Source organism: Phalacrocorax aristotelis, chromosome 1 (assembly GCF_949628215.1).
Source record: "Phalacrocorax aristotelis chromosome 1, bGulAri2.1, whole genome shotgun sequence".
NCBI classification, from domain to species: Eukaryota; Metazoa; Chordata; class Aves; order Suliformes; family Phalacrocoracidae; genus Phalacrocorax; species Phalacrocorax aristotelis.
This window is the reverse complement of record NC_134276.1, coordinates 160,999,877-161,139,124: the sequence shown is the minus strand read 5'-3', so window position 1 is coordinate 161,139,124 and position 139,248 is coordinate 160,999,877. Positions and strand designations below refer to the sequence as shown.

General features: G+C 48.7%; 7 protein-coding genes across 24 annotated transcripts; 5 read left to right on the top strand and 2 right to left on the bottom strand.

Moving 5' to 3' along the window:
* Positions 1-16,092: 16,092 nt before the first annotated feature.
* On the bottom strand, positions 16,093-34,381 carry CYTH4 (cytohesin 4). Its single transcript, XM_075076629.1, has 13 exons — positions 34,281-34,381; positions 28,329-28,411; positions 25,898-25,998; positions 25,578-25,644; positions 23,153-23,271; positions 22,701-22,781; positions 21,925-22,037; positions 21,214-21,362; positions 19,427-19,538; positions 18,903-18,979; positions 18,492-18,563; positions 17,490-17,644; positions 16,093-17,174 (listed from the first exon to the last, which is right to left on the bottom strand). Exons 1-13 carry the CDS (start codon positions 34,297-34,299, stop codon positions 17,102-17,104), a joined length of 1,221 nt encoding a protein of 406 aa, XP_074932730.1. The 5' UTR covers positions 34,300-34,381; the 3' UTR covers positions 16,093-17,101.
* A 9,804-nt stretch (positions 34,382-44,185) lies between these two features.
* RAC2 (Rac family small GTPase 2) lies at positions 44,186-54,172 on the top strand. 2 transcript variants are annotated; one of them, XM_075076574.1, is made up of 7 exons: positions 44,186-44,408; positions 47,421-47,492; positions 49,214-49,331; positions 50,798-50,860; positions 51,568-51,727; positions 53,006-53,136; positions 53,910-54,172. In XM_075076574.1, the coding sequence occupies exons 1-6, from the start codon at positions 44,374-44,376 to the stop codon at positions 53,134-53,136; spliced, it is 579 nt and encodes a 192-aa protein (XP_074932675.1). In that variant the 5' UTR covers positions 44,186-44,373; the 3' UTR covers positions 53,910-54,172. The 2 variants fall into 2 exon arrangements, with proteins under 2 accessions (XP_074932675.1, XP_074932676.1); XM_075076575.1 differs by lacking the exon at positions 53,910-54,172 and having other exon boundaries at positions 51,568-51,731; positions 53,006-53,131.
* Positions 54,173-60,422: 6,250 nt separating this feature from the next.
* Positions 60,423-62,296, top strand: SSTR3 (somatostatin receptor 3). The gene has a single exon (XM_075076572.1). The coding sequence runs from the start codon at positions 60,423-60,425 to the stop codon at positions 61,626-61,628; it is 1,206 nt and encodes a 401-aa protein (XP_074932673.1). The 3' UTR covers positions 61,629-62,296.
* A 7,080-nt stretch (positions 62,297-69,376) lies between these two features.
* Positions 69,377-78,374, top strand: C1QTNF6 (C1q and TNF related 6). Of its 5 annotated transcripts, none has more exons than XM_075076593.1 (3): positions 69,377-69,560; positions 73,456-73,693; positions 75,299-78,374. In XM_075076593.1, the coding sequence occupies exons 2-3, from the start codon at positions 73,462-73,464 to the stop codon at positions 75,844-75,846; spliced, it is 780 nt and encodes a 259-aa protein (XP_074932694.1). In that variant the 5' UTR covers positions 69,377-69,560; positions 73,456-73,461; the 3' UTR covers positions 75,847-78,374. The 5 variants fall into 5 exon arrangements, with proteins under 5 accessions (XP_074932694.1, XP_074932686.1, XP_074932717.1 ...); XM_075076585.1 differs by lacking the exon at positions 69,377-69,560 and adding an exon at positions 71,811-71,846; XM_075076616.1 differs by lacking the exon at positions 69,377-69,560 and adding an exon at positions 72,461-72,586.
* Positions 78,375-82,558: 4,184 nt separating this feature from the next.
* On the top strand, positions 82,559-105,186 carry IL2RB (interleukin 2 receptor subunit beta). 5 transcript variants are annotated; one of them, XM_075076532.1, is made up of 11 exons: positions 82,821-82,892; positions 89,918-90,552; positions 91,817-91,914; positions 92,246-92,372; positions 93,850-93,955; positions 95,315-95,423; positions 96,391-96,539; positions 96,963-97,134; positions 98,873-98,969; positions 100,797-100,881; positions 102,252-105,186. In XM_075076532.1, exons 3-11 carry the CDS (start codon positions 91,833-91,835, stop codon positions 103,056-103,058), a joined length of 1,734 nt encoding a protein of 577 aa, XP_074932633.1. In that variant the 5' UTR covers positions 82,821-82,892; positions 89,918-90,552; positions 91,817-91,832; the 3' UTR covers positions 103,059-105,186. The 5 variants fall into 5 exon arrangements, with proteins under 5 accessions (XP_074932649.1, XP_074932633.1, XP_074932641.1 ...); XM_075076540.1 differs by lacking the exon at positions 82,821-82,892 and adding an exon at positions 82,906-83,103 and having other exon boundaries at positions 90,231-90,552; XM_075076548.1 differs by lacking the exon at positions 89,918-90,552 and having other exon boundaries at positions 82,559-82,892.
* Positions 105,187-106,753: 1,567 nt separating this feature from the next.
* TMPRSS6 (transmembrane serine protease 6) lies at positions 106,754-128,584 on the top strand. 3 transcript variants are annotated; one of them, XM_075076428.1, is made up of 18 exons: positions 106,754-107,487; positions 109,137-109,293; positions 109,469-109,611; positions 109,806-109,873; positions 111,097-111,281; positions 113,992-114,033; positions 114,989-115,193; positions 115,550-115,686; positions 116,234-116,346; positions 116,827-116,936; positions 118,429-118,574; positions 119,536-119,634; positions 121,784-121,897; positions 122,183-122,299; positions 123,073-123,241; positions 125,136-125,407; positions 126,643-126,779; positions 127,473-128,584. In XM_075076428.1, the coding sequence occupies exons 2-18, from the start codon at positions 109,146-109,148 to the stop codon at positions 127,629-127,631; spliced, it is 2,364 nt and encodes a 787-aa protein (XP_074932529.1). In that variant the 5' UTR covers positions 106,754-107,487; positions 109,137-109,145; the 3' UTR covers positions 127,632-128,584. The 3 variants fall into 3 exon arrangements, with proteins under 3 accessions (XP_074932529.1, XP_074932536.1, XP_074932545.1); XM_075076435.1 differs by lacking the exon at positions 106,754-107,487 and adding an exon at positions 107,494-107,587; XM_075076444.1 differs by lacking the exons at positions 106,754-107,487; positions 109,137-109,293; positions 109,806-109,873 and having other exon boundaries at positions 109,533-109,611.
* A 394-nt stretch (positions 128,585-128,978) lies between these two features.
* KCTD17 (potassium channel tetramerization domain containing 17) lies at positions 128,979-136,877 on the bottom strand. Of its 7 annotated transcripts, none has more exons than XM_075076477.1 (7): positions 136,085-136,877; positions 135,360-135,468; positions 133,492-133,583; positions 132,447-132,542; positions 131,949-132,074; positions 131,095-131,227; positions 128,979-129,147 (listed from the first exon to the last, which is right to left on the bottom strand). In XM_075076477.1, exons 1-6 carry the CDS (start codon positions 136,289-136,291, stop codon positions 131,144-131,146), a joined length of 714 nt encoding a protein of 237 aa, XP_074932578.1. In that variant the 5' UTR covers positions 136,292-136,877; the 3' UTR covers positions 128,979-129,147; positions 131,095-131,143. The 7 variants fall into 7 exon arrangements, with proteins under 7 accessions (XP_074932578.1, XP_074932569.1, XP_074932559.1 ...); XM_075076468.1 differs by having other exon boundaries at positions 128,979-129,730; positions 136,085-136,876; XM_075076487.1 differs by lacking the exon at positions 128,979-129,147 and adding an exon at positions 129,558-129,640.
* Between the last annotated feature and the right edge of the window lie 2,371 nt (positions 136,878-139,248).

Here is a 139,248-nt window from a genome sequence, read left to right as displayed (position 1 = left end):
GTTAATCTGGCCTTCACAAACAACAGTGATGGAATGACTCTAGTATTTACAATTGCAGTCCCTTCCAATCAATGGGAATTTAGGTGCCTAAATAGAAATTGGCACGGTTCTATGCCTGGTTCTGAAGCTCTCTCTTGTCCCATGATTTGCCTGGCATGCCCACTGAAAAGGCCTTGCAGGCTGGTGGTTTTGCTGTTCCTTGGTTTTCTCAGGAAAGGCCTAGAGCCCTTCTTGCCCATTTTCTCCTGGCTGCATTGCAACCCCTGACCCAGTATCATCACAGGGGTCTGACAGGACTCCACAACTCTTCCTGCCTTTTCCTTCCTCACATCATCTGCTCATGCTCTTTGTGTTGCTCTATCCAGACATCTTTCACCCGTCAGCCTCACCTTGTACCCCCACACTGATCTTGTAGGCAAGACGGCATGAAGTCCTGCCACTCTCCAGTAACCTCCAGCAATCCAGACCCAGACATCCTTCCTTCCAACTTCACCATCAAAACCTGTCAGAAGACTGGTATTATAAGGGGTGGAGTGAGGGAAGAGAATGATCAAAAGACAAGGAGATGGTGTCACAACAATCTCAGTACTGAAGACAAAACAAGGAGACAAAGAAGCCAGGAAACAACAGTCCTCACTCTACTCTCCATCCTTCTTTGTCCTTCAGGTCAGGTCTTACGTGTTGTTCTTGGGCAGGCTGTGGCTTGGGAGAAGAAAATTTCTGGCCTGTCCCAGGGGACTTGAACATATCCATATCCAGAAGAAGCAGTTCCAGGCTTTCTGCAATCCCAGGGGTTTTTCTGCTCGGTGTCTGAACACTGTTGATAGGAGACATTGCAAATACTAGGTCATTCTCCTGAGATAAATAGATGGATGCTGCCTTGAAAAGCTATAGACAGAGTAAAACGGAAATATCAAATTGCCATTTCAGATATCTTAAGAAAACAACCTGGTGATTCAGGATTAACTTAGTACTGCAAAGACCATGGTGAAGAGTCCTGTCTGAGAATCCATTACTTCTTGTAAAAAGGATAAAAGGTATAAGAATAAGGACTAGAGATATGGTTGGGGTGGGTCTAAAACAGAAAAGCTAAACCAAAGGGTGCATTTCCAAGAGATCTGTGTTGAGAGGAAGTTTGTGGTGTGGGTCAGAGGTGGGGTCTCAGTTCCAGCCTGAACCCCTCTAAGTAGGGTTAGGGTTCATCAAAAGAGGTAACCTACAGTTGCCATTGTATTGGCGCTGGGATGGATCTACTAAAGCACTGTATATTCTACCAAGAGATCTCTGTCTGAGATAATGACTTTTCACACCTATGCTTTGCTACAGAATTATTTTTACACAGTAACACTTTTAAAAGGCTTTGTCTTTCTAGGTGTTTTGATGAACGCTTTTCTCCTTCATTTGATCTTCCAATCAATTATTCTTCCATGTCAATGGTACTTTCAGACTTCTGTTCATGTCTCTGTGCCTGAACACCTGTTGATTTCTTTTCTTTCTCCATGCTTCTTTCTCTTACCTCTACTCTGCATAGGGACAGTGTGACAATATCATCTGCCTGCAGGGAGGAAACTTCTATTTCTTCTTTTTCTTACTGTGAGAGTCTCATTAGTATATCCTATTAAGGTGGGTCCCAGGCAGACAGTGCCTCCCCACCTTCAAGAAAACCCAGTCTGTGGGTGTCTTCTCCACTTTCTAGCATAGCTACAAACTCTAACAATTTGCCCAGCATCTTTCTAGACAGGGGTCACTGAAGAACATTTATATATTCTACTACTTCCCCAAGTACAGTGATTGACAGCCACTTTGATTCAAACTCAGTCAAATACAACAGTTCAGAAACCAAGAAAATAAACTTCAGGCTAAGACTTGGCTTTCTAAAATGATTTTCCCATCGTTAATTTACCTAAATTGGGAGCAATAGCAAAGGGAAAAATGACTCACCTATGCTTCTGAGACCAGACCAGGTTACTGTGTGAGTAGATGGAAGCAGCTCTGTCAACTACATTTTTTTTTGCTTTGGATTCAGTAGTCATACAGCTTCATACCAGTATGCTGACAGATTGTTCATACACAAACTTTTTCATCATAGACCCACACACTAGAATACAGCTGTATAACCACTGTCAGCCCCCCCCGTCACAACTGCAGTAACGAACATATTCAGAGCATAGCATTCAGTGGTATTAATTAGTGTCAGGGCCTTGAGTGCGCTAATGAGCCTTAACTGCCCTGATCAACCTCACCTGGGCTTTCACCCACACATCCTCTATCCATGGCTCCGGAGGTCTAAGCTCCCACTTTGGTGTATTGTAATTGTGCTGTTCCTGAATGGATCTGAGATCTGTTTCATCATCTTGCTTTACCTTAGTTTGTTAACAGATCTTGTTGCTATCACTAGCCATGTTCAGGTAGTGTGGTACCTCACCCCAGCCTGTGATATCACTACCTTGCCCATGCTTTGTCATGGAGCAGTCCTGCTCTTGTTGCTCCCTGACAACTGGCATTCATCTTTCTTTCCAACCATAACAAATACATATTTGCCACTCTTACCTCTCTGGTGAGGACAGTATCACCTGAAAATAAGAGAGGAGAGAAAACTGTCAGTGTTCTAGGGTGACCAGAAACACATTTATACTTGCTTTACTGCAAACAGGTATTTATTCTTTATGAACACAAACAAATATAAGTATACCATACTGTACCCCCACCAAATCCTTTCTCCATCATTAAGCACATGCCCACAAACATGTTCCCCAATACTTCCCCACTGAGGTAACATAATGACTGTAGTATACTGTGCTGATCTTGGCTTGCTAAATGTACTGGGTAACTATTGCCTTGTTTTACCTTTTCTCTGAACCTCTGAGGGTGGGAGGGGAAAAGAAAATAGATCCTGATATCAAGGAAGGAGGTAGACCAAAATGACTGAGGGTGAAGGCACACAGGTCTGTAGCAGCCTTTGACATTTCTTGGTTACACACATGCATTTGTGTTCATAGTCACCCAGACAAAATGGGAATCCTGATACAATCTTCCTCCTGTCTCTGATGTTTGACAGATGCACAGTCAAACAGTGCAGAACAAACTGCAGCGTTCCTCAAATCATTTCCTTTCTTTGCCTGAGTCACTTAAAACCACCTCCCCAGAATGTCCTTTGCAGAAAACACTTCTCTTGCTTGTCCTCTTTCCTTCTCTTTCCCAAAAGACACTTCAATGCCTAGAAGAATCTGAAGGCCCACAGACACAGCCCTTTGGGGTTACATCTATACTGAACACATCCAGGACAGTCTGAGCACTGTCGTCAGGCTGTCCACACTGCAGTTGTTAGCCCACTGCTGAGCATGGCTGTGGCTTGTGCAAATCAGTAATCTGCTATATGAGGTTCATGCCTTTCTTGAGGGAGAGCCAACGCCAAGGGTAATTATATGGCCTCCAGTTTGGGTAGAGGAGACTAGAGTTTAGCTATCTGAGTATAAACTGTTTCAGATCACTTGGATCTGGAAAGTAGCACATTGAGTCTATGGCAGCTTGACCCCAATGCACAGAAGGTCACCTCCATCTTCTAACCTGGTCACAGGCATCCAGAGCAAATCCTACTCACTTTCCTCAGCTCTGTTCACCCCCTGCAAAGGAGCACCAACCATTCTGCTTTTGGATGCTCAGTAGTCCAAGCTAGTGGAGGGATGGCAGGGATGGCTTTGACAACTCATTTGCACAGTGCCTCAAAAACAAACCTTGGCAGGGGATTCTGCTGACCTCTGCAATGCAGCCAAGAGGGAATGCCAGAATCAGTATTTCAAACTTTCTCCTTCATTTGCTCCACTTAGTGCTTCATATCTGTTTCTTGGAGGCAGAAGAAAGTATAAGCCTTGCTGTCTGTCCTCTGCTAGGTATATGCTTAGGTGTGGGTCAATGTGCATTACATAGGGAGTCACTTTCCTCAGGACACAAAAATCCTTGAAAAGGAGAGGAATGAAAGACAGCAATGACAGATTTGTTGAAAGGGGGGGTTGAACCTGAGATAACTGATGTTGTCGGTACTGGGAACAGCAGACAGGCTGGGCTGGGGAGACAAAAGTAGGGATGGTAGGGGCTGGGGCTAAGCATTGGGAAGGGAACAATCCATGTATCTCAGCTAATGCTCTCTGGCAGAGTAGCAATGCTAATGGATATTAAAAGTGTCAGCTTCAAGATTTAGCAAAATGGTACCTCTCCTGATGCATCTCATCCTGGCACACAGAGCCCAGAGCAGAGGAGAAATTAGGGCCAACAGACTGTATGTGCTGAGTATGGGGTTGCCCTTTCCTCTTGTCAGGGAGCTTATTCCCATGACTCCTCATCTCACCATGACAATCCCGTGCAGTGCTGTTTGCTAACAGCATGCCTGTTTCTAGATGGGAAGCCATACTCCAACAGCAACACAGATCTGCTCTCCTCCTCTATGCCCAATGTTGCCTCTGAAGAAGAACAAAGGGAGACATGTCCATCCATCAAAGGGAAGGAGGAAGCTTGAGTATGGAACCATCTCCCCCTACCCCATGGAGTAGAGTGATGTGGCGACATGGCAGGAGTGGCTGGCTGCTGGCTGGAACCCTGTGAGTTGGATCTTTCCAGCCTGTCCTGGTGGCAGTACCATCCTCAGTCAGGTATTACTCCCCTCTGTGCTTTGTGGCAGAGCACTGGCAAATGAGATATTGCCATTCCCTAGCAGGTGGAGACCCTCTGTGGAGAAGTGGTAGAAGGAAGGGATTCACCTGCCTTTCCTCACTGAGCAGTGGGGAGACCACAGCACATGGGGTATCAGAAGGAAAAAGGGAAAGACAAGAGCATTTAGGAAGAGGTGGAGCAGTGTACCCTTCACTAGTTCCACCCCTGCTCCCCCTCAGTCTGCCCTGCCCTCCACCTTGTGCCTGTGGTTGGGAGGCTTTTGGCACAACAGTGGTGACAACAGATGTCTGATTTGGGGTGCTGGGAGGGAAGGCTAATGAAGGGGTAAGTATGATGCCCTGCTCATAGTGACACTAGGATTCACCCCTATCTACCCACATCCAGGCCTCACTCTCCAGGGTGCCAAAGAAAAGACCCAACTGAATTTTGTCCTTCTACTGCTAAGCAGCCACAGCCTGGCCTGACAGAGTTGGACACCATTTCCCTTCCAGGTTTTTCTTGGCTCTGTTATGATTTGATCCATCTTTTCACAAAGTGGCTGGTGGCCATACTGCCAGCACTGGAGACAGATGCTCTTGTTACCCAGCCAGCTAGGGAGCATCGCCCCTGGGGCTCTGGCCAGTCAAGTTGTCAGTGACCCAAGCAATGCGGTTTTCCTTGCAAGCTTACTCACAGCTGAAGAGCAAACCTGCAGGTACCTTCCTGGCTTCCTCTGGGCTAGAAAGGAGCAGTGTGCACAGAAATGCCTCACACCTTCCTTGTGCTAATGCCCACTGTGTCAGAGGTGGCCACACTAAATATTCCAAATTATGCTGACAAATCTTCCCTTACTTTAACCCACTTCTCTTTCACTTCAACCCAGGCTTATATTTTGGGTTGAGGGGGCTGGAGAGAGAAGGAGGCTAACTCCAACTCTGTCACAATGGCCAAGCCCTGGGATCAGACAGGCTTTTGGGGCAATCATCTTGATGGCAGATAAACCAAACCAGGGTGTCAGGGAGGCTTCCCAGAGGCAGCCTGACAGTTCCCTCCTACTCTCCCTGCCTGCCTCCTCATTGCAGCGAAGGAGAAGCCACACTGGCCAAGAGACAGCTAAACACAATCCCACTGAAGAGTTCAGGAGAGAGTTAAGGAGTAACCATGGAAAGAGAGAGTGGAAAAAGCCTCAGAAGAATGGAAAAGCAAGGCCATAGGAAGAAAATTATGCATGAGTAGGAGTGAAGTTCTCCAGACAGAGAATCAAACTGTGATTATGCTTATGATGAAGAAGATATCTGTGAGTCTGCAGTCCACCCTCTCAGTTATGTGTATTAGGATTATTTCCAGTAGCCACAACATGCATAACAGTGTCATTGCATGCAGGCACTGTGCAGCTCTGGTAACTGCCTTAGGCCAAAGAGCTTGCAGCCCAGTAGATGAGGCAACCCATAGAGAAGAAAAAGGGTTAATCTGGTATAATGTCCCATTTTATAGAGGCAACATAAGGAGAAGGTAAAGATGAAATAGCTAACCCCCAGCAACACTGGGAGAGCTGAGCCTCAGCTCTCCACAGGTGAATTTATTGCCTTCTAATTGAAGGTGAAGTCTTGACCTTCAGGTGCTCAAGAGGTAAGGGAGTGAAAAATCTTTCTTGCTTTTAAGAGAATTTCTGAGGGTGCTGTTGGGCCCTAGTTCCTCATGGCAGTCAAAACTCTCTTGATGATGAGATGGTTCCTCCTGCCTCATTTTCTATGCCCTGATCAGTGGCCAATACATGTTCAGGCCAAAATGATCAGGCAAAGGGGAAGTCCACAGCAACACCGCTAAATAAATGTGAACACAGGCTGTCCTGGTGCCTCTCTCTGTGGATCTGCCTGCTTTATTCTCACTTTTTCCTTCACTTCTTCTTCCTTGCTAATCTTCTTTTTCAATTCTAATCTTGTTCATACTTCTCCTTTCCATCCTGGGCTCCCAGCAGACCCATACTCCATGTCTAAGCAGGTTCCTGAACCCTTGAGCTGCACCACAGAGTCAGCTCTGTGGGACAGAGACTGCTACAGTGCCTGAAGTGAACTCCTGATCCAAAACACACTGAGAGAGTAAGGTAGGAACAGATGTACTAATCAGGCTTCTCCTCAGTTGTGCAAGCCCTGCCACCACCTCTCATCTCCCAGATGCATAGGCATTTCAGGCCCTTGCCCATTATATGTTCTTCCTGCTGCAAAGTCTGGGTCTCAAGCAATTGATTTGGCTGGCTGTGAGTTAACCAGGCCACAGGGTTTGGGAGGAAGCCCCAGGCCTTCACTGCCCCCACCCTTTCTGGGCTGCTGAAGAGCTGGGCAGGTAGCATAATTAGCCTAGGGTGATAGCACACAGCCTTGAGGTCCCATGCAAGATGGAAGGAAGGTTCACTCTCACATCCACCCTCGTTTCTCATGTTGTTTTCTTCCTTTTAAGTATTACAGTCTGAACTGGCTGGAGGGTGGTGGGGTGTGGTGGTTGCGTAGGGTCTCTGCAGCAGTAGGGAAACAGCTTTGCTAAGTGTCTATCCCTCAGAAGGCATTTGACCTCCTCACCTTCTCCAATGTAGGGGATTTAACTAGATGCTTTGCAGAGGTGAGGCAGATCCAGTAGGGCAAATCCTAGGTTCCTGATCACAAAGTGGCTTTTTCCTAGAGAGATTTACCCTATGGGAAACAGTGGAGATATACCCCCTAAATGCACACACACAGCCCCACCACTCTACCCTGATCACAGACCCCCTGTTCAGACCCAGAGCCTCTCCTCTCACAGCCCCATCTCCTGGGTACCCTTCCTCTCAGACCCCTGTCCACACCTTCTTTATTCTGGAGGCATGCCTCCCCCAAGCCATTCCCAGCTCTTTCCCTGTAGCATCCCTCCTCCCAGTTTTCCTCTGTGCCCTTCCTTCATGTCCCATTTGTCATTTGACCCATCTCTTTACAAGTCTCCCTTCCACATGTGTCCGACCCACCTCCCCAGAAACTCATTTTCTTGCTTCTTTCTAGGGAGCAATTCTGCCCTGACCCCTTCACTGTTCACATATCCCCACCTATAAATGATGCTTATCACATTCCTAAAAGGAGCAGAGGAAGAAGCCAACAAGCCTATGGGACTTGGGTGGGTGTGAGGCACAAAGCCTCCCTTCCTCCTGTACAGATAGACATCCTTCTGAAGCCTTAGAGCTGGGACATGCACTGCAGGTGACGGGGACTGGAGCAAGAAAGAGGAATTGAAAGCATGCCTGATGAGGCGAGATGCTGAGCTGGTTTGGGTATTCTGCTCGCAGCAGCAAGCAAAATCCCATTATGGTTTACTATGGTAAGTTTAATACACTGAACCCTTGGTTGCTCCAGCTGCCCCTGCCAGGCATCTCTGAAATTCACAGCAACAGGTTTTCAATCTCTCAGCAATTCCCAGCTCACAGGAGCAGCCTGCCTGCTCAGGGGAGGGGAGAAGAAATATGCAGCAACTCCCAAACCTGCCTAGAGGACAGAGGCTTTCTTCTTCTCCTTCCCCACAGCAAAGACCCCATGGGTTTGCTAAGGGTTACCAGAGCCCCATGGTTTCACCTGCAGCTCTGGGTATTGGCTGTTTAGGCCAACAAGTCTGGCTCTGGAGTGGGGACAGTTGCCCACAGCACAACAGTGTAGCTGGGTAGTATCCCATAGCTAAAGGGCTAGAGGTTTTTTAAGAAGTAGGTTGAGCTGTGGGATGTGCAAGTGTAGGGATTTGACATGAAAATGGTAGCCTTGCTTTCTCCTAATGAGACTGAATGATGTGGGATCTTTTAGCAGCATGCTGAATGCTTTCTAACACTTTCTGAGTTCTTGATTTTCCTCAGAGTACATGTTATAGCTGCTTCCTTGATGAATTTAGGGAACAGGCATGAGGAGGTATCATGGAAGAGTCTGTAACAAAGCTGGGCATCATGAGGGTGTCTGTGGGAAAGCTGGGAAGAGACTCTGTACCTTGCCCTGGGGCAAGATAAACATTGGTCTTTCCTAGAAAAAGAAAACCCAAACAACCCCAAAAGAGTGTTTCTCTGTGTGATTGCAAAAGCCTAAGCAGAGCTGCAAGTGGTGCATAGATGTTTTGGTCAGATGCTGAGAGAGACAGGAGGGCAAGCAGGAGTAGAGGTGCCTGATGAAAGGAGTGCATAGAAATGAATTGAACTCTCACCATTTCATCCTAAGCATGATGATATTTAATATTTTCCTTAAAGCACCAGTAGCTGGAGTCAGTGGAATCAAATGACAATTTTAATTCCCATACCAAATACAAAAAAAAGGAAGAAGGGAAGCACTTTTTGTTCTTTTCTCCAGAGCAACAAGATACCCTCAAAATATAACTAGGAAAGTGTCCCTTGGACATTGAAATAAAATCTTGTGATTTTTTTAAAGTCGTTTTATGTTTGAGGAAGTTGTGATATTTTGGTCTAGCTTGGGAAAGATGAGCCGTGGTCAAATGGTATGAGTATAAGAAGGTACTGTAGTGGAAAAGGAACATGTGTGTGTGTGCATGTGTTAATATAATCATAGAACAGTTTGGGTCGGAAGGCACCTTCAAAGATTATCTAGTCCAACACCCCTGCTCTGGGCAGGGACTCTTCCACTAGATCAGTTTGCTTAAAGCCCTGTCCAACCTGACCTTGAACAATTCCAGTGATAGGACATCCACAACTTCTCTGGACAAACTGTTCCAGTGTCTCACCACCTTCATCATAAAAAATTTCTTCCTTATGTCCAATCTAAATCTGCCATCTTTCAATTAAAAAAGTTGTCCCTTGTCCTGTCACTACAAGCCCTGGCAACTCAACTTTAAGTGTTGAAAGACTACAATAAGATCTCCTTGGGGCCTTCTCTCTCCAGACTAAACAACCTTAACTCTCATAGGAGAGATGTTCCAGCCCCCTCATCATTTTCATGGCCCTACTCTGGACTCACTGTAAAAAGTCCATGTCTTTCTTGTACTGGGGACCCCAGAGTTGGACACAGTATGCCAGGTGGGGGTCTCACAAGAGTGCAGTAGAGGGAAAGAATCACCTCCTTCAACCTGCTGGCCATGCTTCTTTTTATGCAGTCCAGGATATGATTGGCTTTCTGGGCTGCAAGCTCACATTGCTGGCTGCTGTCCAACTTTTCATCCACCCATATCCCCAAGTCCTTCTCTGCAGTGTGGGTCTCAATCTGTTCATCACCCAGTCTGTACTGATATTGAGGATTGCCCTGACTCAGGTCCAGGACCTTGCACTTGGCCTTGTTGAACTTCATGATGCTCACAACAGCCCACTTCTCAAGTCGGTCAAGGTCCCTCTGGATGGCATCCTTTCCCACTAGTGTATCAACTGCACTGCTCAGCTTGGTGTCATCCACAAACTTGCTGAGGGTGCACTCAATCCCACTATCTATGTCATTAATAAAGATATTAAATAATGTTGGTCCCAGGACAGAACGCTACTCATTACTGGTTGTCTACCATTGGTTGACTGCTGGTTGTCTACAGACACCAATATGTTGTCTACCACTGCATTTTAACTGTATCAGAACAAAGGCACCATTATATGGGCACCAAGCTGTGCATTTCTGGGTTTTAGGGTTGGCTGGAATTTCCAGGAACCTCTGAGTGTGCTTCTTCCCTGCGGCATGTGGCTCTGAGCTGATTGCTTCCCCTGCACCTTCTCACTGCCTCCTCTGAAGTCCCTTTAGCCTCTTTGTGTGTGAAGCACACTTTTTCCTGCTGAATGCCCTCTGGAGAGGAGGCCAAGCAGCCCATTAGCTCCTGGATATTGAAAACATGGCTCCAGAGCACAGTGATGCAGCTGGCAAAGGAAGTTGAAGGCTCCAGCAAGGAAAACAGAGCTCTGCAGAACAGAGCTCTTGCACACTATGATAATGATTTCAAGCTTGCTAACCATCCCTTCTCTTACTTCCCCTGATACCTTGTTATTTATTCTGGGTCTATTACTGGCTCCCGTTTTTGTATTTTTCCAGTCCTGTAGTGGCTCACAGCCAAGCATAATCACATGAGAGGAAGGGGATACCTGTGGTGCAAATTCAGAGGACCTTATCTCACCCTGCCACAAAAAGCCACAGATCCTATCTGTGCAGAAAGTGAAAATGTGGCCTTCATAGTGCGGAACTGCCTCTGTCCTTCTCCTTCCACTGAGAAGGTCCTGGAAGCCTTGCTGGAATTTGGGGTGTTTTTCCCAGTCGGATTGCAGCAGGCCATGGGCAAATGACTGTTATCTGTGTCTCTTCCTTCTCAGGGAGGGCTGTGTATCTTTTTCATTTAGGTAATAACAGGCTTTTGACAGTGCCTCCAGCACAAACCCAAGCTGCAGGTGAGCAGCAGGAGCTGAAGAGTTTGGCTCAGGTTTAGCAACTCACTTTCCACTGATAATAGGGGGTTTTCCCAGAGCTCTGCCAAGACAGACCAAGCTCCCAGAATGGAGTCTGTCCGGGGAGCAGGAGAGCAGGAGAGGCAGCATCACTTGTTAGGAAAAAGGAAGAGGGGGATTTGTTGAAGGTGAGAGGACAGTGGTGAGTTAATGGAGAGGGATGAGCAAAGCACAGAGGGCAGAAGGCACCACGAGATAGAAAGGCCAGGGACAGAAGTGAGGTGAAAGGATTAGAGCAGGGGGAAAGTAAAGGGGAGAACGAAGGATTCTGGAAAGGAGAATAAATATAGGCAAAGTTGAGAAGCATCACAGTTCTGATGATGGCAGAAAGTCCAAATAGTAGTATTTCTTGAGGAAATAAAATACTAGCTTTCTGTACACTTTATGCCATGTTGGAGGAAGGGTCAATTACAAGCTCCAAGAAATTTCTATTACATGACTCTTCAAACAGTTGCAGGAGTTTATATTTCTCTCCCTTTTATTTTCTCACCCATGTTGCAATAGAAGATAAATGAGACAGCACAAATTAAAAAAAAAGAACAACCTCAAACTCAGTCATGGGTTAAGTTTGTTAATGTATCAGACTATTTCAAGGTGTCTCTCCCCAGCCATTGAATTTTAAAACCTCAGTATTTCCTTCCCAGGAAAAGGATTCAGTAAAATTTTCCAGCGGTTCCTGTGTCTCCCATGTGCAGCAGGATGGTTATACCTTTTGGGCCTGTTGCCCCAGTGGTTGGTCTGTGGACCTCAAAGGAGGCTCTGGTTTAACTGGTGTGACTCCAATCAGATGGGGCTTCGCTGTCACTCAGGAGATTTCTGACTAGCAATAAATATTCATAGAACTGATTAGACACTAATTGCGCAAATCACCACCTCTTCAGCCAGCCCCAGGAACCTTGTTGCCACCCATCATAGTTAAAGAGGCAGCTGAAATGTCTTTTCTGTAGGTGCTTTAAGGTCAGCCTAGTACCTCAGAAGAAAGAGGTGACTGTTAAAAGCTTCACCTTGCAATGTCCCTTAACGTAGCCACCACAGTCCTTCCCCAAATTCTGTCCCAGGTGAAAGGCTGTGTTCCCACTAGTGTAGCCCTCATGGGGCAGGAATCCTATAGCCTCTGTAGACCTCACTGCAGTCTGACCTACTTCCATCTGCCCACATACTTCTTGCTGTCTAACCCCACAAGGACTGCCCTTCCCTGCTCCTCTGTGATCTCTGTTCTTCCCTTACAGACTGTTTTGACAGAGCCCTTCTGCAAGGAAAGTGTAAGGAGAGGCATTGTGCTGGGATGCATGTGGACTGTGTGTGTACCTGTGTATGCACAGATGTGCTTGGGTATGTGCAACTATGAGTGTGCAGGACACAGTGCACTCACACACACATCTATATCTGTGTTTGGACTCACATGCAGAAAGGGACATGTAACACCACTTATTATGCAAGACAGAGGAGTAAAAACACTCTGTGCTAGTAGGGCATAGGCCCAGATGTGATGGCCACCTCGCACCAGCTCCACTTTCTCCCTGAAGTGTTGGGCTTGCAGGTCTAACAACACTATTCTTCAACCCCACAGAAAAAGGAGAGCTATTGAGATATGGAGTGGCCCCAGGTGGTGTGACACAGTGGCTGTGGTAAAGGTTGCAGGCTGTTCAAGGGTTGTCATACCTTGTTCCTGACATTTGTGCCACCCCTGCTCTGGACCTGAGGTAAAAGTAATATTCTAGTCACTGCAAGCCCTTCTTCATCAACTACCCACACAAGACACAGGCTCCTCCACCCTGCGTGACTCTTTACTTGTAGACCCCTCTGTCCCCACCACACACAGCCTCCTTGCAGTTAGCCCAATAGTATCAGCCTTCAGGAGCAAACTGATGTCTGTGTACAGGCTCATGCACAGGAATGTGATAATCTGGGACAGGCCACAGTCATTTTCAGTGCAGGGTGGCAGCAGGATTGGAAATGGCGTGGTGAGGGGAGACTGCTGCGTGCCCCTGTCACAGGCATTTAGAGCAGAACCGCTGCAGATGTGATAGAAATGACATTCAAAGAAACCCTGGTCAGGTCTCAACCCTAGTCTGCCGGGGATTCCTTCAGCCCCCCAGACTGGCCCTCTGTCAGGCTGGAAACAGGAAAAGTGTGCCAGAACAAGGCACAGCAGAGAGGCCATGGTGCCTTTGAGAGACATCCTGCCCTTTAGCTTTGTGCTCTGGACTTCCAGTGTGAAACATATTTTCAAGCAAAATTTTAAGAGGAAGAAAGAGCAGCAAGGGGTCCTCTACCCTCAGGGAATGACTTGCTTTCCAGCCACCAAACATAAGGGATGGGAGACAGGAAGAACTGCTCCTGTTGGCCCAACAAACCTGACTGCACCATTCAAACCAGCTCCAATACAGCAGGACTGTGCTCCTTTCCATACAAGTGACGGATCCCAGAGGGTATGAAGACTGGCTCCCATTCCTCTGAAGCCCTTGTAGTAGCCTTCTACTCCTCCAGGTTTATGGGACAAGCTGGCAATCCTATTGACCCCTCTTGGTGGCAATCCCAGAGCTGCTGTGAGGTGAGGTGTGGGGGCTCACATGACATATAACAGAGGGAGTCGAAAGGCTGGCAGTCCCAGTCCAGATAACCCTGTTTAGCTAGCAGAAAAATGCTGCTTGATTTTCCCTTGGTGCTGAAGCATGTGTGACACACAGATGAGCAGTTCCAGGCCTGCCAGTAGTGGACCGTATCTCAAATGGGAGCTCCCAGCACTGACCACCACTCCTGGCCATCTCACTTCCAGACTCTTGCCTTCCCACAGGCCTTCATTTGCTCATGAGCTCCTGTTACCAAGGGCGTTCACCCCCTGGAACAAGATGGGTTAAACTCATGCCCTTTGATTAGCTCTGAATCCATAATTCAGTCTGTCTCTATTCATTCACTGCCCTTCCCCTCCACCTCCCAGAGTTTTTCTCTACCCTTTGCTAGATATCTAAGCTGTACTGAATGAGACTGCTGGCTCTTCTCACAGCTGCTCCATCTCTGTTGCAGCACACAATTTCTAGAAAGCCTTTTTAGAGTGTATTAGCCTTCCACAAAGGAGCTGAGAAACAGGGCACAGGAGGAAGGGAAGAAGGCAGGTTGCAGTGATGTGGTCTATTCCACACATCTGCAGCTTTCTCCTCCCAGCCATTTTATTAAAATAGATGGACATTTATTATGAGAATGAATTACTGGGTGTGCACAGGAGTCCTTAAGCAGGGAATAAGTGACAGCCTTCTGTGTGTATCTGTGTGAGCCACAGAAGCTGCCTATAATGAGAAAGAGGAGCACATCTACTGGATACCAATGTGTCAAATTTAGTACCTGAAGGGCTCTGTGTGTGTGTGTGTGTCTGTGCATATGCGTTCATGTGCGTGGTGCTGCAATTGCCCTCAGTAAAGGGAATGTGTGATGGTGGCCAGCAACACATTCCCTGGTGGTGCCATTCTATTTGCCCAAGTTGTTCCTGTCATAAATTTGCAAGGGCTCCAAGAATGGCTGTCAAAGCACACAGATATAAGCGGATGGTCAAGTTTTATAGACCTGTCCTGAGACACCCTGGCCAATAAAAAATGCATTGGTATTCAGCAGGCATGTGGTCAGGGATACCACTCAGAGAACACACATGTTGCATTGCTGGTGGGCAACATCAGTTACCATTCTGCTCACGGCACTGCAGGGATTGGGGCACGGTATAGGAAGGAGTCTGGAAATGAATTTTCTGTGCTGGAGCCACGGAAAAGCAATGGAAACTCAGACTTACTCTCTCTCTCCCTACCTCATTCTCTAGGAGAGAGGAAACCTGGTCCATCTCCTCCAGACTCTTGTGCTTAGTTTAAAGGATGGAAATTACACCATTGCCTGTCTCTATGCATTGCTTTGCCTCTCACAAGTTGTCCTTCCTGCCCTGTCCCTGCTAGAAATAATTCTGCTCTGCAGTGTGTGGGAAACTGGGGAAAGAAGGGAGGGGAAAGGACATAGCCAGCCTGAAGGGAATTGCAAGGATTTTGGATGAGGAGGGAGTGGGAAGAGCTTGGGTGGACCCTGCTGTCATAAGAATAATCCAGGTAAACTCTAGGGAGTGCTTAGCCTAGATTGCCTCACTCAAGACCAGGTTGTGGGTAGAAAAGAGGCTCCAGGCTGCATTTTGATGGCCTTTGTCACACAGAGCATGAGCCTGAGGGGCACTAGAACAGACATTGCTCACCCAAATCCTAGGCTCTGGGGTATCTTTCACCAAGCAAGTGTATATTTATATTTCTTTTACAAATATTGGAGATGTTGCCAAGATAAGGGGCCATATTCTGACTTCACCTCCCACCAATGGGCACAACCCTGCCTCCCTGCATTGAACCCAAACAAGAGAGAATGTGTGTGTGAGCACATGTGTTCTAGAGCAGTGGGCAACAAATTCACTCCATGTCACATCAGTGACAAAGAGATTCAATGCAGGAGACATTTGCAGGCATGAGCAGAAGAAAACCTTCACGTTCCTCTCCAGGGTGAGCGCGTGCTTCAACTCCTAGATACACTCCCTGCCTCTTGAAATTAATTCAACATCCCTGTGGCTTGGGCAAAAATAACTAGAATGAATGATCGGGCTGTGCCGGCCCTGCTGCAGATTGCCTGGTAGACAGAGCCCTCTGCAGGAATAAAAAAGGTAAGAGACTGAGACAGCACCAGTGTTTACTAGAAGACACCCAAAAGGTGACAGATAAAATAGCAATAGCTTATCACATCCTTTAACCCTACAGGTGTAACTGTCTCTAGTGAGTCTCTGGTATATGCCTCTGTGCTGTTCCCAGATCACAGTATTACAGCTCCCTGCACCTTTCCTCTTGTCTCATTAACTACTCCCTCCCATGCTGCCCAACAGCTGCCTGCCTGCATTTTGGGTGCAGTGCAGAGCTGCGGTGGTGCTCAGGCTGCTTTGCTAGGCATAGGAACATGACACTCTTATCTCACATCCTCTGCTTTATCACAAAAATAATCACATTACCCTGAGTTTTGGGGCTTGTTTCAAGCACTTTTATTTCTTTCTTTACACAAGAGACAAAAACACCCAGACTCCAGATGAAACTAATGTGTGAAGATGGGAATGCCTCTGTGCGTACGTGTGCGCTTGTGCCTGTGGTGTGTATGCATATGCACCTCCAGTTTTTCCCTTTCAGATACAAAGTCCAGGCCTCTGTGGTGGTACAAGGAAGCAACCTTTGCTGGGAAGCCATCAGCCAGGAGGAGAGCTAGTGTTTGGGTTTCTTCCCTAGGGAGACCTGTGGTGGTCCCTGAGTCTCAAAACAGAAAGACCAAAGACCAAGAGCCACTTATCTGGTCCCACAGCCTCTCTGCACTCTGTTACCCCTTATCTCCCCAGCCAACATCTTTAACTTTCTAAAACCTATGACTCAGTTACAGAGAAGGGACTTCCCAGATTACAGCTCTCATAACTATAGGAAGAGGTAGAGAGTGCTCTCTTTTGAACACAGGGCTTCTGGTCTTAAATATTGGTGGCTGTGGCCCCTTCTCCACAACCACTACACATCTGTTTGTGGAAGAGAAACCACTGGGGCTTTTCTGCTCTGCAAATGACTGAACAATTATTGGCTGCTCCAAGAGCATCTACATGGTTCCTCACAGGAAAATACCCAGGCCTGATTTGATGGCGGTGGGAGCTGGAGACATTCTTGAGACATTCTTTTCTCCTCTTAGATCCTGTCCTACATGCCTGGGGCTATATGGGAGAACCCAAAGGCCAGCTGCTGTTAAGCCTTTACATTTGGACCTGGGAAATGCCATGCCCATGGTTCTGACAGTCCTCAGTGGATTGCACCCTGCGCCTCTGCCTTCAGTTTGGAAAGGGAAGAAGCAAATCTGGCAAGTTGCCCTGTCAATCATCTTCCTGCCAAGTGGGAGGCAGAGGGAACCAACACTCCCAAAATTCTTCACTGGAAGAGCCCAGCATAGGAGGGAAGCTGTCCAACAACTCCATCTTCCTGCTGCCAGTGACCAGGTTGGGGCTCAGTTTTTGCTGGCAATCTTTTTCTTACGGGCAGAGACCAGATCATAGAAAGGATTTTGTGTGATGCTGGTCCTGGAAATAAAAGGAAATGGGAGCAAAATAAGAGATTTAATGCTGGTAAGCAGCACAAGCAACCTGACTGATCTTGCATGCCATTCACCAAAATGTAGGACTGTAGATCTGCAGACCTACAGCAGAGAATTTAGATAGAGATTCTCTAGAAGGGACCCTGAGGTTCTCTGAAGTCAAGAGGTACCATAGCTGCTAAACTGCAAACATTTCTTTCCACCCCCTTTTTCAAGCTCTAGTAGCGAAATAAACTGCATGACCATTTGTGCCTGGGGCTGAACAAAGGCAAGCTCAGGCCTCCAGTTCTGGTCTCCTCACCGTATTGCCTCAATCCACTCATCACGTTCTGCTGGTGTGGCTGCTGAGATCTTGTAGGACTGATGTTTGCCTTCAACTACCTTCCCATCCCCATCTGTTTTGCAGGCTTTGATCTTCTGCCCTTTGCAGTTGGGATTGAAGAGCTCAAAGCAGTTCTGTCAGAAAGGAAATAAAATGGAGCAGTAGGGGAGGACAGGGTGGACCAAGGAGACTATGCTGCCTTCAACCATGGGTGACAGGTTCAGAGAGCTTCCAAAGGGGAGGAGAGCATTCTGTCTCTGAAACACAACAGAGTGTTTCCTTCCCCACCCCAAGAATCCCCCTAAGAGTCAGATGTCCCTGCCACCCCTCTTAGGAAAATACATCTCTCTTGTGAAGAAGTGGACACTAACACAAGCATTATGGAGAGATGGAGCATCAACAGTTATCAGAAAACACCTTCTGGGGTCTGCCATTCTGCTCCACTCATGAAGATATCTGCCCCTTTTAAGTTGATGCAACATCCTCTCTTCTGTCTGCCATGACACAGTTAGAAGGCACTTTTCCCAGAGTCATGACACAACAAAGAGTGGGTATCCACAAAAGATACACAGACAAAGAGTGTCACTTCCTCTGGAAGTTTCCTGACAACACAGCACTGTCTGGTCTACATGTGCTGTAAATCATTTTGGAGAGTCCTGGGGACAGAAATTAAGCCCACATCTCCTGGTGCAAAATAAGTATGGAGTCAACTGTGTGCACTCATCTCTGCCCCCCTAAACACACACATGTGTGAAAATATACAATGCAGCCAGGCAAAGAACAGCTCTCCATTCACACCAGGTCTTCCTTGGTAAAATACAAACATATTTACATACCATCATATTTAGATGGGGGGGCAAGGCAATCTGGAATGGCACCTTCCCTCTGATAATCATGGTAAGAGTAGGGTGTGTGCACCCTCTCTTCCCTCTGACCACTTGAAAAGTTGCATTGGCAGAGTACCAATCAATGGATACTTACTGGCTTTTTGGGATCATCCACCTTCCGGACTGATAGGTTCTCCAGGGGGATGATGCCCAGAGGCTCTTTGTCCTGAAGGCAAAGAAACATTTAAAACCTAACATGCCACATGCCACATCTATGCCACTATTTAAAGCCATTCTGATTTCCCTCACATGTGCCTTTGTGGTGGTGATACACCTGGGGAGACCCCCTCCATTTACAGAAGGGGGAGCTTAGTTAACAGGAGATCACAGCAATAGCTGCAGTGTCCAGCCTCTCTCCTCCTCAAGACAAGGGGTGAGGAAACAGCATAGGCGAGAAGGGAGGTCTGAGTTCAGTCTGGGAGCATAGGATAGAAGGGATCTCCCTGGCCCCTCAGAGGCTTAAAACCACCCAGGACAGTTTTCCAACCAGGAGTTAAGCCTTTACCGTGGTATATTCAAAGTAGTATAGGCAGTTATCAGTCAGAATGAACCAACGGCGTTTCCAGGTTTTCACACGTCCTCCTAAAGGCAGTGAGGTTCAAAAGCCATTAGTCACACATTTTGCTGTACTATCCACCACCACCTCCCCAAGCGCCAGACATGCACACACAGACATACCCTCCCAGCTCTCCCCGTAGATCAGCCCCAAGGGGGCAACCATGGTGCTCACCGCTGACGTGAACCCATATGGTGGACACGCACACACAGGGAGCCAATTTTGCTCTGGTGGGGCTGGGAATGGGGAGGGGTGAGGGATATCTTTTTGAGTCCCTTTTCGAGCAGACAGAGACTGCAAGAGCTGGGAGGAGAGAGCAGGTGGCTTGTTTCAACAGCAGGTGTCAGCCTCTCCCCACCGCAGCAGATGGGAAGAAAGGACAGTGGAGGTGCTGGTGGGTTCCTGGGGGTGATTTGTGATGGGAGGCAGGCAGGTGGGGAATTCAGAGGAACTAGGGGAATCCTCCCCCTTACCTAGTTTCAGGAGCCAGCCCTCACGGTTAGGGTTGAAGAAAGTATGTGTAAGATCATTCCCATCATCTTCTGGTATGGAGAATGGCTCATTTTTTATGCTCTCAAACAGATTCTGCCCCAGAGCATTGGTGGGGGGAAGAGAGAAGGAAAGGGAAAGAAAGAAATACAGATTTCTGACAAAGCTTGTACACAAATCTTGTAGGTCCATCTGGTTCATCTCTGTTTCCACAGGGGCAGGTGGGTGAATTGGGAGGGGAGCAGGCAGTGAGCACTGGGGGTACAACAGCCCTCAGTCTGTTACACCTCATGGGGTTTCAGGGGGAATCACCAGCTCTTTTCTGCATCCTGTGTCAAAAAAAGAGACCCAATTTGGAAAGCCACAGACACAAAAGTGTGCACCCATATCAAGAGAGGCTGCAGTGACCAAACACAGCATGCCACATGCGTGCCACTGTGGGTAGTACTAAGGTACTTGGTGGTGACACGACACGGCAGAGACTGCAGCACAATTTAGGCCCTGGGTTGGTGGGGCAAAACACTGCTGAGAAGTCATATGTGGAGACCAACACACACATCTACATGACCACAAGGAGGCACATTTCATAGAACCAAGGCTTTTGCACTGAGGGACACACAGTGTGACATTCATAATAGCAGAGTGACAGGGGAGCAGGTTACTAGCTATTAAGGGGTACAGAAATGTTACTCACATCATTGGATTTGCCATCATTTATTACACAAATCCTAAGCCAAGAAAAAAAATAAAGAAACTACAGGATCCTGTGACTTCCCTCAAAATTGCCTGAAAGAAGTGACACTCTGGAGAAAAATCTAAAGCCTTTACCCGGATGGGATGCTGCTCAGCAAACTCAAGTGTGGGATGTAGGCAGCCTTTTTGACACAAGACACAAGTTATTCTCCCCAGGTTGGCTGGGTGAGGCTGCCCACCCCTACCTTGCCTCAGGGCAGGTCTCATGCCTGCTAAGCCTTTGGGAAAACAGTAGCTCCAGCTTTGCTAACAGGTGCATCCTCTTTCTCTGTCTCCCATGCTCTGTGCCTTCATCCTCTGGGATCAGAGACACCATGGACCTGCTGAGAGCTTTACAGATGCTGGAAGAGACCCTGACACTCATTTGGGGCTTGTTGGTTCTACTCATTCAAAGGTATATCCTGGCGTAAGAGAGGTCAGGCACTGGTGTCCTGACTGATGTGAACACTGGAGTCAGCTGACACATTTAGGTATGAACAAGGGAAAGGGATTAATAATCGGGGCCATGGTGATATTGTCTCACACACTGAGAGACACATAAGAAAGAGACAATCCGCTTGGGGGGCTAGGGCTTTCAAAGCTGGCCAAAAGAGCCAGGTGCCCAGCTACATCCCACAAAGATGGGTACCCCATTCACACAGCCTCAATACCTATATAGCACACAGACCTCTGCAGCTCTTGTCTTCCTCTCTCACACAGAGTATCTGTTCCTCTCTCACACAGACACTCTTAAAAGCACAAACTTTCTTAAACCAATATTGCTATTCCCTGAATGTCTCCAGCCTCTCTTGCTCCACATCACCACCACCAAGCATCTGTGGAGCCCCTCTCCAAAGCAATTTCCATGTTTTCCAGTTTTGCTTTTGTACATACTGCCCTCTTTCCTTGTACAGCCCTTCCACTTGCATGGCAGGTCAGTAGGCCTGTATTACACTGAAACCTGTGGAGCTTAGCTTCTCAGTGGACACCAAGCCAGAGAGAAAAGAGGGACTGATGAGAAAATGGGAGGTCGTCTTACCTTCAAAAGCTCTTCTGGCAGGTCCCCTCCATTGTCAATGCCTCTGTTGATGGATACAAACGTTTCAAAGGGGGGTTTGTCTTTCACATTGGGGTTGTGCAGGCTGGTGTTAAGCATGATGATAGAGAAGGAGAGTATGTAACAGGTATCTGGCAATGAGAAAGAAAACCAGGATGGGTGGCACTTGTCTTAGAGGGCAGATCAATCCACACCCTAACAGGTGGCTTGGTTTCCAGTCACTGGAGAACAGTGTCATTGTCTCAGCTGTAGGAGGAAAAGGGAGATGTCCCCTGTGCTATGAGAAAGAGGGACAGAGTTCATCTCCTATGATGGAGGAATTCCATCCTCTCAGGGTAATGGGTCAAGTTGGGTAGATCCAGTCAATAATGGCTCTCCCAGAAGGGAAGTTTCTACAGACCCATGTCTGTCAGTGCTATCCTTGCTGTGATGAAGTATACCTCATGTGGGACTGGGAGCACTTCTCAAATCTATTGCCCATAGGGATGGACTGGAGCACAGTAGCAAAAGGGGGACTGAAGACTCTCAGCCTATTGAAAAATTTCACAGGAACTAGGCTGCCTCCTTCAGCTTAAGGGAAATATCCACACTTCCATGTGATCCCCTCTGTGCTTTGTGAATGGAAAAGGAAGGCTCCTCTCTTTATTAAAGAGTGGAGCTCAGCTTTATAGACATTCTTCGCCCCATAACTACCTGTGGACTGGAATACTCCAGGGTTACACTTGCAGTACCAGTTGGCAAAGGCCTCCATCATCCGGTCAATCTTCTGTGCTTCCCCAGGCAGCCGGAAGCTCCATAGGAACTGTCTATCAGGAGCAGCATGCCAGAGAGTTAGTCATATTGGGTGCAAGGGACATTATCCCTTCCCTCAACCCATGGGACACCATGAAAATAAAAGAAGTCATCCCATCACACTGGGGTACAACACAGTGCATGAAGCAGGAGCTCTGCTCCTCTCTAGAAATTGCCTGGGCTCATCAGCCTCAAACAGCATAAAAGCAGGAAGCAGAACTAAGCACCCTGGAAATCATGGCTCCTCTTCCCTAATGAGTGCCCTGCAAGACAGCAGAGACCTCAAGGGAAAGCATCCTGCCAGGAGGCCGGCCTGTAAGAAAACAAGATGCCCTAAGACAGAGTCACTTTGTCACTGTAACAGGCACTGTGAACAGACATGTTTCCTGATGCAAAAAATAACTTGCCACATCCCCCCATCCACCGAAGCCAGAGTGACCCACTTTGCCTTTTCCATCTTCTCTGCACATGGCCAGCCCAGTCAAGCAGCTATGAAGGAATTCTCCCAGGAAAAGGTGTTAGCACCTCACAGAGCAACAGCCTTGGAGCCAACAAACACAGCAGAGCCTTGGGAAGCCCCATTTCTCCCAATAGGGCTTCACAACCTTCCTGGGTGGTAAGACCTGGTGGCTGAGCAGGCTCCTGCTCCACCCCCTGCATTCTGCATGCTCACTCACCTCAGTGCCTGCACCAGGTTGAGGTTGGCAAACTGGTGACATGCCACAAAGGCTTGGAGGATCTGAATGTTTGTAGGGTCCCTGGGAGAGGACAGAGGTAAAGGTCAGAAGAGAGCTTTGACCCTGCCCAGTTTGGATGTCCCTTGGTGTGACAACATGCACCTGGCTCCATCCCAGCCTCCACTTCCCTCTGATCAACAAGAAGCCAAGATGAACACTCTTATTTGGGAAGACTGACCCCATTACAGGTAGGAGGAAAGGTAGCCCATACAGCCAGCCTTAGCCATACTCCAAAGCCTCTCTGTACTTCCCACCCAGCACACTGCAATTTGAGGCATGTTCAGTCTTGGCACCTGACTGAGGTGTGCCAGGGGTATTCTAAAATGGTAGTTGAGAGGGGCCAAGCAGGACAGGGCCTCCAAAGGCCTTCCTCATCCTGGTGGGTTGCTCACCTCCCACCCAGGTAATCCCCAATGGCTGTCTTGTTCAGGCCTTCACCCTTGTGGAGGAATCTGGCAATCTCCTGCAGGTCTGAGGACAATACCTGGTGCTCAATCAGATACTGGATCCCCTGGGGGAGGACAAGCAAGACAGTGAAGTAAGACAGCTCTGTGGACTGATGAGAAAGTAGGACCCCAACACCCTGATATCAACCTTCCTTGGCTTTGATGATGTTGCCTCCCTGTTACTCCCCAGCCCCTTTATGGGAGACATCAGCCATGTTCCCACCCTTATTCCATCCCTTTTCATCTACCATGGTGGGTCAGTCCCACTTCCATTTCACCCTAGATTTGGAGAAATGTTTCACTGGGATGGAAACCCAAGCAAACAAAAAAAAAGACAATATAGGTTAAAAGTCCAAAGAGGCAAAGTCAAAATAGTTAATTTTAACATTTCAATCAAAATATCTTAGTGTTCTGTTCCTAAACGTAATTTTTTCCAAACTAAATTAAAGAAAAAATTGTTTGTTTAAAAGAAGACATAATAAAAAAGTTCTCAGGCAAAAATATGGACTTGAGACAACCCAAAATTATTTTTTCCTAAGTTTTCTTCTATGCCACAGAACAGAGGAGTCTGCAATCTTTTCAGCTCCATCCTCCCCAGCCAGTAAGGATGAAATACGTTTGTTAAGGAATATAGAGGGTCTGAGTTGAGCTATGCAAAGAGTTAACATCCTATTTTAGAGTGAATTTCATTACTTTCAAAGTCACAGGATGTTAAGGCTTTGTTCGGATTCTTAACAATATCCAAAACCACTGCAACTCTCCAGACCACATTGCAATTTTCCTCACAAAATACAACAAAGGAATGAAAATTGTTTTAGATCCATCAAAATGTTCTACTTCAACAGAATCATTTTACTTTGCCTTGTAATATGTAAGAAACTATTTCTAAAATGCCCCAAAGAAAAAGCAGTTTCAACAGAAGAAATTGAAATATTAGTGAGATTTTTCCACACTATTTTCCCTCCTTTTACTCCAAATGAAATTTTGGTAAGATCATTTTAATTTTGCAAAGCATTGCGATGATGATGGGGCTCCATTTTCCAGAAGAAAATGTTTCTCCCAAAAGGTTTTGTTCAGCCAGACTCCTAATGCTTACCTCCTCTAGCCTCCTGAACTTGCCCTGAGATCTTGGAGATAGGAATTCATTTAAAGTCTCAGCACTGCATGGAGAAAGTATAACCTTAGCAAGGAGGGACAAAGGAAGTCCCTTGAACTGCAGCACCCCTCAGCCTGTGGCATGTAGGAAAAGCACTAAACAGAGATCTGCATAATACAGGCGCATAGTATAACATTTCAACCAGGCTGATTGGCATAGAACTAATAAAGCTAAACTGGTTTGGGGTCAGAACTGGTTCATGTATTTCTGCACAGCGTGGCACAACGCCACAGAGGTAGATGCCTCTGGGGTCTCAAATCAAGGACAGACAGAAAGACAAAATGAAACCTGCTCTCAGGCAGGCTGTAAGTACTGATATCACTGCTCTGAGATGGCTCCCATAAGCAGAGGGATGTCCAGGAGACTGGCAAGCACTCCAGTGTCCAGGTGTGGACACTGGGGAAGGCATCTTGAGGGTCTCAGCAGCGCAGAGGAGGAGGCATGAAATATTGTCTCTCAGACCAGTAGCCACCCAAGGCGCTAGCTGTGGGGGCTAGCTCATCATCAGCAATCGTTTAATTGCAGCTTGTGGTTTTCCTTACAGAGCTCAAAAAAATAGTCCACCAGTGAGAAGGAAGGAAGAGGAAACTATCTTTATCACATATTCTCTACTTAATCATGATGATTTTAGAGCTTTCTGCAGAGGGCTGATGGCTATGGAGCCTGGACCCTACTGGTCAGAGTCCCAGAGAGTGGAAAACCTGGATTCATCCTACAGTCTGACTAGCACCATCAAAACGAAAACTATTTCCAAAATGACAGCGCATCTTGTCCTTTTCTGTTCTAAATGAGCCAAGGAACCTGACACACTCTCAAAACTTCTCATCACCTTCTTAATTCATCCTCCTCCATAACACCATGGCCAATTCTTAGTCTCTCAAAGGCAAGAAGAACTGGTCTGAAGGAGATTTGGCTCTCTTGACACAATGGCAGTGTTAAACCATCCTTCCTTTATTTCTTTTAGTTTTGGATTTCATATGATGGGATGGCCTATAGTCACACAATGTGGGGAGGCAACACATCTTGATCACATCAGAAGACCTTATTCAAGGACAGGGTGGAGGGTGCTACTAACTGGAGCCTTAGTGAGGTAGGAAACCAGCCCTGCAGTCCTATGCTGTAGTTCCTTTAACATGGGTGGCTGCAAATGGACCAGTAGCCAAGAGAAGGTCTCTTCCCAGCTTTTTCCTCACAGGCAGAATGAGCAAATCCTACCTTTGCAGGGTCCATGTTGAATTTCTTCCGGCCCAGGGACAGAAGTTTATCCCGCTGTGATAGTTTGCTGCAAACACAAAGAAGGAGGAAAGTCAAACTTAGAATAAAGGCCACGTTTCAATTCAATCACAAGGTAACTCATATCTCAAGGACAAGTATCTGATTATCCAGGAATAAAGAGAAATCTCAGAGGAGAGGAGGGTATTCCTGACCTCATTTCCCCGTCCTTGTTGTGATCCAAATCCCGTTCGTATTTTTGTTTTCTCAACATAAAGAGAGAGACTATATAAACAAGGGAATACCCATCTTGTCCCACTTGCCTGGTCTGCTCCCCAGGATTACTGTCTGCCCCTGGCCTCTCCTCTGCATTTTGGAAGCACTCAATCTCTGCAAACACTTCAGCAATCTCTTCCTTCAGCTTCTGCAAAAGAAATATCAGGACGATGAAGGTCATGGAGGGAAAAACAGCAGACACATACAGACCATGTCTTACTTCTTCCCTCAATCATAGGAAAAGGACAGGTCAGATGGTCATGACCAGCCAAGGATATCTATGAAATGGGCACTGGTCTGGGGTGATCCTGCAGGATTCCAGATGAAAACAGTGGGAGAGAGGGACAGAAGGATGTTCTCATGTCTGTTGTCAATCAAAGCTGGAAAATCAAGCTTAACCAGCGTGGAGAGTGTCAGAGAATTCACCCCAGTGTTGATTTCAGTTCCTCAAACAATGCCAGATGTGAGACTCCTTCCATCATGCCCATTTCCTTCTAGCTTTTATTTTGCATAGCCCTGCTACATATCCAGGAAAGAGGAAGTGGAAACAGTAACTGTGAGGTCAATATGAACCTGAAGTGGCCACACTGTGAAACACAGCATTTTTGATGTACCTATCATTCAAATACCATTGAGCAGATACCTGTCTTTGGGTGGAGAAAGAAGAGGGGAGGAGTAAAAGAAGAGTAATCACTGCCAAATTTAAAAAATCAATTGCAGAATTCAGTTTCCTTTAGGTCCATGACAGACCATGGCCTTCTTGGCTGGATATTCTGCGTTACCAAGGAAATGAAGATGTCTATATCTCCTTGCTTCCATGCTGCCATTATGGTCCTCCTCAGAGCCAGAGTGCATCACAGCTCTCTTCCAGCAATCACCCAGATTCTTCCCCATGAAAAGCAGAATAGGTGGGGGAAGAAGGGTTGTTCTATGACAGATCTTGCCTCAACAAGGAGTGAGGATGTGGCTGCAGTATTTGCCCAGATAGAGAAACTGAAATACTCCAATGTGGCATAATTTAGAAGAGCTTCTGGATTTCAGTTTTGCTCTGGCCTTCATTCTGCTTCATCAGTCTCCAGAGCTGGGAGTGTTCCTTTCTAAGCTTTAGGTATTGCACAAATGTAACAAAGCCATGATCTTAGCTCCTGAATTTAAAATAATTATCAGTTTTGTTATTTTATTCACTGCTATCTTTTGGCAGTGCAACTGGCAAGCCTAAACCCATCCTCTCCCCTCCTTCCTCTCCCCCCACCAGACACTCCCCAAAGTCTTTGTGTTAAAGGGTATTATTAGATACTTTCTGAAGAAATCCACCTGGGAAAATGTCTCTAGTTCTGGGTACTCTTTCACCTAAACTCATCCCACTCCATCGGACAACACATACCCCATTGGTTAAGGGCTTTGGGATTTAGAGTATGGGTCTGTGTAGTTTAGCAGCTTTTCTCTGTCCATTATGGGTAAAAAAAGTAGTATTCCTATTCCAGTATCCTGCCTCTTACAGTGCCCATTGACTACTCTGAAAATTGAAGAGATAAGAACCACACACAATCAAACCACATGTACATACATTCATAGCCTGTTTTGCAAGAAGGGACAAGACATCATTCTGTTTTGCAGCAGAGATGGTGAGTCTGGAAGCCTGAGAAGTCATAGGTAGTTTGGCTTAATCCTTTACACAAGGAAAGATTGCACCTATTCCCCAGGCATCTGGACATCTTCATGTTATGGAAAATCAGTGCAAGTCCAATGATCCAGTGCAATAAGATCTCTCAAATAGGACACCACATTCCATGGCGGTGGAGGCAGAACAAAATAGAAAGTGTACGGCACCATGCATGACTGCCATACAATATTACTGACTGATTTTGAATCTGTCATTTTCACATATTTTTGGAGCCAGTGGATAAATGTTTGGGTCTTCTAAAAGAAAAGAAGAAAAGCAAGTTCAACCACAGAAACTTGTGTGGAAGATCCTGCCATCACACCTCTCTGAAGAGACAAGATCCTTCATGGAGGACTTGTTAGAGGTCTACAAACCAAACAAAAGTTTGAGAAACACAGGGGGATGCAGCAGGTAACTAGCACTGATATGACATTAGCAGCTAATCAGTAATTAAAAATAATCATAAATGCTGAGCCAGATCCCTGTCAGTATGCCTTAGTAAAGTCATACTCATTTCCTTAATCCTAAATATGCAGTCCCAGTTCACCCCTGCTAATGAGCTGAGCAGCCTTTCTCAAATATCCCATTAGGATAGTTGATGACTCCTGCAGCAGAGTGTACCACAGATTGGATGGACACTAGTGGCAAATATGCCAGGGCAGCCTGAAGTTCAGAATTCAAGTTGGATCATGCCAGAGCAAATGTCTCCTGTGCAGGAGGACTTCTGCATAGCCTAGACTGTTATGTGAAGACACTCCTTGTTGAAGACAGTTTTGAGAAGGCTAGGCAGACAGACGGAACAGGATGGTCCTTACCTTAATGTCCTCCAAAAGCTCCTGCCTGTGCTGCCTGATTGTCTCTATTTCAGCCTCTTCAGCCTTACTTAAGTCAGTTGACCCTGCAAGAACAAAGATGTTTGTGAGAGTAGTACTGGGGCCAACATATCACAGGAAAAGCAGCCTCATCATCACAGTACCTATCCTTTACTAGGGTCATGCCACAGCAACTCCGATTTCTGTGTTTCAGCATCTATGTTCCCTGCTGTTGCTGCCACTGCACCTCAGCTTTGCCCTGCAAATGGTTCTCAATTCAGAGCGAGCAGCACAGACCCATATACCCCTCTGAGCAGCCAGCTGCTGTGCTGGTAGCCCTTTCATCTAACACTGCAGCAACCCACCCCGCCTACTCAACCAATTTGGCTCACTGTGAGCACAATGAAGAGGTCTTACCAAGTGCTCTTTGGTGGTTTTATGTCAGTCATCTTCATGTACTGAAAAGCCGTGACCTAAATACTTCATCTACATCTAAACATCCCATGAAGAGCTACTGGCTTCATGGACTGATCCACCACAACTAGAGTCAGAAATGGCTTAAGAGAGAGAATCAAGGTTTTTCAAGTCTGAGGGCAAGATCTGGGGGGGAGGATGAAAACCTTGCTGAAGAAGGACTATCTGTGGGAGGCTGCTGTTATGTGGACCACAGACAATGCAGAAATACAAGTAGGTTTTCTTGTAATGTACAGGAAGTTAAACAGATACCAGCAGAGCCAAGGCAACCACAAAATTATTCATAAGACCTAGAAGAATTGGGGTGACGGCACGGTTGCTAAATATAATCCAGGTGAAGCAGGACCTCTTCAGCAAGGAGAAGGGGGATACTGCAGCCCTAGAGAGGCAAAGCAGGTGGCGAGCCCCAGGAAAAAACAGGGGGCTCACACAAGCACTGGAGATCCTGGGAGGTCACTGCAGAACTTGCAGACAAGGTCCTTGGTGCACCTAAACACTGTGAGACAAAGCTTCCCCAGGAAGCCAAGTCAGGTCACTGGATGCCCAGCTCCACTGTTTCATAAACCAAAATCCCCTGGGCCTCCCGTCTTCCTGGAAAAAGGGGAAGTGGTGCCAGCTGCCCTGGAAATTCTCTTAATGTGGATCTCACATGCAAAACAACTGCTATAAATATAAATGGGGAAAAAAAGGGGTAGGAACCAACCAAGAAGGAAAAGGGGACAAGTGCAGTCATCTCAGAGCCCATATGCTTCTTTCCTATCATGGTCACAACAGCTCAGAGAGACCTGCCTTCCACAATCCTAATGTTTCCCCCATCCTCCCAGCTGGTTGGATTTTCATATGCTAAGTCTGTCCCATTACTTTTCTCAGACTGCAGCATCACTCTTGTCACTCCTTCCACTGTTTTCAAGCATTGCATTCCCTGGGGAGAGGGTGCTGAGCCTCTGGAAGGAAAGCACTGGGCAAGGAGCCAGCATGAAGCCAGGGCTGGGAAAGACCCAGTCCCCTCCCAGCTCTGAAAGCAGCCCGGTGAAGAGCTGAAAGCAGCTGACTGCTCAAGCCGGTCAAGAGAGGAGGAAAACCTGTGGCATCCAGTACCTCACAACAGCCGAATCTGTATGTGAGGGGAAAACAAACAATTAAATAAACAAGCAAGTGACAAAGCAAACAAATGAAAACCAACCAACCAACCAGAAACAACAATAAAAGTCTCCATGCAGTGGCTTTGCTGCTTGTTAGGTGGGTTGCTGACTTCCCCTTGAATGTCAGCCCTGTGCCTGTGAGCAGTGGCTGGGTCTTTCAGCTTACTTATGTCTCCCACTGTTCTGGCATCTGCAGGAGATGAGGCCAGCATCTCAGTCTCCCCAGCTTTATCCCTCTCACCCCTATAGGGGCTGGTAATTGTGGAATCACTGGGGTGATTCCTTGACAAATTACTACTAAGACCCTTTGTCCTGTACTTCTTTCCACAAAAGCACCATAGCAGGACATACCTGAGGAACCCCCCCTTCCCCCACCCCATCAGCAAAGTCTGTGGTGTGGCTGGTTGCTTTGCTTCAGTTGTTCTGTGTCTACTGAAGCAGCCTAATGCTTCTCAAAGAGACACAAGGCTCCCAGAGGACACGATCTCACCCATACGACCCCCACCAAGACTAAATAATTCAGTCCCCCTTTCTCCTGAACGTTGGAAAACCCCAACTCCCAACCTGCCCAGTTTGTCAGAATGAGAAAAATGTGGGAAGGATTGTGCATGTAGGGAGGGTGAGGGATGAAAAAGCATATGAGTCATGGAGAAGGGGAGGGAATCAAGGGATAAAAAAAAATCAGGAAGGGGTGACATAGTAAGGAAAAAAATAGATGGATCAAACTTTCAGAGCAATTTAGACTGAGCTGCAGAGAGGGTCCTTGTAAGGTTTCCTAAGTTTACTAAACAGTTTAAGTCCTTGATTGCCTTGGAAAATAATCCTGAGGTCAGTGCCTGCATATTACTCTGCTTCCCAAAAAGAAGGCCTAATGCTATGCTCAAGGCTGCTTTGAGGCCATTCATCAATATTATTGCACACACTGGGGTCTACAGTTAGGGGAAGTGAACACAAAAGGCTTGTTTGGGGAACCATCCACCAAAAGGCAGTGAAGGCAGCAGAGGCAGCTGGGCAAGCAGCAGATGAGATAATGAGAGCAGACTTCTTTGCCTTTCCTTCCCTCTTCATGATGAGAATGAGCCGAGGCAGCAGGAGAGGGACACTTAGCGTTCATTGCCACCAGACGCTTGCAATGGCAGAGGAAATTCATCCCTGCACCAGGGGACTGAGGAACAGCTTCAGCCTCGTCTAAGTCCTCAGTACCACCATGTTCCACTTCCCTCTAGGGCTAGGCCAGGTCACAGATGAAGCATAGCCCTGGTCAGGGTTCTCTGCACACGGGGAAATTTCACTCTGATGAACACCCCACGACAACACCCGCAGGTTTCAGGGGGATGCTGTCAGCCAAACCAACGCCAAGGTCTTCCAGTTCAGACACAAGACAAAAAACAGGCTTGCATCTTCTCCAGAGGGGACACAAAGTTGCTACTTGGAATTTATTTTCAGACAGCAAATGTTGAAACAAAAGCACATGAGCATCACATTTGTGGGGCTTACACCTACTTTTGAGGTTGCTTCCCCACTCTCAGGGCAGACCCAGATAGAAGGACCTGCCAGTTCTTCATGAATTGCGCAGGCTTGTATTTTTAGTGCTGTCACTCAAAACAGAGCACAAACTTCAATTCCAGTTGTGGTGACTTATGCCTTCAGCCTCCCCATCTGGAGGGCCAGTCAGAGTTACCCAAAAGTCTGGGTAGTCGTGTGACCAGCAGAGAGTACTGTGTTTGCTGGTCTCATTTCCCATTGCAAAGGGCAGCGCAGAGCCATCCAGGTGCTAAGCAAAGCTTTCAACCCCAAACAAAAATATATGAACAGGAAGATAGCTTTTGGAGAACAGAGATAAGTGGGAAGTGACTACCCAGAAGAGCTGGAAGGATGGACTGCAGAAACAGTGGGGGAAGGTTATGAAGAATGACTGCATCTGTAGCACTGTTACAGACCACCCACGTGCTACCCACCCACCGTGTAAGAGCAGAGGTTCAGCTGGCCCATTTGCAAGGCAATGCAGGGCTCTGAGTGTGGCTGCTACAGTGTTTGGGCACCTCCACCCATGGCAACAGACAAGCAGGGCAACCTGATGGGCACCTTCTGCCTGGATGAGGCTGTGTAGTGAAAGAATTTCACCTGAAACTCCTTTTTTTTTTTGATATGGCTGCTGTATTATCTCCGGGGGAGACCACCACCTCCCCAGCCAGGTACCAGACTGATACCAGGCAGATAACAGGAAGACTTCCACCTCCTCAATTCCCTCCAGCCCAATCTGTCCAGCTTGTGTCAGAAGAAATTCAACATGGACCTCACACAGGTTTTATTTGTACATTACAGCTATGAGAGAAAAGGTATGAAGAAGAATTTATGTTGTTTCCTGGTCCCCTTAACCCACATGATAACTTACAGCAATCAGGATAGCTTCCAGCCACTTTCACCTATGGCTCTCACCTCACACATTCTAGCACATGATGCCACAGTACCAGTCTGCACTCCCATGCTCAGGCATTTGGCATACTGGCTCTGTGGCCTCACCCAGACAGTCGCTAGAGGGTCCTAAGGAAGCTAGAAGACGACATCCACTGCAGGGAGAGCAGCCTCCCCACAGACATAGGTCTCATCTGCACACAGCTGTGGCAGAGAGGTACCTAACAGGACCATTGTCTCCAGGTAGGAGTGACTCCAGGAAAACGTATACATGCACCTCTTACCTTCAGGAAAATCACACCACAACTGAGCAACTTTAAATACATTTAGTGCTCTCAAGCTCACTGGAAAACTACATCTGGTGGCAGCCTTAGCTCCTAAGGTAGAGCAGCATCAAACAAACCCAATTTCCCACCCACCTGTGAAGTGACAGGCTGGGGCTGAGCAAAGACATCAGTCAGAACCAGCACATCTCTTTGGGCATTGCCTGTCTCCAGGCTCTGCCTCTAGCCAAAGCTGAGCAAATCCACATTATCCCTGAGCAGGATCTCATTCTACTATTGCAGTGTGTAACTTATGAGACAAAATTAACTCAGTAACACAACTTGAGTGAATGTGTCAGACCATCAGTTCTGAGAGCTGCAGGTTCTGTGGAAAGCACACTCTAAAATAAGTAGAAAACCATGAGGTACCCCCCCCCCCCCCCCGCCCCTTCTTTCTGCCCATCTTCTCCTGCATAAGCTTTGTCCACAGTTGCTTTCAGGTGGTGAGGGCTGGGTGAGCTGAAGACCCACTTTCACCAACATTCATAGCCACATGCTGGCAAGAGCTCAGCTCCCATAGGTCCCACCAAGTTTCCTGACAAGCAAGGCTGGTATGAGGGCTGAGCGTGCCCTTTCCTTGGCTACCCACCTAGGAGCTAAAAAGTGCAGAGCAGTTGTTGAAACTGGGCTCTGCTTTTTCCTTCCACTCTGTGCTCTATATCCTATACACAAAAGCCTGTGAAGACAGAATCAGGCACAGCAGGGCCATTGCAAGATAATCCCTTTTCTTCCCAGCCCTTGTTCTGCCTGTTCCCATTCTGCTCTCCCTATCTGCTGCCTTTGCACAGACACACACTCAGACCTTCCTCAGCCAGAGGCTAGAAATGGTCAGTCTGGCAGTATGCCTTTCCCTGCTGAATCCCAACACTTTATCCACCACCTGCAAAAGTAGGAAATAAAACCTGAGATCTTTCTCAGTTCCTCAGATGCGGCTTATCTTCCCCCCACCCCCTGCCACCACCCATCTGCCTTTTGAGATTACTTCAGGACCAGGCAGGCCCACCTGCAGGTCATTTTGAGTTGATAGAACCCAATACAGTCATTTACCTTTAACAGGGAAATAAGCAAGAGAGACCCCAGTACCAGAAGCCTTGCAAGCATGTTGCACTGGAATACCCAACTGCATAAGAGGCTCCACAAAGGCAAAGCAGCTCTGGGGGACTGTAGGGAAACACCACTGAGGAGACTGCAAGCCATGCCAGAGTTGCATGAAGAGAAGCAAAAGCTTATAGGTGCTCATCCCAAGTGTCACATATACCCCTGATGCCCCTGAGACTGTTCCCAGCTCAGCTCAGGATCACCAGCACAAGGAATCACAGCAGTAGACAATCTCAGCATGAAAGCCATTCAAATCAGTTGGAAAATTTCTCCTGATGTGAAAGGAGTTTGCTTATGGGACAGCAAGTAAAAAGAAAACCATACCTAATGCTGAAGGCTGACAAGCAATTAACTGCACCACTAGGGATCTTCCACCATCTCATTTCTCCAGCCACCAGCTGCAACATCCACTGTAGCTGCTGGGATTTCATTGTGTGCTCTGACCTGCCAAACTAAGTGCACAGCCCTCACAGAAAACAAAGCAAAAGACAGTCAAGGCTTACCAGCAGGACAAAAGTCCATCCTGAAGAGTGCAATATATTTTCAACAAAAGTGTTATTCCTCTTTGCCTTCTGCTTGTTCAGATGCTTCACAGAACTGAAACAACTTGGAGCCAATGACCAAGACAGTAGTGGGGGCGGGTTGCCCTGTGACTCCTCCCTTCCTCTCCTCGTCCCTCCGACCACAACTCATCAGCTTGCACTAGTGAAGGAAGCTGTATGTGCATACTGCTATGAACAGGGGCTCCTTGGCTACTTCTGAAATGCAAGTCCACAAATGCATTTCCATATTTCCATCCCAGCAGCTTTTTGGGGAGTCTCTGAACATGCATCTTTGTCTGAGGGGACTGAAATGAGCAGTGAGAGGCTGATAGTACTTTGGGCTTTTGTCTGAGATACTCCAAGGAAAGGATGAGGGCGGGGTGAGGGGAAGTTCTTGATTCAGAAAACCCATCTCATTTGGGAAATGGTTTCATTTTAAAGGAAAGATTCTTCCTGTGTTAATTCTGCAGGGGGGAGGGGGGGGAATGAATGCTCCAAAATTGGAGAATGGTTGATGGAGGCAAGAAGAGAGGCTTTTTCTTCTTTTCCAACCCTCACTGCCCGCTAAGTGACTTGTACTCTAGGTCTTGCTCCTTTTTTTCCATTAACAAACTGTTTTTCTGGGGAAGCCTTGTAAGTAAGGGTGGAGTGAACTAAAGAAGAATGAAGTCCTCTCTCAGGTTTAGCGATATTCCTGCTAGTGGGAGAGCTGGCATTAGCAGGACGGTTTTGAAGGCACTTGTGTTGTTCTGTTCACCTGTGAGGCAGAGAGGTTCTCTTTTTCCTCTGTCCTGTCCACACCGCTCCAGAAGGCTGTACACTTCCCCTTGAGTTGTATTTGGTTGCCATGTGATTTATGTGGTAGATCTCTGATACAGAAATGTGGGAAAAGATAAGCATGCAGGACAGCACCATTTCAGACTCAGAACTGGTAAATGAATAAAAAGGTCAAGGTAAAATTCAAACCAGGTGTGATGCCCAAACAGGGCTTTTGTGTCCTCTAGCAGGACTGAAGCTGTAGAGGGATGGCTCCTCTCCATGCATGAAGTCTTACTTCTGAAGGGTTCTAAATCCTTAGCTCCCTGACTTGTTGTTGTACTTACACCAGGCCTTGAGCAGGACAGCAAAGCAGGTCCAGATGTCTACCTACCATCTTTCCATGAGACAGCGAAGTAGAGTTTGCAAAAGCATTCCATGTGTAGAAAAATAAGAAATGACCCTCTGACTGTTATGCATTCAGAGCTATCATATGTGTACACCTGCCACCATTTAGAATAGGCTTCTGTGAGACTGAAGGTCCTTGCCACACTAGGAAACGGAGAGCTATTACCTTCCCACATTCCCATTAACTGCGTCTGGTCTGAGATCCTCTGAGGAGAACAACTGGCTCTTTAAAAGTTTTGATGTGAAAGGTAGAATCTGCCTGAACACCCTGGCTAAGGTCCATTGGCCTAGGGCCATTCAACCTCACAAAGAAAGATACAGATTGTCCTCCCTTCCTCTCAGTCTCTTGCCTGTGCCCTAACCTGTGGTTATGCTATAGGTTCAGTGCTGTTACTAGAGAGGACAAGTGCTCCAGTGAACCTCCAGTGAAGAGCAGAAGATTTCCCAGCCTTAAAGATGTCAAAGGCAGCAGAAATCCAGAATGAATAAACACAAGCAGGTCACAAATAACCCATGATCTTTAGGAAGAGTCAGTGGCAAACATTCAGTGCTCACCTTCCATGGTCAGTGTCAATATTTACAAAGAGGCAGCTAGGAACTTATTTGGGGGGCTGGGGGGGTGGGGGGGAGAAGAAAGGAAGAAGAAGGCGAATCCTTATTAATGCAAACTGATTTTAAACCATTACACCCATGTCTGCCCTGACCTTCATTACACCCAATGTCCATGCTTAAAATTTATCAGAGGCTTGCCTTTGCGTCACAAATTGCCAAAAGCCCACCACTTGTAAACTCGGTTTCTGCCTTGAGATTCTGGGCCACATCAGAAGAGAATTCACTGCTCCACAGTCCGACCCTGTGTCCCAGTTCCTGCACTAGGGCTGGGTCCAGCGTATCACCTCCAGTCATTGTTTTCCACAAAATAATTGTTTCAGCAGTATTGTGGCTGACATCAAGCAGACATGCCAACCTAAAGCACCTCCTTGAAAGACCTGATATTGCCTGCCTCAAAGATAGGTGACATATGCAGGCAACTTGATCAGAGCTGTTCTTATACATGCATCTGGGCAGGTGAAACCACAAGCACCCTGCAAACACTAAAACGGATGTGTCTGCAGAAGAGACACTGCAGAATTACTCTCAGCCACTCCAACAGAGAGCAATGCAAAACCTGTGCTATCAGTTATTTCAGCCAGAGGATTCTGAATGGGAAATGCACTGTTAAAAAAATGCAAGTCTACTTCATGTAAAAATGAAACACCTTTGAGATTTTTTCTCACGACGGTATACAAGAAGTGAGACAGGATCATATAACTAAACTAATCCTAGAGCATCTCCCATTCTTTCCACAGCGCAGGGTAAGTACATGTCCCTCTCCAGGTCCTTAGTCCCTCACTCATTCACATGGTGCACAGACTAGTTTGGTTTCAGGCTTACCCTGGAGCAAAACAACTAGTTTGTCTCTTGAGGAAACCTAGACCCAGATGAGAGGTCAGTTTGGTTTGAACATCCCAGACAGGCAATACGGAACTCAGGTGAATACCACAGTCAGCAATGCATCTGGAAATGCCCTTAAGGTACCATGTTCTGTGGTCATGGCATGAAAATACCATGAAAGGGTTACAACACAACACACTTGTTATGTCAAGTGAAAAAGGTGGGGGGAACCAAAAGAAAAAGCAAAGACACAGAGAATGAGGGAGAATGAGGGAGAATGAGAGGAGGGAGGGAGGGAGGGAGGAAGGAGAGGAAGGAAGGAGAGGAAGGAAGGAAGGAGAGGAAGGAAGCAGGAAAGCTAGCAAGCAAGAACACATAAAAATTAATTATGCCCAAGGGGTATAGAAACATCAAATAGATCCTAGGGGAGATGAGATTTAAATGCTATACAGTGTGGTCAGATCTAGTCCATAGCCAGTACTCAGAGTACATGGCTTCTCCCACTAGTGTTATCAACAAGGCCAGCATAGATACAGCCTAGGTCAAATACAGACTAAGCAAGGAGAATTTGACATGCAGCAAAAACCAACTTACGTTGAAAGATACCCACATCCAGGGAACTGACTTTTATATTGAGCACTGATTCTGCCACCTTCCTCCTTCTAGAGAAACCTGTGGCCTATACATTAAAAAAACCCCACAACACTATGATGTCTGCATCAACATCTGAGAAATGAGCAACCCAGATGCAATCAAGGGCATATCTCATCAAGGAATGCACTCCTTGGAAAAGCAGGAGACTGCAGGAAGAACCAAAGAACATTTTCCAGGTGATAGAGTTTATTTCAACAAAGTTTAGAGCTGGGAATGGCCACTCTTTGCTCCAAGACATACATGGCATAGAGGTGCAAGCAAAGTCCTCTTAGCTGTGCAAGAAGAGGTGTCAAAAAGGGAAAAAGAAGACTGGGTGGGAGAGGGTGTTGAGGGGCTTACATAATAACAGAGTAAGTGAAGGGGACTGGGACAGGTAAGATATGTCTTGGATTGGATTGGGGTGGGATTTGGCACTTTTTTCCCCTCCTATCACTCCCCTTCAATCCACCACCCCACAGGTAAAGCAGTACTTCTCCTGTATCTCCAGAGTTGTTGGGGACAGGGACGGGAAGAAGCAGATCCCTGGAAATCAGTGCTTCTGTTAGAGGACTAGGGTTAGATCCAGTAATTGCTTCTGCCACTGCACATCCTTCCCAGCTGTCATTATCTCAGGCTGGGGCTGTGCAGGCAGGAGGTGGGAGTGTGTGCAATGGGGCATCCAGGTTGGTTCAGCAGTTCTCACCTCATCAAGCATGGGCAGATCAGGCGGACTGCTGCAGATCAATACTCCAAGCTGCTCCCTGTGCCTCCTGTACCACGAACCATTTTTTCTCCCAGGATGCTCCCTGACTGTACACAGAGACTTAAATTGGAGCTGGAAATATCTGTTGTTCTGGTGGCCACAAAGGAAAACATCAAACCAACAGCATGGGTACACTTTTCTACTACTTGGTAGAGGCTTAAAATAATTGTGTAAATAAAAAGGAAATATAAATATTTACTACTACTTTCAAGGCAATAAAGACAGTGACACAGTGCCATGTATTTCTCTCCACAGAGAGACAAAGTACATGTCTGTACAAATTCAATAGCCCCTTCAGGAGGTTTAAGCTGCCATTCAGATTGGGCTTAGGGATTGCAGTATGTCAGGAGAGACTGTAGCACTTCTTACACAGTATTGTGGGGATTATGAGCTGCACAGGTAGTATTTTGATGCAGGTTAAAACAGCAGTACAGTAAAGACAATAACAGGATTTTACATATAACAATTGGAATAAAATTGTCCCTGTCCATTCTGAGGAGCAACACAGAATGTGACAGCCAGAACAGTAGCTCAGGAGGCAAACATGCAGTCATTAAGTAAAGATACTAGTGCAGAGTACCTGGAATAGCCTATTCTCAACTGCTTTTACTAATTCAAGGAACTGGACTCTATTTTAAAGGTAGAAAGATAGTGATTATAAAAGGCCACAGGAAAAAAAACCCACCTCTTACAAAGATTACAGGAGGGCCACTTAGAGTCTGATAAACTTGAATGAAAAGCCAGAGAGATCTTTTTGTTGGACTCAGAAGTGCAGCAGGACTGAAGTTTTATGCCTTTGAAAAAAAATATGGTAGAAGTCAAGCAAAAGATTTAACGTTGGTAGTTCAGGATATATTAGTCTTGGAAAACAGAGTAGCTATAGATTTCCTTAGTTCTCTAAACAGCTCTTTCCACTTTCCTGATGCAGTCTTTCTAAAAGATAACATAGCTTACCAGTAAAGATACATATTAGATTTTACTATGGTTTTACAAAACATAGTATATCTAATATCTGATAACGTATGAAGAGTGCTAGCAGGCAAGGGAGTCAAGTCAAGCAGTTGACTCTCAAATTAGAATTTACATGTGTAATCTCTAATCCCTGTTACCTCCTCTCTACAACAGTCAGGTGAAAATGTTGTTGAACCATCTGAGCACCTTGTGGGAAAGGTTGCACAGTCAGATATTGATCTGTATTTACCACCATTAAGTAACAGAGTGGTATCAGCAAGATGGAGGTTGTCACTGGCTGAGAAAAAAATGTCTGTAGGAATGGAAACCCATATCAGAATCACTGGGGACTTGCAGAAGTACTGAGAACCAGATAAGGCCAAGCCATAAAAAACCCAGTGTGATTTAGAGTCTGCGAGCAACTGCTCAACTGAGGGAAGTGCAAGTGTGAATTAGCCATCACAAAAAACTTGATGCCCAAAGGTCTGTGCCGTGATCTTCTGCTCACCCATAGTAAGTACACAGTGGAGAAGAGGTGGAGGAGGTGAACCTCTTTCAGTGCTCCAGATAGAAGAATGGCAGTGGACTTGCTATTTTGCCCCAAACTGGAAAGGCTGAGAGCAGTCAAACTCTGAAGATAGAGGAGCTCCCATGGCAAAATGTATCATGAATGGACCACCTGCCCCTGATTTCAGTAGGGCTTGTCTCCAGAAAAGCCCATGGGTAAGACACATTCAAGACTCAGTAAACACCATTTTCAAGTTGAGTTGCTTATGAGTTACATTGTAAGTGTAGGTAGCTTGTGTTCTGTGAGACTGGGTTGGAAACTTCATTTTTTTCCCTAAGCTTTTGCTTGACAGGGTGAACTTAGGCTAGAGAAGCCCTTGTTATGGCCATGTTAGAAAACAGACCCTGTATGAAGCAACTCCACAACCTTTCTAACAGGGACTGGAGAACATCATGGCCTGAGGTGCACCACCCCACTTCAGTTATGATCTGAGCTTTGAATTCAGGGCAGGCTTTTTAAACAAGTGTGGCAGTCAGTAAGAAACCACAGCAGTGAGACAAGATGGGGGCAGCAACAAAGAGGGCTGGGAGTTTTGGAGAAGAGAAGCAACAAAGCAAGAACTAAAAGCAGGAGGCAGATGGTAAGAAGCTGTGTGAATGGGGAAGTGGGAAGATGAAAAAGGGGAATATAGCAAGTAGGGACAGTTTGCAGCCCAGGCAGGCTGAAGCAAATTACCCTCTTCCCTGCTGGAGGACCAGCACAACCAGAAAAGGTCTCATGGCCACTCAGAATTGCCTGAGCAATAGCTCACATAATATAAATCCTATCAGGACCCAGTGTAATGAGAATGTATGCTGTGGCCGTGCCCTGTGTGTGCAAACAAATGAGCCTCATATTCCCCCCAGGAAAGGATTCCCCTTGCTACTGTGTCTGTGCTGAAGGACAAGCCTCCTGCTCAGCTCCTGCCCTACTGTGCAGGGCTCTGAAGTGCAAACGTCATTTCTGAAAGAGCCCCCTCATCCTTTTCCCATCCTCCCTGAGGTAGCAGAACCCTACAGAAAGAGGCGGAGAGATGGAGCAGTCTCTGATGCTTTGTATCCTTGTGGGGGGAAAAATGGTATCATGCATTTCCTTCCTTGCCCGCCGGCCTACATGGGTGCTGTGCAAACCTAGTACAGATGGGTCACTTGGATGTGACCAAGCCCAGGGCCCTGGAAGTTTCACAGAAAAAAACAGTCTCACTGAGCAATTCTTTCCCATTAACGTCTTCCTCAAACTCAGCAAAGGGAACAAGAAACACCAGATGGGTGCCTGCCTTCCCTCAGCCACACTGCACATGAAGAAGGAAACTCATGTCAAGAGCACCTCTTGGTGGTGTGAGAGGACATCAAAGCAGTAACAGATCTGTATGTGCTCAGTTAGGGGTTACAGGCCTATTTCCTGAAGTTTCCTTCCCTTTACTGCAGCATGTACGACCAAGAGGTTTTAATGTAGCAGGTGTCAGTTGTTCCCAGAATGATTACAATATGTGTTATTTGACTATAATATCCTATTTTAAATAATTTAAATATGATGAAAAAAACCACCCTGAAAGCCTTTATGTCGATACCTATTGTCCCTCTCAAGAGGCACTGGTGGAGGAGGGATGTTTATAGATTCACAGCACAGACCTCTGACTTGGACAAGAACTGACTATTCATAGCAGTAGAAGGCAATTACTTTCCAAAAGTAATTTGCCCAGAAGGGGAATGGAGATATACCTTCTTGCCAGGACTTCCACAGCTCATTGTTGGCCATAAAGAACTACAGTGTCTTTGACATGGGGTCCACCTGGACATGGGGTCTCAATCACATCCCCTCCTCCCTGACCAATTTTAACTTGTCTTCTTCCCCACTCCTTTCCAGCCCTCCAAGCCCATATGCCAGACTACAAGGACAAAAGCACACACTGGCATTCAGCAGGTCAGTGGTCCTTGTTCATCCTTGCCACCAGGTCCTACTGTGCCACTGCTGGTTTTCCATCCAGTCTCCCTTAGCCTGAATCCCATTCCTAACTCCAGTATCCTCACCTGACAATCTTTCCCAGGTAAGACTCAATGTATTCTCCAGCCCTCCCCAGCTCTTTTCCCTTTGGTCCCCATCCTTCCCACCCCAGGTTTTCACTCCCTGTTCTTCCCACCCTGTTTCTCCCCAGGCATATAAGGGTTATTGGAAACCTTCAGAGAAAAGATCTAGTGAAAATGGAAATGTTCCTTTGGAGAAGCTGATTCCAAATGCAGTTTCAACAATGCCCAGAAAGGGGTTAGTTTCCTGCTTGCCTGTCCCAGGCTGCCTGCCCAACCTAGAGCTCCCTGAATCCCTAGGGACTCCACTAACTCCAGCTCCCTGGCCCCTCACTTGTCACACCGATGTCTCCCACAGAGAGCTCTCAGTGTGTCCAGTTGTCCAGGGAGCTGTAATGGCTGTTCTCCAGACACCTGTAACATTCTCTAGAGGCAGATATACCTACCTTTTCTTCTGACTGAGTCCCTATCTCCTGGCCCACTATATTCTGTGCCTGCTGCCCTTTCCAGCTCCTGCTGCTGCTCTCCCTGTAGCAGCCTTTGTCACTCTCCCTTGTGTCCTTCTCTGACCTGTATTCCTATGGCCTGTTCCTGTTCTCGCTTGCAGAGGAGTCAGTGGGTTTCCGTCCTCCCCCTCCCATACCACCCACAGAGGGAACACCTAGTACAGATGTAGGCTTTGTGCTTCTGAAATAGCTCCAAGACTTGGAAACATCCCACAGTTGAAGATTTCTGGGTTGCGGCCAGCGCTGAGTGGCGGATGGGAGAGGTCTCCTCCTAAGCAGGTCAGTTGCAACAGCCTCCCGTGGCTGCAGCAGCACAAAGGTCAGCAACCTCTGGAGAAACACTTTCCCTCAGAGTTCCTTCCTTCAGGAACATCCCAGCTGAAAACCCACTGTTCTTGGTCTAACTGGCCTCCTGACAAAGCCTGGAAATTCTAATTAAATTTGTGTCACTACATCCCTTCTTCTGTAAAATGCATCTCCTGGCCATCCACTCATCTGTTCAGGCTGGAGCACACAGATGTGCACAGATATGCACTTTTCCAGGTGTAGCATTACATGGCAGGAGAAGAAAAGAAGAGGAGGCAGACCCTCATTTTGAGAAGGGAAAGGAAGAAGTAAAGCCTCCTGGGATTTTTCTGTTCCTTGCCTCTTCTTTCTTAGGGTGATTGCTTCCTTCTTCGCCTTGCTGCTTAGCTCTAAAATTCTTTTATTTTCTGAGGACAATGAGGACAGGCTGAAAGAATTGAGGTTTAGACTGGAGAAGAGAAGGATCCGGGGAGACCTTATTGCAGCCTTTCAATACATAAAGAGGGCTTATAAGAAAGAGGAGGACTGACAGACCTTTTAGTAGGGCCTGTAGGGATAGGACAAGGGGTAATGGTTTTAAATTAAAAAAGGGTAGATTCAGACTAGATATAAGGAAGAAATTTTTTTATGATGAGGGTGGTGAAACACCAGAACAGGCTGTCCAGAGAGGTGGTAGATGCCCCATCCCTGGAAACATTCAAGGTCAGATTGGACAGGGCTCTGAGCAACCCAATCTAGTTGAAGATGTCCCTGCTTATTGCAGGGGGGTTGGGCTAAATAACCTTTAAATGTCCCTTCCAACTGAAACCATTCTATGATCCTATGACAAGATGGAAGAGGTCTGATGGCAGCTCCCACTGGCTGCTTTTGCAGAGAAGTAGGCAAGAGGGTGGATAGGGAGAAGCTGGTTTGCAGGGGCTCCTTTCATCTACCAGTCTTGGCTTTCATAGTACTGGTAGGGGAGAGAAAACAGTTCATTGCATCCCCTGATGCATTTGCTCCACTTCATGGTAAACACACAGGTTCACACAATACTTCTTTATACTAGTAGTCTGGGCAGGTGGGGAAATGCTGCAGGACCTTATCACTACAGGAGAGGAGGGACAGAGCAGCTGTGGGGTGGCTGCTGCTTCCTAGAGGCTGCTTAACTTCCTTGTTCAGCCTTCACAGAAAACATTGTTCCTTGTGACATTTCGCCATTGACACTCAGGGGCACTGGGAAGACCTGAAAAATCTTCATTACCCCATGTCACCCCACTACTCCCACCTCAGATTCCCTTCCCTGCTTACACCTCCTCCAAAGTTTGGATGATAAAGTAGGGAGGAAGAAAGCTACCCCTCTGCTTTCTCACCCTGCTCCTAATTCTTATTCAGCTCCCCTATAAAAGCAGTTTGGTGCCCCCAGCCATTCACTGGGATGGGGTGGGACACACACAGAGAAAAAAAAAACAAAACTACAGCAGTGATCATCCCAACCATGAAATCATGCATGCCCCGCCTTCAGCTAACGGCCTCCACTGCAGAGCTGCTGCTGTGGTGGGAGAGGAGGAGGGACCAGAGGGTGATCGTCGAGTAAAGTTCCCTCTTCCACTTCCTCCCTCCCTGCAACCTGCCGCTCACTGCAGCACAAGGGCTGATACCCAAATTTGCCCGTCTTTCCCTGCTGTTTGCCGTGGCGTGACTTTCCTTTGCCCCAGGTGCTGTTCTCCACCACGGGTCCAGAGACATGCAAGCCATCAAGTGTGTCGTGGTGGGAGATGGGTAGGTACCCCACTGGTTTGCTGTGGATGCAGGGAGGGAGGGGTGGTGACAAGGGGTGAGAAGGAAGGTGGCTTCTTGGTGAAACTTCCCCAGCTTTATTTCTGACCTCCTGAGACTGTGTTCCTTCTCTGGCTCGCTCTTTCCTCCCCAGGGCAAGGGTGTAGAAGCAGGCATCTTGAAGGGCATATACAAAAGGGGCATGGAAAGTGGAGCAAGTCTGTCCCACACACAGGAGGTGGTGGTGTTACTGCCAGATTCAACCTGTAGGCAGAAGTCAGACTTAAAACCCAAGAGATGCAAGCGCTCTCCTGCAGGTGAATGGCTCCTTGAAAGCCATCTGCTCACTGGGACTGACTGGGAGAGGGCACAGCACAATGGTCCTGATGAGATGTCCACCAGTATCTCTGTGTTCAGCTTTTCTTGGCACATTATCTCTGTACTGGGGTATGGGGGAGACTGTATGACAAGGGGTTTCTGTGGGCACAAGGCGGAGGAGATGTTTCCACTGAGACAGGCACAAGTATATGCCACTTTGGGAGTGGGAGATAACACAACCTTGTCTTCACAGCATGATGGCATCACTGCCCATGTCCTGTGATCCCTGGAAATGGCCTGATCTAAGCCATCAATAAGTGAAGCAGTCAGTACTGCTGGGGGCAAGAGGGATGGGGTGTACAAGACCTCTTGTTGCCCTGTGGGATGAGTAGATGCAGAGGAGGGAAGGAAGGAGAGTCTACATTTGGCATGGAGTAGGATAATTAATTTCCCAGCTAGGAGCTGGCCAGACTGTTATCTGGGGCAGCTATCAGGTAGCAGATGAAGAGACATTTGCAGCAGCCCTGCTCCCCACAGTCACTTCCTCCTTCAAAACTCACCCGGGGAAGAAGATGTCTGCAAACATAACAGTACATGTTACACATATTCTCAAGGGATGGGGCAAGGGGACAGGGAGAAGGGACAAAGAAGGACAGAGCCCCAAATAAACACCATTACCTCTAAGAAAATTTCCCTGAAGTTTGCAGGCTAGAGCTGGATGAACAACTCCACTGGGCATTTATCTGTTGCCCTGTGAACCCCCCAGCTTCCCCCTCACATATTGCACCAACCCTGTAGTCATCCCTCAAGGCAGCATTCCCCTCATATCATGGCTAACCCCACAACACATCCTGCTCTCAAGCCCTCTGACGTCAACTCTTCTTAAATATCTTCTGTTCTGTCAATTTGCTTCTCTGTACACTGCATTTCCGCTCTCACCATCTTGCAATACGGCAGTCCAGCCACCCCCATCACTCTGAGCTCTTGGTTCACCACTCTTTACCTCCCTCCCTGCCATAACAACCATGTCTCCCTCTCTTGGCTCAACCTTACCGACCACAGGACCACCTGCTGTCACTCAGCTAAGCTGCTCATGTTGCCCTATAACTGTTCTGGCCCCGTAGCTCCCTCCAGCACACATCACTAACTGCTTTACACTCCCTGAGTTCAGTCCCAGGAATGTGCAGGTGCCACTCATCTCACCTCTTCTCTCAATAGTTTTGTTGTAACCTTCACCGCTTCACTGTTTGTGCTCCTCTCTGTTCAACAATACTAATTCAGAATCACCCCCCCTTCCATGACTGACCTACCCACAGCCCTGTAGATCTCCTGAGCCGTTACCTCTAGAGCTTCAGGAAGTCTCCATGGCCCTCCCTCAGTATGTCTATGATAAGAGGGAAGCAAGGGAGCTGGCGAAAAAGAAGGGACTGAGGGAGGAGGATCTAAGACAGGGAGGTGGCAGGAGGAATAAACAAGTGTCAGAGCATGCTGAAGAGCTCAGTTTCCTCCTCAGCTGCCCCACACTGCAGTGACAAAGGCAGGTGCCTTGTGACTAGGGTGAAGGTGACAGCTCTGCCTGCCAAGGGCATACAAAAAGGCAGGGCTGCAGCTCTGCAACAACGGACTTTGCAGGTACAGCTGAGATGGTTAGAGCATCCTCAGCAGTGGGACTCCAGCCTTTACCCCAGGAAAGACATCTCCCTCATCCTGTGGCTGTGCTCATAGGCTGGGGAAGCAGGTTGCTCTTACCACCTCCATTTAATGTGCTGTAACTGAAACATGGCCAGGCTTTCCCAGGCCACACACAGACCTGAGAATCAACAGCCCAGCAGGAGAAGGATTCTCCTTCCCACACCTGTCCTGGCTGCTTTATCTTCTTCCAGTTTCTCTCCACTCTTTTTTTCCCTCACCACAGGCTTCACCTTGCCCATGACACCTTCCTGTCCCCATAATAGCCCTACTGCCCATTTTCCCATCTCCATCCCACCAGTGCTCTCACCCAGTCTGGACTGTGCTGCTACCCTGGCTTATTTGTGCTCCACCCTACTGCATTATGGGTGTGGGGGAGGCTGAGGAGGGAGGAAGCACCAGCTTCTAGCTCAGAAACACTACCAACAGCCTCTGTCAGCCACAGGGAGAGGCACCTTGCTGGCTGCTTACAGCTCTCTCTGCGGGTGCTGCTGCAGCTTACTGCAGACAGGCAAGACTGGAAGATGGTATGGCTGAGTCAAGAAGACGTGCTATCAGCCCCTGGCCCCAGTGCCTGCAGAAGTAGGCAGGAGTGCCTGTATTCAGGGGCTGTAGCTGGCTGGGCAGCTTTGTCATGGCACTCCTGCACCAAATCAATACATCTACCCTGGCTGGGAGCGTATTGCACTGTGCATGCGCTGCAAAATGGGTTCTCACCTCCGTCTCAGAGTCGATGCATTTTAGCTGAGTGATCTCTGTACCAGACCATAAAAACAAGCCTTTGTACTCGAAGACAACAAATATTTCTGGGTGACATCCTGTCTTTCTTCCTGTCGGTTGCCTAACCTATGGTTATGAGCTGTCTGGTCCTGTGGATGTGTTTCTGCTTCCAGGGGTCTCCTGACAGGGCTAGCTTAGAGGTGTGGAAGGATTGCCCCATCCCCATCTCATCCTAGCAAGTCTTCCTGCACTACAATGAATTCCTGCTATTTTTTCTTTCTCTTGCAGAGCTGTAGGGAAAACCTGTCTTCTTATCAGCTACACCACCAATGCTTTCCCAGGAGAATACATCCCTACTGTGTAAGTAATCATAAATAGGGACTGGGTGGGTGGGAGGCATGGAAAGCAGGATGTGTAGGCGTGCAGAAACCCCTTGTTGTGTACTCTGAAGGCAGGGTCACAATCTCCATGCCAGCAGAAGAAGGGCTGCCAAACCAGTGAAGGTGCCTCTACACTTCGGATCTGTCACCTTTCAGCAGAAGCACAAGTGGCCCTATAAAACTCTAGTATAAATGGGATATTTGGAATACACAAAACAAACCAGGGGTCTATCTGCCTGTTAAGTTTTCAAGTAGTAGATGGGGTCCTGCTAGGCAAAACAACCAGGCACCAGGCTACAAAAATTGGGCCAGACCCGAGAGAAGGTGGTTAGATGGACAGGGGTCCCCACTTCCTTCCTTGTTCAAGGTATCCACTGTCACTGGAGAAGGCACTGGTAACCCTGAGGGTAAGAGTGTAGGATTCAGCTCAATGCCAGAGCAGATGCAGTATGCAATCCAGCAGATGTGTGCATGAGGCTGGCACAGACCTGCAGACTATTGGAATAAGGAGCAAGCTTAGGCTTGCTTTAGTTTGAATGGTCAGATGCATTTAGCTCCCCACAGTGCATGGGGTATGTCTGGGGATGCACACCACACATACCATATCACTGGGATGTGGAGCATGACTACATGCTCCCTGAGGTGGGAAAAGGAGCTAGGCACAGTGTGCCAGGCTTCCACCTCAGGTTCAGATTCCTTGGGAAGGACAGGTGCAGGAAAACTTCAGAGCTTTTTCATCAGACCAATTTGCGATGGACCTTGCATAAAAATGGCTGTGGCAGCAAGAACCCATCTTTTCTCAGAAGCTGGTTTGTGGAAGGGCACCTTCCCTTCCTAGCATGTAGCCATGAAGTGGCTATGCATTTTGTGTGTCACACACCATTTCTCCTTCTGTCTGAAGCTTGTGTCTGGAGATGTGAAAGGGAGTAATTTTGTACTCCTGGACTGCATGGCTTATCATGGCAACATATGCCATGAGCACATTCACAAGGTCATTGTGTTGGTTCCTTCCTATCACTGGTTTCCCTCACCTTAGCCTGAAAAAAATACATATACCAAAAGGAACAGGAAATAAAATTTTCTGGGATGAGGGGAAGAATATCTCTGTTGATTTAATATCCTTTTTTCCCATCAAGTCTTTACTCCCAAGCATGCAATCCTGATAGCTGTTCTCAAATATTTCATGCTGGGCTGCCAAAGAGTAAGAAGACACACCTTGGGATATTGGCCTCAGTTCCAGTAGGGGTGCTGAGGAGTGCAGGGCTCTGGGGGAGGTACAGAGGCATGGGTTCTACTTCTTCTTCACTTTTAAGAATATAGGTGAGTTTTAAAGCACAAAAGAAAGACAGGGGCTTGGCTAGAGCAGACACAGTTGTGGGAATGATACTGGAGAAGGAAGTGGGAAACTGAAGGAAAAGAAGTGGGAAACTGAATGGTTTATGGATCTGCACACAAGGTGGCAAAGGTGGAGCTGCAGCCAGGCACCTGTCCAGGACAGCTGGACAGGGTGATGTGGAGGAGGTTGATGCTGAGTGGAAAGTCCATCAGGTAGAGGTTCACCCCAACCAGCATCACCTAGGTGAGCTCAGAAGAGGAATCACTACCCTTTGCTCCTGGGTGCACCTGGTGAACCCCACCTACACTATTGAAAGGGCTCCCTCTTCTTCTGTTTGAGCCATGGCCTACGTCTCTGAATTTCAGGTTCGATAACTATTCCGCCAACGTGATGGTTGACAGCAAGCCTGTAAATCTGGGGCTATGGGATACTGCTGGACAAGAGGATTATGACAGGCTGAGGCCACTCTCTTACCCGCAGACGGTGGGTCACACTCTATGCCCCTCCTCCCTTGTTCCTCCCTCAGATGTACCTCCGTTCCCTGCTGCAAAAATCAACATTTGTCATAAAACAGTGACAGGACTGTTCCTGTCTCTCTCTGCCCTTTTCTGAGAATACCTCTGTTGATATACAAGTGCCTTGCAACCCTAAAGGTAAAAGACATCTAAGGGTATTTTTGAGCCTTTTCTAAACTTCATTACTAGTATAACTTAGACAGAAAACCGAGTTCTTCAAAGATACTTATGAGCCCAGGTGACACTGATTTCAGTGTGGAACAGATGCCTTACACAGCCCTTGTAAAAAACCCTCCTTTTGCAAAGTTAAAGTGGCTCAGGGAATTTAGGAGCTGAGGTAGGAGCTTCTCACGTTTCTGTGAAGCCACTATTCTGGCTTCTGCCTTTTAAAAGAGATCTGATATGTGGACACACGTACACGTATTTGATCTGCTGACGCAACTAAGCCTAAGCCTCTAGCAGAACAAATGGATGTCTCAGATACTATGTTCACTAGTTTTTCATCATGTTGACAGTGTTTTCAGGGTTTAAAGATCACCTTCCCTGGAGGATGTTGTTCCAGGCAGTCTCTTGGCAAGCTCAGAAAGACCCTGCTGCCTCAGGCGTTGGTCTGAAGGTTGCCATTACAACCAAAAGGGCTAGGAATTGAGGGCACTATTTGTTTCAGCTAGGCTCAGCCACCTAAAAGTCAGACACCGGGTATAAGCTGTTTGCCTAGGCTCCTTCTGCAGTCAGTGCAAGCAGGCATACTTCTCAACTTGCACCCACCTTGGGACACATCCCAGGGATAGGAGGGGGAACTGTTTTCCAAGATTTTTGCCTCTAGTGATTGTAGAAGTAGGGTAATGGATAGGATGTGGGCCTGACACCCTTGTTTTAGCTAGGTGAAGTTGGATGAAAAAGATATAACCCTGAAGAGCTGGGGATTTTTTTTGTTTTGTCTTGTTTTGTTTTTTAATGGAAGTCTGAATTCTGCCATGCCTAGGATAAGCGTTTACATGGATAACTGAAACTCCACCTCATTTGCATCCTGTGTGTGCACTTTCTGGGCTGATCCTAGCTCTGCCTCAACAGCAGGCAAAATGTTTCTGGCCTGAAAGCTCTCTGGTGTTCTGTGAGAAATGAGCAGGACGCTGTCAGGCTGTTTCCCATGAGGATGAGTGTGCCTACCGCAAAAACCCCATCCTCATAGTTAAACATTTGGCTCTTCTGATAATGGTGGCTATGGTTACCATGAGTCAGGGGAGCAAATATCCTTCTCTCCTCTAGAGGCAATAAGCAGCAGTCAGGACTGTGTTACATTACATTCCCTAGCATGACCCTCTGCTGCAGAGGGAGGATGCTGCCCACCCAGCTCTTCTCTCCCCTCCCTGCCCCCTGTCATGCAGTCCCATGCTCTCATCCTAACTCTGCACCGTGGTTGTATGCCTGCAGGATGTCTTCCTGATCTGCTTCTCCCTTGTCAGCCCAGCATCTTATGAAAACGTCCGTGCTAAGGTGAGACAGAGTATCCTGGTCCATCAGGGGTTGAGCAGCATGAGACTGGTGTGGTCTTGCAAAAATAGTGACTGTGGGTGGCGAATGCTAATAGGACGTCTAGATTCAGAGAGGTAATATCTTTTTTGGGGTCAGTCAGAAGGAACTAAAATGTCAGCCTTCTTCAGATTTCTTTTCTGGGTCATCTCAAAGAAGGTGGACAACCCTATTAAAGGGCTAGTATTCATCTTGCTGGGCTATTGAGCTGTGAGACCACAGGCTTATATTCTCTGGCATCTTTCAGTCAAGACTGTTATAGCACAGACACGCAGGACCAGTCCATAGGGTATGAGAAGCAGGTACCCACAGCCTTTGGATGGGAAGTGAGGGAAGAAGGGAGACATTGATGGAAAGGAGAACAATATAGTATTGCCCTCCTACCACTTTCAGGTCCCTCCCTGGGTTTTAGGGAACCATGAAGGGTGGAGAGCAGCTTGTGCTTTTGCTTAACAGAATTTGAGCTCCATATCAGGGATTTTGCCTGAGGAACCAGCAACAGGGGCTGGGCTTGGCCAGGCTAGAGTGCCCCACACTGGATGGAAGGGCTGTGAGGAAGGACAGGGTGTTAGCTATCTTGCTGACATTTTTTCAGGAGTGTGTGTTTGTTTCTCTTGTGCATGCCCGTATGTGTGACTTCTCACATCTTTGCCATTTTGCTCCCTTATTAGTGGTTCCCCGAGGTGCGGCACCACTGCCCTAGCACTCCCATTATCCTTGTGGGCACAAAGCTGGATCTTCGTGATGACAAGGATACCATCGAGAAGCTGAAGGAGAAGAAGCTATCCCCCATTACATATCCTCAGGGCCTTGCTCTGGCCAAGGAAATTGGTATGTGCTTGGGGCAACCTCTTGGACCTACTGAAGGGAGAGAGGCAGAAGATAAGGGCTTTCCCTAAACCTAATGAGGCTTTCATAGTGGTACCTCACAGTAATATCTCTGAGGGACACAGGGAGACACATCAAGGGTCATGGGACAAAATGCACCTCAGGAGGCTCAGGAAGGAGATCTGCTCCTTGAGGAAGCCTTACCCCTCAACCCTCTCTTTTCTGCCTCTCTCTGGCCACCATCCTACACACACACACAAATATACACTTGTACATTCCCCTCCCCTTTTACTCTGCTGTTTCTATTTGGGCCAATATTTTTCTGTGAAAGCCGCAGTTGCTCTGTGGGCAGAGGCCTCTCCTCCACATCCGGGAAGAGACGGAAGAGTGAGTTTTCTAACATCTCTCAGGAAGAGTTGCAACTGCAACTTCCTGTCCTGTCTCTGACTACTGAGGCTTGTTCATGCAAACTCAGGTATGCATGTCTCACCCCACCATTCACCTCAGGGGCATCAGCTCCCTCCCTTATTTCAGGACACACACAAATGCCTGTTCCAGGTAAACTCTTCTCTCCGATGCAGCAAGCAGAGACAGCAGAGAGGAAGGGAAACACAGCTTGAGGGAAAAGTTTTCACATGGGAGTTTGGAGGAGAGGGCATCTGGCCAGGATAACATAGCCAGCCTCATGTGATGGCTTTGCTCTGGCTATAAGGGTGGAGAATAGGCAAACCCTGGTCTTGCACAGCTGCCAAGCTTTGTCATGATGTCAAGACTGCCAGAGTGAGCAAAGTGTATCCTGACAATGCTTAATGGCTTTGATCACCTAAGCTGTGTTTACTCAATTCAGGCAAGAGCCAGGAGCCTTGCTTTCCAGCACAAGGTCTATGAGAATTTGGGGGTAGAGTCCCAAAAGGGAGGTGCCATGCAATTTGAGATGCCACCAGAGATGCCTGAGGCAAGGCAGTCTGAATGACACTTGAAGCCTGAGGAGACTTGAGACCTCATCTCAAGACAAGACTCAGGGGGCATTCAGGTAGTTTGTATGTGCCTCAGGACACTGCAAAATGGGCATTGAGGGAGGAGGGTGTTGTGGCTGTGAAGTGATGTGAGCCAGAAACATGTTAGTGATACAGGCACGCGCAACTCTTTCTGTTTGATGTGATCTGTGGTATTCCTCTTGCATGTTCATCTTAGCACCCTTGGCAGCAGACTCCTGTGTACCCCCACTGCCTACCCCAGTTCCTTTCCTCCCCATTACAGCACCTGCTTTCCTCCTAACAGACTCTGTGAAATACCTCGAATGCTCAGCTTTGACGCAGCGTGGCCTCAAGACGGTGTTTGACGAGGCCATCCGAGCAGTCCTCTGTCCACAGCCCACCCGGACAAAGAAACGTGTATGCAGCCTCCTCTAAGTAAGTAAATCTGAAAGGGATCCCTGGGAGTGACACCAGTGGCACTTTCCTGCTCATGAGCCCAGATGGTCAGGGCCACTGGGTTCCTATGACCTGCTGTGCCTGGTGGATGGGTCACCCTCAAAAAGAGAGAGGGGGACAGCAGTCCTATTTGGGGAAAGGACAGGACATGGTATGATGGAGCACATGGACCCCTGAAACACTTCCCCCTACTTCCTGCTTGCCCATGGGCAGGTTTTCCCCCATCTTCTGGTGCAGGGCAGCCCAAGATTTTCCACCTCTGCCCTCATAGAGAAGAAGTCTGTCACCTTGTGCCACAGAGAGAACTGTGCCTAGGCTGTGCTGGGGATGACCTGCTGTGAAAGCTGTGAAGCTGCAGCCTTTGCCTATAGAAAACAAAAACAAACCAACAAACCAAAACTGTTTGTTATTCATGGCAGTTGCCCAGTGGCCCTTCCTCTTACCAGGCCCTGTTCACCTCAAGGGGGTTTTTGTGTTGCTGTTCATTGGCAGGCAGCAGCTTCTGCCCCAAGACTCCTTTATTCCTTGTATTATCCCCATCTGCCCTTTCCCTTCAACCCAAGGCAGCACAGGGAGAAGAGAGGCTTCAGGAGGAGAGGCAAAGTTAGCCAGAGGCTGGGGAGAGAGAAGAGTGAGAGATTTCTAGCTTGGACCCTGCCCCTTTGTTCTCCCACTACCCCTAGGGCAGAGGGAGGGAGAACAGGAAAATAGCCAAGCTGGTTTCACACAGTCTGTCATGTTTTTGGCTACAGATCCCGGCCCCATCCTGATGCCAGGCTCTGTCCAGCATGCAGGAGAGCGATGACTCCAGCATCCCGGAGTTCAGAACCTTGTGATGGTCACTGCCCTTTTTACTTCTGCTGGCTTGAAAGACTGTTATGGGTCTGTAGTCCTGGTTTATCAGTTTGCACAACTTCCCCACACTCGCCCCACCCCAGCTGCCCCTTCCCTTCCTCACCAACACCCAAGGTTACAATGCAGTGACTAAGACTCAATAAACAGACTGTACATTCTTGCTACATCCGTGATGTGTTGCACCCTGGGGGACACAGCCCTGAAGCAGTGAGCAAGGGGATGGCTGGGGTGGAGGCACCTGCCAGGGGTGCCCCTCCTTTGGCAGTGACAACCCAGGCAGCACCACACTGAGCTTGGTACCGGGGAGCCCCAGCCACTATAGGATGAAGAGATGAGGCCTGATGCATGCATCTTGTTGCTCAGTTCTCAGCTAACCTCTCTGCATTTCTCAGTAAAGTGCAAATATCATGTGCCAGCCAAAGGCAGCAGGGTGATTATGCCTTGGCTTTTGCCCTTCTTCTTGTCACCATCCACGTGTTCAAAGGAAAGGTTATATCTCCTCGGAGACACACCGAGGATGAGACGCAGGCTTTGGGAGGGGACATCCAGGCCCAGACTCCTCTCCATAGGGACTGCCCCTTCAGGTTGCTGGAGATACCCTTTCACAAAAATATTTCTGCATTAACAGTCCTAAGTTCACGTCACAGGCAGTCATATCAGTACCGGCACTCACTCACACTGCCAGGCACAGGCAGAGAGAGAACAGAAAGGGGGGGGGGAAGAGGAATGAGTCACCAGTCCAGACAAATTGCCTCCAAGTCACTAAAATTAAGCTGAAGAGAGTGGTCCCAGCAGTACTATGGATCTGGCAGCTGTAGGAACCTGCCTTCCTGATGCATTGCAGGGACTTGAGAGTAAGGAGTGTTACAGGGTGGCTGCTACTGCTACTGCTTGCAGGAGGGAGGAATGCTCAGGGTGCAATGATTAGCACTGCAAAATCCTGCAGTCATAGGAGGGCACAGAGACACTGTGGAGTTGAGCCAGCTTACCACTTCCTGACACAGCACCTCTTCTGGGTTTCAAAGACTTCTTCCTACACTGAGGAGGTGCATGGGGAATGTCAGCAACAACCCACCACAGAGAAGCCCCTGAGGGCTTCCCACTGCCAGGAAAATTTCTGCAAAGTCAATTCATGGTCAAATCTGAGTAAGGCAGTTAATTCAGTGATGTGACACATTACCCACTGATAATGTGCAGAGCAACCCTGGAGGACATCCTGTGGCAGCAAGTTCCACAAATGTCTGCATTGCACGTGGGCCACCAGATGAATTGCCCAAGCCTCATCCACAGGTAATGTATATTGTGTCAACATAAGTCCAGAATAGCAGAAATGAAGTCTCTGGTGTGGGCATGTACATGCAGAAGGGCAAGGGACACAAAGTCCTTGAGACTGGGATCTAGCCTGCCTTAAAAATCCTAAACATTACTCAAACCAATGAATTCCCAGTGGGTTATTACTTCCTCCCCAGTTTTCAAGCCTTGGCTTTTGCCTTCTCAGTCCGCCCTGTCCCTTATCACATACAGCAATGCAGAGAGGAGAGGCTCACCCTCTGCACGAAATAAAATTCATGTGTCTGCCTCCCTGTGGAGGCGTACAGGCTGAGCTCTCCTTGCAACACAATTCAAGCAGTTTGCACAACCCTGTTGGATCTGAGGCAGAGAATGGGGCAGGTTTTTGAGCACTGAGGAAGTGGGCTGGAGACCTGGAAGTTGTGATCCTGTGACTGTGCTTACGCTAACAAGTCCTGCAAGGGGTAGCTGGCCTGGGTAAAGCTCTGCTATTACATGGCTCTCTTACTTAGACACAAGCTCAAGGGGTCCCTGCATGGTGCTGCAGATACCTGCCCTGCCATGACAAAGATAGCCACTGGGTGCTGCCCACGCTATTCCTTCCCCAGTAAGGTCTCGTCTCTCCTGTGTGTCTCCAGAGAGCATTGTGGCCAAGGTCTAGGCTAAAGCATCTGGACAGCTTTGAAGCCTTGTACTGCCTTTGCCTGTTCACCTTTGAGCAGCACTGGCTGGACATAAAATTGTTCAAGCAGGTTTGGAAGGCCAGGTTTTAGACCCTGGTTATGTTCTGCTCACAAAGATAGTCCCTACTGTTAAGGCTGGCATTGGCCTTAGGAGCAGAAATGTTCATAACAGCAGTACCAAGTGCGAAGAGCTGTGTGACTGCACAGTGCAAGGAGTCACTGATGTTTGCTGCAGGACAGGGAAGCACCTTGTTAAGGGAATGGGATGGGAAAATCCTAATTTCCTTTCTTGGGAGAGCTGCTCACATAAAAGACCTTAATTTATTGCCCTGTCCCATTTCTTCTGGGTCCACTCTTTGCAGCAGAGATGAAGTCTGGTAGGAGAGTTTGGGGCTGTTGAACTGGGGCTTTTTTTCCCAAAGCGGGTACAAAAGACATGAGATTGTGCAGGGAGCCAGGGCAGGGAGAATGCTGAGACAGAGAACCCCTCTATTTGGCCATCTGCCCTCAGCTCCATCCAGCTGGAGGTGCTTGTAGGGCAGAACAGGAGGGAAAAGGTCTTGTGCACTCAGCAGCCACCCCGCTTTCTGAGCATCTTGCCATCCAGGAGGCTTTGCCTTGTCCCTGCAGCTCTGAGCAGCACAAGGCCCCGCCCGCAAGATCCTCGGAACAGGGAGCCCCTCTCCTGTGTGCCCGTGGGCATTCACAGGGCGCTTTGCACTGCCAAAACTCCCCCGGCCCCACCCCGCCACGCCACTCCACTCTCCCACCACACAGCTGCTCTCTGCATCCCCCTCTTCTTTCTCTCCCTCTTCCCTCCACTGTCCGCAGCTCCTTTTACCGCTCTCCCCATTCCCCCACCCTCCCATCCTTTGCGCTCCCCCTCCCCCCTTGCCCCTCTCCTGCACCTTCCTCTCTCCATCCCGGTCTCTCCCCCGCCCCGCTCCTCTCCGTTCTCCTGCCCTGTCGTCCATTCCCTCCTTCTCCTTCTCCAGCCGGTGTTTCCGTGCGTGGCGCCCATTGGCTGCCGGCATCCGTCCCCCGGAGCCGCCGCCAGACGAGCCCCCTCTCCCGCAGGAGGCAGCGCGGGGCAGGGGCCCGCCGGCGCCAGCCTCGGGGGCCGCGCATCCCCGGTCGGACGCCAGCCCCGCCAGCCCGGCCACCAGCGGGCACGGGAGTGGGCCCCGGTCCCACGCCAGCCACGGAGGGGAGCGATGGGCAGGTCCAGGAAGAAGGACTTGCGTCTCCGGTAGTGCACGGTGGGACTCGCTCCCTCCTGGGACCCCTTTGCTCAGTTGCTATTAAGAAAGGGGAAGGGGAAAAAACATGACACGGATTCTCCCAGTGAAGCAGAGGAAAATGTACATCCAACGACACGTAAGTACCAGGCGGCTCTGCCCGCTCTTCCCAGATGTCTCCCGCGGGCATGAGTCCATGCAGAAGTTAACTCTGCAGTCCCAGCGAAGGAAACCTGCCGACCCCTCCCCGACCCCACGACTCTGCCAGCCCAGCCTGGTGCCTATGGGAGAGCTCAGCCCCGAGGTGAGGCAGGGGGAGTCCTGCGCTGGAGCAGGGCCATGGGAAACAAGGTGGACAGGAGGGGAAGGTGGCAAGAGGGGCTGCAGGTTACTGGACAGTGTGGTCCCTCACAGCTTCTATTCCTGTTTTGTAACCAGGTCTAGGCTCAGCTTTTAGCATCCACTTCCTCCTCTCATTCAATGCAGAAATATATATATACAGGGTTTTTTCCCTAAAGAAAGCAGTAGCACCAATTTACCATCTCTTCTTACCTCTATGCCTTCCTCCTGCTTTCCAGATCTATGGATCAGGTATATTCTGGCAGCACCTGTTAAAGAATCCCAAGCATCCTGCAACAGGTCCTATCTGCATAGGGACAGACCCCAAGCAGATGCCAACACACTGTCAGTCTGAGGCCAAGGTTTCATCAATTCCTACCTACGCGGGTGCTGCCAAAACAGCCAGAGAGTGGATCCAACCAAGCTGAGGCACTGGTGTCCAGTGGTTGTTCTGTCAAACTAGCCAGAATGTGTGATAAGGCATTTGAGCTGGTAGATGGTACTTGACAAAGTTAGAACAGCACAGACAGACCATGCCTGCTTAGAGACAAAATTTCTCCACTGCAGCTGTCTGAGCAGGAAAATGACTTTAGAGCGAATCAGTGCTTTGTGTCGTATGCCTTAGCATTTTTTATAGGGCATTTGGAGCCCTGAAGCTGAGTTTACTGTATTGCTAAACCACAGCCTGAGTAATCAGCTTTGAGGTCTGGACCCCAGACATTTCCCCAAATGCTCTTCAGCCCCAGCATGAGTGTCCCCAGTATCCATATTTGATATTTGTAGGGCTCTGTCTCCAAATGCTTTTTTTGGAAATTCCTTTGCATGCAGAAGGAACATCCAAAGGGATTCCTAACTATGTCCCCACCTTTTAGAGGATCATCTTTTTATGAACATACTGTTCTGGTCTCTGCTGCCCTTTGCAGGGATCTTTGTCCCCGGAGCAGCCACTGCCCTCCCCTTTCCTCCAACAACTGACCTGCGTCACTGGAAAAAATTATCAGAGGAACGATCCTCGAGCTTAGAAATAGAGTTTCAAATCACTTCCTATTCTGTTCATTCATTGCAGCCACTCGTGTGTGGGACAACCCAGTACTGTGGAACCCCAAGAGATAAACTTCTATCAGGACAGTGTGTCACAGCCCAAGGTACCTGCAAATAAAGAAAGACTATACAATTCCAGTCCTTAAAAACTGATTTAAGTTCAGGAGGAAACATTCATGCAATAGACTATAGAAATGGCCTTAAGACATAATTGCCCAATTGTGTTTTTATGGGGCCTATCAGATGAGGTTCTTTCAGCATAAGATTTGATACATCTGTGGAGTCTGTCGGGTTTGCCTACCTGATAGCCAAGGAATCCAACTTAAGCTCAGGTCTCCCCTAAGGTTTCCAGAAGTTGGAATGACATGTACAAAGAAGAATAAAATCTGTAATACTTGACATTTGTGAAGAAAGTTGTGACGATACAGAGAATCCCATCTGGGAGAAAAGTCTCTGGAGTGTTTCCGGACTACTGAAAGTAGTTAATATTGGGAGTCCTTTCCTTTGAGATCCCCAGCTTTCATTTCAATAACAAATGAGCTTCAGACACCTAAGAGATTTGATGGGATGGACAAGGATGAGCCTCAGGGCCCCTGTTCTCTTCCACCAAGTCATCCACCCTTCCAAGGAGCTAGTTCATCAAGAGGATGACTGTGCCAGAGCACACCTCCAGAAAATTTTGCTGGAGTGATCCTGAAAGCATCACAAATCTCCCCTGCATAAGGTTTGCCAGGGTGTCTCTGGTCTGGAGTATGTGCTGGGCTCTTTATCTTACATATCTGGAGCTCTGACAAAAGACAAAAGGCACATCCTTCCCTTACCTGTCTCTTCTCTCCCTGCAGCTTCTCACCCAGTGTCAGTAAAGAGCCGGTGGTGAGTGGAGAGCTTGTTTGTTCAAGGCTCTCTCTGAGTGAGCTGAGTGCTGTTTCCATGCCAAACCCTGATGTGATGGGCAATTGGGCACCTCAGATAGGAAGGCTGGGACACAGCTTTGGTGCTGCAAACAGCTGGGGCAGGCAGAGCCTCTCCCATTAGCAGTGTGTTGCAGGGTGCGGAAGGAGAAAGAAAACAAGAGAGAAAGAGACAAGAGACAACTGGACTGATCCCTCTTGGTGTACCCAGAATAATCTGGCTCTTTCTTTATTCTCAAACTGGCACAACACAAACCAGCTACCCATCAGCTCAGGCGCTGAGCTCAGCCTCTCAGCTTGGATTGAGAGTAGAGGCACTTTTGTTTCTGCTGGTGGGGCTAACAACCCCATGATAATGTGACCAGTCCAAAAAAAGCGCTTCAGCAAGCAGGAGGATGCTCAGTGAATGGGGGAGCGAGAACTGGAATGGCACTTTGTCACTGGATGCTCTTCCCACTTTCATTTGTAAGGCACCTGTCACTCGTAAATGAGAATTGGGCCCCTGCTGACTATGCCCTCAGTATTGGTGCCATTAGCAGAAAATGAGAAATTTCCCTGTCCCTGTCCTAGTCTATGGTTCTTTCCCCAGAGGATCTTTACCTAGGGGAGAGGATGCATTGGCCCACATTGAGCTACATCCCTATTTTTCCCACCATGCTCACTGTGCCTTCCAGGACTAGATGAGGAGAATAGTGTCCTACATATTCCAGCATCTGCCGGCATCCACAAACTCACCTCAATTCTCCATGACTGTTCATACCAACACACTGTTCATGTGGTTATTTTATCTGTGGCTTGTTCAGCTGTCATGTCCCCAGTATCAATGGCTTTTTTCTCCTCCTCTCACCTCCAGATTGCTAACTGATACTGCAAGGACGCTGCCCCCTGCCCTCTTCCCTGCCTCTGCTATGGACACTTCTGCTTTCAGCCTCCCCACGCCGGCAGTGTTGGAGGAAGGGAATGCCTCTGGCAGCTGGGCAGGCTTCACCACCCCCAACGGCTCCACCACCACCAGTCCTGGTGTGGTTGTCAGTGGTGTCCTCATCCCCCTGGTCTACCTCATTGTCTGCGTGGTGGGGCTGGCTGGGAATTCTCTGGTCATTTACGTGGTCCTGCGGCACTCTGTGAGCGAGTCGGTGACCAACGTCTACATCTTGAACCTGGCCTTAGCTGACGAGCTTTTCATGCTGGGCCTGCCATTCCTGGCTGCACAAAATGCCCTGTCCTACTGGCCATTTGGGTCTTTCATGTGCCGCCTTGTGATGGCCGTGGATGCCATCAACCAGTTCACCAGCATCTTCTGCTTGACGGTGATGAGTGTTGATCGCTACCTGGCCGTGGTCCACCCAGGGAAGTCCTCCAAATGGCGGACAGCACGGGTGGCCAAGGCTGTGAGTGCAACTGTGTGGGTGCTGTCTTCCATAGTGGTGTTGCCCGTGGTCGTCTTCTCAGACGTCCCTTTAGGGATGAGCACGTGCCACATCCAGTGGCCAGAGCCTGCCTCAGTGTGGAGAGCTGGCTTCATTGTCTACACTGCCACCCTGGGCTTCTTTGGGCCACTTCTGGTGATTTGTCTCTGCTATCTTCTTATCGTTGTGAAGGTTCGTTCCTCTGGCAGGCGGGTGAGGTCTCTGTCCTCCAAGCACAAGCTTTCAGAGCGCAGAGTGACCCGCATGGTGGTGGCCGTTGTGGCTGTCTTCGTCCTTTGCTGGCTCCCCTTCTACGTCCTCAACATAATCAATGTTGTCTGCCCACTGCCAGAGGAGCCGTCCCTCTTTGGTGTCTACTTCCTCGTGGTGGTGCTGCCGTATGCCAACAGCTGTGCCAATCCTATCATCTATGGCTTCCTCTCCTACCGCTTCAAGCAGGGCTTCCGGAGGGCCATCCTCAGGCCATCCCGCCGGGTCCAGAGCCAGGAGGCGCCAGCATGCCCTCCAGAGAAGACTGATGGTGAAGGGGAAGAGGGAGAGGTCAGCAAGATCACCCAGAATGGTAATGATGGGCAGGAGCACCCTCTAAGCGGTGGGGAAGGAGAAAGCTATGAGCAAAAGCCACTCCCTGAGGAGCCTGTGGGATGCGAAAAGAGCAACAAGTTGCATGTCAGTTATTTATGATGAAAGGGATGGTGCAGGGGAAAGAGACATTGGGACATGGGATCCCCTTCACCCTCTGTGTCTTTTGACCTCAAAGGCAACGGGAGACATTGATACAAAGGAATGTTAAAGTCCAAGACTGCTTAAAGATGAAGAGGGCTCCATGAACTTGGGGGAAACGCAAGGCATTGTTCTTGGCTTTGGAAGGGACACCTGAGGTATGTGTGGTACCAGGTAAAAGAAGGACTGCATCCAGGGAGAGCTGAAGAGGTGATGGGTACTGACAGTATGGAGAGAGCAAAGCCAGCCCAAGATTGCATGATTCATCCTTAGATCACCCAGCTGTGAAGGGCATCAGCTGCAACTGACTGTGGCACCTCAAGGAAGTCCTGAAATGCCAAATACAAAAAATAAGCATCTCAGTGCCTTGATTATCTTCCTTATAAACATGAGAATTGGTTTACTCTAAAAAAAAAAAAAAACCACAGGAAGGGAAAACGTCTGCAGTAAAGACATACCAGCCAGTTGCATGAATGGCTGACCCTTCATTAGCTCTACAAGAAATAATGGTCACAACTTTCCTACTCATGCTGGTCATGGCTGGAGGCCACAAAGCCTTGCTCAAAGCCTCCTCTTTCTTTCCAGGGCTCTCATGGACTCAGGGCAGGCTGATGAGATTTACCTGAGAGAGCAAATGGGGCATTTCTTTCTTCCACCTCCCATCCTTCAGGTTCTTCCTGGTGCCTCTGCACCTTGGTGGAAGGTGAAACAAGGGTAGAGAAGACAGCAAGGCATGGGTTGAAAACAGGGTTTCTTACAAGCTGAAATGCCCTTTCCATTTTCTTCCCCCTAAGCCTTATTGTAAATAAACAAAAAGCCTTTGGACTTAAAGGGCAACTGGACAGAATAATTCTGTGTGTTTAAGGGAGGGGCGTGCTATAGATTTGGCTCTCCTGAGAATACACAATGTCTTTCAGCTGAGTTGATCTCTATATGGAGTAACGTTTGGCTGGTACAGGAGATTGAGGCATGTATCAGTACAGCACTAGGACAGGGAGCAGAGGGAGGTCAGGGGATCTCCAGTGAGAGCTATGGTTGCAGGAGTATGGTTGCAATACTAGGAACTGATTCATCTTATGGAAAATGGTAGAGTATTTGGCTTAAGATGGAGAAGAAATGATGTGTCTGCATGTGGACAAAGGTGGTTGTATGCAGAAATTTGATCACTGGACTGTACATGTATGAGAATGGCTGAACAGAATCGGAGATTGAGGAGCCAGGGCTGGTGGGTTATGTGTGTGGGTTGGGCACTGGTGCTAATTTGTGTGTGGCAGTGGGGTGTGTATAAATGTGTACAAGTGTACATAAGGGTGTATGCATGGGTATAAATGTATACACAGATGAGGAAGTGTGTTTATGTAACTGTGGAATGTTTAAGTGTAGATACGGTTGCGTAGGCATGCAAGTATATATGGAACTGTGTGTGCACATGTGAATGCTTGGGTAAGAGAGTGAGAGTATGTGTGTTGCTGTGCGTGTTGGATGAGTGCTCACTTCTGTGCATTGGTTGTTGGAGGGAAGTTGTGGGTGGGCCCGTCTCAGTGTGCAGGCTAGAGGAGCAGCAATGTACGAGGGTGGGTGGGATAAAGGTCTCTCTCTCCACTTCAGCTTCATTCCTTCAGGCATTGCTAAATATCTGTCCCCACACCTTGAACTTCTCCATGAATGCTGTTGCTAAGCTACAGCCACCAAGAAGACTCTCATATTAGTGTCCTTGGTTATATCTGGGCAACTTTCTCCACAAATAATATTTGAGAAATGGGAAGGAGGGATCCACCAGGAGGAGACATACCGCCCTGAGGTCAGGAGGTGTTGGAGGAGGCAGTCTCTGGAGCATCAGTGACAAGAGCTGGCTGAGTGATGGAAAGGTGTCTCACAGGTCACTTGAGAGAAGGCATGAGATATGAAGGGATGGCATGTGGTCAGGTGTGCTAGGACAGAAGTCAAAAGCCCTGGACTGGGAAACAGAACAGCAGCTGAGGATGACGGGAATAGAACCACTTTATGAGGAAGCAAATGACAACGTCACCCAGAGGTGATGTGAGAAGAAGTGAAGGCCTGGCAGGCATCAGGGGAACTGCAGTGCAGGGCACCAGGGTTTGGGAGAGGACCATTGCAGGATGTCAGGTGAGGAGACACGTCGTAGCCAGGCCAAAGAGCAGAGGAAGGGTGGGAAGGGACTGAAAACATGACCAAGCAAAAGACATTCAGCTGTGCTCTCAGCCACTGGTACGGCCATCACCTACCTGACAGAGAAAGATTGTCTGTATGAATCCTCCATCCTCTTGTTTCCTCTTTGATCCTGGGACGCTGGTGCCAAGCTGTCCATGCCTGTAGGCTCAGTCTCGGGACATGAGCTACCAGCGATACCACACAGCTATTGCTTAGCTCCTCTTACTAAGTGTGACTGCTCCCCTGAGTGTGGGCAGTCAGACACCCAGGAGTGCAGGCTCAACTTATGGGGAAAAGAAAGTGCTTGGTAGCCAGTTTCTATCCTCTGCTACCTCTTCACATCTCCTCCTTCCATCCATGCATCAGCTGCCCACGCTGTGGGCCCCAGTGAAAAAAGCAGCCAAATTATTAATGGGTGTGGGATACACAGTCTGCTGGACTAAAAAATTGTTTGGTTTTTGGGTTGTTTTTTTTTGCTTGGGGAGCTCCCACAGCATCCATTGGATGAAGCACAATCAAGAAATCCTAGCAGAATGCACTGCCAAATCTCCTGCCTCTATACAGGGCAACAAACAGTAGGAAGATTAAAAGGTCTGGCTACCAAGTGGTCAGATAGGTGGACAACACAGCACTTTAAACAGGGGTCTGTGTAGCTCCTCTTGCAGTGAGGAGCAGGGCAAGGTGAATGCTCGGCACCACTGGCACAGCAATCACTGTAGGACAGAGAAGAAATGGTGTCAGCTGGGGAACATGTAGCACTGTTCATGGTTGATGGCCAGACATTGAAAAAGGCATGTGACAGTGCATGAGGACCTTGCAGGAGGCAGCTCAGATGGGTGGGGGGCAGATGTAGGAAGGGTTTCCTTCTCAACGGAGTGGCTGCTCAGCTGCCATGGGGAGATGGGGGGAGTTCCCTGGCTGCCAACATGCGTAACAGAGACACTCTCTTTCAACGTTGAATTGAGCTGAGACTTCATTTTGCATGCCTTTGCAGCTCCATCTGCTGCAAGTCACCACTTAAGAGACTCCACCAACTGCTTGGCTTCTTAAAATACCTACATCTCTGAAGAGCCCAAACACTGCAATGCCAACACCACACAAGTGTGCCAAGGAAACATCATTTTGATACATGGAGTCTGAGCCCACTAGCAAGACAGATCTGCAAGGGACCCTGCTGGGGAAAACAAAATGTGTTCCAGGGAGAGCTGCAAAACACTGGGGGTCTTTAGTATAAATAGGAGTTTAAAAGAGAAGTGTCACAAGCATCATATTTTTCTCTCTTGTGTTTTCTTCTCCCTTCTATACTGCATCCTATCTTTCAGTGACACATTGGGGGGGCGGGGGGGAAGGAGAGGAACCAAAAATAAGACTGAGGGAGGGAAAAGAAAAGGTATTTTTTGTCTGAAATTCATGAGGAGAAAACAAACACTACAAAATTCTGCAAACTATCACCATTGAATAAAAGCTGTTTTTCATAGGAACAGATGTTTGGAATGAGGGGCAGTACCTCACTACCTCCTGACCTCTGCCTCTCTCCTCAGTTCTGTCTCTCTCCTGGTGAATCCTCAGCTTTTTCTGTGGTAATAACATTAATCTGACTGCCCTTGTGATCCCTATCCCTCGCCTAACGATGGTGCAGTTGACTCCAGGCAACGCAGAGGCCATGGGGCCGTGCACAGCGGCTAAGTGAAATTCTGGCCATGTTCAGGGGAATTTGTTCCAGTCGGATGTGGAAATGGATTTTTCTATTCTGGGTGCAGAGACATGGAGATAAGGGTTCTATCAAGCCCTGTGCTGCACAAAAGGTTTTATTCTCATCACGTACAGATGGGATCTGCAAGACTAGAAAGGGCCGCAATGATTTCAGCAGCACTGTGAAATGCCTCTTCCCAGCAAATGTTTGATCATAGACAGGGTGTTAGAGACATGGAGAGCCCATTCCGCCAGCTGCTCAGAGACTTCATATGCACACATCAGTGTGCACAGAAGTGCACACTGCATACAAATTAGTATTTGTGTGATTGCATGCGTGTATGTGTGGGTACAGGTGACTGTGTGAATGTGTATAGATATATATACATATTCATGCCTCTGGGTGCTTTGATTCAAGTATATCTATGTAGGCATGAGACCATATGTGGCCACCCACACATATGCACACATACCTAGACACCCACATACCTCTTGGCCTCAGCATGAGTGCAAGAACACAGCACATACACCTTCCTACACACAGCCTAGGCATGGGCTAAAACTGGGAGATGACAACTGGACCTTGCAAACGACCCTCCTCACACAGGGACGTGCCATACACGCACACCCAAGCACATTTCTGCCAACCCAGCAGTGGCCTGGGGCAGCTTTGGACCCTCTGAGTGTGACCCTTTTGCTCTGTAGTCAGTCTTCAGGAGAGAAACTGGAAGGGCAGTGAATGGCGACTGGGGAGGGGTTCCAGCGTGGAGAGGCGAGGGTGCGTTTCCAGGCTGTAACTAACACAGCCCACACTTAATGTCATTTGAAGCTGTTGTTAGGGAGCCGCTGTATTTGTCATCAGCAGGGAAACACAGCAGCTCACCTCAGGCAACAGCAAAACTGTTCAGGCCACATTCTGCTTCAGCTGTCGTACAGGACCGTGGAACAAGGGGGTGTGGGGAGGGGGCAGGAAGCAGTTAATGAGTTGTTGAAATGGGGTAGCCAGTAGATAAAAGAGACAGGGAGCTAGAAGAAAGGGAAACACCCCTGGAAAGAAGATGTTCCTGGCTCTCCTAAGGATTCAACAGAGAATTAAAATGCTTTATCTGCTCAAACGAGTGGAAAATATGCAAATATTTGCTCATGAAAACTTGGTGTTCTTTGCCTTCCCAAGCATAAAATATGCAAACGCCACACACAATGCAGCCGGCTCACTCCGATCTCACACTTACCACGTCATGCACAAGCACACACAGAGCCATGCGCGGCACGTCACTGCAACCGGCTAAAGACACGCGCCTGGGCTGCAGCACGTCCTTACGTACACGCCACACAGGGCCGGGTGGGCAAGAAATACATATGCCTCGGCTCACAAACTGCGGCCCATCACTGTTTGTTTCGGTGGTCTTTACCCGGAGCAGCTGCTAAGCTGCGGGCGGGAGTTTGCAGAGAGGGCGAAGGACCGTGAGCCCACGCCGGTCCCTAGGTGCCACCCGCCGGCAGGACGAGCAGGCTGCCCGCCGTTCGCAGGCACAGGGGCGGGCAGGAGGCGGGGCGGGGCGCTGCGCGGCGCGACCTGCAGGCAGCGGACCTGCAGGGGGGAGCCGGCAGCCGCCGGGCGGGCGGCGGGACCGGCAGCCGGGCAGCGGGGCGGGCAGCGAGCCGCTCTGCGGCCGAGCTGGGCCCCCTTGTCACCCACGGGTTCTTTTCCTCACCTGGAAATGTCTCGGGTTTGAGGCAGGATCGTGCCCGGCAGGGAGGCTGCACGAATGGCTGGTCCCAGCACCCCTGCACACCCGGCGGTGCGCTGACTGCAGGAACAAGGGGTGTTGTCGGTACTTTCATCAGGACCCCCTGTTCGACATCACTGTCCTTCTTGGAAATCCCACATATTCACCATGCGGGTGGTGGGTCTGGACACCCATGCTGAGCCCTCTGTTAGACCCTCAGAGGCGTTGTAGCTACCACAAGGCATCCTGTAGTTGCAGCAGAGATCTGTTGCTGTGAAAAGCATTGAGCTTTGCTGCACGGGTATCAAACAACACCTGTTGCTCCATGCCTTGAAGCTGGAGTGTTGAACACGCTCATGCTGGATCAAATGGCCAGAGAACGTGGTGGGACTCTTGCCCTGTCTGACTCGTTTTAGGACCAGACTCAGGAGAGTGCTACCAAGCGATGGTGGAACCTCTCTGTTTCAAATCCCCCCAGGGTGTTAAGGTAGTTCCCTTAGTGGGAAGTACCCATCACAGATTCAAGAGTTTATGTGAGCTTTTAAACACCAGCTTCCCCCTTCTTACCTCAAAGTGCTTCTTTCTTTGGTGAGAAAGCTCATGGGCACCTCTGAAGAAAATTTTCTTGCCCTAATCACTGTCCACCTTTCTCAGCACTCCTTGTGAGAGATGAGATGCCCCCAGTAGTGATCAACTGTCGATAACTGCTCAGGGCAGGGCTAGGAGAAGAGGAGAGGACAGCATAGGGGTAAAAACTCCTGGGTCTACATAGGAGTGAATGGGAGGAGGAGGCATTCAGATGCAGAGAAGCAGAAGGCAGGAGGCTCAGATGAAGGTTATTTTTAAGAACTGGTTCAAACAGGCTGCAATGTCACCTGGTATCTCCCACCCAGCCAAAATGTTGGGCCTAGATGCTCACAAGGCAGTGAAGTCTTGCTGGTTGCAGTAGGGTTAGCACTTGTAGTCATGTGCCAGAGTCTGGGGTGGACACTGGTACAGTTTCTTGTCTCGGTGGTCTTGTGGGCAGGGTCACAAGGTAGGGGTAGGAGTTGGGACACTCAAGCTGGAGAAGCTACCTATAGGAGAGGAACAGCCTGGGTGATGCACCTTTAGCTACAAGGCACCTCCAACTGATGCACCTTGTCAGCCAGTCTCTGATACGCCATTCAGCTGTGGCTGGCAGACATGTGGTGTCTCAGACTAGCTGTGGGGGCAGCTGGAAGTATCAGAGACTGCCAAGTCTAGCAACAGCTTTGCTCTGGCAATCAGTGCAGGTGATGGAACCCTAGTGCTCTTCCAGTTGCTCCTCAGCCACGTGGCGTTTCAGCAATTCACAGCAAAAAAATGTAGCAGCTTTGCCAGGCCTTGATCTCTGTGTGTGACAGTCCAGGCCGCCAAGCAGCCAGCAGCAGAAAACCCTGCTGGCAGAAAGGCCCTCAAACCCAGCAGCAGCCTGCATAAAGCCAGGGAACGTGTGGTTCCTGGTTGATCCAGGCCCCATATGGGCAGAAGTTATGACAGAAATGTAGCCACAGAGTTGACATCCAGCAGGCCTGCCTATCCTCAGAGATGTACAGGATATTCTATGCCAGTAATTTCATACTTTGTTGGTGCTCTTGGGTAACAAGGGCTGGCTGTTACACAAGCGTCGTGCACAGCTATGGAATCCACAAGCTGGAAAAGATTTGTCTTCCCAACCCCCTCTGCAGCCTGGCTGGAGATGATCAGCAATCCCCGTTACAGCATGTAATGCTGCTGTTACAGGATAACCTGGGGGCACCCCGAAGTACCAAAGCATAAAAAACTCACTGCCACCTTTCCATGTCTCAGGTGTCCCCCTCCCCATGTGCAGGTGAGAAGGGCAAGCCGAAGGCATCCAGCCACAGTCAGGCAGTGATGGAGAGGAGGTGAATGCAGAGCAGTGCTGCCCATCACTTCCCAGATCTTGAAACACATGTGAGCTCTCTTTCCAAGGGTAGCAACGGCAGTAGCCAAAAGCCTGAACTTTGCTTCCAGAAGGAATCAGCTGTTGAGCTGAGCAAATTGTGATGCTGTGTGGGGTGGGTGGAAGAAGGGAGGGAGCGAGAGCCAAGCCTGATACACAGGCCAAAGGAGGGGGAGAGGCACTCACAAAGGCCTCAGAGGCAGGATGGAAAAGACAGTAATTACATAAGAGCACTTGGCGAGCATCTGGCTGGAGTCAGCTGTGCCCTGCCAGCCCTCCCTCCCTGTGCTGCTAACTAGGAGCAGCTGAGGATACAGATAACACAGCACAGGACCCTTCCGGAGGGGAGTAGAGGTAAGAGGTTCTGTGTTTCCCCTCTTGGCTTGTGATGCTCTTGGAGAGTGGGAATAGAGAGGCGGGGAAAGGGAAAGTGGCTGTGGTGGAGGAGAAGCAGCATCCAGGAAGGGGAAGAGAAGGGGTTGTTTCTCTGTCTCTTTGTGCAGATGATACTTTTGCTCTGGAGGTTTTGGTGAGGGAGGAGCTATGAAGGGTGAGTGTGTGTGTATGTGTGGCAGGGCAGGGGGGCCCACATGTGCAGAATGGGAGCTGAGCTGTGCATGGAGGGTGGAAAGGGGAGGAAACATCAGAGTAATTTCCTTCCTTCTGTACCTGTGGTAGAGAAGGCTAGGAGGATGGAGGCAGTCACTGGGGATAGCCAGGCTTTATCCCCCTACTTTGCCCGGGGGGCGGGGGGGGGTCTAAGAGAAGGGAGGAAATGAAGGAGGATGAAGCAGCTGTTTTTGAGCAGGGATTGCTGCAGTCCAATCTGGCCAGAGCTTCCTTGGGCTGCCTCCAAGGTAGAGTGTGCAATGAAGGAGAGGGAAGACTGTTGAGCACACAAGGTGCCTTCAGGCTTGAGTTACACTTAAAAGCATAGCTGGCACAGGGTTATTGGATAGCATTCTCAAAGCTCCTATCTTTGAGCACTTGGCCATACAAGCCAAAACATCCTGCAAATGTGGCTGCCCTGGCAAAATGTTGCTGGTGCAGACAGTTCCCTTCAGGGAGCTGGGTGATATTACCCTGGCAAAAGTGTCTTTACTGGCATAAACTACTACCCAGCTGGGCAATGCCACGAGTGCAAGGCTTTGTCTGCTGCCTCCCCGTAAGTCCCTACTCAGCTCAGACAAGACATTAAATACAAAGTCCTGCTCACTGCCCACTGTGGGCTGTTTTTGGAGTCTGATGAGAAAAAGACAAAGGCCCCAGTTGATGAGGTCCTCTACAAAGAACATTTCCTTGGTTGTGAGCAACTATGGAGTGCAGATGGAAAGGCAGAATGGAAATAAGGGCAACGGCTTTCCCTGCTACCTGTTCCCCTTAGAAAGGTAGAGGAGGCCAAACATAAGGCAGAGAGTTGCAAAAGGGGGTAATGAAATCCTTGGAAATAAGCCAGGTAGGAAAACCTGAGGGAGTGAGCTACTGCAATAGCTTTGAAGGGACAGAGAGGAACTTTGCCTTCACTGTCAGCCTTTGAGTTTTCAGGCACCCCAGAAAATTTATTGGCTTTCAACATTAGTACTGTCAGCTGTTGAAATCCCCACCAGCAGCAGGCAGGAGTAGACAACACAATTGATCACAAAAACCCACTTCTATCAGCTGGCAAGGCTCCATTAGCAAGAAGTGTTGCCCTAACCCTTCCCCCTCTCATTTTCCAAAAAAGGAAACTGAGGCACAGGCAGATGTGGGAGACTCACAGCACATCTCATTGCATGTCAATGCTGGAGCCTGGCTAGTAACTCATGGGCACAGCAGCGAATTTCTTGGTCCTCTTCTGTCCCCGGCTGAGAGGCATGTTAGCTCCATGTTCATTGAGCTCCAGGCTGACAGGCAGCCTGAGAATATCTCCAGACCTCCCAGCCCCCCTTCCTCCCTTCCCCCCAGCTTGCAGCACATATTTTCCCAGCGTTTTCCGCTTGCTTCTCCAGTGGCGCTGGGGTCCTGCCAAACGCCAGCCACTCTCTGGGAAATGGGGCCTCCCATTCCCAAACCAAACAAATGGGAGAAGGAAAACAAAACAAAAAAAAAAAAGTCCAAGCACACGTAGACATGCACAAAACCCTTTCCCCCTCAGAAACCTTGGAGCCTTCTCCAGCATCTCTCAGAAATTGCAAGAGGCACAGTGCTGACTTGGCACTTTTGGCCCCTGCTGAAAAGAGCTATTGCCCTTCCTTCCTTCAGCCTCCCAAAGATACATATGTGCACCCCCACCGGCTATAAGTTCCCAAATCTGGTTTGCTGCAGGGTAAAGGCCCCCAAAATCCGCTTCCCAACTGATTCTGCAGTGTAAATAAAGTCTCCTCTGTGTGTCCCTGCACTCTTCCCCCCCAAAATGCCCTCATTCCTAGGTTCTGATTCAGCCACGTAGTACTCACCCCAACAGCACAAGCACATCAGCTTGATGCCAAGCTGGGGGCAAAGATCATGGCCAGGGTTTGCTCCAGATCCTCAGCTTTGCTGGCAGGCAGCTCCTTGCAGCCGGGCTGTGCTTCAGGCCAGGCACACCCCTCCTGTGAGAAATGGTCAGCCTGGGACCTGACCAGAGGACGTGACCGGGGGATGACACACGCCGAGTGCAAGGTTTGGGGCTCTGCCCAGGGAGAAGGGATGACCAGAGAGGGAATAAAACCTGATGCTTCCTCCAGTTGGCAGATGAGCCTGCTAGAGATGTCATGCCTGGGGTGAGAGGCTGCAGTGATGTGCAGAAGAAACAATGCAGAGGAGAATGGAAAATGAAAAAGTTTGGGGACTAAGAGTAGGATCAGCACAGCTGGGGAGAGAGCCGGGCCAGCTGGGTTAAGGGTGAATGCATGGGACAAGGGACTAATGCAAGGGAGTGAGGGCAGAGTCCTGCACCATCCCACCTAAATGAAAGTCTGTCTCTGGCACCAAAGCACCCCACCTTACCCATCCTGAGATGCTCAGGGTGGGACATCGACCTGCTGCCTACCCGTCCTTTGCACAGGGTGAAATCTATGCTGCCTGTATTTTGCTGACCAGGGCTAGGTTGTCTGGAAATGAAAAGGCAGAGAAAAAAAAATATATATGTAAGGAAAAGGCACTACCTAGGAAAGAGTTAAAGGCACTGAAACACAGGCCGTTTGCAACAGAGAGCGCCCAAAGCCAGGGAGGGAAAGGGAGGGAGAGGAGAGGGGAGGGAGCAGGTCCAAGCCCAGCTTGCACACCCAGTCAGCACTCAGCAGTGCCTGTGCCAAGAGCCAGCTTTCTTAAAGCCATGGGCCTGGGGGCTGGCTTTGCAGGCGGAGGGGAGCCCACGAGCAGGGGCTGGGAAGCACAGAGGGGAGCCCTCAGCCTCTGGGGTGAGCTGCCACACTGCGCTGGGGTACAGGCAGAGGGAAGGGGGACACAAGCTGTCAGAGGGGCTTTCTCAGCTTGTTTGCGTGTCTGTCTTTCGTAAGCATTCTTCTCTGCAGGCTGCCTGCTCTGAGCTTTGCTTCCTTCACCCTGTGCAGCGGAGCAGCTCCCCTCTGGTCTGTCTGCAAAGGCCTGGCACTGCCCTCTGCTCTCAGAGGAGCCCAGCATCCCTTTGGGAAGGTGCTGAGGTTTGGCGGAGAACACAACTGAGCATTAGTGGGAGGGGGTTGAGGCACAGAGAGGGTTGGGATTTGGTGGGGGGAAGGAGGGGACTAAAGTTCCCAGCCCACAGGAGAAGGGGTCTCTCTGCAGAGAGATGTGGGTCAGACTCCAGCTGTGACAGGGGGGTTTTTGGGTTAGAGTCCCTTAAAGAGTTGATACCTAGTGACTGGAGGACTGGAGAAGCTTTTTTACAGCCCTCCCCACAAATTCAGCAGCCTTCCAGAGCATGCTTTTGCTAAAGGGGCTGAGTGGTTTGCCATGTCTCCCTGCTCTGTCCCAGCCTGGGACTGAATCTTCTAGTGGCTCCAGTGGTTTGCCTAGTGAGTGTCAAGCCTTCTTCCAGGATTAGCACCTGGTCTCCAGTAGACTGGGCAGAAGGGCGTGGGGCATCCTCTCAGGCCATGTGGTTGCTACTCAGATTGCAGCCTTGAACCTCCAGAGACTTCAAGCATGTAAACTCCCTCCAGAGGACAATGCCATTTTGTCCCACCCTGGCTCCAGCCACAAAAGATGTTTTGTGGTTATCTCTGCTCTGTCGCCCATGACCTCCCCTTCTTATACCTCACTCTGGTGCTTCCTCATATCTTCCCAGGTCACCATGGACATAATTTACCTGCGTGCACCCCTGGCCTTCCTTCTTCTCCCTCTTGTTGTGCTTGGGGCACCCACTGATGAACCCAACCTCACAGAACCAGCGCCTGGTGCTTGCAAGCGCTGTTGTGACCCACTGGACTCTTCCACAGATGCCCCACCTCTCCCTCCCAGCCACCACCACTTGCCCTACCCAATGCTGGAGGTCCGTCCCTATATCAACATCACCATACTGAAGGGTAAGTGCCCATTTTGGCCTCAGGATGCCAAGGCACTGTGGTGGAGGTGACAGCTGGGTTGCTGGCATGCTAGTTATGCTAACAGACTGCCAGATGCCATCCTGAAGGGTATGTGCCCACACACACTGTGTCCAGGGTTTAGATATTTTGTGCTGTGATCAAGAGTAGCCTGGGGGATGGGAAGTCAGTTGCATATCTGTGCTGTGACCTCTGTGTCTCAAGATGCTGCCTGCTACCAGCTCTTCCTCTCTGCTAGCAGAGCAGTGGCAGTGGCAGCCTCTTGCCAGCCTGCAAGGACACCTTACTTGCCTTAGACTTCCAGACTCCTGTAGTGCCTGAGGGAACGAGCAGTCTCTATCCAGCTGCAAAATAAGCAGGTTTGGAGGGTGGGCATTGGCACCCGGGAGGGCTGTGGGGAAACCTTCTCCAGCTCCATAGGTCACCAGCATTTTGGAGTGGGAAGAGGGCAAGGGGAGGCAGCGGCTATTTGCAAGCACCTCCAGGCTAACTGGCAGTGACCCCCAGCTTGTTCCACCCTGCTGTGGCTGCCTTGGCTAACAGGAAAAGGCTCCCTATTTTAGATCAGCTCCTCCCTTCATGGCTCCCCTTTTAGCCTTTGCTGCGGGCAAAAGCCTGTTCCCAGTTGGATCCTGCTCCACTCACTTATTGTTCCTCTGTGGTTCTCTGGGCTAGCTGGGCAGATGTTTTCCCTTCCCTGCCCAATCTGGAAATAGCTGCAGTCTGCCAAAACTCAGAAGTGTGTCTAGGGCAGACAAAGGCCTGGACGAGAGTGGGGTGTTGCAGGGGGACCTGCGATACCATGCAGGGGATGGAGAGCAGGAGAAGAACAAGGCACAAATATGGGATGCTGTGACTTGTGCTGGAAGCTGCTCTGACCCCCATCACTTCTTTCTATATACGAAGCACGTTCTGGTGCTGCTCTCTCTCTGTATTGATGCCTGCCCGGGTGTATAACAAGCAACACACAAGCCGCTGGGTAGAACTGCAGTATTAATTATACAGGGTGCCCAAAAGGATGCCAGTATTGTCAAAGTACCAGCCCTCTAACTTGCACTGCATCATCCACCAAGTCCAGTTTGGATCTTTTCCCTCTGACCCACCTCATTGTCCCTCTCTAGTCATATTTTCCCACAGGCTTTAGCACTTCTCCTTCTCCAGCGTACAGCCAGAACAGTGTGCACACTATGGGGATAATAAGGTCATAAATTGTGTAGGGCAGGGGGTGTGGTGGAGATAAAGGAATGTGGAGGAGGAAGAAGAATTAAAGAGCCCTAGTGGTACTTTCCACTGCTGGACTCCCTCTCATGCTGAAGTTCCCCAAGGACAGGTCCTAGTGCCTCCGGCAGGGCCGTATCATGTGGTGAACAGGGGGTTCATAAAATAAGAGACCTCAGTTGCACCCAGAGCTCTGCTAGCTCCTTTCCCATGAAGCACAATGATATTGTAAGCCTCAGGAGCATTCCTTCTTCTGACATTTCCTCATTCTTGAGTAATCCTCTGCCTCCTCATTAGGCTTTCTCACTGCCACTTCCACCTCTCCCTCTAGTATCACATAGGAGTTGTGTCCTCTGTTTCCTCTTGTAGGAGAGAAAGGAGACCGGGGAGAGCCTGGGATGCCAGGGAAATGGGGCAAAGAAGGACCACGAGGCGAGCGGGGTGCCCAGGGCCAGAAAGGCAGCAAAGGACAGATGGGTACAGCAGGAGACCCCTGCAAGCATCAGTATGCTGCGTTCTCCGTCGGTCGCAAGAAAGCACTGCACAGCAGCGAGGGCTTCCAGGTCTTGATCTTCGACACTGTCTTCGTCAACCTCTACAGCCACTTCGACATGTTCAATGGCAAATTCTACTGCTATGTAGGTGGACTTTACTATTTCAGCCTCAATGTCCACACCTGGAACTTCAAGGAGACTTACATGCACATCATGCACAACGAAGAAGAGGCAGTCATCTTGTATGCTCAACCCAGCGACCGCAGCATCATGCAGAGCCAGAGCCTCATGCTAGAGCTTCAGGAAAATGATGAGATCTGGGTGAGGCTTTACAAGCGGGAGCGGGAGAATGCCATTTACAGTGATGATGTTGATGTGTACATCACGTTCAGTGGGTACCTGGTCAAGCCCAGCCTTGACTAACTGCCTCTCCTCCTCCCAGGGGCCTCTTTGGCATTTTCCTTCTCCCTCTGTCTCTCTTTTTACTGCCCGCAACCACTGCAAATCACTTGGAAATGGGCCTGTCAAGTCTCAGGCACTGAGTGTGAAACTTGCCACACTGGCTCCCACCTCACGCTCTCTTGTACCCAGGCCTTTATCTGTCCACTTACAGTGTGACACTGCCATCTCTCGCCCCTCACCTTGTGACCCCAACTTAGGTTATTGGCTTCTTCTAAATCTGCCAGCTAACTGTGTCTGGCATTTAGGGTCCTAGAGCAGGAGGGAACCTAAAGTGCTGCTCCTGGGGATGTGTCCCTCCTTGGGGCTTCATACACAAAGGACTCCTGTAGAAAGGGCTAGGAAGTCCCCACTGCCCAGGTGCATCCTGGCTCCTCTGTCCCAACTAGACATGCCGGTTTTGCAGCCTGCAACATGGCCTTAATGTCACCTCTTACACCTGTACTCTGGAGCACAGACTGGGGTCTGATGGCTTTCTATAGCACAAGGAAGATGTAGGAGTGATGAGAGACAATACTGCCTTTCTAAAAAAGGGACTGTTAGCCTTCTCAAGTAAGCCATTGGCTTTCCTTAGACACCCTTCTGAGTCACAGAGTCTAGGCTGGCTATACAATCTAGGCCCGGTGGGATTGTCCTCCTCTGTTCTAGCTTTAGCTCTTCAAAGAGATGAAGGGCCAGACCCTTCAGAGGCATCTGCCATTGAATCAGTACAGCCCACCACTCTATTCCCACTAGGGTTCATAAGTACAGGACGAGAGAGAGACACAACCCTACCAAACCTGCCTCCCAAACCTCCCCTGGGATGCACTCAGTCTTGGTTCCCCAGCTGTGGGAATCTAGTCCAGACAGTGAACCTGTATCTGCTCTCTTCTTTGGCAGAGGTGCACCCGTGCCCTTCCATTGGTATCAGCAGTCATCCCTAACACTTGCTGATGTGAAGGGAGAGTCAGGCCGTGGTTCCTGCATGCCATTACATTGTCCTCCTGAAGGTGGTTCTCCCACATTAGTATTGAGGGACCGCTGCTTCAGGACCTGAGCTGGAGGCTGTAAGGACAATTGCAGTTAAATCAGTTCCAAACCTGAGCAGGTTGGCACTTCTTTGCCTCTGTGATGGAAAAGAGATAGAGGTGAGACTATAGGACCTTGCCCCAGGGTTAAAAACTTCCCTGCCACATGCTCTGTATCCTTTTCTGGCAATCTCATCAGAGCAACTGAGAAAAACGTGGCTATAACAAACCCTTACTCTTCTTGTCAGGTTGGAGATGTTGCAGCGGGAAAGGAATGCCAGCAGTAAGGTTTTTCTAGTACCATTTTTACTGGTCTCACACTGCTCTCACTCACATTCCTCTGAGATTGCTACAGTCCTGGGGGCAGCGGGTGAGACTGACTCAACACTTTGGGATATGTTGTAATGCTCCCATAAACAGAGTTGTCTCCTTTTTGAGTCTCAGGACAGGACAAGCAGGAGAAACTGTATTTCTCCTCCTCCCATCACTGATAATGAAGTCTTCTGACTTACCTAGCTTCTGCAGTCTCATGGTTAGCCACGGTCTCTGCTTATAGCACCTGGCACTACCAGAGCTCTCCCATGGGAGATATGCATCATTATACAGGACTAGGTCTGGTACACTCAGCCTGGGATGGCAAAGGTACAGGGACCCAGGGTAAATATTAAAAATGAACTTGAGAGAATTGCAGGACATTTTCTCACTTGCCCTGTTTACTTACCCTCCCTGCTTTTCTAAGGAAGCTGTACAAACTGGAATGAGTTTCAGGCACTTTCTGCCCTGGATCCTCCCCATCACTGACACTGAGGCAATGGGTGTAAAAACAAGGTTTCACTGAGGCAAAGCTGGATTTTTCCAGGGAAACATGTGATGATGGGATCATGGGAACTAAAGGAGACTCTGAGCTGCTTCTCCTCCCTTAGCAGGTCAAGCGTGTGGAATTGATCAGAGGCAGGATTTCAGGCAGTAGAGAGGAGGCAGTGTGCTGGAGGTGATGCTCAGGACCGAATCCCTTCCTCTTTTCCTCAACAGGCTGCAAACCCAGACATTGTCTATTTATAGTGTAGAGTGTCCCCGTGTCTCCCGGAAGAGAAGCAAGCTTCTCTAACACTGAATATCCCCAGAAACAAGCTGCTTCTTCCTTCTTTTCTATTTGGTGCTTGAATGCCAGTGATAGATCTCATGGCTACCCATGAGCATCTGGCTGCCCATGGCCAGATGGTGCCTGATGCACACGAGAGAGGAGGGCAGGGGGACCAAAGGGTATGTTTAACAGGCTTCTTGGTGCTAAACAAGATGGCAATCCCTTGGTGCTAAATCAGATTTCAGGAGTATTGGGTGCTTTCTGGAAGGGGTAGTAGGCTGAGTTGTAATGTACTGTGGAATTAATGGTGCTTTATGTTACAAAACCAAACAAACTCCAAGAACTTTTGTATATATTTTTTTTTCCAGTGATATTAAACTTTTTTCCCTGGTTGTTTTGCACTTAGATCTGCTTTTCCCTCCCAACCTATTCCTTATGGGTCTGGTTATCACCGAATAGTGCAATAGAAAAGACACAGACCTGAAAGAGTGAGGTGAAAAATCTAACTCAAAAAAAAAAAAAAGTTGGGAACTTCCCTGGGCAATCCTTTGCGATCTCCTGTGTGTTTCCTTTGTGTGGAGCAATAACTTTACAGGTATTTACTACTTTGACACTTCTAATTATCACAAACCCTTTCCTCTCTGCTGGGAAAGCTTTAAGCAAATTCAAGGAATGATTATTCAGAAATTACCAAAAAAACTGGAGAACACAGTGGGTTGTAGGGTTAGGCTTCAAGACCTTAACTAATTCTGTTGAGGAAGGCTGGGCTAATGGTGGACTTCTCTTAAGGGGGATCTGCCCCTTTACCTTGTGAAATTTTTAGCACATCCTTCTGTGAGGTTCTTAGTAAGCATATGTGTTTTCTGTTTGGTCTGTGGTGTTTCTCTTTTCTCTGCCAAGAGGCAAAAGCCAGGAAGTGCATTTGTAAGAGGGACATTAAACTGTTGACTAGACACGTGCTTGCTAACAATGGGATGGGTGGTAGTTCCAGAGTTAAACTGGACACACATTTTTGGAAGAACTGTGTGTGATGGGAAAGGCTTGAGGTTCAGGTCGGAGATGGAGAGACAAATGGTGATTGCCCACAAAGTTGAGGAAAATGGGAAGTCATGAGGGGGAAGTGGAGACTTGGAGGCTTAAGTGGAAGATCTAGGAGGGGTAGAGTCCTAAGGAGGTCTATTAAGGTCTCGGTGCAGGTCAAAGACACGAGTGGGGGTTTTTTAGCATCTTTGGGGTTTGGACAGAGGGAAGTCCTGCTGAAGTGGAGGAATGAACAAGAAAACAAGAGGACATGCCCATATATCACCTTCTGTTTTGAGTTTAATTCATCTTCACATACCTTATCCTGTGATTTGACATATACCAGATACTTCGATCGGCAAGGGATGGAAAGCATAATCATACAGATTCTTACAGGCCTCTTTGGTCTTGTGTCAGGCCCAGAGCTAGGACTATATATATCCTAGTAAATGCGATACTCTGTCAGATTGGGAGCCCAGCTTTGTTTGGGTTTTTTATTTACTTCTGAGGAAGGAGATAGAAATGTGTCCTCAGGAAGTGCAGGGGTTGTTCTTGTGCATGTTCCCAGCCCTTGAGATGAGATGCTGGTAGATTGGAGGTGTCTTTGTCACACTTAAGGTGAGGAGTGAGGGAGGAGGGAGGAGCGGAAATGTGTAGCCAGACCTTCTAGAAAAGTTTTCTATGATTCAATGCTTCAGCCTGCCCACTTGGAGAGGAAAGTGCCACCTGAAGAGTCTCTTCAGCCTTGGGGCTAAGATGCATGCATGACAAATGGAGTCTGTAGCTGATGCCACCCATCACACTGTGAATGCCCACCTGGGCAGTTGCCATAGGTGAGGTTCAGCTAAGGCAAGGTGTACCCTGCAATGCTGTTGAAGGAACAAGGGCTAGACTGGGTCGGACCAGCCCTACTGCCCTGCCAGTGGGTGCAGCCATGCCCTGAAGGCCATGACACCTCCAGACACCTCATTCACCCAAGGGCTGAGTCCTTCTCCATGCAATGGGGCTGCCCTGTGGTATGTGAGCCTAGGGTTGGTGACAACCAGCACCTCTCTGCTAGGCAAAGCAAGAAGCATCCCCTGGAGTGGGCAGCTACAGCACTACACCTGGGGCCATGCGTCTCTTTTCCCCTGAAAGCCAGGTCCAAGCTGTGCTGCAAAGTGCTCTGTGGCCACGTCTCAAGCTTGTTCAAGGTACGTGCCAAGGGCTTGGCCCTTTAAACTGGCTTCCTGCAGGTTTGTGGTTCTGCAGGTATGAAAGGCAGGGAGGGGAGGAGTGGGAGAGGAGATAAAAAGCAGGATATGGTGCTGTCTTTGGGGAAGGAAATGTGTGTCGCGGTCAGCTCAGGAGAAGCTGAAGGCCCTGTGATAGCTCCTTGCCCTGTGATAGCTGTAGGAAAGGGGAAGAGAGAAGCAGGGTAAGAAAAGGGGTATAAAAAGGGACCTTTGACCTTGCTGCAGGCACTCAGACACAGGTGCACATGCCTGCACCCAAGTGCTAGGGAGGGCAGGGGTGCAGCATGGCAGGACCTGGCTCTGCATCTCCCCAGAGACTTTGTCAAGGGTGGACCCAACAGATGCCAGCAGATCCCCTGCCTCCCTCCATCCTGTGCATTGCAGCTGGATGCCATCAATGGGTCAAACCTGCCCCAGATCCTCTATTTCTCACCTTCCCTTCCCCACTGCTGGCTGGGAGCTGCTGTTGGGCCCAAAGGGCCCATAGCTATGTGAGAAATGGGGCACAGCTGCATTGCCGAGGGCCATTGTTCCACTGCCTTGCATGGCATGGCTCTCTTCTGACCACAGTGGGTCCCTGTGCCATTTTCCACAGTGGCAAAATGGGCATTTTCTGAGCCATGCTGAGCTTCAGAGGTCAGCTTGGTGCCACACTCTGCTATGACACCCACGCATGTATGCACACAGACATATCAGCCCCATATGGACATCTCTCACCTCCCTGCCAACGGAAACTGTTGCCCTTTGCAAGCCTGGCTCGCTCCGAAGATGCTATCAGGAGGTGTGTAGAGGGGGGCTGAGGCTCCAGGCCTCTTCAGTACAAGCACAACTCCCTCACCTCATGACATGCCGCCCTCCTTCTTCCACAAGCCGCCTGTGACCTCTCTCCCCGCAGTTATACCACAGTGAGTGCCAGGGCAGAAGGTTCAAATCAAAGGCTTCTGACAGTTTCTCAACCCACAGACCAGTCCTATCTCTTGAGTTTGTCACTTAACTCACAAATGACCACGGAATTATTGCAAAATCTCACACCTTTCCCAGGCTCTGTTTGCAATGACTAAAATAGGAGGGAGCAGGATGGAGAGCTCTTGCATTGGAGAAGCTAAGGAGTAGGGGGCTCCCCATCCACCCGGGGAGGCTGGGAATCCAGCCTTGGGTGAGTTGAAGGTGGGTGGCTGGGTTGTTTCTTGATTCACTTTAACGTACTTGCATCTATCCCTTTGAGAAGCAAGGCTGACCTGCATCAACCTCAAAGCTGCTGTGGTGCGTCAACTTCCAGGGAGCCCATGCAACAGAAACTGCAGTGCACCTCTGAGGTGGGAGATATGTCCAAGCCTTACTGGTTGCTACTGAGGGCAGTTGCAATGCTTCAAAGTAACCAGGGGAAGGAAATGCCCAGGGAGAGGAAGGAGGACAACAGGTCTTCTGTCTAACTGATACCCATCTTGCAGGCATCATTTTCACTGTTCTGGTCCCGTGCTCCGAAGTCCTGACCACTCTCTAGATGTCTGACATAACAATGTCCTAGTGCAAGACTTGGGCAAACATCTTCCATGGGGTGCCTGAGGCTCACTGCATTCTCCTGCTTGCCTGTCAGGCACTTTTCTGGGCCCATGGCATTCTTCCATTTGACCCTACACACACCTTTTTTCCCCTGTGTCCCCTCAATTCTTCCCCTGAAGTAGTGGAATAGAGCAGAGCACTAGAAAGGACTTTCCAGGCAATCAAACCCTGTCCCTGCAGCCACAGGCAGCAATTCAGCAGATCTTTTGGGCCAAGGGCCCACAGAATTATCATTACCACAGTCCAAAACACCTCCCAAGGCCTTCCTTCACCTGACTCCCACTTCTCTTTATGTGGTATGCTGGTGGCATTGTTTGACTCTTTAGAAGACTTATGCAGGCTTTTACAATTGTACCACGTTTCAAGCTTGCTCCTGCAAGGCTTTGAAATGTTTTTTTGAAATTCCATTTGTTCATGATATGTCAGAGCCTGAAGCACTCCCCTGACCCTAGGACAGACTTGTTTCTCCTCCCCCATCCCCAGCCCTGCCAGCTGTGGAGGCAGAACAGCTATGCCCTCATTGCAATGGCTAGATGAGGCAGGGACAGTGATGTTTTCAGTCAGCCTGTGAATCTCTTGTCCTGCAGGGTGGCAACCTGAGCTCTGGGGAAATAGAGAGAGGATCACTGCATTGCCTTATCTTTGTTGCAGGCTTGTTTTTTTCCACTCCCCCCATCCTGTGCCAGCCCTCCTCACCATTGTGAAGCACTGTGCAGAGAGGTCTCCGAGTGCAAAGTGCAGGGGAAGCGGTGGGAGGGTCAGGTGAGGACTGAGAAGGGCGAGAGGAAAAGGTCAGTGACGCAAGCCCGATGCGATGGCTCTCAGCTGAGCTGCTCTGCTGTTTGTCCGTGGTGCGCTATTTCTGCTCAACAACAATTCACACATCTGGGGACCACAACTCCTTCCACCACCCACGCTCTTCCTCCCCCCTCATGGGGGCTGAAGCAGGGGAGGGGGGAAGGAGGGACAGCTACTGCACCAGGCTGCCAGCATAATTTCCAAGACTGATGGGAAAAAAAACCCGAGCAGTCCTTTTCAACAGCCACCTTCGCTCTGGGCACTGAGCATCGCCAATGAGGGAACCTGCTGCCCACCAAGGAGGTAGGGAGAATAGGACGAAGGGGGGGGATCCTTTCTCTTGGGGTCCCAGGAAGGTCAGCACTGGGGAACTGTTCTGATGCCCTCATCCTTGAAACATAAAAGCAACCCTGCAAGTTTCCCCTTAAAATGAAGGTCCCACCTGGGTAGACCATGGCTAAAGGAAGGGACTCTGGCGCCTGCAGACATGTGTTGTCCTTGGCCTGTTTCCACGGTAAGCGTTTGAGTGGAGCCAAGCACTTGATCCTCTCCGTGTCTCCCCACTTGGCTGCAGCTGTGTGTGCGTGCATGTGTGTGCGTGTTTATGTGTGCGAATGTGTGCACAGGTGCAAGCAGAGGGCATTCCCCCTCATTCCCCACAACCCGCTCCCAACTGTGGGGCACAGCACACAAAAATAGCCTAAAATAGCCCTCCTGGCGCCGTGCTGGCTGCGAGGGCTGCAGTTGCTCTTTTGAGCTGCAGGGAGAGGGAGGCTAAAACTATGAACTGCTTCAACGCTCTGTGCCCTTTCCTGCTTCTTATGCAGGAGGTGCTGGAGCAACAGGGAATGGTGATATTCAAAAAGGCATTCCCCTCCTGTCCATGCATGCTGCTCTTAAGAACAGAAGAGGAGGAACGTGACACAATGGTCTTGTTTTTCTTTCAAGGAACAAAGTCCCATTTCCCCTGAGACCTCCACATCCCCTTTCCCAAATACAGGTGCAGTCAATAGGGTGGATGTGGTGAGATGTGGCTTTGCGTTTATAGCAACAAACCTGAAATGTCTCACATATAAAGGGCTCTGTGTCACATCTCTCAAGCAACACCTTCAGGCTCCTCAGAGGCCACAGTGGGAAAGTAGTAATTTCCATACTGCTTGTTTTTTCTCCAAGTGGTGGTCTTGCAGTGTTCACCAGCATCTGGTTAGTAGTCTCCAGCAACAAGCAGCCTTTCCTACTCCAGCCCCCCCATCCAGAAGATGGGCTTTTCAGTTGCATGCAACCATACCCAAAAACTTCATCAAGCTGCAGAGCTGCTCTGCTATCGGCAGTTCATCTCAGAGGGCAGTTGCCTAAGAGGAAAAGTTCTCAGAGGAGCAAGCCCAGAGCTGAAAACCTGATGGAGGTCTCAAGAGGGATGAGGACCCCTTTGGGCTGACCTGTTTTACAAGGCGATACATCACTTGGGGGAGTGAAGTGCACTGAAGTCCTTGGTTCAGGTCATGGACCTGGACTTCACCCTTCCCTTCCATTCCTTCCATCCAGGCACACTGTCTTTCTCGTCATATCTTCTGCCTCCCGAGGTGGGAAAGAAAGAGTAAAGTGCTCACAAGCAGCAATGTTAGAAGGCAAATGGGGGGTGGGGGCGGTGGCAGGTGGGAGCTGAACCTGGGAAACCACAGAGCAGGGAAACCACAGAGCATGGCTCTCCTGACTGAGCCCAGGGAAGAGACAGGAGCACCAAGCTGTGGGGAGACAGGCAGCTGCATCCAAACAAGTCCATTCTGTTCAGGTGTTTTAATGACATGAAGGCTAATAATTACCATAGTCACAAATCAGCAACCCCCGAAGGGCTTAAGGGGGAGCAGGGGGTTGGCTTTTGGATAATCGTTACATCATCAAGTATATTTTAAAACAAAATCAACGATCTAATTAAATGCCTTTCTAGAAACTGCTCAGGCACAGAGATTAAGAAAATGGAGAAGGAGCAAGGAGAGCTCTGAGCAGAATGGGTTGGTAGTTGTAATGGTTTTTTCTTCTTGAGAAGGAAGAGAAATTTTATTAAATTGGGAGCAAGCCTTACTAATCAAAGAACCTGAGGGTTTATTCCCAAGAATTTCCTTGCAGTCTTGCCTTCAAGCAATTTTCAATGTACAATAACTCTCTGAATTCTTCTCCATTTATTAGGTCTGGAAGCTGTCATTGCTTCATATTAGGCTTGTCAAGCATTCACACGCAAGCCCCTCTAACTTTAAATAGAGAGAGATGTAACACATTGGCAGGCTGCAAAACAGAGCAGGGCTTTATCTTTCCAAGACTGCCCAGGTAACAAGGTAATAATTTCCCTCAAGGACAAGAGCTGTTGCTGGTGCTGAATAGCAAATCGGCCAGCATTCAGCTCATTATCTTGCTCAGGCACAGATTTGGTGTAAGGCTGGTCTCAGAATCCAGTCCTGCCCTCCTGTAGATCATATAAGTTGCACAGGCACTTGCTTTTCAATGCAGGTCTGTAAGCAAGTTCAGTAGGCACTCTGGCCATGCATCTTCAGCATTCAAAGCCAGGGGAACCCTCAGGGACGTGCACAGGCATGTTTTAATACTAGAAGTCAATAATGTCCCTGTATACCTGGGCAGTGGGCACCTGCATGCAGTGCAGGATCTGGTGCCTGGTCTGCAAATCTCAGTTCTTGGTGGGAAGATGTCCTTTATGCCCCTTTCTCTGCTGTGGAAATTGAGATGCAGAGAGGATGTGAAAGCTGTACAAATACATCGATAGTCCCATGAGTGCGCCACGTTCCCTCAAGTTCACACTGGTGAGTTTTCCATTGCAGGTGTGCCAGGCTAAGACCATCTGCATACCCAGATGCCGCAATTCAGCTGACTGAGACCACTTGCCACGCTGCTTTGGCTCAAACACATGCTGTGCCTCACACACTATGTCCGCAGGCTCAGACAAGGGCGTAGGTACTGGCCTTCCTGCGTGCTGCCGAGCCCAAGGGTACAGAGGAACACAGAGTGCCTGGCCCAGGGTGAGAGACCAGGTCTTCACTGAGTGTCCCTGGGGAGGGACTCTGGTCTGCACAGCCCTTGTGGCACCACAAGCAACCATTGGGGAGCAGGAATCCACACCTAGAAGTTCTCTTAAGCCTTGAGTCTGCTGCTTGGGCTCCAGCCCTTCAGACCAAAGTCCTGACACTGTCTAGTTCTACCCAAACATCACAAGAAGCCAGGGCTGAGGTCTTGAATGGGGGCATCTCGTGACTGTCCCGTGCTCATGCTTATGAGCTCATAGTTATGTGTTCTCAGCCAGGCAGGCTAAGAGTGAAACTGTTCGAAAATAGCATGCTTCTCCTCCCACCCTTGTTTCCCCACTTCTCTGGGCCTGTGACCATCACTGGCAGGGAGTGAAAGTGAACACCTCCTCCACCCGCTCCCAGCTGTGGCCCCAGACTTGCCTTGGTGAGAGTGCCTGCAAATGCCTCAGCTTCCCATCACTTTTATCCTTAGCCTGCAGGGCTAGGGAATCCCTACTTTTGAATATTTTTTGTATTTCTGTGTATATTTGATGTCTTCTGCTTTTACCAGGCTGATCTGTCAGGACACTCTTTGTGTGACAGGAGTTGGAAGGGAAGAAATGCAGGAATATCTTCTGCTGTATACGTGGGCTTAATGCTTGCTGCCCAGCATGGTTACCCCATTGTGGTACCTGATCCCAGAACTTAAACTCCATTGCCTAAATACCTCTCCACTTAAACACAGTGATGGAGATTAACCTGAGGGCAGCGTTTAGCCTATAACAGCAATATCCCTAGGGGTGGTGGAGCAGGAGGAAAAAAAAAATCTTGACTTTTTAATGTCATCCCAAGATTGCCATTTTGATACAAAGCAAAGCCTCTTTTAGACTGGTAATGTGAACAAATTCAATAAAGAGCTCGCAGATACACTAAACAGTGGTTCCCCACAGGGCCATTTTTACAGACTTTTTTCGGAGTAGAACCACAATTTAAGGGGAAAATAACAGCAGATGTAGAACAATGTCATAGTTTTGAGAAGTGCATGTATACGAATGGCAGGAAATTCAATGTAAAGGTTATAGTTAAAACAACATTATTTGGAAAGTACCAAAAATAACCTACAGAGCATGTAGAGATCTTCACAGTGTATCCTCTCAGGAAGCGAACTTCAGTGGCCATCAGGGCATCTGCCCTTATTCCCTCACCTCCTGCTGGCTCTGCACCCTTCCCACTGCTCCACCTCAGAGCGCCGTGGGGACAGGACACTGAGATGGATCTGCTGAGCTGTCCACTGAGCTCACTTCTAGTGAGCTGAGTGGTTTGTAAACCACAGGCAAGGCATTCCAGTTAGCCTGGGACCCCAGACCCAGATGAAAGCCAGCAAAGGGAAGGGATGTGCCTAACCTAATGACAGCATTGATGAATCATAGGATAATTTGACACCACACAATACTTCTGTGCTTCACACTTCTTCACTCAGTCTGTTCTGTTCACCTCTACCATTCTGCAGAGACTCTCAGTGGACACGCAACTGAAAATGAGAAGTTTGAGCGGCAGTGCTCTTCTCTAATGAAAGCAGAGCGAAGGCAAAAAGATAAGCCTGTGCATAAGGACCTGTCCCAGCCTTCAGGGTTTTTAAAACTTGCATTGACCCTGAAACACTGATCTGGCCTGGACAACGCCTTTAACCAAGCCTCCAACACCACACTTTTACCTGCTGCTTTAACACCAAACAACAACGCTGACTAGTGAGTTCATCCGTCTCAGTCACCATTATGGGCACAGGAAGGTAATCACAAGAACACCTCGCACGTTGTCGCTGATGGTGTGGTTTTGTTTGGCTTCTCACATTACAAATGGCACCATTCCTAATAATGTAAAGGAGATAAAAATTGCCAAATTCTCAGTAGCACAACATCCTGGGCAATCAAGTCTGAAAACTGTGCTGACAGCCAGTGTGTTTATCTGTATCAGATGGGATCTGGACACAATCATGGTATCATGCTTGTGTAGGAAACCCTCTCTTACTTATGCCACACAGTAATTACTTTAGTACATTTTAAACTGTGTTTCCAGTGGAAATTAAACCTCCTGAGGCAGACTGTGTCTCCATGCATTGGTGTTTGGCTGTCTGCTAGCTGATCTGTCAGACCATTCCCCCTCCCCTCACAATTTTGGGAAAGCTACTCAATTCCAGTCACACTTGTCAAAGGAGTATATCCCTTTGGGATATACAGGATACATGAGTATATCCCTTACTACTTTTAAGCAAAGGTGGCTGGATAGAGGAGAGCTGGCTCTCCATTAGCACCCTTAGTGGGAAAGTCTTAAATGTGACATGAGTCCTTACTAGATATAAAAAAAATCTTCCCGAGAATCTAATGTAGAGACCCAGATCTAGAAAAAACTGTCTCCAGTGAATTGGCTGACCAGATAAATCTTTGTTTTCAACTGTAGCAGGTGCTTATCTTCTCTACGGACTAACTACATGTTAAGTATTTCTCTTCCACTATTTCAGGTACCACAGTGCATAATCAACCTTATCTGATTCTTACACATTAACAAAAAAAAAAGAAAAAAAGGGAATCAGTGGGTTTTCTTTTTGCCCTTGATAAGCTGAACAATAAAAAAATGGGTGCTTTGTGTTCTTGCTTTCCTAAAATGATCTCTGGTCTGAAGGAAGGTGCAGATTTCTCAGTCTGAAGGACAAACAGGAAAAATGATGGTTAACGTGACTAATGCATTGCAGCTACAGAGCTGGTGATACCAAGAGGTTACTCACAGAGCACTTCAGTGCTTCAGCTCAGGACTTCTGCGCCAGAGTAAGCTATGTTCATTTAAAGGGTTCCTGGGAAAGGCAGGCTGTGCCCTGATGATACATACCATTACAGCTCCACCCTGTTGGGAGCCTCCAAGATGCAACTAACACAGACAGTGATTACCAGAGCAGAAGTGCACACAGCCCATCCTCTCCCCTGCTCCTTTTCAACAGAGGCTGGCTGGTCAGGTTCCCCAGTTGCCCATGCAAAGGTTGGCCATAACACGAGTCCTCAGATGACTAGCAAGAGCATCCAAATGACAGCACTCAGACTCCTGGTCCATGTCATACATGGTGAGGAAAGAGGTGTTGCACTCCAAACCACTGGCCAAGTGAGTGCTTTATGCTGGAGTAACTGCAATGCTCTTCCAGAAATGGTCATGAGGACCCACTATTGCAACCTCCTTCAAAATGGCTCTGCCCGTGCCTTCAAATCATTGTTTTGCTCCAACACTATTTCTTTTTGAGGTCTAATATCTTCTGAGATCCAGTCTCTGAGGTGGGATGCCTGTGACTAAAAACTAATCCTCCTCCCACACCCTTTTACCACTACCTGAAATCGAGATCCCATTGTTGGTAAAGGAGGCCCCATCCTTCAGGTTTATGGAGTCCTCAAAAAGAAACTGCCTGGAGACTTGAGATTAGCCTCTGGCAACTTTTGGTCAGCAAAACCTGCTTGCTGGACCTGAGCTTGGGCCTTGAGCTGCTGTAGGAGAGAAAGGTGAGGAGCACAGGGTATGGTGACCACTGTGTGTATAAAAGGAGATTCTCATCATCTGGCCCCATACCAGTGGCCATCTTCATGCAGCCCAGACCAGACAGGAAATGTGATGAGCTGCACTTCAGAGAACTGTGTCTGTGGATGGAAAAAGAGACGTGTGTGTGGACACGTGTGCATATGCATGCCTATTTGTTAATTGGACAACCATTGGGCTGTGGATTTGTGTTTGTGCATCCCTCTTGGCTTGGGAGGCAAAGATGATGTGTGCTTGGGAAAACATCTGTCTGTGGCAAAAGGACCTTCTAAAACTAAACGTGCCCTGCAAGGCCCATAAGACATTAGCCATCTGCAAAGGTGAGACCATGCTAAGCTTTGGAAGAAGGTGGACATATTTTTTTTACTCCCTTCTGGCCTGTTGAATGGACAAGCCATGCCAAACAGGCACTGCAGCTACTGCAGGGCAGCATTGCCTGTCTGGACTAGCTGCAAGTCCCAGGTAAAGGGGGTGAGTCTTCCTTCTGTGGAGTAAGTGGCACGCTTGCCTGGTAGGGAGGCTGCGGAATGGGTGTTCCTGTGGTATCACACCATCTGCAAGTGTGAGGGTTGTGCCTTAAACTTCTTCACACTCAGCACTGCCCTTGTTCCACTCCCCTTTGACCCATGATGGTTCCTCTGAAACTGGGGCACTTGTGGAGAGGGTGGTTTCATTCTGGTGTACTTAGGTCAATGACTTGAGTTATTTTTCACAAACTGGCTCATGGTATTTCTACTGCAGATTGACTCCTGTCCTTGGTTTCAAAGTGATTTGTGCATGTGTGCAGACCCTGAGAGTGATATGAGTGGTCTGTCTGGGCATCTGAAAGGGGAAGCTATGGGTCTCTTGCCAGTGTCCCAAGAGGACAGGTCCTTCTCTCTCTCTCTTTTGCTTCCCAGCAATAGTTACAAACTGGTCCCAGTATATGTCAGCACTGCAAGCTAACACCTGATCCCTCCACCCTTGTTTCTGCACCTATTGCTTTACCAGCAGGAAGTAGGACGTGGTTTGGGGCTTTTTATTCTCGGCCTCGCTAGCCTTTTCGATACTTCAGGGCCTCGTCTCAGTCTGACAAGGCAAGCAAGTGGCAGCTTCCTGTGCAAAGGTGAGAGGGAGAAGATAGAGAGAGACCACGCGTGTACAAGAGGAACGGCTCCACAGCAGAACTGCTGGGCTGAAGACTCCTCTCTTACTCCAGCAGCACTGGCTGATGGCTGGACATGCACTGAACTAGGATATCCCTCTCCATCACTCTCCATTTTCCCCCTCCCCATTCCCATCACTGTTTGACGTCCAGCCCCTGCTTCCAACCAACCCTGCGACCTGGTCCCCGGGGACTCCTTTCGTCTGGACCGCCGGGTGCCTGGTGCTGGAAGGTAAAGGGGGCGATGCCAGCTCTCTCCCACACGGGGGTGGCTGATCTGAAAAGCGTCTTGGAAGGAGTTTCAGTCTGACAAACTGAATCTCGCCGTTGGGGAGGGCTAAGCACGTATTTATCTCTCTGTCTCTCCACAGTCCTCTCAAATCATACCCCACATCTCACAACCACGCCGCCTGCTTTCTCTCTCTCTCTCTCTCTCTCCCCTTTGTCTGTTAATGCATTGTCGTCATGTTTTTCTTCCTCTGAACCTAATCTTTTATCATAATAGGAATCAATATTATGCCTCATGCCAGCCTTTTATAAACCCTCTCTTCCCGCTCCTCTGGCAGTCCCGGCAAGGTCCAGCCGGACTCTGTCTTGTTTTGCTTAGCTCTGCCTGGGCTCCAGGCTTGCTGAGAGGTGCAGGTGGTCCCTTCTCCTGTGGGCAGAGGCAGACCTTGAGTGGGTGTCCAGGTGGATGGGGAGAGGGGGAGGCTTGGATGAAAAGTTTGTAAGCCCAGTCTGTCTAATATGGAGCATGGCTGTACAGGCTTGGTAAGACAAGGACCCTCCCTGGGTACCACGGGTCGATGAGGGGTGCTTCAGAGTTTCCTGATTACAAAGCCCAAATTTTCTGCTACACCTAAAAGCATGGATCCTTCCAAGGCAGTGGAGGGTCTACTTGGCAAGGATGGTACATGGCTTGTGCATGACTGTGTAATATTTTTTGATATGGTAGAGCCTGGACTTACTAGAACCCGGTAAACTCCTTCTCCCTGATTTCTCCCACTGTCACAAACAAGCCATTCAAAATCTACCACCTAAGCCATGAGTTCTGCAACTAACTTTTGTCAGTTGCAGCCAGGGACCCCTCTTACTCAGCAAGCACCTAGTTATTTCAGCCCTGAAGCTTACAAAAAAAAAAAGCTCTTCAAAGCACAAGCTGTGTGCAACCAAGGCAGCACTCTCTACCTGAGTCAGCAAGCAGCCTGAAAAAAACACATGCGGACTGCTGTGCACTCACACACACATTTCCAGAAGGCATTACTCCTGCAAACAGCCTGCCTGTGCTGCACTGCAAACGGTTTCAGTGCTGAGCACAGCACCCAAGGCAGGAAAACAATGAGGTGCTGAGGGAAAAGCACAGACTCCAGAGTGGAACGGGTATGAGTTTCTGAGCCTGGAATACTGGCACTGGCTTTGAGCCCTGCATCCTGTGAGGTGATATCTTCCTAATTTGCATTGCTAAGCTATGTTAAGGGGGATCTTCTCTCTTTCAGTGTGTCACCAGTACAGATGAAGCCCTCTTTGCTCCTTCTGTGTCACTTCTGGCTGTTCAGTGTCACACCTCTCTTACTGGCATCAGACTCGGCACAAGGTAAGAAGTGATTCCCTTCACCCATGCCAGCCAGGTGAGCAGGGAGGGTGGTCAGCCAGAGGAGCGTGTGTGCCATGGTGTGTTGCTGTGCAATGATTGTATTGTAACTTACAGCCAGAGGCGGTTGCAATAGTTAAAAGTCCTTTATGAGCACATCACCCTCCAAGGACAGAGAGAAGTGAGTGGCTCTGCCTTTCTTACTTGGAGTTAGTTATCCAGCAGAGGAGCCAGTCTGCAGTTTGGGATGGACAGAATTGTCTGGGGTGATGGTTAATGTCAATCATCATTGCTAATTCAGCCATGTTACTGTTCATCTCTTCTCTGCTGGAAGGTGCCTCCAGCCTAACTTGTTGGTATGACTCGCGGGCGGCTCTCTTCTGCGACTGGAACCCAGGCAGGGACCTGGTTGAAGCACCATGCCAGCTGGAGATTTTATCAAGTTTAGGATTTAGTGAAAGGTGGGTAACTGGAGAAGCTGAGGAAAGCCAATGCTGTGAATTAAAAGTGTCCTGAAAAGTTTACCACTTAACAAAAATGTAGGCTTTCCCTCCCCAGGCCACATGTAGTGGAGTCACAGAGCTGAAGGGCTTTGTCTTGAACTTTGTCTCTAACCCCATGTGGGCTGAGATGCTGGCCACTGATCAGTCTTTTGTCATATGACAGTCCCAAACTGTCTAGCACAGCCCATCGTCCAGCTCCATAGCTCTGTCTGTGCTTCATTTTCAAAAAAATTCCTCTTCCTTGGTAGCCACCCTCTGGACTGAAAGGCGTTTTCAATGGAAAAGGAGGATATATAGAGATGGTGCCATTTGCCCATTGCCAGGGTGAGCTGGGATGTTGCAGCCTGAGTAACAATAAATGAAGGAAAATATTGTTCCCCTTATCTCCCCTGACCCTTTAATCTCTCTCATGTTTTCTTCTCCCACACACCTCCCAGCAGAGGGGTAGGCGTGTGGCCAGAACCACAGTGAGGGCTCACTGAGTCTCTGTGGTCTCCCAGACTGGCATCTTTAGCCAAGAGACTTACCAGCCTACCTCAGGGCTTCCCTGAGTGCCTGTCATAATGAGAGGCTCAGTGTGATTCTGGCAGTGGGTGGGTTGCTCGTGACTGCCATAGAGACACCTCCCGCTGGGGCCTGGTGCATGGACCTAGAAAGCTAAAATATTTATGTTGCTCCATGGGTGTGAATCACAGAGGCTGGGGCTGGAATTTGGGCTGGATTTGGAACTGTGGCATGGCTTGACCAGAACTCTAGGACGCCACCTCTCCCCACGATCAGCAAGGCCCAGGCTTTATCTGACCTTACAGCTGGAGCAGACAGCTCAGTCTGATACCCCTTCGATGCTCTCCCACCATGTCACCCTTTGTGCCATAGCTCAGCTTAGGCTGTCTAGCCACGCTTGCCAGACCAGGAGAGAGGTCATGGCTCTGCCAAGTGTGACGTATGGTCCTGCCCGACTGAGATGTAACCTGGTTCAGAAGATACATCTCACTTGGTATCTGAGATCCTACAGGACAGCCAGTGGCTTGAGGGAGACCTGTAAACCCTGGAGGGGCTGAAACAGGCATCCATCTTACAGGGCCACGCTGGTGCAATTGTGGGCTGCAGGTGTGTTTGGGCTCTGCATGCTTTGATATAAACAGGAAGCAGGGAAGGTAAAGCAAGAGGGTTTTGTGAAGACTTGGAAACTGGAAACCTACTGTTATCTTTGGCTTGAAATAACTGGGATGCTTTGACTCTCCATGTGCAAGCATATTAAATTTGTCTGAGTGATGCAGTGGGGAGAGAAAATGGGATTGCATCCTTGCTGTAAACTCTTCAGCAAATATGGTAGGATGCAAAATGCTTTGAAAGATCTTTAGTGCTACCTAAAGTTTGACTAAATACAAAACAGCCTTCCAAGCTCACTGGAGTTCTCCTGCTTAAAACCCAGGGATTCTCTCTTACTTGAACAATCCAAGCAGTACTGTAAATTACCCAAGGCAGAACACATGACAGGACTGAGGACATGCATCAAGACCTTCAACAAAAACAGTGATGTGAGTAATTCATCTGGGATATTCTGGCTAATGACAAGGTGGAAAGTGTTTGTAAGTGGATTTGGGGTGTATGAACAGTGTGACACCCGGGAGCAGTATAAAAAGCCCAAACCTAATCCCTGACTCTGGTTCTGGGGTTGGGCTTGGAGTTGTGTATTGTCGATAATGCATCACCCTTGTGGGTTCCCCTGCTGGGAGAATTGGCTTTATTGTGAGCTGGGCCACGCTGTCCTGACACATGAAGAAGCCTCTGAGGAGGGATGGACAGCACCACCAGCTCTGAGGCCACCTCTTGGCCTCATTTTCCTTTAAGAGGTCAGTATCATTTTCCAGATCATCAACTACTGTGAAGCCTAGTTAACGGCTTCAAGCTGCATCGGGGGAGGTTTAGATTGGATATTAGGATCAACTTCTTGACTGAAAGAGTGGTCAGGCGTTGGAACAGGCTGCCCAGAGAAGTGGTAGAGTCACCACCCCTGGAGGTATTTAAAAGACGTGTAGAAGTGGCACTTCAGGGCATGGTTTAGGACACATGGTAGTGTTGGGTTGATGGTTGGACTTGATGATCCTAGAGGTGTTTTCCAACCTTAATGAATCTATGATTTTATATGTTAAATGCAAAGTGCAACAGCAACACATCACTGGAGCTAATGGTGATGCAAATCCTCTAGCTATTATCTTTTATTTAAATCAGTTGTTTTTAGATTCATTATGTACTTCCTTCAGTCATATCCAGAATTATTGTAGTCCTTGTGTTTTCAGAAAAAAAACCCACCCAAATATGAGCTAATTCTCCTTATTGATAAAGCCACAACCAGTTCTAATGACAGAAGATGTTCTTACATTTGCACATCATGTGCAAAGACAAATTGCAGGGTTGGTAAACAGCTCCAAAATCTTTTCTTTCTGATCAAGCAAATTTCCCTATTGCTTATTTAATACTGTATGACGTTTGTAGCCCTTTAGTATCATTGCATTTCAAGAATAATATTTAATACTAATGTTGTCTCAGTCTTACCAATGAACAACAAAACGTTTTCGTAAAAATATTTTTTCTCAAAATATGCCACTCATAGAAAGTAACTTGTTTCTTGCTTAGTCAGCACATACAGCAATCCTAGCAAACTAGCATATCACAATATTTTGTGCCCTTCTCACCAATGAACAAAAAAAATCCAACTACAGGAAGTATAAATCTTTGGTTCGTCGCTGACCATTGAGGCTTACGCCTTTCAGCCACAAATATCATCCATATTTATTATCAAGTATTCTTAAACCTCATATACATAGGCAATACTTAGAAATACGTAAGCTTATTGATAAGGCTTCAGTGTCACTAATGGTAAATGTTCCTTGCAGGTTCAATACTTCACCGCTGCAGACAGTCTTACCATGTCTGTCCATTGCCAGATTGGAGAGAATAGGTCTATACCTGTGCAAATAGAAAATTTCAGGCCACTTGCAAATAGTGAGTACTCATCTGTCTTGCAGCCTCTGAAGCTTCCCCACCAAATGATATCTAATTTCTCTTCCCCATCCACCCCTATCCAACACCCACAGCTGATTTTAGACTTGTGTCTTTTCCTTGTCCCCTACATTGACTTCTGCCACTTGCACCTCTAACATGCAATGTCATGCCAGCCGCTTCCTATCCTGCCTTGTATCTGGGACACTAGTGAATGAGAGTGCTTTGCACCAGGAGTTCTGGCTTCAAACAAGTAGTGACAGCTCAGCTGACCTCCTGAAAAATGCATGCTCAAGAAGGAGGGAAGGTCTTGCTGCTCTTCCCCTGCCCCTTTTATCAGATATTTGCTTCCAGCCTCCTTTAAGCCAGCTTTGGCATGCATCAATCTTTGCTGAAAGGATTCAACTCACTAATCCAACAGAAAAACATCTGCTTGCGTCATTTTTTTTGCTGGATGTGTGAGTGTACCTGGCTCAAGGAGAGGTCCAATAGAGCTGCTGCAAGGTAAGGCATAGGAAGGCATGTCTGGATTGAGGAATTGGGAAGGATCAGACCAGACAGTCTCTGTAACTCCATCCTCTGTGGTTGTAGCGCTCTGAAAGAGCAGCTGGGAAGCAGCTATCACCCCCCAGCTGTGCCCCATTCCTGTCTGTACGATTTCCCTGTGGATCACCCCTACAAGATAGGATGCATGGCTATGTGGGATTGATTGCACTGACTGCAGGGGCCACTCTCACAGGAGGAGCTGCCTTTAATGTAGTCCAGAGACTACAGGCCTTTTGCCTTCAGTGACAGTGGGGAAGAAGGAGGAACAGAGAGGGGAGCTCACTAACCATCTCACGTGGCTGTGACTGGCTGGAGTCTGTGATGACAGCCAAGGCACCAACCCTGCTGCAATGTGATTTGTGGTGGAGCCCTGTTATGGACAGAAAGTACGGGAGTATCAGCCCTGCTCCTTCTCTCTTTCCAGTAAAACTGAGGCCACCAGGAAATCTTCAGATGGTTACCAAAACTGAAAACACCTACAACTTAACATGGTGCCTGAATGTTTCGTCTCATTATTTGAAAGGGGAACGGGAATACCAAGTGCGGTATCGAACCACAAGTCAGTCCTGGGAGGTGAGTACAGAGTGGGGCACTGGAACCTGTCACCATATGAATACTGGTCTTCTTTACATCACCCAGGATTTGCTCCTGGACCTCACCTCAGGATGAAACCAGTTTTGGTGAAGCTGGAGAGCAGATGACACCTCCCACTCTCTTATCTCTGTCACCTGCTGCCAGTGTTTGGTGATGACAGGGAGGCAGATGGGAATCCTATTTTACTTAGTGCTGTCATAAAGAAATCCAGACAGCGCCACGACAGACCTGAAAGAGATGAAAAAGAGCAGAGAAGCCTTGTCCTCCAGGGAGAAGAAACAGTGTAAAGGTGTAGGGATCTGAGGCAGGTCCTCTGTGAGGGCCTTGGAAGAGATGGGTAGATGCGTACATGAGGCTGTAAGCCAGGGTGGTGATGATGCTCTAATTTTGCCCTACCCCTAGGAGGCCAGAAACTTCACCATTGTGCAGGACCAGATGTGGGCAGTGTTTGAAAGACTCTCCCCTGACTTGAAATATGAGGCCGCTGTCCGTGCAAGGCCAAGTCCCTCAAGTGTCTACAAAGGCGTGTGGAGCGACTGGAGTGAGACAATATTGTGGAGGACACGTGCTGACCGTAAGTATCAAAGTCAGGCGGTCTGGCCTGGAGGGAAAAAGGGGACTCAGGGAAAACAAAGTAGAAGGTTCAAGCAGGCTGAGAAGCTGGAGGAAGATGGGTAGGGAGCAATAGAAAGTTTGAAAATGATCTGTCCCTCCTAATCTGTTAGGTCAGGCTGCCTCAACAGGGCTTAAGGGCAAAGACCCCTTGAGCCCAGAAAAGCCCCTCTGACTTCCAGGAGTCAGGAAAAATCCACAAGTTGTAAATCAGGGACTGCCAGATGTCTGACCTGCAGAAGCAGTGGCCAGGACTGGCATTTTCCCAGGTGCTTCTGTGACCTAGGAACATAAATCCAGATTTCTAAAATGGCCCAGTTCATTGGAGCCATTGATCAGTGAAATGCAGTGAAACAGAGCACTCAGCTCTTGAACCAAAGGAGACCTGAGCCTAGGAAGCAAAGTGTCATGGAGAATGTGAGATTTACATGTATGTTAGTCCCTTCCAAAAAGGTCTGCCAAGACTTGCATCAGCCATTACCATGAACCACAGCATGGAGGCCATATCTAGCCTTGAAAGTCAATGCCCTGGATGAGTCTCTTTGGTGAGTCATTGGCTGTGGTCTCTGTAATTTCTTTTCTGAAAAATAAGCAGATAGAGGTTATTCCTTCTCATATCGCCCCCTCTCTGCCCCTGCTCAGCCCCTCCCTGTTGTGCCTGGTGCTGGTATAAACAGAGGAGCTATGTTTAGAAAGGGCACTGTGTTGCTGCGGTGATCAAATTTTGTCAGTGTGTGATGTCAATGAATAGCATACAGCCGCAACCAGTTGTCATAGCAACCAAGACCCAAAGATAACCAAGGTACTAGAGGCAGAGGAGACAAAGTGATCTGAGTAGCATCTCAAGGACAGGCAAAGAATGTCCTAAAAATGTCTCCTCCTTATTTTATTGTTCTCTGCTCCCTCACAACTACTCCAGAGGAGCTCTGCAGGCCCAGACCAAGGGGTACTAGGGATGGAGGGAGATGGGGGTGGCAGGCAGAGGAGACAGGCACCAGAATAACAAGACTAAGCAGAATTGCACTGGGGAGATGTGTGTGAAAGAGACAGATTAAGAAAAGTTTGAGATAATGCCCGACAAGCCTGAGGAGTGATGGCAGAGCTGGCATTGTGAGAATTCAGTCTCTTTCTCGTAACCCTGAAATCCAAGTACTAAGATCATCATGTGGTAGAAAGCTGTAACCTTCCTAGCCTCCTAAAGCTTTCCTACAACTCTTCAAGTGTTCAACTCCACTTATGCTGATTTTAGGATTCCTTGCTTTCATTTGCAACAAAACTGGCAGGTTGATGGTCACTTCAACCAGCACTGTGGTACCTCATCTGTGGCAACCCCCAGCTGTGGTGCTGTTATGAACAGGGAGTTCAAGTTGTTCAGCACAAATTATCTGTTAAGCCGTGCCAAATAGACATTGAAACCCATCGCAGCTCAAAGGCATCCTACGCAACACAGCAGAACTCATTTATCTGACCTGTATATTCTAATCTTATATAATATTATAATATTACAATATTATATAAATATTATGTTTTATACACAATATATAATATATATTATAGTATTTTATATATTATAATTATATAAAATTATAATAAAGGCCCACTTTGATCAGCTTGAAGAGCCATGGAAGGTATGCAGCTCCTACCTCCAGAATCCTGGCTAAATTTTCACAGCAATTCCCTCGTTCTCTCTCATCTTGCAGAAACATCGCGGCCAGTCTTGCCAGCTCTTATAGTGAGCAGTTGCATCTTTGTGATCATTGGGACTGCCTTCCTTATTAACTTACGGACCCTGAAATGGTAAATGAGAATCAAGTTTTCCTGTCTGTTCCTCTCTTATAACTTGTGTGTCTTCTCAAAACCAGAGTTATTTTTCACTTGCATTACTCAGGATAGAGAATTACTTAAAAATATGGTCTATAGCCCAACATTTTGAGGGTGACATTTGTCTGGGGAGATATATCACCACCCAAGGTGATGTGGTTTCACCACCGTCATCGAATCATGCCACACTCCCGTGACCTGGTGCTGTCCCTCAGCTGAATTAAAAACAGCTGCCTCAGCACTTCTGTTGCCCATGGATTAGAGTGATGTTCCCTGGCAGGGATGCACCAAAATTGCCTCTTAAAAAGCAGGTCAGTAGGCTGAGCACTTCCTCAGTAAAGAGGACCAAGCAAGCCTAGATCTGCTACCTTCTCACTTCAACACTCCAGCAAGAACATAGCGACATTTAGTCTGTAGGCAAAACTCATGAGTGAGGAGCACAATTCTTCCTCTCCCTGGTCTGTGCAGTCCTGGAGTGTCTCATCACATCCTGGTAAACATCTACATGATGCTTTAAAGACTTCTTTGTCAGTGTTTCTACCCAGACATTGCTTTTATTCGGGCCTGAAAGTGTCTTATAACGTTGCCCCATGCAATAATACAGAGAGTGACTTGTCAGCATGGCAAGGTTAGAAATGGCCTCATGTTTTCTTAGCTCAGGACAGAGACAAAGAAGCAGGGTGCTGATGTTTGTGGCAGGAAGCAGGGAGAAATATTCTCAGGGGTGAGGCAGCAGAGGCTAGGATGGCTTCTCTGAGGAAAGGAGAAGCAGATTGAAGGAAGTTGGATACTGAGAAAGTCACTGACCACTGTTTTACCTTGAGACATAACAGAAAGGTGAGGAAGTGTTAACTATATGGCACAGAGAGATAAAAAGGCCTCCTTTCTCCACAGAGCATAATTAACCTGGGGGAACTGGATAGAGGATAATGCTGAGGTAAGATCCAAAGAAGGATTAGACATGCATGAATAAAAATAGCATCTGCAGTGATGTAAGGTAGTTTATATGCAAGAACTAGCAAATTCTGGTGCTTCAGAGAGTACACTGATGGCCTCCAGAGGCTGGGAGGGTCTTTTCTCAGAGCATCCCGCAGCAAAACTTCAGCAAAAAGCTGACAGCCAACATCTCTGAGGGACTAAGGAGCGTATTAGATCACTTTTTGCTGCCTCAGGATAACAACACACTGGTTCCAGTGAAGTAGAGGCCATTGGATGGACACAAGATGTGCTCAGATGGCTTGCACAGCCAGTGTGTCCTAGCTATACCATGCAGTGTTCTGTTAACAGGACGGACAGTTGAGGCACATTTTTTTGCCACATTGCTTTGCCAGCAATGATCCCATTCTGGCCATGTGGTCCTCTGAGTCATTGTGGCGACAGCAAAGCAAAGAAGGGGCAACTCACAGCAGCTGGACCCTGGAAACAAGGGAGACCTTCCTAGTTTGTCATCAGGGCAGGAGGGGAGAGGGGCAGGTGGACAGGTTAAGGTGACCAGCCAGTGAAAGGAACCAAAGAATCTAGTGTATGGTTGGTTGGTTGTGCTTCCCCAGGGAAAAGGCTGAGGGGAGGGTATTTTCCAATGCCAGGTTTAACTGCCTCATCTCCATATCTCTCATCCCTTGGCCTCTGCATTTCAGGCCTCTCAAAAGCCAGGCAAGCTCTCAGGCTTGTTCTTACTTTACTTCTCCGCTGTGACAGGGTAGTACCCATGAGCTGTGATGGTCTCTCCTACCCCCACCACAGTGCCATGTCAGTCAGGATCAGGCCCTGCTTCATTCCTCCTTCTTATTTTCTTTTCTGAAGGTTTAAGAAGTTCATGAAGATTCACATCCCAGACCCCGAGAAGTTCTTTCCCCCACTTGTTTCAGTTCATGGAGGTGACATTCAGGTATGGGACTGGGGATGGAGCCAAGTGGTTATGAGGGAGAAATGAAGGAAAGGAGGGTCCAGCTGCACATGCCTGGGAGAGACACCTAGTTGTCAGATCAACATGTGCACACACAGTACATATGCCTGTAGCACCAGCTGCTGGTTTCTGCCCTCGAGTTTTATTTTCTGACCTTCTAAAACCTGACACTGAGCTGAGGCATCTCTAATTACAGAACTGAGAAATGGCAAACCACACAAACCTCAGCACCCTGCTCCCCTAACGGGCAGCCTGAGAGAAAACAAGGGACCTGTGGGAGGGAGCTTGGCCTCTCAGATCCCCTTGCACCCCACTTGGGTCCCTCCCTGCCTGCCCTAGGCTGCCCAGCTCTTCCCCAGATTTCCTGCTATGATCCTCTCCCCCTGACTGTGAGCCTTTTCTCGGCTCCTAATGTGAATTGCCATCATGCCGGATGGCACTTAGCTGTTTCCTGCATTCTTGTTGTCTCTTTCCCTTCTTTCTCCACCCCCGCTTTCTCCCCTTCCCTAATCTCTCTGTGAATATGGGCAGCTGCAAGGAGACAACTACCATTCTGTGCAGTATTAAAGGGAATATCAGATGCAAGATGTGGGATGTGATCCCAAGGGGCATCTCACTTTAAGAAGGGTGGAAACAAACTGCAGAGGGTCCAGAGGACAGCAAAGCTTTTGAAAATCCTAAGTGCAAAAAGCCTTAGAAAGCTTAAACTGCAGGGGAAGGGTGCAGAGTAAGGGCTTGGGGGTGTGCAGCAGGCACTGAAGACACTTTCTCAGTGCAGAAGAACTAGAAAAATTGGCTTTACTGGCCATAAAGGCAATGAAGTTGGATGTTACCAAAACCAGTTTATTTTTAAGGGTAATGGTGCAATGCAGGATGTCCTCATGGTGAGTGTGGAAATCTAGGCACAGGAAGCCTGGAAGAGCACTTTAGACAAGAAATCTGCATAGGGCCAAGTAGACATATCAGAAACTGGTTCAGCACCTAGGAATAGATAGCATGAGATGCAAAGTACTGCTTTTCGTGTTTCCACCTTCACTTCAACTTATGGTCCTGTAACTTCTTTCTTTCTTTCACTTTAATCTTCCATCCTCTGTCCCCCTTCCCCAGGAATCTCAAAACATAGGCTTGCAAGATCTGCTCTTCATTTCGAAGTGATAGAAAGATATACTCTCTCTAAAAATCCTGTAGGTGAGACATCATGAACGTGAATTTCCCTCCTCACCACCTCTGGCAACTCTTGCTTGGACAGAGAAAAGGTTGTTTGCTGTGCATGCTCAGGAGAAGAAACCTTTGGTTCCTCACTGCATGTTATACTTTGGGCATAACACTCTCCTGTGTTTCTTCCCCATCAGAAATGGCTCTCCTCCCCGTTCTCCACATCTTCCTACTGTGTGAACAGCACAGCCCCAGAGATCTCCATGCTTGAGGTGATGCAGAAGAATGACCAGGATTCCCAGTTTCTACTTTGCAAGGGAACCCCGACTCCTGATCCTCCCTTAGAAACCAGTGGGCACTCTGTATCCAGCTGCTTCACCAACCAAGGCTACTTCTTCTTTCACCTTCCCAACTCCTTTGAGATTGAGCCCTGTCAGGTCTACTTCACCTATGAGCCTTTCACCCAGGAGGGCAGTGGCAGCGAGGATGGTGAGTCTTACCATGCTCTTCCCTCCCCAGACCTCTGCACACTGGCAGAGGACATGCCTGTGTTGTCCCACAACTTCCTTCATTGTATCAAGGCGACCTGGGGCTTTCAAAACAACTCCTTCATGGAAGAGACAGAAGATGAAGCCCAGCGGGCCATGGCTATTTCTGGGGCTCTCCAGTCAAGTGAAGGTACTTTACCAACACCAGTTCTGAAGCAGGATGAGAAGGTGATGGACAAAGCCCTATGCCAGCTGTACACTCACTTTCCTGATCCACCGGACCTTCATGACAGTGATACTATTGATGTAACGGAGGGGAGTGGGAAGGCAGGCCCTCCAATTGACACCTGTACACCAGCAGCACATGCTGCCTCTTCTTTCTGTCAGCCTCCACCTCTAAGGCAAACTGAGGATGAGGATCCATGCAGAACAGTCTTCTCCAGCCAGGTCCCAAACACTGGTGCCTACCTTTCTCTGAAGGACCTCCAAAGCCAGTACAGCCATTGCTCTGTCTAGGATCTGCCTGGAGGAAACCCATAGGTGGGAAAGTCCTCTGCAGGGAAGGCTAGACAGACAGTTTTTCTATTCAGGACATGAATGTGTCTTCAGCATCAAACCCATTGTGAATGTTCCTTAATGAGGCTGAAGAACACAGTTACTCTAGAGGGCTGCAAAACCAGAAAAGGGATAGGATGGACAAGGTGTAAATTTATGGATGGCTACATGGGTAGCCCTAGTTCCCAAGGTAAAGTGTTCGTGAAACAGACTGCTGGAAATGAGAGGACATTTTGCATGGATAACCGGGCTACAGGACAGTAAAGCAACACACGGAGAATGATAAAGGTACATTAAAACTGTTCAGTGGCTACACAGCTAATGGAGACATAGAAGCCTGATTCTTAGGCATGCAGGTCAACAAGGACTCACCTTCATAACTAGACCTGTTTCTCTGCTATCACTGGATCTCATGGCATAGAAACCCCTTACCACACTGCTCAAGTGCCATCCTGAACCTCACCAGCTTGATTTTTCTTTCCCAGCTCCCTGTAGGAGGCTACGCCAGTGCTTCCATGCTTTGCATCTTGGTGTAAAATAGCACTCAGCTTTGAGGCTGAGCAGGCACATGGTCCATTTGCCTCATCCCAGCCTAAAAACCTCTGACGGGAGGGAGAAATACCTGAAGAGGTGGATATGAGATGTTTTACAGGGGACAGTAGCACTGCCAGTCAGTGCTGGGGCCAATCATGAAATGGGTGAAGACAACTCCTCCTGACTGACCAAGGCTGTAATTCTTTCTGTAATGTCCCCACTTCAGGTTTTAACCAGAGATTACATTCTGAGCTACTCGGTTCAGCTTTAGACTCAAGTCTCTAAGAGCCACAACTGTGTCAGCTGTCTAAGCAGTGCAGTGTAAAAGAAATCCCCATTATTGTGTTAAAAATACTGGGGAAATCCCCTCTCCCCCCCCGCTTCTTTCTCCCAGGTCTGATGATGGCAGTAAAAAGAATGCACACAATTTCCCATTCTTGCTGCAATATTTTTCATGAAATCGAAAGCCTCTCTGCCCTGCTGGCAAAATAGAATTATTTGACTATGATAAGCTGATTGCAGAATAGTTCATCCCACATCCTGTATTAGTGGAAAACATCGCAACAGCGCTGCCCATTCCTTCCATTGCTCAAGGGAAACCATTGCCTAATTAGTGAAAAAGATGTGGTCAATGAGCCCAGAAAACTAACTTACGAATCAGCACCTTTACTGAAAAGAAAACCTCAATCCACTCACAAAGAATGGAGATAGCAAAGACTACATTTTTTTTCTTTTTCCTCTGCATTTGCTGATCTGGGTTGAGAAAAAGCATCACACCATGGAAGAAAAAGCAGCAAGGCAAAGGAAGACAAGCTGTTCTTGTTACATCCATACCTGCATTCAACATCTGTACTGTCTCTCCACTTTCTTGCCATATTTCTGGACTATTCAGCAGTGGGAAAATACCACCCTTGTGCTAAAGATCTTTCTTCTAAGAGTTTTTATATCAAAAAGGTCAAGGATATCAAACTTCTTGGTACTTCTATCACTCCTGTGAGTATCACCCAGAACTAATTCTTTCCTACCTCTTTTTCATACAAGCACCAAGCTGCCCCTTTGTCCTGGTCCCACACTGTTACCTGACCCCACATTGTGCAGCCTGAATGTCATTATGAGTCCCAGCTACAGGGTCACCCACTGGCTTCAATTTCACCTCAAAATTGCTGCTCAAAGGATTTGAGCCTGCCTGCAGCTGAGAGGCTGGGGGAGCTATACCTCTCCTCTCATCAGCTTCTTCACTAACTGCATCAAGATGTGGTACGCTCCGTTGTCTCCAGGAAACAGCAGGTGAAGAAGACCCCACAGCTTCCCTGTTAAGGAAGCAAAAGGCTTGCCCAGCTGTTTGCTGTACTTTGAGAATCTTCCCAGATGGACTTCAGAAAGAGACACTGAATCCCTTGCCACTGATGAGAAATTTGCTATCTTACATGGACCAAGAATCCTAGTTGTAGTGATGGTTATCTTGTCCCAATGTAGATCTTCATAAGCTTCTCAATTATTCTTGCTGCTAAGTGCAAAAGAAAAACTTTGCCTCTTTGTAAATAAAAGAAACATTAAGGAATCCACAGTGTTCTTCTGTCCTTGGGGTGGGGGGAAAGGATTAACAGCTTTTCTAAATAGGGGACTAGGTAAAGCTTTCCTCAGACTAATATACCTTTAGCCCTCCTTCCTACTCCCTTCTGCAAGGGACTCAGCCACCTAAAACAGAAAGCAGAGTTGGAAGTGATCCTGCTGCAAGCCTCTGAGGACCATCCTGCTGGCTCGGTAATTTTCTCCCCCTTGTGAAAATGCTGACAGCTTTCGAGCTGGCAACCTGTTAGCACTGCATTCACAGCCACACTGGGTGTGAATGTGTGACACACTGCGGCAGGAAGTGCTCAGCATCAGATCTGGTGATAACCGGACTTTTCTTCCAGGAAGATGAGATCATGTGGTCTCATCTGTGAGTAACCCAGGTTGTGAATACCGAAGGCATAACACTCTCAGTGATACGGGGCCCTTTCCCCGCTGGGTCCCCAGGACCTCTTTGGAAATGTCCAATGGGGAGCCATCCCCTCTCAAGCTGATGTGAACACACAGTGTGTGGTTTGCAAAACGACAGAAAGACACTACAATGGTGTCCATCAGTACCAGAGGCAAACCAAAGCTGAATGCCAGCACTGTGTGGAAAATATTGAGCTAACACCCACAGACACGAGTCCTCTCTTTATCTTAAGCCTGGAGACAGCAAAGATAGCTGTCACATCTCTCATTTCCCTCTTTCCAAGATACTTTGTTCGTAAATAGGCAACATCACTGTCAGCCTCCTCCCACATCCCTTCCTTTTTTTTTTTTACTGTGGAGAAGTGGAAAGTAAAAGGTATTTGCAGCAAAGGAATTCCTCTGAAGTCAAATCTGATCAAGGTTTTGGGTCCTTAGTTGATTCAAAAGTCTGCGGTGATAGATGTGGTATGCTTGCTTAGATAGATCAGATTGAGATTCTATATTTATTGTTCTGCTGAAAACACCAGAGAAGGAAGATGCTTCTTTCCAGGAAAGATGGATACAAAAAGTAAGGTCTCTGGCATTGGGAAATACCCTCAGCCGTGTTACGATCCACTCATAGCCCTCATAGAGTAAGCTTGGGAAAGCCATATACCTATACATGTATGCCTAAAGATACAGCTAGACCCCAGTTATCTAGGGATATTTTGGCTGAAAGTAACTTTTTAAAGTCAAATCTGGTCTCTTAAATCTCACAAGCAGTTCTGAAAGCATTTCTTATTGTCACCGCACACCTGTTTCCCATATGTACAGCAATGAGTTAGTCAGGATAACCACACTGACACATTCCCAGTCTAACCCTGCAGCTTTTCATCCACATATAACATTCATCTACTACAATCCACCACAAGGCAACTACAGCAATGGCTTTAGGTCTTCATACAGTCCCAGGCTAAACCTGAACCTGTGGCAGAGGTGAAAACAGCTATCCCTGACCAGCTGCCAAAATCAGACCAAATGAGCCCTGGCCCAAATGAGCTCAGCCCCAGGTCAATGCCACTGGCTGGAGCTCAGCCCCAGGTCAAGAGTCGTCCATGTCCCCATCCCCGCCCCGCCATTTATTGACAGAATAACTCTATTTGCTCTGCTCTAGCTGGAACGTGGTTGCTTTTTGTGAAAAACGTAGGGGCATATACAGACCTGCGGGACTGTAAGCAGAAGGTGGAGCAGGCAAGGTAGGTGAGGAGGACCTGGGACTAGAAGAAAAGCGGATGCTGCAGGGGGGAGCAAGTTGTGGTGCAACAGAGTGCAAGGAGCCCAGCATCAGGAGGCTGGGCAGCAAGAAGCACAAGAAGACCAGAGGGAGTCTTGCAGGTGGAGACTGAGAGACGCTGTGCTTTGCTTTCATCTGCATGACCATTGTGGTAACCAGACTCCCTGCCCACTGACATCTTCCCTCCTTCAAGGGATCTACACCTTCCTGCCAGCATCTGCTCCATCTCTGTGCTGGGGAGCACACACCCTGCATTTTGCCTCTGCCTCCAATGGGACCAAGGAGGGTAACTAAGAAATACATCAGTTGCTCAGCAACTTCTTGTCCCCCTAGGAAGACAACGTAAGCTATCTGCACCAGCCTCCTGGGTTGTTCTTCTCTGCATACCTGGAGGTGCTCCTTCCCTGACTCTTTCCAGGCTCCCCCTGCTCAGCCTCCAGACCTTCTCTCCCTGCAAGCCTCTGAAACCTCAATTTCAGAAAAGAAAAAAGCCATTGCATGACGTGTGCTGACCCATTGTGGCAGGACAGTGCAGGACAAAGGCCGAGCTGAAGGGACATGGCATCAGGTTATTGACTGCTGAGGAGACTTTGAGCTTGGGTAAATAGATGTCCTCCTCTCTCCCCTCCTCCATGCATGTGTGAGCTGGCTTTCCTAGGGGGTGTGGGCCAGGCTTCACAGGCAGCAGCGGGTTTCAAAGGTAGGTCTGCAGCTCTGGGGGAAACCCCTGGTGCCTACTGTCAAATCTTCTAACAAGGAAGCTCTTCTACTGCTGCTTCCTGCCCTCCTCCCCCCTCCTCTCCATCTGCGGTTCTTTGCTTGTGACTGCTGTTTCTGAAGGGATGCTGTGATAGTGGAGAAGTGCCTTTGCTCTCCTGGACCACACAACCTGATTCATTGGGGAGGATATCCTCTCCAGGGGTTGCACAGAAAGGTGGCCCATGACAAGCAAGTGGGGACAGTCTGTGCTGGGCCTGTTTGTAGCGTGTGCCTCTCTGGAAGGGTGCATTACAGTAAGCAGATGTGCTGCTGATTGTCCAAGTGCTGATATTCACCAAGCTGGGTTTAATGTTTCAGAGTTACATGGTGCTTACATTCTGCAAGCATGCTTCTGTGTTGCAAGGGGGCCTGGAGGGCTCAGGGCTCAGTAACTGGGGGAAAGCAAGGAGACTGAGAAGATCACGCGCCCCTATCGTGTGAACACTCTAGGGTATCCACGTGGGCTAGAAACGGGAGTGAGGCCAACCATCTCTTCCCACATCTGCAACAAGTCCCTCCTGTGCATTCACGTTTCACAGTTACGTATACCGCTGGGCACGAAGACGACTCACAGACACGTAGACATGGTAGAGGCATTCCCCATGTCCTTTGTGCCCTCCCATGTGGATGCATTCACATCCCTTTCCTCTCCAGCAACAGAAACACGGAAAGCCTTTCGGGGCAGCCATGCACTGGGTGATGGCAGAGGGAAGGAGAAGGAAGGCGGGTAAGATAGATAACCAAGATGAACGTGGCTCTCTTGGGCAATGGCATTTCTTACCATCAGAGTCTGGGGCTAACAGAAGGGGTGCTGATCAGGACAAAGAAAAAGAAGCATCCTGGGGTAGATGAGGGGCAAAGGAAGTCAGAAGGTGCCCCCTGGCACAAGCAGAGGATGGTGGAGGGCTGAACATTGTTCAGGTGCTCTCTCCTCACTAGCTCAGCTAATGAGTCATTACCAGCACAGGCTTAATCCTGGGACACATGGTCTGGTGGGAATGGCAAGGTTTGCTTGCTTTTAGGGACTGAGAGCAAAATGACACAACAGGCAAAGTGCAACTTCAGGCTCCCAGGTTGGGCTGTTTTGTGCAATTAATGTGTGCATTTGAGGTCACAGATTTTCTTTTGCATTGATTTCTAGGTCAATAAAATACCAGTTTTAAAACCATTCCCAGTCTGGAAGAACAATATTTCACCATTTTTGCCTCTGGATAAATCCATTATTTTAGTCATTTGAGGTTTTGGCAGAAGCAAAACCCAGCAAATGCCTTTAAAAATTGAGGGATTACCCAGGAGGCATAGACAGGACAATGTCCTGGAAGCTTGTCTCTCACTGAACTTGCACTGAGCAAAGACTTTGATGGCTAGCACACAGACTTCTTGGGTCTATAGATCTTGGGAGAGGAGCATAGAGATGGCAGAGCACCTCCAGAGACAGGTGTAAAGGGATACAGAAGATCCAGCCTGACCATGGTGTGCTGTGTCACCAGGTGCCCCTGATGGAGGCCGAGGAACAGGAGGAAGATGCTAACTCCCTCTCAAAGGATGAACCAGAGACTAACTCACGTGACTGCCTCCGTTATGTGCCCCTCGGGATAGCCTTTCTTTTGCTGGCTGGAGCTGCTGCAGCAACCTGGTATTTCCTAGGTAAAAATTCAACACGTTTTGTCCCCACACAGGAGGTGGATGGTGTGTAGTAAAGGCAATGCCTAGCCCAAAGTGCATTAGTGACTCTGGGTGACCTTTTCAGACTCATACATAGGGGTAAACCCCTCTCTTCTACATATCAGCATGTTAATCCAGTATTGTCTTCTGTTGGCAGACTACAGACCATGGCACCTGGAACCAGCCATCCTGCAGTTTTACTCTGGCAGCCTCCAGGTCCTCAATCGCCAGTATTCCCCAGACCTTGGGCAGGTGGAGTCCAGAGCCTTCTGGTTGGAGTCAGCTAAGCTCCAGAATATGGTGAGGGCAATTTCATGACCAGATTTGGCCCTGAGGCAGTTCAGTGTGTAGAGTGAGGAAGGGGTCAGGTACCCTCAACCAAGTGACAGACTTGGTGGGTCTGTACAGCAAGAGGGATAAAATATAGGATTGACCATAGGCCCTTTTCCACTGTAACATTGCGTGGTAGTTATCAGACAACATTCTCGTTGCAGCTGAAGGAACTGATTCGTGCCACAGAGCTGGGTCGATATTACAACTCGAGCACAGTGTATGCCTTTGGGTGAGTAGCACCCAGAGCATTTTTACTTGTTCATGTGTAAAACATTCCAGTCAGTTGTACTGTGGTGTCACTGAAATCCAGCCATGACAAACTGCTTAAGTCCCTGTCATGAACTCCAGGTTAGGCTAGGCAGTTCAGATCCAGAATAGTTCCAGCATGACAGAGCTGGGGATATTTTGGTATTCATGTTCATCCAAGGTCATGATGAAAAGCCAAAACTGAGAAATTTTTCAGAGGCAAAAGTTCAAGGAAGGAAAATAAAATGACTGGAAAGAGCTGAAAAACAATCTGGGCTTCATATTCTCAGTAGAAACTAAGCAGCTGGAAATTAATTTCTCTAATTCAAGAAAGTCATTTAAGGCCTGATTCTAGGCACCAGAAGGGAGAGGCCAGAACGCACCATGGAAAAGGTATTCCAGCCAAGTATGGTCCACCTGGGAATAGGGTAACAGTGGAATGGGATAGATGTGGGCCTACAGCTTTGCAGATCATGATGGTAGATCAAGAAAGCAGGAATAACTTGCAAACTGATGTATACATTTGCTTCTGATTTTTTTTCCATGGAAAACTACACCCCTAAATTTGTCTAAGGAAAATTCCATTTAATGCAACTCCATTTTCAGCCAGGGAAAGAAAAGTTTCACTTGTAATTCTTCCTTTAGCCTTTTACTGAACAAAAGTTTGTTTCAACATCTCTTACCCCTCCCTCAGCCAATTTTCTCTGCCAGCTTGTTGAACAGAGCTTTCCCAGTCACAGCCTCCTGCAGCTTGAGCCTGCCCAGCTTTAATATTTGTGGTAATGTACTGAGTCATAAATCATCCACTTGTCACCACTGGGAGGTGAAACAATGAAGTCTTGAGTGTTTCTTTTTAACCTCTGGCCAGTAGTAACCAAAGGTCATTTCTACCTGAAATGAGACTACTCATTAGACCAGTCTTGATTAATTATCACATTAATTTGACCACGTATGGTCATCACTAAAGCCAGATGGCATTAAATGGCTTCCTCCCCCAAAGGACTAACCATTAACTAGCACCATGGACATAGCAGCTCTGCTGCCCCACTCAGAATGATTCCTCTGGGTCACAGCAGTGAGCTGGGAAGTCCACACAGATACGTCTGATTTGTGGAAAAACAGGGCTGGGTTAATCTCTGGGTTTTGCCTCTCTGGTGATTCAGGAGGAGAAGAGAGAGGATATTTAACATCCTATTTCTCTGTTAGGGAAGGGGCTCTGACCTTCTTCTTCTGGTTTGCCCTCCAAATCCCTGAGAGTCGGCAGAAAGAGGTGACTGCTGAGAGGGTAAACACAATGCTCCACCAAGAGCTCTACACCAGCTTCAACAGCTCAGGCAGCCTGTCCTACCAGATGGAATACAGGGTCAACCCAGACTCACTGGTTCTGCTGGGTAAGTACCAGCTGCTCAGCTGTGGCCTGAGCAGTCAGAAACACTCCAAGATTTATAATGTGCTAAAGGGAGGTTAGGAGGAAAGGACAGAAGTCACTACTGAAGGGGATAGGGGAAAAGTGAGGAACAGGAGATACAATTACATGTATTTCTTCCTGACAGAGAAGAACTGAAGTTTGATTTTAAAAAAGCATCCTTCCTTTGAAGGATTAAAAATTATTGGAGATACAGCTGACCGTGACCAGCTAGGTAACTTTTCTATTTTTTCCTCCTTCTCCCATCAGCTTTGGCTTCTGTGGAGTAAGATCTTACACAGGTCATGTCTTTGATCAACTCAGCTCAAAAATAGCAAGCAATTAGGTTTCTTACTTTCCTTTGGGAGATTATTCCAGGCTACTTGATTGAGAGAAGAACAAAGGCAATGTAGCTGAGTCACCACTAGTCTTCCTCTGAGCCAAAGCATTGTTGCCACTTCAGTTCTTGACATATTTTTTTAAGGATTATTTATTGTAGTCCACAGTGCAGATCACAGCCTGCTTAAAAAACCACCCCTACAGAACTGCTCTGAAATAGGTGTTAGATAAAGGACTATGGATGTGCCTATATTCAATGTATCCAAGTCTGATGGAATTTGTATTTGGTCTTTATAATGAGACTTCTCAGCGTAATCTGATCCCTCTTACAGAGCCCCAAATCTCACAGGTTTTAGAATACATTGTGTTTCTTCTCTCCCCTTGGGACTCTCATTTCTAAGCTGCTTCTTCCCATAAAATGTTACATCTCCAAGTTTTTTTCCCTAGACATATTATCTTGCATTTTTCTGAGGTGAGTCTTATTTAGTCTATCCCACCCATGTTTTCTTTAACTTTTCCCTCCACGTCTGAATTGTTTTGTTTTGGGATCTTTTTTTTTTTGGTGTCCCCAAATAAAATTTGATTTCCTCAAAATTATTTTCACGCTCTCATCCAGACCATCATGTTAAGATCTTATTCTGAAGCTGCATTAGCATCTCATGAAGACATCTCCTCCCGCAGTTACGATTAGTCACTTACTTCTACTTGTGATTTGTTTCCGCCATACCAGACCATATGCTCAGCCAATTTAAATTAACTTTCTTTAAAAAAAATCATGATAATATGCTAAATGCTTCCAAGTCAGCCCATCTAGCATTTTCCCTTTATTTACTTACTTAATAATGTAACTCATAAACAAATAAAAATGATGGTGCCATTCTTTTAGCAGTCTCCAGTTCCCCCTTACTCCCTTCGCATCTGTTTCACTGTTTTATTCATTTCAGCAGACCACATTTTGTATTTTGGAATTAACATACCAGTTGTAGTTTCTCCAGCTCCTTCTGCTTTCCCTAGTCCTTTCCACCTCCCTTTCTAGTCAGAAGCACAGTCTAGCAACTAAGGCAAAAGCCAGAAACCTCTTATACCGCTGGGCCAGGATGAGCTCAAGCCAGTGACTTAACCTCTGGCTTCATTTGCTCTGTAAAACTGGAGGGGAAAAAAATAGCTAGCTAATAGCAAGTCATTAGCACTTCATTGCTTTCTGACAGACTCACTTGCTGACCTCCTTATCTCTAAACATTAAGTCTTGCTACAGCCTGCCTTAAGACACAGAGCTGTAAACCATTGACTAGCACAGAAACCTCTCCAACGCTTTATTTTTACTAACTCCTATACTTACCCCAGGTCACTTAGCTTCCCCTTTCCCCCTGAGAGTTTCAGGACTTCCTTCTCCTTACAGGAAACTCAGTTTTATTACCTTCAGATAAAAGACTAAATATCAGCTCAGCACATGTCCTTCCCTACAGCCCTTGAACTTCTCTAAGAGCCTGCCTTATGGCTGCAGGATATTTTTTCCCACATTTGTTTTTGCCATGACAAAACTGTTGAGGTCTCCCGACAGCATTGCAAGCTCTACTTAGGAGCTACAGAAGGCCTAGGCCCTGACCTAGGCAAGGCTAAGCAATTCTCACACTCAACTGACCTCATGGTGCCTTTTATTTTGGCAATTATTCCCAGTAGCACCTGATCTCTGGCTGCTCCCAGTTCAGCTGGGAGGCTGGAGCAAAGCCCAGCTCTCCTAAAAGCGTTGTCCACCCTGTGACTCTTTTGCACAGATTTGTAGTCCTTGCTGGTGGCTTTCTCTGCATTTCCCTTCTCCAGAGATAGATTCTATAAGGATATTGAGTAGCTCTTCAACCAGTGGTCATCAAAAGAGATCTCCTTCCCCACCTTCAGTAACTCCCATGCTTTTCAGTGAGGGTGAACTGGGAGAGCACAGGAGGAGTGAAGGCTCTGGAAAGTGGGGTTGTGCCCTGCAGTGTGGCTGGCAGGGGAGGGGGATGGCTGCCTGAAGCAATGCCCAGGCCTCCTAAGGAGGGGAAGAGGTCCTGGAATAGCACATGAAAATGGGCAAGGAAAAAATCCAGAGAAGCCCATGGTGAGCTGGTAAGCATGTTGGATTTGGGGCAGAGGCCAGAGAGATTTTCCAGAGAGATTTTCCAGAGAGGTGGGGTGGGGAAGGCATGTCTGAAACAGGTCCCTGAGAGCAGACAGAGAAGTACCTGGAGGGTGCCCCATGCCAAAATTGTGAGCAAACCATTTACATAGGAAGGGAGTCATCACCTGCCATGCTAGCATTCAGATACTACCAGTATATCTTTTTGTTCATCTTCCTTTATATATTTCCTTTCTAACAGAATCCAGTGTGAAAGACATAGTAGTGCTGAAATCCACTCTGGGTAGGCTATCTTTTTGTTTCCTTTTGAGTTTGTGACTTTATGGGAGGGATTTTTACAGGGGACAGAAATCTTGTTGGCTTCCTGAAGTTGTAAACCCTGGGAAGAGGTGATGAGAACAGTAGCAAGCGAACACCAGTGCCAGTGCCACTGCTTGGCCAGATCCAAACTACATGACGCAGCTATGTGCTGGACTGCTCTGAGCATCCTGTCACCTCTGCCCCAGTAGCACATGGCTGTGCAGAGATACCAGCTCCCAGAGGCAGTGTAGCCAACATAGTAAAGTCTTGTCCCTGTCCTGATGAGTCCTGTCAAATAGCTTGGTATACTGGTACCATGGTGCCAACTCCAGGCCCCATGAAAACCTGAGTGGGGTGGGGGTTTCCTGCACTGGATGGGATGTCAGTCATGTAGGAGTCTGTTGTCTTAGCGACGTTTGAAGGTGCTTTTAGTAGTTTTAGGCAGTGTTATAAGTGCTGTGTCTGGCAGCTTGCATTAGATATGCTATTCTAAACTCACCTTTAAGATGACTTTTACTCAGAAATCCTGGTCTGCAAGCCTGCTGAAACCTGGAAATGAGATGAGGGGATGTAAAGCTGGGAAGAACGTGGGGGTGAGAGGAGAAAGAGGTGAAAAAGAAAATTAAGCCAGTGGAAGATAACTGTTTTGTGCTTGTATTTAAAGCCTGAGGCAGCATTTGCTTAAACAAGTGAAAGGGGACAGTTCTTATAAAGATAAACTGGGGCACTAGTACAAGGCGACCGGTGCCACCGCAATATACGTAAAAGTGAACTGAGATCACTAGGATGAGTCAGCCTTACCCCGAAATAGGGCTGACACTGATATCCCAAGTGACATTCCTATATCTTAATTTTCCTTACAGCCACCCCTAAGCTTCCCGTGCCTCTGTTTACATCACCCTGAAGTTTAAATCCCTGTCTCTTTCCCCTGGATTCAGGTTGCTACAGGTACAGTTATGTCCAGGAGGATGACATCCTAACACTGGAGGGCCCTGACTACCTGGCCTCCAGTTGTCTTTGGCACCTCCATGGCCTCAAGGGCTACATGATCAAGCTACGCCTGGAGTGGACTCTCCCTGACTGCAGGGATCGCCTGGCTATGTACGATGCAGCCGGGCCCCTGGAGAAACACCTCATCACCTCGTAGGTAGCTCCTGAGCAAGGCAAGCACAGCAGGGAAGCTGGGCAGGGTGGCACGACACACCACAGCAGGAGAAGGTGTCAGACTACATCAGAGGAAATTCTCTTTGATGCAGAACCTGCCTCTCACTGATCAGCTGAAGTCACTGATGTGGCATATCACACAGCCAGCCATGCAGTTTAAGAGATTACAGCAGCATGAGCTGTGTCTCTGCTGGCCTTTTATTTGTTTCAGTTAGTGCCTCACAGCAGGCATGTGCTGTTGATAACATAGAGCTCCATTGTCTCTTTTTCTTGTTCTTCTCTTTCATTTGTTTGTTGCTTATTTCACTCCCATCCTTTTCTGTCTTTCCCCTCAGGATCTATGGCTGCAGCCGGCAGGAGCCCATTGTGGAAGTTCTTTCATCAGGCCCTGTCATGTCCATTGTGTGGAAGAAAGCCATGTACAGCTACTATGACCCCTTCATTCTCTCAGCACAGGTGGTGCCCCTCAAAGGTAAGGAAGGCTGGAGGAGGAGAGGCATAGATACAGGAAGAAGACAGGTTATCTCCTACAACTTTACCACTCCTAGAGGTGGTCCATCCCCATTAGGGGCGGAATTCACACTAGATTGCAAGGGTAGAGGTGGTCAGTAAAAAGCAGGTTAGATGTTGCTCCCTCACCTGGACTTATACATTAGCATCTGCTCGAGTTTTACAGCCTGAGTGATTGTGATACATTAGGAGCAGGCCCAAACTCTCATTCATGGACAGACCAGATGTGGCTCGCGTCCAGATGCACTAGCAGAAAAATGTCATTTCAATATAGGAGTCTAAAGCAGCAATATACATTACCATTACCCTTCTCTGAACAAGAGGAGGAGGCTAAAACCCTTGCCACGTAGAAGAGGCCCCTTGAGGGGTGTTGGTGGAACATCCCAATCACCTTTAGCATCAGGTCTTAGAGCCCCTTTTCTCCCTTCTTACAAGAGGGTGAGTACACGGCATCCTCAGGCTGAGGTTGAGCTGACAGATATCAGGGCTTTGAATGTCTGTATTTACAGCCTGCGAAGTGAATATAACTCTGCTGGAAGGTCTGGAGCAGCAGGGGAAGATCGGCACCCCACACTACCCCAGTTACTACTCACCCAACACACAGTGCACCTGGCACATGACGGTAAGAGCCAGCTCCCACAAAAGCATCCACCCTGTCCCTGAAACCCACATGGTGCTCCCCACGTTAGTGGGGATTACAGACAGCGGTCTCAGTCAGATCATCATGAGAAGCAAGCAGAGGGTGGCAGTCTGTCTAGCCTCCACATAAAGTGTGTTTCTGAAGGGGAATGAGTCTAACGTTGCATGCTGGAGCATTGATGCCATAGCTGAGGAGGAATCTGAAATCTGGTCTCCAGAAAAGTTCTTCGAGGTGGAACCAGATTGTTAGAAATTACTAGGAATTACCATGCTTTGGGATCAACAGCAGAGCCAACCTGAGCTGTGACATGGCCCCAGTTTAGACGGCGCTTCCTTCTGTCTTGCACTGTGCGAATTTGTAGCTCCCCCCTTCACATCTACCCTGCTCATTTCTGTCATATGGAGTAGGGTGAGGCACACATAGGAGCCATCTCCACTCTGTTATGGACTCCCTTTCCTGCAGGTCCCATCCCTCAACTATGGGGTCACCCTGTGGTTTGACGCCTACGCACTCAGCAGACAGAAGCACGATCTGCCCTGTACCCAAGGCCAGTGGATAATTCAGAACAGAAGGTGTGTGCTGGGGTCCTGGTTTCTGTCTTTCACTTCCCACCTGGGATTAAACTGGTGTTAAACCTCTGCAGGTTCCCTGCTCACTTTGCCCTGTCACCAGGTCTGAGGAAGAAGGACCCATCACCACACTCAGTGGCCACTGTTTGTGCTGGTGCCTTTTGCTTATCTACTTCTCTTTCAGCCTCTCTTGTTCGCAGGCTCCCCAGTGTGCACGTTTCTTACAGATTTGCTTCAATATACCAGCCTGCCTCCTCTGTCTTGCTGTTTGCATCAGGCTTCCTAGTTTTCTCCTGTATGTGTAACCTTAGTGTCCTCCCACATGTCCTGTGTTTGCAAATCTGCCTGTCACCACCTCTGCAATATTATCTGTGTGCGCCATTGCCTCGCATCCACCTCCGTACAGATCTTCTGCCTAGCTCCATATCCTCCTGCTTTGACTACAGCCACTTCCCCCTGTGGGACTTCCCAAAACCAACATCCATACACAGCTCTGGCTGCTGCCCACCACTGCCCAGGTGTAAAGGACCAAGAGCTGCTATGCTCCCATGCTCCTCAAAGCAGGCTCCAAGCTGGATGGCTTTTGTTTTTCCTCCCACTTACTGCAAAATTGCCCCTTTCCCTCCAAAACCTCCCCCAGCCCATCTCATTAACTTCTTCTCCACTGCTCCTGTGGGGGCAACTTCTTTTCTTCTGAAGGGTCTGATCCAGAAACTACATTCCCCTGGCTTAGGATTTTCACTTTCTCTGTCCCTGCTCTCCTCTCTTAAACTGTCAGTGCCACAGTTTCTACAACATGGCTTCTTCTAGAAGATAAATGTAAGAACAGAATTGCTTTCTGTGGCCTGAATTCAGCACTTGCCCAGAAAGTGGGAAATGTCCAAACACAGTAGGGTCACTCTGGACTTGCACATGGCCTGAGGGCAGTATTGGGTCAACATATCCATAGACTGTTCTCGTCCTGTTCGACAAGCCTGATTTTGCACCATTGCACCCAGTTATTCAGTGCTGAGTATCATGAACATTCCAGCTGTTTCCCCTCTCTTTGCATCAGTTCCCACTACAGCATTCATGTGTGGTGGTGTTTTCATCCCTCTTTGCCTCTGGGGCTTCCTCATCTCACTTCTTCAGCCATTCTGGGGGAGCCCTTAGGTTAGTTATGCTGCCTTGCACCCAGAGAGGACCCCTTGTTTCACAAGCATTACTCCCTCCTCATCCTGGCCTTGCTCAGTCACCAAGATGTGACCAGGCATTTCAAGATCCAGTGTCAGCTCTCCTGTGTGTTGACAGGGCATGGGTTTAAATCACAGCCTTTTCCCACTGATCCTTCATAATCTCATGACATATTGAAGTAATTTTGCCTTCCGGGCTTTGCACACACACCCACTCTTTGTGGCCCCCCTCACACCCCCATTCCCACCAAACCTCCTTGCCCCACTTGGTTGACTTCTCCTCCATCCCTGCCTGGGACATCCTGCCTGTCTTTGCCCCTCAGGTTGTGTGGCCTGCGGACCCTGCAAGCCTATGCTGAGCGGATCCCTGTCACATCCTCGGCTGACATCACCATCACCTTCACCTCGCAGATCTCCTTAACTGGCCCTGGCGTACAGGCAGCTTACAGCCTGTACAACCTATCTGACCGTAAGTTTAGCCTCCTCCTTGCTCCTTACTGGGGAGGTGGGGGTCCCAGCTGACTACCAGCAGCCCTTATGGATTTGGCTTATGCTAGGAAAAACACAAGACACATCACGTGAGCCCTAGGTGCCATCTGCCCTTCAGGCACACGCTCACAAATGCGGTGGTGCACACACCTCTGATCTGCCAAAAAAAGAGAGGCATTTATGTGCAAAGTTGCTTCTGCACATGTGGCCCTGCCTCATGTTGTCAGAGCATCCATGTGCCACAGCCTAGCTTCAGAGAGCTGCCTGCAGACCCACCTCTGTGCCCACATCACAAACTGGCCTTGGGAATTCAATGAGAGACCATCTCTGACTTGAAGCAACTTTTATTTCAGTTATAAGGGCTCTTAGAGAGAACTGTTTCCTGCTCACCTTGGAATCCATGCAAGTGAGAGACAAATAAAACCGCACACAAATATGCATATGCACATATGCAAATGCACACCCACGGTTGTCTTTCCAAGGTTTCTCCATCTCCCTTCTAAAGGGTGCCTGTAATGTGTAGCAGTCCCTGAATACGTGCACCTGCCAACACGTGTCTAATACCAACCCCTTCAAGGCCCCAACCAAGTTTTTCTGACAACTCCAAAGAATCTATTTCATCTTTCCTGCAGCATTCAGGAGTCAAGAAACAGTGCTAAACCAGAAGTATAGCACACCAGACAGGTGGTTGCCTTGGCTCTTGCCCATTGGTACAACAGGAATCAGGGAAAGAGCCCTCCTTCCCCTGGTGCATAGCCTGGCTCCATTTGCCCTCATTCAGAGCAGATCTTGGGGAGTTCAGCAAGTGCCACCAGCATGCTGCTGCAGCACACATGTGGTCAGGAAAGTGTTCAGCTCCACACTCCATTTTCAAGCCATGGTGCTCTGCTGCAGGAGGTTTACGGTCACTGGGGACTAACTGCTCTCTGGTGGTTTCACAGCCTGTCCCAGGGAGTTCCTGTGTTTGGTGAATGGCTTGTGCGTCCCAGCCTGTGATGGGATCAAAGATTGCCCCAATGGGCTGGATGAGAGAAATTGTGGTGAGTGATTTCTTCTTCCCGTTGGTCCTTGGTCTCAGCAGGACACAGCGCCTTGCTCCTCCAAAGGTAGGGAGAGATGGGGAGGATTCAGCTGGCCTAGGTACAGCCTTGTACCTCACCTTCAGGAGCTTAAACCTCTGCATCCATAAAAGCCTTATCCCATTGCCAGGTGGCTTCAGCCTGCTTGGGAAGGAGCAATAACACTTCTCGGTCCTATGCACCACACAGTCTTCCCAGGAGAAACCCCTGATAACCATGCACCAAGAGATCCAGGCAGCCTGAAAGAAGGCCCCTTCACAGGCTGTCCCCCACCCCCACCTTGTCCTGCCTTCCCCCCACCCAGGCCCGACGATCAACCTCAGCCCTGGCCTACAGCCCCCTCTGCTGTCATACCACTCAGCATCCCCCCTCCCAACCCTCCCACCTTGCCCACACCTCCCCAAGCCCACCTGCTGCCCTGCTCTCTTCCCTCTGCCCCCAGGCTGTTTGTGACACTTGATCTGTACAGATCCTCACCCAAATATTGCACCCCAGTTTGGGAGCATCTAAGTCCTCAATCAGCCATCAGCTCTTCATGCCAAGGGCAATTAGTGCTGATGCAGACACTGACCCCAGCATCCCAGGAGTCCTGCAAAGCCCTATTCTCATAGGACCAGCTATTCAGACTCAGTCATAACACCTAATTAATCTACTTTCTTATCCCTGGTGTGAGAGAGGGGGCTCATCACATTGCTGCTGCCACTAATTTTGCATTACTTGCCCCCTACAGCTGTTCTTCCACAAGCAGAAAGATCCTTGAACCACTGGAGACAGTGGCCAATTCTAAAAGACTCAGAGAAAGGTATAGAAAAGTCTAAAGTAAAAGGAAGGAGAAATCTTTCTCGAATAAGTTTTATTTCAGTGCTGGAAGAGTGGGAGTTCTCACAGGATTTCCAAGGATGGGTTTTGTATTGTCTGCAGTCTTGTTGATGGTGTTGATGGTGCACTCTGTCCCATCATCCTGCTGTCTGACTTCAGGGCTGGTTTGCTTCCCTCATGCAGACAAGGATACATAGGCATCCTTATGAATATCTAATCCTTTCTTGAATCCTGTTAGCTCCTTGGACCCAGGGATATCTTGCGTCATTCAGTTCCACAGGTTAACACATACCAAGACTGAACAAAAAAGTATATGTTTCTCAGTGTTTTCAAACACCTCTTTGTATTTGAAAATGAAAATAGAAACAGTGATTTCCTTCCTTTCTTACACTCTTGCCACTGTTGCATCCTTGTTTATTCACTCCATGTCTGTATGGAACAACCTCCATCTTTAAAATCAATGTTCACATTGCCTGAGACCTCCAACCATCTGGAAGCATCACACTAATTACTGAAGAAATTGTAGTCATTGCAATAAGAAAATGCCTGGGAGGTACTGACCCATCATGCTTGGTGTTGCACATAGATACACACAAACACAGGACAAGGCAACAGTTCCTGCTCTGAATATGTATAATCAGAAGTCAAATTCTGTGATGGGTAGGCACCTTAGGCACATCTCTATCCTGAGCAGCTATCAGAGCTCATGGACATCAAGGAATCCCTCACTGTTCAGGACTCACATATTAGAGAGCAAGGGGAGCAGCTGCTCTGTAGGGGAAGGTGACCCATTGAGCTGAGGGTGACAGCAAGGCAGGAGGAACAGTGACCTCACCAGACAGGAGGCAGTCCTACAGAACCTCAGCAAGGCAAGCAGGCCAGGTCTGGTATGGTAACCTGGGGTCAGCCAAGAGTCCAGTGACCGCAAGACAAGTCCATAGTGGTGAGGCAGGTCTGAGGCCAAGCCAAGAAGTCAAGAAAAGTTAAGTCAGCCTCAGCAAGGTATAAGACAGGGTGCAAACATACCTACAATATAGATCAGGCAAAGACCAATAGAAGGATCTCAGATTAAGCGCAGGTCCTTAGCAAAAGGGAACCAGGCTCCTGCTCTTCACGGCAGACTGTTTCAAGACTACACAGCTGCACTGTACCAGAGCTGGTCTTAAGCACAGTCTGCCAAAGCCTTATGAGGTGGGGCAAGAGGCTGTGGAGCCTACTGGTGCACTTAGGGCCCTCACCTCACACCTGATGCCTTGCATGCCTAATTCCTGGGCACTTCCCTCCCATGCAGTGTGCCCTGCAAAATTCCAGTGCCGCGAGGACAGCACTTGCATCGAGTTCAGCAGGGTCTGCAACCAGCAGCTGGACTGTGTCAACGGGAGCGACGAGGAGCAGTGCAGCGAAGGTAGGGAGGGGACAGTGCTGGGCTGACAAACACCTTCCCCTATGCTCGAGCCAAGGCTGTCAGTAACATACCTCCCTCTTATGAGGTAAGGGCACCAGCTGGGAGTTAACGTGCCTGACCTGCTCACAACATTTGCTCTGTAGCTCACCAAAATTGCTCAGGAATTTCCCTGTCATCATTTATGGAGTTCCCCCAAGCACTCTGTTGCCTTTTTCTTCCCCCACTTCAGGCTGGTTTTGCAACCTGACACCCTCCCTCAGCCCTGGCTCGCTTTCTTCTTTGCAGGGGTCCCCTGTGGTCCTTTCACTTACCGATGTGAAGATGGGACCTGTGTGAAGAAACCCAACCCCCTGTGTGACACCACTGCAGACTGCAAGGACCTGTCTGACGAGAAGCGCTGTGGTGAGGAAATGCTCAGACACACGTCAGCCAGGCAGGTTAAGGATGCCACATAGCTGCAAGTTGTCCCCTTTCTCCACCACCACACCAGCATAAACACCCACCCTCCCTTGTTCCACCACCTTTTCCCTACCCCAGCCCCATGGCAGCAGTGCCACTGCTCCATCCTGCAGTGGCGGTGGCAGCAGCAACAAGCCAGCTCTCTGTGCTGGGCTGCCAGGAGGTGTCTGCTTTTTGGACAGCTGCTCCCCATATCCTTCAGGCAGAGGCATCAGGCCAGATAGATGTGTCTCACAGGCCAGATCCAACGCACAGGCAGCCAGTTTGGACCACTATGCTGGCTTATGTGAAGTAATGCCATCCTACAAGGCTCCAGCCAGGGATCACCCATGGCTGCATGGTCACTGGCAGGGAGAGAGCTCTTGTTTTGATTTCCCTGCATGGTATTTCTGGAGCTTCAGTGGGCAGCAAAAGGGAATGGCTGCAAAGGTTCCCTGACAGGACAGCACGTAGCACAGACAACATGCTGCCCTGAAGGCATCTCCAGGCTACAGCTGGATGTAGCGTAAGGCTGTGCAGGCATGAGTGGTGGCACACACTTGGAGGGAGTGCTTGCTAAACCTGTTCTGGACAGTACATAAAGCATCTGCTGGCTGGGTAAGGCAAGGGATTGGAGGTTAAACTCTTCAGTCAGTTAAGTAGGAAAGAAAGGGCAGGCAGCATATATCATATTCCCTTCCTCCCCTGAAATACCTGCTGTGTCTCCTCCTTCTCAGACTGTGGGCTGCAAGCCCCTCTCAGCAGGATCGTGGGTGGTGCAAATTCTGTGGAAGGGGAATGGCCGTGGCAGGCCAGCCTGCAAGTTCGGGGACGCCACATTTGCGGGGGAACACTCATTGCTGACCGCTGGGTAGTCTCAGCCGCACACTGCTTCCAGGATGAGAGGTAAATGGAGAGGGAAGGGTGCTGGAGAGGAGGAGGATTTGTGTTGCTTTCCATGTCACACATGACGGGAGGTTCATCTGTCTTATGAAGATGTCACAGGGTGGCTGCATCTTTCATCTGGCACCCATGCCATGCTTTCCTGTGGCTTGGAGCTGGAGAAAGGGCTATGGATACCTGCACGAGGATGTGGGTGTGCATGCAGGGGAAAAAGGGGCAGTGCTGGGATTCACAGATCAGATTTGAGAGGGCAATGGTAGTGGAAGGCACTTCACAGCTCCACCTTTGCTTTGGCTCTGGCTTGTCCCCACGTTGTCACAACCACGGAGACATCAGCACATGCTAGGATGGGGCCAGGACAGCACTGCCTGCAGAGGATGCTGTTTGAGTCCCATGCTGCCCACCTCCAGGGCCTGCCCTTTCAGGAGGAAGCACTGTCTCTCCCCCAGTTCCTTCCTCCCAGTGTACATACCACAACAGCAGCAGTAACAAACATCTCAGCGGGGTTCACTCATTCTCTCAAACTGGGAAGAAGTGAGGAAAAGGAAGGTCCACAGCTGTGCTGGGGGACAGGGCTGGATGGAGAAGGAGTATGGACCCTTAGTGGCAGCCTCCACCTCCTCCAAACTCCCCTTTTCCTCTACCAGTGAGCCAGTGGGGATCCCCCACCTCCCCATCTACTACTGCTGGAGTTCCCCGGCTGCCCTTCCCTCCTGATGCCATGTGAGCTCAGTGAGGAGGAGCTGCTGGTCATCCATGGTATGGTGTCACCAGCCTTGATAGGGCAGGAGCTGCTTTGCAATTGTGCTTCTCACCTCACCCTGCTCCTGCCATGCCCCTACCCATGTCTTACAACCCTGCAAGGAAGCCCACCAGCACTGGTAGCAGACCTTTCAAGCGGTCCATACAGGCTGAATTTGGCCATTTTTGAGTGTCCCAGTGCAAGATGGATGGAGCTACACAGCCCTGTTAGATGGCATATGTGTGTGCGCCTGTCAGGGAGAGAATTTAAGTGGTGTGAGAGATAAGAAGTAAGACAAAAAAAGAGGTGCAGTAGAACAGCAGCAGCCCGGGGTGGACCATGCAATAGGCAGCAGTTTGTGCAGGCAGTAGGCTGGATGTGAGTCCTGAAGGGCAGTTCAGAGCAAGAGATGATCAAACCAAACCAGGGAGTTTTCACACCCAGGCAGGCAGTGTGGGAGAAAATGGCGCATGTAAGGTAAAAGGCGGACAGGAGTCTGAGTCTAAAACCAGCTCTCTTCCTGCTTCCTCCTCTGGTCTAGGACAAGACCCCCTCTGCTCCTTACCCTCCTGCTGAAGACAGGGTGTCCCTTGGCTGTTAGCTTTTTGCTCTTATGTTCTCAGAGGTGTCACCTTGTTAGGCTGTCCCCAGCTTTAGCCCTGCTTCTGTAAAGGGCTGTCATACCTTTTAATGCCCTCACCTCTAAGCTGCTTTTCTCACTTCACTCTCTCTTAGCAGTTTCTCAGAGCTTGCTCCCCTTCTCCATGTCTCTTTCTTGTGGAGCTTTGCTTCACCAGCTCAGTTCTTGCACTCTGCCCTATCATAGTCACTTGCACATGACCAGCCCCACTTGCTTATCTAACCTACGTACATATTTTAGCCTGTTTTGCTAAGGAAAGTAAGCAAAAACAAGCAAGTTGCCAGCGTGTGTGAGTGTCTGCCAAAAACTGGTCCCACCGTACAGGCACATCAAGGCATCAAAGAGATGACCCACCTAGTTTCTTGAAATCAATAACCAAATAAAAAGAGAGGCCCCTCTGAGGGAGATGATAATCCATATCAGAGACTCCTCAAAAGACTGTGACAGAAGCAGCCAGGTTCTTCACATCCTTCTCTGTTCACGTGATGAGTTTTCTTCTCTTCTGCATCCTACAGACTGGCCTCTGCTTCCATCTGGACTGTTTACCTGGGTAAATATTTGCAAAATGCCACCAGCCACACAGAGGTGTCCTTCAAGGTGATCCGCCTCTTCCTTCATCCTTATTACGAGGAGGACAGCCATGATTATGATGTGGCCCTGCTCCAGCTGGACCATCCTGTGATCATCTCACCCTTAATCCAGCCCATCTGCTTGCCTGCTCCATCTCACCTCTTTGAGCCTGGCCTTCATTGCTGGATCACTGGCTGGGGAGCCCTCAAGGAAGGCGGTAGGTGCAAGGTCTTTGCTGGTGGTCTACTGTAGCAGAGCCAAGATGGAAACAGGTTCAGAGGTGGGGTGGGCAGAATAGACTTCTGTTCACCCCAAAGCATTATGCCTCCCTCATCGCCTTCGATTTTGGGTCACAGGTTGGCCAAAGTTACCTGTTCAGTGCCTTGAAACCTCATTCGGAGAGGCAGGCATTAGAGTCTGGCAAGCTGTATGGGTACAGCATGTGTTCCTTCATCCAAAGACAAAAACAGCCCTTCAGGAATTAGGGATCTGACCATTCAGCCATGGTCACAGCATGGAGCAGCCCCAGTCCCAAAGCCTAATCCCATGCCTATACAGACATGTGGGTTCCTGTTGGTTGTTTCCCAGGGACAGAGCCTGACCAAAGACAGTAGAGATGAAACACTGCTCTGCATCAGACCAGGACTAGGTCTCCTGGGGACACCTATGCCAAAGACCTGAGGACCTGGGTGCCCCCAGCAACAATTAAACTAATAAATTCAATGGAAGCAGTGCAGGGTCTGAGTGCTGTCTGCTGAGGATCACAGTGTGTGATTGCCAGCATGCACTCTGGTACCATTTTGGCCACATAGCACCCACACACTGCTGGGGGACGGCATGGGCCAAGGCCTGTTGCCATGGGGTGGTATGGATGAGTCCATTCTGTTTTGTGAGGAAGAGTTCAGCTGTATGGGCATGATCCCTCATGTTCCCTCCCAATAGGGCCAACAAACAGGTCCAGGCTGTTCTCTATTAGTGCATGGCACAGGAATATAGATGTGCTTACCCAGGTCAGCTTAGTGTCTTCACTCACACTCATACGCTTGCGCCAGTTGCTTCCTAAATGGAAACACTCAGAGGTCTATCCAGAATCGGACACTTCTGGTTTGTATACTTAGCTAGAAGAACTTAACAACCATTTCAATAAGAAGCAAATCCAAAACTCTAACATCTCAGAGGTTTCCCCAAACCAGAATCCCCCTTGTCCCAAAAGCTGAAGTGCCCACAACATACCCCTGTAGGGAAGGAGACTGCAGGGCTATGTTACTCCTTCCATGCAGGTGAAGTGCTCTGCTGAAAGTTAGACACTGCAATGCTGGTGAAGAGCAGAACAGTAATTCAGGTAGCAGCTTTCAGCATGCAGTAAGATGGGCATGGGCTGGGGGATCATGGTAAATGGTGGGAAGCTCTACCATTGCTCACCCACACTGCTTTTGGTGCTCTACCCCTCAGGGCACATCAGCAATGTTCTGCAGAAGGTGGACGTGCAGCTCATCCAGCAGGACATCTGCAGCGAGGCCTATCACTACATGATTTCTCCCAGGATGCTGTGTGCTGGGTACCACAAGGGCAAGAAAGATGCCTGTCAGGTGAAAGAGGAGTTGTGGGATCAGGGTTGACTACTGGAGGTGGAGTCGCCCAAATGCACTCCATAGCCTGAAATGAGGGTGAATAGACCATAAAATGTCCGACTCCCCCAACCATTCCTCTGATCTAAGTGGACAAAAATAGCTCTGAGGAGCACTTCTTCCCAGCATCTTTGCCTTAGACACAATCCAAATACACTTAAACTTTTCTCATTTCAGCCCATTCCCCACTCTTTACCTCCCACTTCCAAGCCTACAGCAGTCTCTTCCCTCCTCAGCCTCATTAGCATCTGTCACACACAGTAACCTGTCTGTTCCTTCATTACTGTTAATCTCAAGGAATTCCTCTGCCTCCCATCCCTCCAGGTATCCAGTTAAATTCCTCCATCTTCCTTGCTCTCCATATATTTGGAAATCCCACACGGAGCAGAAGGAAACAATAGAGCTGTCAGCTTCTTGGGAGCTGGCTAAGAGGGAGGAATTTGCATGATGAAGGAATGCAACAGCGGGTTGGATGTTTGCACTGGAGACTGGTTTTGACATCTGTCTAAGGTACAAGGGATTTTGCAGATGTCCCAGGCGTGAGTTGAGAGTACACAGGACTCTTCATACAGAGGGATTCAAAGCTAGTGTAACCATCCAGCAGGAGAAGCTGGTGGATCACCATTGTCCCACTTTTTTTTTCCCTTTCTCTAGGGTGATTCTGGAGGTCCGCTGGCCTGCAAGGAACCCAGTGGCAGGTGGTTTTTGGCTGGTTTGGTCAGCTGGGGAATGGGATGCGCACGTCCAAATCACTATGGAGTATACACCAGGATCACTCAAGTGCTGGGCTGGATGAACCAAATCACGAGCTGAGAAAACTGCACCTCTTCCTTCTCCCCATCAGACCTACATTCACATGGCACCCATTCCTGATCTCACTCATCTGCCTCTCAGAGAGAGTAGGGTGTCATCAGACCCAGGATGCTCTTCTGAGCAAGGTAAAAAAGCCTGCACTGGGGATTGTAGAGAAAAGTAGGCAGACCCTCTTCCCCCTCAGTGCTTCCCAGGGAGCATCCCAAGGTGGTTTTAGGCCATCTATCCAAAAGAGTTAGCAATGGGCTGGGGAGTGGGATGACACATGACACAACATACAGCAATGGTCCCAAGTTGATGGTTTTTGAGAAAAGGAATAAGGGGAGCTGAACTTTCCATGAACCATGTGATTAGCCACAATCTTATGCTGGAACATTTGCTGAAAGAAAATGTGACTGATGTAGTTAGAGATTCCAGTAACTGTGAAATCAATCTGCTTCCCTCTTCCTTCCTGCTGCTCATCCTTCTTCCCTCTTCCCCTCCCATCACTCCTCCTCTTCCATCTGCCTAATTGCTTCTTTTCTTAGCTGGCGTGTGCTGTTCAGCTCAGCCAGGCAACAATTCACGTCTCACTGACTCCCGGGCACGAGTCCAGCATCACACCCCAAGCTCATGTCCTGCCTCCCTGCTGGAGCAGCAACCAGCCTCCACTGGTGCACTTGGACTCCCTCAGGCAAAGGCCCCGGTCCCTCAGTAAAAACATTGGAGCAGCCTCCCATCCCCTCACCTCAGCCCTTCTAAACACCTTTAACACGAGGGCATCTCAATTGCTTCCTTCTCCTAGCTCATATAATCCAGGAAGTGAAGGAAAAGGCTTAAGGGCACAGTGCTTAAACATTGACTGCTATGGGTTTGGTTTTTTTACTAAAGAGATATATATATGTGTGTGTGTATATATATATATATAAAAGTTGCCACTCTTTGGAATTAGAAATAAAATTAATTTGAGAGGATTTTTGACTCTTACTCTGTTAAAAATCATCTTGAGGTTTGTATCTTTTTGACCAAACTCCAATCCTAGCACTGGCAAAAGTTTCCACACCCCTGCCCTCCTTCTCAGCTCTGTCCCAGGTGCAGCAGGGTCAATATGCTAGCTAGATAGGAGGTCCTCACTTATCGCTGTGATTTAGGGATGCAGGCACCAATAAGCAAACCTGCTCTGTAGCCCAGCTGCCTGCAGTGGGGATGCAGCACAGATGCACCGGGAAGTACCTCCAGCCCCCAGAAGGCAGGTGCAGCCCAAGCAGCTTCTGGTGGCTCCAGGTGATGAATCCAAACTCCTCTTCTCCAGCTCCCACCCCTTCTACTAGCACCACTTTTCTGCTACTTGAAATGAGAGGCAGCAAGGAGGAACAGACTGTGAATTTTATTCTGGAGTTACAACCAGTGTCCTCAGACAGAGCAGTGAAGCAAACACCCCACTCCCAGAGCCAGGGATCTCCTCATGCTAGGAGACATGACATCACGTGCTAGTGTGCTCCCGGTACCCAGGCAGCGTGCCTGTCTCCTCTTCATCCTGCCAAAATAAGGCTGCTTTGGGGGACAGGGAAGGAGGCACCAAAGGAATGTAATTCCCAGCAGCAGGACACCCCGCGAGCAGTGCGGGTGGCCCAGAAAAGGGCAGCGGCTCTGCATTTGCCCTCTGGCCACAAGCCCAGACAGCTGCCCACAACAGTGAAAGGGCAAGGACTGGTCCTACAGCAGCTGCCACCACATCGGGGCCCCAGCCACATCCAGGGTGTCCAAGAAGGGACCGCAGGCTGCAGTGGCTGATCACTGATGTCCCCAGCAGGGGCCACTGTGACATTACGGAAAGCCAGCCTGCTACGCATGGCAGGGGGCATTGGGCTCCAGCCCCTACAGCAGCCATGGGGATGGTCCTTGGAGCATCTGCCCTCATCCACGGCTGAGGCTCAGACCTCCAAAGTGAGTTTGTAAAAATGAATGGCTGCATGTGAAGAATGAAGGGGGCTGGGGAGTGTCACTGTGGGGCGAGGGGCTGCCATACACTGCAGTACAAAAATAAAGATATAAACCAGAAATTAAAAGGCTGGAGTGGACTGTTGGGATCACATCCTCAGACCTCTGGCTTGTAACAGCTAGAGAAGGAGAGAGAAAGAGAGAAACAAAATCAATGCCAGGGAAAAAAAGCAATTGTGCCTGGAGGGGAGAGTGAGAAACAGGAAAAGGGAAATGACAGAGGAAATGAGAACAGGAGAAAAGAGACGAGGAGTGAGGGTGGGAGAAAATAGAAAAAGGAAGGAAAAGTCTGTGTGATTAACATACACTGACTTTTAAGAGAATAACACTCAGGTCCCACAGCTCTTGAACAGAGGGAGAGAGAAATGTCAGCCAGCTAATAAGTGCCCTCCACCAGGACAGAGAGTGGCAACTGAGCACCTAAGAGCCAGTTTTCCAGTATCAGAGAGGAATCCTCCTCCTAAAGTTTTCTGCACCCAGCCCCACGCACACTGGCCAGGCAGCCTCCCTGAGCAAAAGGCAGAGCAGAGAGTCTCATTTCGCACCCAGCTGCGAGAACATCTGGAGTGGGGACTGGCTACTTCTGCCCTGCCTTCGTCACCTTCTCTCGCTGCGCTCTCACCCTGGCAGAGGCGGTGGGGGAAAAGCCCAGGGAAGTGAAAGCGGGGAGGGGAAAATAACAGGCTGCCTTCTGCAAACTGCTCTCGGGCTGGCAGGCAAAGGAACTGCGGACGGCAGTCTGGAGAAGCGATCTGGCATGCGTGTCAGGCAGACACGTGGCAGACTTCCCCCCTTCCCAGTGCCACCCCTGCCTGCTTTGCATTCATTTCCACCCCTCTTCATTTCTCCCAGCTGCGCTCTCCTTTCTGCTGCCAGAGCCTCTGGTCCGGAGCTGTAGGGCCTGCTTGGCAGGTAAAGGCACACTTAGGATGATTGGAAAAGACAGCTTAGGGATGAGTCAACCTCCCCTCCCTCGTTCCCCCTCCCCAAGCTCTACAAACCAGGGCCATACCCACAAGAGGGAAGTGAGTCATTCATGCAGAGCTCAGGCTGGTGGGAGCTGTGAGTGCAGACAGGTAACGCACCTGCAGAGGAGGAAAAGTGAGGAGCAGAGAGAGACAGGGCCCCAGGCAGGGACCACTCTGAGCCCTGGGAGGCAAAGAGAGCAGAAGGAAGGATGCTGGAGGCTGGGGAGTGGGGCAGGGCAGGAGGCAGGTAACAATGCTGGGGTGGACACGGAGGGGAGCATGAGGGAGGGTCCAGAGGAAGAAAAGAGTTTAGTGCAATCCCGAATAGATGGACAGTCTGCAAATAAAAATATGACTGTAAATAAACCAAACAGTTCAAAACACGAAGCAGCAGCCATGGTAACAGCTCTCTCCTATCAACTTTATCTCCAGAGAGACTCCTGCTCCTGGAGAGGACTGCCCCCACACCCCACACCTGCCCTAGTCCTTCCCTGCTGCTAGCTGTGAGCTCTCACCAGAAAGGTGGACGGGTTTATGCTTGGGGGATTATTTTTATCATTTTCCTCAAGGACTTGCTGCACCTTTCTCCTCTGCTTCTGCTTCTGCCTCTGCCTCCTGCTCTTCCTCCTCCAGGTCCTCCTCTGTGCTCTGTGGCCCAGCATGCAGGACAAAGGGAAGAAAGAGTGGAGATACTTGCAAGATGAGCCATGGCAGTTCTTTCTGACACACGAGGGAACAAAGCAATGGTCATGACACTGGAATAAAAAGGGACCTTTCCCATGGCCAAGACACCTCTGGGTCAGGGAGCAAAGAGACTTGTCTTCCTCTGTAGCATCACGTCAGGGCTATCTAACCCACTTAAAAGTGCTGTGATCCCACTGCCCAACGACTGCCATCAGTCATTAGTGCTCCTTCCTGTATCCTAGGTGTCTACAGGATGTCATGCACTGCTGCACATTTCTGTCCTTCCCTCAAAAAGGGAGCAGGTGATCTCCTGCCCCTTAGGCTGGGACTCAGCAAAAGGAAAAAGAACGCTGCAAAATCTTCAGGGAAATCACCCTAGAGGCAGAGTGACACACATAGCATGGTCACAAGGAGGCATGAGGGGGATGTTAGAGTAGCATGAGAAGTGCCAGGGTCACTTGCTAAAGCCATTTGACACACACAGCTGGACATCACCACTTTCAATGCACACACTCTCCTTTTGGGCAATGGGTGTAATGCCACGGTGCTGAACACCAGGACAAGCCCCTGTATTTCACCACTAAGGTGCCCCACAGTCAAAGTGGAGAGAGGAAAGAAAGAGGGAGCAAATAAGAGCAAAGGATCTCATAGGCAACTGGAGCAGGGCCTGCAAGTTTGGCCTCACCTTGGCTTTGTGGCTGGGCTCAGAGCTCAGGCCATTGGGGGAACTGTACAGCTCTTTGGAGACCACGCACAGGAACTCTGTCTGATCCTCATTCCCATAGTTATAGGATGAGCCAATGTTCACAAGCTAGAAAAGACAAGAGCAAGGATCACAATCACATGTTACTGCAAACATCCGCTCCACATGGGGAGCAAGGCAGAAAGTCTACCATGCAGCATGGAGTCCAACCCACACGCCCAGTAGAAAGGCCTTATAACTGAGCTAGGGAGGTAGCACAGAGAACGAGGAAAGGAGGCATCCAGGATGCAAAACAGCTTAACCTCACACAGTATCCTCTAAACCTCTAGAGAAGGAGCAAGAGATCCAGCGAGATAGCACCATCAAAGACTGACCCAATATTCTCAGAAAGGGAAGGTGCTTTGCCTGGGGACTGTATGGCATCCATGATCTTTTCCCCAAAAGACAACCCCTTCCCACCCTCCTCTACCTTCTCCATACCTGCTCAAAGCGCCATCCATCTGACATAGTAGAAACCATCTGAGTGAGCTCCTCTTCTTGGCACTGTAGCACGCGGTAGACATGCTTAGGAGGCACCTGAGAGCAAAATTGCAGAGCAGGTCGACGAGGGTCAGATGCTAAAGGCTGTCACCCTCCTTCAGAATGAACCGGTAGTACCCCTCCCTTGACAGACCTGTCCTCTTCCCGGTGTCTCAGATTAAATGGAAGTGGAAACCACAACCCAACTTTCTACTGTGCTGTCATGGGGAGCAAGAACAATGGTATCTCTTCTGGAGAGGAGGGACTGAGCTCAGTGCTTCCTGCATTGTCCCCAGAAGATACTGGGCTCTTTCTATGGGGAGTTTGCATTTGTTGTTACAAAGTCATTTATGCAAATGCCACAAATGCTGATGGTGTTCTGGGACCACAAAATGACTGTGTTGCTGGAGGCTTACAACCTGAGGCAAACATGATGAAAAGAGAGATATCATCCACCACTCTTTGAAGACAGATTTTAAAAGGTTATTGGCCAAGACAAGGTGTGATTGTGCCACAGAACTGATTCCTTTTGCCTCATTGTCTGCATTTAACTCTTCCAGACATCTCTTCACCTGTTCCCTCCAGGTTCCTCTACAGGTATCCCCATGCTCTTCACTGTGATTCCACTCCCAGGACCCCCCACACCAGAGCCCTCCTCCCCATGACACCTTCACCTTCCTCACAAACATTCTTCCATATCTCACAGCAACCAGCTGCCTTCTTCCAAATTCTAGAGGAGCTGATTTGGTTTCAGGGTCTAAATCCAGCACTACTTCTGGGGATGCAAAACAAGCCTGTAACTTGTTTATTGTAACTAAAATGGTGGTGGCCTTTCCCCCGCAAGATTTTGCTATGTAGACATTATCACATAAACTCTCATTAGTTGCTTCTTTCCGTTCCTTGCTGCTTCTCCCAAGTCTGTTCTCCCTCTAGACTCACCTTTCCCTTTCCACACTCCCTCCTTTGCCCACACCACTCTATCTTTCCTTGCCATTTCTCTCCATACCTGAGTTACTGTGTAGTCCTTCTCCTCCAGTCGGTCCTTGATTATTCTGATTAAAGGACCAATATTATAGAACTCAGCTTCTTCTAGGACCCCTGAGAAAGACACAGAAGGACCACAAAAACAGTAAGTTAACAGCCTGTCTTTCTTTTTTTGGCATGGCAAAGATCAATTCTGATCTTCCCATGGTCCACAGGGAGAAATGACTCTGCAGCCTCACTTTTTAACAGGTTTTGGTTGCTTGAAACTGTTACTACAGAGAAGTGAACCCTGGCTCTCCACACTGTGTTTCTAATGCTCACCCCAATTTCCTTATGCTGCCTGCTACTACAGAAACGGGCACTGCTAGTGAAGGCTTGCACCAAGGATTGCTAATACCTTTCCCAGACAGCTGGCCAAGGAGAATAAACGTAGGTTCCAGTCCCTCTCCGTGGCCGCTAGTTATCACCTCGTTCAGGCCCCCTTCTTAAGGTAGAGAACCACAACTTGATCTGACCCTGTCACCAAGAGACCCTAGAAAATCCCAACTTTCCTCCTGCGCCACCCAGGGTGAGTTGAACCCACCTTGCAGCCTCATATGACTTCAGATGATCTTTGGCTCTCTCCCCCATTCTTCACATCAAAGCAGATAAACAAAGAAGTGTTTTGGGTTTTTTCTCTATGATGTCTGCATCCATCACCTCTCCTGAGATTCAGCTGTTTGCTAACCTTCAGGGCCTTCAGGGAAAGGGAGGTGGGTTCCCAGAGGGTCAGTGAGGGAAAGGTGGCTAAGAGCTAACACTCACATGGCCCCAGGGCAGTACACAAACAATACAGGTGGAGAGATTGATGCTCCACTACCTGACACACTCAGACCTCTTCCAAGTCCCTCATTCAGCTGTGAATTGGTTGGTTTTATGCCAGCCTGAGTATCCGCAGCAGGAACAAAAGGCAGTGTTACGCTATGAATGGGATTCCTGTTTATGCTTCAGATCTGATGTTAAAACCTGTGGATGAACTCTGCCTGACATCAGGATTACAAGAAATGTCAAGTATGAAACACCTCAGAATTTTGTTTATTACCGTTCTGTACCATTGCTTAGATATATTTTTGGAATTATAACTCATAAAATGATCCTGAAGAAAACTTTCCTTGCATTAGGTAAAAATATGCAAGAGAAAGAGGCGAGAAGACTAATGAACATGCAGAAACTGTGCTTGGCTAGGGCTGGACAGCACAGCCTGTCTTTGGAACTGGCTCCTTGTTAGACTCTGGCATCCAAAAACTAATGAGACATTGGGGACTGCTGGCTGGTAACACCGTGATGTTACTGAGTTATCCTATTGGACCCCCTGTCAACCCCAAATGAGGGACTGGTCTGTCTGGCTTGCTCCGCTGGATTTGCTGCAGTCCATACCCACAAGAGCACTAGTAGCATACATTGCCTATCACTGATTAATGATGGCCTTTATTACAGTCAGAAGAGATGAGCTTGGTTTTGTTTGGTCTTCTGGGTTTTTATTCCTAATTAGAAACACTCAGTCATTAACAGAAAACTCAGTCACAGAGCCTGGTTAACAGTGGATCAAGAACAACTGAAAAATGGTTTACTGAGGCTGAGGGATCTTGCCTACTCCCACCTTGGTGACATCTCTACTGAATGAACAGTCAGGAAGCCACACCACCTGTAGGATGCCTTCCTCACCTACTCCAAACCCCTTCAGTAAAGGAAATATCAGTATGCTTTCCAAGAGCTGCAGGGATAGCCCTCTCAAATCCCCCCACATCAACCTCCAGAAGGAGAATGAGAGACAACAAGGTCAACAAGTCCTCCTGTGTCCTGGCTACAGCAGTGATGTTAAGTGGGAAGTTTCTGAGCTCCAAGACTCACCCTCTTCAGCCATATCTTTATCCAGGACCAGTTTCCCATGACGGAGGAAATTCAGGATGGGTCCAAAGTAAGTGGGGTCCCGGTCTATTAGGTACGCACCAGTCTCATCCTAGCAACAGAGGTAGACCATGAGAAGAAAAACCCCATGGGGAACTTGTAACCAACCCTCAAATGCTCCAAACTATAGGAAAATACAAACCTAAGCAAAAATGTCCACTATTTCTAAGACTCCTTAGAAACCATGGGCCCCCAAGAGTGCCTAGCCAAGTCAGCCCAGCTTGGATTTTAATTCCTGTATCGGTATGCTCAGCATGCCCACCTCAGCATGGCCCAATCCAGCTGAGAAAGCCAGTCTCCTTCTGCAACTGTGAATACAGGCCTGGTGTGAGAGATCAGAGAGCCCCCTTATAGGGGACAAAGCTGAGTCAGGCAGATAGAGCTGGGAGGTAGAGCCAGGGGATGTGGGGTGATAGAGAGATGGGAGAGCAGGAGTGGAGGGGAAGTGGCCTCTCTTTTCCCCAGCTAGGGAAGACAGGTGCCAGGCTACAACACAGCAAGGTGGAATCTGGCAAGGGCAAATCCTTCCCGGGAGAGCGAAGAAAAAGAGCAGGCATTTTTCACTCAGTTACTCCTGCAGCTGTCGGGGTCTGGCTGCATCCCTACACCCCCGCATCCCTCCCCAGGCTCAGTGGGACACGGTGCGGGAGGCAACCCAGCTGCCTTACCCGGTCCGACTGCAGCTCCTCGCCCTGGCACAAGCGACACAGGAAAGATTTCTGCTCCCGACACAGGGTCTGCCTGGTGGTGAGGAAGACGGTGCCCCCCACATTGAGCCTCACCCACTTGGCCTGGGTGCCAGCGGGTGGCGGGATCTCCCAGGTGCAGCGTAGCCCTACGGCGCCCTGCATCTCCTCCCCGCCCGCCATCCTCATTCTCTCCACCCCCTCCCCGGCGTGCAGGGACTGCCGCAGGTACTGCCTGCCGGAGAATGCCGGGATCTGTAGTTTATCTGCCTCTCCCTCCGCAGCAGCAGTGCTTCAAGGGGAGGGCAGGGACCTCCCTGTGGGTCCCGAGGGAAGGAAGGGTGGTCGGTGCTGGAGGACGTCGCTGTGGCTGTTAGGGGTGAGCAAAACCACAGCTCCACAGCGCTGATGCTCCCTGGCTTTTCCCCTCTTCCCTTTTTCACTAACCAAGGGCCTGCCAGCACTTTCCGAGGTGCAGAGTGTTATGCAAAAATCGTCGGCATTTATTTCCATAGACAGTCCCTCCGGCTCATTAAAAGGTTCTGGGAACTGTAGTTTGCAGAGACATGCACAAAAGGGTGCTGGGAACTGTAGTTTTCCTAGTCCCCTGTCCCTGCAATGAGGATGCTGTAATGAAGGGGGCTGCACTGTTCTACGTGACCCCAGCCCTGTGGCTAGTAGTCTGCCTGCTTCCCGTCCTGCTTCCTGCCTACAAGCTTCCTCAGAGTCAGGAAGAACCACCTGCTCCCTGGCAGTCAGCAGATTAAGCCTGTCAGTGCTGTACTCCACAGCTTTCCTTCCAGGAGATCCATTACCTCAGGCTCACAGCTCAGTGCTGCATCAGTTGCCACACTGTTCTGGCTGCAAAATGTGCAGACTGTTGCCTTCCTGCTAACATATGTAGGGACACTTCTGGGAACTGTATCCTGGATCTGTATGAAGTGCTGGCAGGGGGCAGGAATAATTTCTCTTCCAGCTCAGAAGAGTCACTGACTCAGCAGCCTCCCCCTCCCCCCCAACCCAGTGCTGTCCTACCAGCACAAACCATGCCAGAGAGAGATCCCCTGCGTCCTTCCATCCCATTTATGTCTGGGCAACAAATAGGTCAGATTTTAACTTAGTTCTGTGTGGAGTTTTAAGTCTGCCCCAGGCACGTTATTACCTGCTGAGGCCAATGTGACAACCCAGCCGTACTGAACCTAGCCCTGCCTCTGCCACTCCCTCCTGCCAGACCGAGCCTGGAGCTCAGCAACTCATGCCCCGTGGGACTCTGTTCAAATGCACCCCTTGGCATGGACACAACCTGAATGAGCTCTCTCTCCAGCAGCTCTGTTTTTCCCACTCCCACCTAAGCATGGCTGTGCTTGCCAGCAGCTTGAGCATATTAGCAATGGAAGGGAAAGGCTGATATTCCACCTGAATGTGGCTCAAAGCCTTCCTTCACCTAAGCAACTTTCTGGCTCTTCCTTGCCAGGCCAATGCAGCACTGCAGAGTGAGTGTGGTACCTTGCAGACTCTTTATTGTTCTTGCACCTAGATCTTCTGTGTCTTTTGAGGTGGGTTTTTTTTGATGTAAGAGGGTGGATAAAGAGAAAGATTACATTTTACATTCCTTTTCTTTCCATCCTTACCCCTTCTTTTACTTGGAAATCACTCCCTTTTATGATTACAGGACGTGAAGGCAGCATCACCCTTCCCCCAGATCACCCAGAACTTCCTTCACAAAGAAGGTGCGTGTACTTTGCTCCTTCTGTGGAGGAGTGCAAAGGGGAGGAGGGAAAGTGGGGGTTACACGGAAAAGGTTTAAAGATTACAGACCTCCAGCTACTTTAAGCACAGGAACAATTCAACTGCTGCAGGCTGTAAATTCAAACAACTCTGGATCTCCTTGAATTTATATCAGGAGCTGGCCAGCACTAGAGTGATCAATAATAGGGAGGGGATGACAAATTTTTTTTGCCTACCTGTATGGAGCAGACTTTGGCCCAAATTAGTGTTCAGCCCTTGGACCAATCTCCACTGAGCAGTGGCGGGCATCGAAGACACTCAAAACACTGACCTCAGTTGAAGCATCACACAGTGCAACACAGCTCTGGGCTGTGGGACTGCTGCAAACGATGGCAAATCTGCGAGCTCTGCCCTGCACCCTGGTGTACAAGGCATGCAGGACCCCGTCTGTGCTGGCTGCAGCTCCAGCAGAGAATTAGGGTGAGGACTGTGGCTCTCTGATATGAGTACAGTAGCTGAGTGGCAGCCTATAGCCCCTTATCTCTCCCCCTCTGAGAGATACGCCCTGCCTTAGTTTTCTTCCTTCTATAAAGGGTTCACCCTGTCTCCCTTTCCTCCTCCTGCAGCCCCTCAGCCTCTTGTTCCTTTTTAGGTCCAATCTCATTTTCGACGTCTTCTTCCCCAACCTCTCCCATGCCAATGCTGCTCACGGGTCAGCGATGGTCTGTATTCAGAACACACTTTCTTCCATCAACACCAGCTTCTATCTGTGGCCAGTGCTTCAAGCCTTGCTCGCTCCAGGGCCATGGTGTGGAAGGTTAGTTGGTAATCTAAAGAGGTATACTACAAGGAAAGAGGTCAAGGTACACCACTCCCATCCCCAGAGCCTTCTCTTCTGCAACATACAGCACAAAACTTATTGGAAATGCCCCAGGCCAGGGTGTTCCCCATAGTATACGAAAAACCTCTTTAGGAAGAAGTCAGTCCGGGGTAAATTACCAACTGAAATGCTATGATGAGTTGGTGGTATGGGCTAAATACAGGCTGATTTGCACACCATCACCAGACACAGTTCTGAGATGCAACTAGCGTGCCTGGGTTAAGGTCCGTTAAAATTAAGCAATAGAACAGAGGAGAAATATATTTAAATAATCCAATGGCTGTTCCTCTTGCTTTGATGATAACTCTATAAGACGCATGCACAGAAACAGAAAGACAGCAGCAAGCGCAAGCTTATACAGGCCAGTGTGATTGTGTAATGCTGTACGGCCCCACTAAGTACCCAGTTAATCACGGGGGCAATTGCAGAGAGAGCCTGGAAGCAGGAAAAGCTGGACAGTCACCAGGTAGATGGGTGATAGCAAGAGTGGAGGAAAACAGAGCAGGTGGCAAATGGAGTTTCTTGGTTCAGCCACCAG

Coding starts and splice junctions, on each gene's coding strand:
- CYTH4 (XM_075076629.1), bottom strand. Junction 19,539..21,213: donor TGCCAGAAGAGCTTTTGAAG/GTAAGACGACCT, acceptor GCTCTGGGGCAG/AATCTGTTTGAGAGCATAAA. Junction 18,564..18,902: donor ACTACTTTGAATATACCACG/GTAAAGGCTTAA, acceptor CTTTGCCTTCAG/GACAAAGAGCCTCTGGGCAT.
- RAC2 (XM_075076574.1), top strand. CDS start 44,374: ATGCAAGCCATCAAGTGTGTCGTGGTGGGAGATGG. Junction 49,332..50,797: donor CACTCTCTTACCCGCAGACG/GTGGGTCACACT, acceptor GTATGCCTGCAG/GATGTCTTCCTGATCTGCTT. Junction 51,728..53,005: donor TGCTCTGGCCAAGGAAATTG/GTATGTGCTTGG, acceptor TCCTCCTAACAG/ACTCTGTGAAATACCTCGAA.
- TMPRSS6 (XM_075076428.1), top strand. CDS start 109,146: ATGGAGGCCGAGGAACAGGAGGAAGATGCTAACTCCCTCTCAAAGGAT. Junction 114,034..114,988: donor AGTGCTGAAATCCACTCTGG/GTAGGCTATCTT, acceptor CCCTGGATTCAG/GTTGCTACAGGTACAGTTAT. Junction 115,687..116,233: donor ACAGGTGGTGCCCCTCAAAG/GTAAGGAAGGCT, acceptor CTGTATTTACAG/CCTGCGAAGTGAATATAACT.
- KCTD17 (XM_075076458.1), bottom strand. CDS start 136,291: ATGAGGATGGCGGGCGGGGAGGAGATGCAGGGCGCCGTAGGGCTACGC. Junction 132,543..133,491: donor AGGACTACACAGTAACTCAG/GTATGGAGAGAA, acceptor TTTTGCTCTCAG/GTGCCTCCTAAGCATGTCTA. Junction 132,075..132,446: donor ATGGATGGCGCTTTGAGCAG/GTATGGAGAAGG, acceptor TGTCTTTTCTAG/CTTGTGAACATTGGCTCATC.
- SSTR3 (XM_075076572.1), top strand. CDS start 60,423: ATGGACACTTCTGCTTTCAGCCTCCCCACGCCGGCAGTGTTGGAGGAA.
- IL2RB (XM_075076548.1), top strand. CDS start 91,833: ATGAAGCCCTCTTTGCTCCTTCTGTGTCACTTCTGGCTGTTCAGTGTC. Junction 93,956..95,314: donor CCTTCAACAAAAACAGTGAT/GTGAGTAATTCA, acceptor TGTTCCTTGCAG/GTTCAATACTTCACCGCTGC. Junction 95,424..96,390: donor TTTCAGGCCACTTGCAAATA/GTGAGTACTCAT, acceptor CTCTCTTTCCAG/TAAAACTGAGGCCACCAGGA.
- C1QTNF6 (XM_075076585.1), top strand. CDS start 71,826: ATGACACACGCCGAGTGCAAG. Junction 71,847..73,455: donor TGACACACGCCGAGTGCAAG/GTTTGGGGCTCT, acceptor ATATCTTCCCAG/GTCACCATGGACATAATTTA. Junction 73,694..75,298: donor CAACATCACCATACTGAAGG/GTAAGTGCCCAT, acceptor TTCCTCTTGTAG/GAGAGAAAGGAGACCGGGGA.